Raw genomic sequence first — 144,179 nt, 5'->3', positions numbered from 1 at the left:
GGAGGCGGTCCCGCAAGTAATCTCTGGGGGGAGCTGAATCAAGAGAGCCCCCCCCCCCAGTGTAACCTGGTCTGATGCCATGTAGGGCTTTATTTAGAATGAACAGGGCCTTTCTCGGCTTCACTTTCCTATTAAAAAAACTTCCCTCCTGAACCTTATTTAACCCTTTCACATATTCAAATGTTTCGATCAAGTCCTGGCATAATTCTAGCTTTTTGACTCGGAAAGCGTTTTGCATGAGAAGTTTTGAGATAGCCATAACCTGGATGAATAGATAGATATATTCTCTCTACAATAGACCAGATTTCTTCCCTGAAGAATACTTTAACTCCTAGTATTTAATTCATCTTTTTTTTCTTGTTACCCTCGAAGGAAAAGCAGATGCCTATTTGGAAGCCATCCGAAAGAATATAGAGTGGCTGAAGAAACACAACACACAAGGAAAGAAAGATGGTAAGATTTGATAAGTGGATTGTGATATGGACAGGACCGATCCTGAGAATATATTTTTGAATCCTGCTAAATAAAAAGATTGACCACGTAGACTTGAGAAGATGGAATAGTGTTCCCTCGATTTTCGCGGGTTCGAACATCGCGAAAAGCCTATACCGCGGTTTTTCAAAAATATTAATTAAAAAATACTTTAGTTTTTTTCTGCTATACCACGGTTTTTCCTGCCCAATGATGTCATATGTCATCGCCAAACTTTCGTCTGCCTTTAATAAAAAAAATTAAAATAAACTTTAATAAATAAACATGGTGAGTAATAATCTAAATGGTTGCTAAGGGAATGGAAAATTGTAATTTAGGGGTTTAAAGTCTTACGGGATGGCTTGTGACACTGTTCATAGCCAAAACTAGTGTATTTACTTCCGCCTCTCTACTTCGCGGAAGTTCGACTTTCGCGGGCGGTCTCGGAATGCATCCCCCGCGAAAATCGAGGGAACACTGTATATGGAAAGACATAGGGATGGGTGTATATACAGGCATGGAAGATATAGATGGGTATAGATGGGAAGTGATATTGGTTCTGTTACATTTTCTACAGAATTTATCAGCAATTGATAATAGGCTTTGCTTAGGAATGAGCTCAGGGCCATTAAATGCATCCATCCAATTCATAATACGCAGCATGTCAAAAATGTCCGTTTGAAATAATGGATTTGCTTAACAACTGCATGGTCCCCTTAACAACTAGGTGATTCCCTAGGTGAACTATTGCAGTGGCTTCACATTATGACTGTCATAAAATCAGTCCCCTCCCCCATTAACAACTATGTCTTATGATGGAAATTCTGTGATTATTGGGGAGTACTTGTAAATGGTTAAATGAGAGGTAATTGCCCAGACCTTGCTTCTCCTTTGGAACGTAGATTAGAATATTCTAATATATAATTGCAGCTTTTAAGTCCAATAATATTGGAAGTTTGTTCTAGAGGGAAACTGATTTAAAGACAGACAGACAGCACCTGAGAGTAGAACAAGAAGCAATGGGTGGAAACTAAACAAGGAGAGAAGCAACTTAGAACTAAGGAGAAATTTCCCGACAGTCAGAACGGTTAATCAGTGGAACAGCTTGCCTCCAGAAGTTGTGAATGCTCCAACACTGGAAGTTTTTAAGCAGATGTTGGAGAACCATCTGTCTGAAGTAGTGTAGGGTTTCCTGCCAAAGCAGGGGGTTGGACTAGAAGACCTCCAAGGTCCCTTCCAACTTTGTTGTTGTTGTTGTTATGATAGATCATAGACAGAGACAGATTATTATTATTATTATTATTATTATTATTATTATTATTATTTATTAGATTTGTATGCCGCCCCTCTCCGCAGACTCAGGGCAGCTAACAATGATAACAACAACATGTAACAATCCAAGACTCGGAGATAGATGTAGATAGATAGATAGATAGATAGATAGATAGATAGATAGATAGATAGATAGATAGATAGATAGATAGATAGATAGATACATCGTAGACAGATATGTAGATAGATGATAGTTAGATGATTTATTTATTATTAGATTTGTATGCCGCCCCTCTCCGTAGATAGATAGTAGATAGATGATAGATAGATAGATAGATAGATAGTTAGATAGAGATCATAGACAGACAGATATGTAGATAGATGATAGATAGATGATTTATTTATTATTAGATCTGTATGCCGCCCCTCTCCGTAGATAGATGATAAATAGATAGATAGATGATAGATAGATATTATTATTATTATTATTATTATTATTATTATTATTATTATTATTTATTGGATTTGTATGCCGCCCCTCTCCGCAGACTCGGGGCGGCTAACAACAATGATAACAACAACATGTAACAATCCAATTAATAAAACAACTAAAAACCCTTATTATAAAAAACAAACATACACACAAACATACCATGCATAATTTGTAATGGCCTAGGGGGAAGGAATATCTTAACTCCCCCATGCCTGGTGATAAAGGTGGGTCTTGAGTAATTTGCGAAAGACAAGGAGGGTGGGGGCCAGAGAGAGAGAGAGAGAGAGAGAGAGAGAGAGACAGACAGACAGACAGACAGACAGACAGACAGACAGACAGACAGACAGACAGACAGACATGTAGCCTAGCCTGGTAACAAAACTCAACCCAGAAGCTCAGAGAAGGAAGTTCACCCCCGTAATCCTTCTCTTTTTCAGATTACGACCTTTCCAAACTGCGGGATTTCATAGACCAGCAAGCCGATGTTTACGTGGACAAGGGCATCCTGGATAAAGAAGAGGCGGATGTGATTAAGCGTATCTACGGCAGCCTGTAGAGAAAAGAAAAAACTCTCGAAGACTCTATGGAATTCTAGTCTAGCTTCACCCACATCTAGTTCTAAGACCTACAACTTTCTTTCTCCCCACCACATCCCAGGAAAAAAACAAAAAGAGGCGATTAGAAAGTATTCTGTCTCCATCGTCCTGAATTTTATCCAGGTTAAAAACAAAACAAAGCCACACCCTGTCATTGCATATTTATCTCTTCTCAACTTTGATCGCTCCCCCTCTAAAGTAAACGAGCTGCCCACTTTATAGATAACAGGGTAAAACAACTGCTTACATCATGTCCCCGTTAATTTATCCAGCATCTCTTTCAAATTACATTGGTACCTCTACTTACGAACTTAATTCGTTCCATGACCAGGTTCTTAAGTAGCAAAGTTTGTAAGAAAAAGCAATTTTTCCCATTGGAATCAATGTAAAAGCAAATAATGCGTGCGATTGGGGAAACCACAGGGAGGGTGGAGGCCCTGTTTCCTCCCAGGAGATTCCTAGAGAGACCCCACGGAGGCTTCTCCCCACCTTTTCCGGCCATGGTTCCTCCTAGGAGATTCCTAGAGAGGCCCCACGGAGGCTTCTCCCTGCCTTTTCCGGCCCTGTTTCCTCCCAGGAGATTCTTAGAGGCCCCATGGCTTTTCCCTGCCTTTTCCAGTTACAGTTTCGGAGGCTCAGGTTTGTAAGTGGAAAATAATTCTTGAGAAGAGGCAAAAAAAATCTTGAACACATGGTTCTTATCTAGAAAAGTTCGCAAGTAGAGGCGTTTGCAGGTAGAGGTACCACTGTATGTGCTTTGGAGAAAAAGCCAGGTTGTTTCATCGTGAAATGGCTTTTAAGAGATACTGTTTTCTGGAAAATATATATATATATAACGAAGGGCATTACTAGGGGCAACCCAAGCAAATTAACTCAGTTTAGCTCAACTTTGCATTATTCTCTTTTACGGCACCTCTCGTTTCAAGTCCCAGAAAGTATTGTTGGAATGCTGTAATATATTCATTTTCTTGCTGTTGGTGCATTCCTCTTCGTTCTCTCCCCCCCCCCCCCCCCCAATTCCATGTGCCATCAAGTCATGGCTGTGTGTTTAACCCTGCCCCAGCCTTCGAAAAGAAATCTTTACAAGGGGAAAGAACCGTATTGTCACCGTATTGCTACGGTCAGGTACAGTAGCAACGGCTGCCCCTTCGCACCCTCCACCGTTCTTGGTTAAGTGTTATTTCTCTGCATGTGTAAAAAACAGTTTTTGATGTGAGTAGCTTTAATGATATGCGAATAACCGTTTCTAAGGGTAAAAAAAAGGAGGTGAAGCGAGAGGTGTGCTTAGGATCAGACGTTTAAATAGAGGACGAGTGATGTGCTAGGATTGCGGGAATGCAGTATCGTTTAGCAACACGAGGTTTTATAAATGTCTCATTTTTTTGTAAACGTTCGTTCCAGCTTGAATTAACGCTGAAGATCCATGCTCCCTTTCTATTTAAGGAGATAAGTGTTTACATATTTTATCTTTTTTTAAACCAAGACGCAATTTTGGCTAAACCATTGCTTAACTATTTTCTGTTACCCCCACCTCCTAGCAGGAAGTAAACATTTCGCTCTCCCCAACTCTCCGCCGCGATTGTAAATAGTCCCTAAAATGTGCTCCATTATAAGATGTGTGTCCTGACACTTGTCAGGTGGTGCAGTGGTTAGAGTGCAACTACTTCTGCTGATCACCAGCTGCCATCAGTTTGGCAGATCGAATCTCAGTAGGCTCAAGGTTTCCTTCCTTCCGAGGTCGGTAAAATGAGGACCCAGATTGTTGGGGGCAATAGGCTTACTCTGTAAACCAGTGTTTCCCAACCATGGCAACTTGAAGATATCTGGACTTCAACTCCCAGAATTCCCCAGCCAGCGAATGCCAGGAATTCTGGGAGTTGAAGTCCAAATAGCTTCAAGTTGCCAAGGTTGGGAAACACTGCTGTAAACCACTTAGAGAGGACTGTAAACATAGAAACATAGAAGTCTGACGGCAGAAAAAGACCTCATGGTCCATCTAGTCTGCCCTTATACTATTTTCTGTATTTTATCTTAGGATGGATATATGTTTATCCCAGGCATGTTTAAATTCAGTTACTGTGGATTTATCTACCACGTCTGCTGGAAGTTTGTTCCAAGGATCTACTACTCTTTCAGTAAAATAATAAAGCACTAGGAAGCGGCATATAAGTCTAAACGTTATTGCTAATGCTATTGTACCTCTGTCGTGTTCCTTGGCTTTGTGTCCAGGGCAGCCTGTTCTAAAGGGGTCGTGATCAGGCGGTAGGGAAAGCGAGTAGAATGCTTGGCTGCATAGCTAGAGGTATCACAAGCAGGAAGAGGGAGATTGTGGTCCCGCTGTATAGAGCACTGGTGAGACCCCATTTGGAATGCTGTGTTCAGTTCTGGAGACCTCACCTACAAAAAGATATTGATAAAATCGAACGGGTCCAAAGAAAGGTTACAAAAATGGCAGAAGGTCTAAAGCATAAAACTTATCAGGAAAGTCTTTATGGACTCAGTCTGTAGAGTCTGGAGGACAGAAGGGAAAGGGGGGATATAATCAAAACATTTAAATATGTTAAAGGATTAAATAAGGTTCAGGATGGAAGTGTTTTTAATAGGAAAGCAAACATAAGAACAAGGGGGGCACAATCTGAGGTGAATTGGGGGGGAAATCAGAAGCAACGTGCGAAAATATTATTTTACTGAAAGAGTAGTAGATGCTTGGAACAAACTTCCAGCAGACGTGGTTGGTAAATCCACAGTCACGGAATTGAAACATGCCTGGGATAAACATAGATCCATCCCAAGATAAAATACAGGAGATAGCATAAGGGCAGACTAGATGGACCATGAGGTCTTTTTCTGCTGTTCAATCTTCTATGTGTGTATGAAAACATTTTGCGGGTTTAATGAAACTTCTTGAACTTGAGGGACGTTTTCTTTTAAAATGCGCTGTCCTGGACACAACTCCGATGGAGTTACCGCTACAAGTGTCGGGACAGTGGGACACACGTCTCGCAGTGGGGTGCAATTTGGGGTGGCAGGTCGGATGGGGTGGACCGCGAGATGCACATCGTACCTGACACTTTGTCGCGTACGTCAATGTTGTGTCCAGGGCAGCCCATTCTAAAAGAAAACATCTCGCAAGATCGAGAAGTTTGATTGAGCTCACAAGCCATTTTCTTTTAGAACAAGCTGCCCTGGACACAACACCAAGGAATGCGACGGAGATACCGGTATAAGTGTCAGGTAGATCACACCGACGGGCGTGCCGCACTATTTGAGAAGCACTGGGTTAAAGCAACCAGCTAAGCCATAAGCCACAATCCACAATACTGGTTGAGTTTGACCAACCGTGGTTTGTAGATTAAGCCATAATTGGATGGACTCCATACAGCGCAGCGAGGCATAAGTCACAGTTCAAAAATTAGAATGGCTACCTTCACAGAATATGGCATCCCCTCTGTAGTAAATATTGCTTGCACATTGAATAATTCTTGAGAGAAGTAAATCCTGCATTTTAAGTCCTCATCCTGAATGTGGCATGAAGCAACTTGTTTTTGTCTTATAATAATCATTTTTTGTTTGTTTGTTTTGAGACTCCAAATTCATGACATTAACATGCAGTGAGCATTTCGGTCGGAAGATGGGCTGCTTAATTTCTCCATTAACAGTACAAGCAGCATCCCTTAATTTCAATAATTGGAAATAGACTTTCGGATGCTGAGCAGACGTGGTTGGTAAATCCACAGTAACTGAATTTAAACATGCCTGGGATAAACATATATCCATTGTAAGATAAAATACAGGAAATAGCATAAGGGCAGACTAGATGGACATGAGGTCTTTTTCTGCCGTCAGTCTTCTATGTTTCTATAATGTCAGTCGATTTGCACTTAGTGGCAGCAGTTAGGGTAGCTCAGCCACAAAGCATTCTTTCGAGGGGTTCAAGGCCATCTATGCCCACCCACCTAGGCGGAAGTGGAAGGACTTGCCATGCTGGCATTAAGTGAAGACTCTGGTCCCCTAGCAAGGTCTTCTCGTGACTATGATGTCTGTCATCCTGCAGACATCCCCATTGATTTTGTTCGTGGGAAGCCGACGGGAGTTCGCAAATCGTGATGTGACACAGGATGTTGCCACAATCACAATTATTGGCGCAGAACTTTGAGGACTGGTTATAAGTTCAACATTGTTACAGGCTGAAATGGTCACTGAATGAGTGGCCATTCAATGAGAACAAGTATGTTTACTTGTTTTCCCCCCATAAACTGCCCTGATAAGTTGCAGAGATAAAATGGTTTAGATGTCAAGCCGGTATTTTGACTTGGATTCTGATTAAATTTGGATGCTACCTGGGACCTTGACATTAGAAGCAATTTGGACTACAACTAGTAAATGCCAAATAAATAAATGCTATTTATTGTGGGAATCAGCCCAAATATGAGGGGATTTATAAGCCATGAAGACTTAACTTTCATTGGCTGAGACTATTGGAACAGCCCCATCCATTCTGTTGCGGTATCATGGCAAAAAAGTTGAATAAGGAGGCAAGACCAGTGCTGAAATTCAGTGACAATTGCCAGCCTCCTTCATAAATGGAGGTTTTAGGTACAAGTATTTGGTTCAATTTTTTGTGCAGCTGCTAACTCAGAAAACATCCTTTTAGCACCATCTGGATAACAGAAAGCTCTAAAAGAAACACTTGATGTGATCTGCAGACATATTAGTCTCGTCTTCCTCAGTACATTTTAAACAGTCATTAAAAGAATTTGCATTTATATGAGAGGGGAAGGAGGAGGAGAAATTAAGAATGCAGCCCAAAGCGTTATTTACTCAACAGCGAATATTCTGAAGGGACATGCACTCGCTTAGACTTTGAAACAGGATAAAAACATTGGTGTCATTGATTTATAAATCTGTTCAGTGACAGCCTACATACATAACTGCGGGAGGTTACAAACGGCGACCCCAGAATGCAATTGCCATAAACACAGGCCAGTTGTCAAATTCCCGAATTTTGATCCCATGACCATGGGGAAATGCTACAACGGTTAAGTGTGAAATGTGAAAAATGGTCATAAGTCACTTTTTAAAGTGCTGAATTGTAGTCTAGTTCAGTGCTGAGTAGTTAAAAGTCAAGAATTACCCATAATTAGATCAATGGACAATTGACAGGATTCAGTCCTAAGGCTAGTGAATTTTTAAGGGTTTTTAAAACTGTGTATAATTCAGATTCAATGCCATGTTTTTCATAAGTGTATTTTATGTCGACTTTCCCTTGCTTTCTTCTGTGAATTGAGGACTGACTGCTAGCATGCTATGGGACATACTATCGTTACCCAGCATTTGGTAACATTATATGATACCCTCCAGGTCATGGCGTATACAAAATGGAGTGATCAGTTTTTAAAAGCAAGGCAAGCAATGCATAACATAGTATTTAAAGGCATAATGCAGACTTGATATTTTTGCCATTTTAGCATATAGAAACAATTGCTAGACACGTTTGTTATTATCTCTACCCCAGCAATGGGAAATAAAAGTATCCTGCACTTACCTAGTTCTAATCTCACCGATCCTGTTTAAATAACTTTAACATCTTTTAGATCCTCTGATGTGTCTTTACACCTTTTTACCTTTAAAAAAAACATTGTTTGGGAAAAAATGTAACAAATTATCACATATATTGCATTCAAAATACTGTACACTTTTCTAATAGAATCCTGTTTCTGATACTCTACTTTATTAAATGCTTTGCTACAAGACAAAGTAATGCAGATTCTTGGTTTTGTCTTCATGGGGTATGACTTTAAAAATGATAAAACTGGGGATCTTTATTTTATTTATTATTATTATTTGGATTTGTATGCCGCCCCTGTCCGAAGACTCGGAGTAAGCAGTAAGAATCTTACTGCTGAAGTTTACAGAAACACACCTAGCAAGAAATGTTGCAATGCAAAATGTACTGATAACATTTTCAAGGTGAGTTATGATTATGGTAAGTACCGCTAAGAACAGAAATACAACACCTAGAAATTGAAAAAATGTTTTTAAGTCTGATTCAGTAAAATAATAGTTGAAAATTACATTCCCCCATCCCACGACAGATTTGTCACTTATAAATTCATTATAATTCTACATATAGATGTCTTTAAAGAAGAGATCGGAGAAATTATGATCACTCTTACACTGAGATTTAAAAGTTTCCTCCAAATATCAAAATGCTTAAATGATACTTTGAAGTGTATCAGTGCTCTTCTTTCAAAATAGCTAAAGATAGAAAGCTGATAGTAAATCTACAGGAAGAACTTGAAAGTTTCAATCCATTTGAAAACACACTTCAGTGTGTGAATAAAAGGAGAAATAATTAAACAGGAAATATGTCATAGGCCAAGATTAATTTGACATTTAAAGTAAAGCCAGAGAATACAGTATATACTTAAGAGTATTTTAAGATTGCCAGTCTCCAAAACTACATTGTTTTATATACTGTAGCTTCAATCAACTATTCATCAGTTTTTCTAACAATGGACATCAAACAATGGACAATCAGCCGGGGTGGCGCAGCAGGTAGAATCCTGTACTGCAGGCCACTGAAGCTCACTGTAGATCTGTAGATCAGTGGTTCAAATCTCATCACCGGCTCAAGGTTGACTCAGCCTTCCATCCTTCCAAGGTGGGTAAAATGAGGACCCGGATTGTGGGGGCAATATGCTGGCTCTGTTAAAAAGTGCTGTTGCTAACATGTTGTAAGCCACCCTGAGTCTAAAGAGAAGGGCGGCATAAAAATCGAATAAATAAAATAAAATAAATAAAATAAATTTCTGAAGATAGATTTCTTTTAGTACCTATTTCATTTATTTCTTTTGGGGATTTCTTCAAGTGTAAAATAAAAGGCTCCATCTGTTGTTTTTTTATGCACTGAAAAATTTTCTTTAAAACAAGTTATATAAGACTGGTTTTAGACTGAACAGCTCCACTCCTCAAGCATGCAAAAAATTCCCATTACCAAAAGAGGATGAAGTTATACATTCTATGATCTTGTCTTCCTCAGCTGGAATATTAATAATCCCCTTCTGAGAATTACAAGATACATACTGACAAATTGTATTCAAACTATTCTGATTTCAAATAAAGATAATATAGTTGGAAAAAAGATCAAAGGCATTATAACTTAAGAAATTTTAATATAGCATATGAAACAAATCATATCTGAAATGTACAGTAGTTGCAAAGCATCAGATACGCCAAACAACAAAGGCAGTAACTCTTTAAAGTGCATTTTATATTCAATACATGAAACTATACATACATGTGTATGTGCTAACAAGAAAATGTTTATTTCACTCTTTCACAAAGCAAAAAATACAACTTACTCTGTTTGGTTGCTTGCTTTCCAAACAAAATAATTTACTATACATATTTTAAAACCCAACTTCCCCCCCTAAAGTTGGCTAAAACTTTCACTTTAAGACATTATCTTTGTATATGTTAACAGAGAGACGTATACAGATGTGCATAAACATACAACTTAATCATGGTGCATCCATCAGCATCAAGTTCACAAAATTTGCATTAAACATATCTGAGTCAAGACTTCACAGGGTTTTTTTTAAAATAAACAATTGTTACTTTAATATTATCTTTTATATATGTATGTATACAAAAACAAAAAAATCTGCATTGAAGTTCTCTTAGGAATATATTGTTGCCATTTTTAGGAGAAATATAAAGGCAATATTTAGGAGAAGCACTTCCTTTATTAATGAATAGTAAAAGAATATTGACCTACAGAAGGCAAACATTCAAATACTTTTAGTGCAACAGTCATTGGAATTTTTATATATGATTTGTAACAAGTACAATATATCAATCCAAAAGATCTTCTGAATCTTCAGATATTTAGTTCTTTAAGAACTGCTTTCTTTCTAGCTCTTTATCCATTTTCTACTGCTGATAGGAAGAAATTGCATAGGAATTTTCCTCACCATACTCCCTGTTGAGGAAGAAAAGGAAATTTATGAAAATATGCCGAGTTACTTATAATTTACACCTTGGAAGTTTATCCAATTTTAATAGGATTATTTCAAATTAAGCTATTTGAAACCTGCTGCAGAAATGTTATTCTTCTGAGCAGCAAATGTATCATGCAAGAAGCAAGTGAGAAAACAGGTATTGTGTTATTATTAGATAGTTGACCTTAACATTCTGTTATACAATCTCCCTTCTCTCCACTTCGCCCCATCTCTTCTAGATTGAGCCTTCAGTAATTTAACTATAAATATTATTGGTCTAGCTCTAGGTCACTGCAGTCTTGTGTGTATCTAATAAATTCTTTTCTATTTATTTCTACTAGATTGATTTGGGATGTGTCATATATGTGTGTCTCACACACATACACCAAAAATTTCCCTAATCAATTCAATATGGAAAGACAAGGTAATTTTAGACACCGTCCAAATTTTTGATTTAGCATCATTTGCAGTTATGCTATTGGAAATTAAACTGCTGTCTTGAAAAGAGTTTTATACAGTGTTTTCTATTACTACTATTATTTGCTATATTACCATTTATTAAAGTTTCTCAGCATTTTAGAACAAAAACGTATTTTAGATAAAGACATGAATAATATTTTACCTGTTATCTTCAGATTTTAATTTCTTAGCCGCTTGTTTGGACAATTTAATCTGCATATCCATTCTATGCAGAAAATCTTTGGCAGAAAGTTCTTCAGGTGGGGGAAGTGGATTGTCAGATTCTTCAGAACTGGGCGAAGAGTTGTCTTCCTGAACTGTCATGGGACTTTCTTCACAAGAAGTGGGATTGTCAGTCTCATCCTCTGGAGACTCCATGGAGTTACATCCATTAAACAGCAAAGCCTTTTCCAGTATAACTGGGATATTTAATGTTTTTCTAAGAAATATGCAGTCATTTGTAAAAAGTTTATTTGCTCTTTTTATTTGCTCCATCTGAAACAGAAAGTTATATTTATAATCCAAGTAAAGCAAGTATTAAAATAGCCTGAAGCTCCCTATTATGTAAGTTTAATTCTGAAGATACATTTTTAATGCAATTAACTTTTCGCTATCCTTCCAAATGAGAACTAGTTTTGTTACACCAAATACAATACCAAATCTTTTGTTCAGATGTATGAGATTTTTTTTTTTGGAGCGGGGGAGGGATGACCCTTTGGAAACTAATTTACAGTTCTACCTGAACAAATAAAAAATGGAAACTAAATTTCTTCTTTTGGACTTTTACAGCAAGGATGAATAATTCTGTTGTTTTCATACATTAACTATAAATATAGTAACAAATGTTTCCTCAGGCATTTGTTTTGACAAAGAACTAGCAACCTGATGCTCTAGTTACTATTCTTTGCAGTTTAATAAATAATGTACCTGAAGCTAATATGTAACAAGAATTTTTACACTTTCTCCCCATAACCTCATGTTAAAGTCTATTTTTCTATGTTCATTGAGTAGTTTAATGATTGAACAGCATAAGGTTTAGGCTTTAGAAGAATCTTATAAGCTCTCACACTATTTTCCCCAGAAACTTTTAAATTTAGGTTTGGCACTTACAGTATTACAATACAATACTCTCACAGGTCAACATTTGAAACCAACTATAATAAATGTATTCACCTATCGGGATTATAAATTGTTTTAGTCTTAAATATGATCTAAAGTCTCTACTGAAATCTGTCTCAATTTTGAGGGATTGTGTATTCAATGTAGCTAATGGAATTCTGTCTCAGAATGAGCATGTATACTTAACTTGACTTTGAATTCATATGTTCCAGCAATACAAACACACTTTGACCTTTTCTCATGTTGATTACGAATCTTGATTGTGCCAACAACTATTGCTGTTCAACAAATCCAGCCATCATGTCAGTTAGGCAATCTATTAAATGATTTTTATTCAAAACACCACAGCTTAAAGAGGACAGGAAAGAATAGCAACTCTGTAATGCACACCATCTTTTGTTCAGAGGCTGACTTTCGCTTTCACCCTTCAAACTTTCTTACCAGAGGGCTCAGTGATCAAGTCACCCTTAAAAGGAAAATTCCAGATTCAAGTCTGTTAGAAATTCCACCACATCCAGAATGTGTGATACACTCACTGCAGTAACTGTACAGTTGCAGTCGACATCTGATGCCCTCAAAATCTTTTACTTATTTATTTATTCAATTTTTATGCCGCCCTTCTCCTTAGACTCAGGGCGGCTTACAACAGAGCCAGCCTATGGCCCCCACAATCCAGGTCCTCATTTTACCCACCTCAGAAGGATGGAAGGCTGAGTCAACCTTTTTTATGAAAGGTCTGTTTGTCTGAAACCTATCCATTCCCCGCACACAGGCTAAGATGCACCCCCTAATATTAGCCATATTGGCCTGAGACGTGGGTTACAATGAGGAGAGTATGTAAAATGTCTTGCCCTCTGCAGGAGGACAGAAGCACTGTCTTCCTCCAGCAAACTCCTCCATATTTTTGAGACATGGGGAAAGAAAGAAACATGCAGTTTTTTCATGCACTTTCCAATCTGAGACTGAGCAAGTCTAGCTGGAATTACTAGACTGCAGCTGGCGGTTTGAGAAAAGTTCTTATTCCTTTGTTTCAGCTACTGAGTCCCAGTTCCACAGGAGGGTGAATAACTGGTGCCACCAACAGGTCCTCTACACATTTTTGTGGAAGGGGACCCTCTGCCCATCTCTTGGAGGTTGCCCTTTTCCCATTAAGGGGGGCTTCTTTTGCCCTTCTTTGGGGGGGGGGTGATCTTTGCCTGTACTGATGGAGGGAAAGAAGAGTTCCTTGTACCCTTGCTCCTGGAAGGCAGAGTAGGTGCCCTTGCTTGTGTTGAGGGGTGACCTCTGCCCATGCTGGAGAAAAGAGGGGGTGCCATGCCCTTGCTTGTGGAAAGAGGACCCTATGCCCCTGCTCATAGAAAGGATTTCCTTGTGCCATTCCTCCTGGTTGTTGTTGTTGAGCTCTGACCATACTGGTGGAGGGAGGGGAACCTGATCCCTTAGTTGTAGAGAAAGGGGGGCACGCCCTTTGCCCATATGTGTGTGTGTGTGTAGGGCGCTCCCTGTGCCCTTCCTTTTATTGGGGGCAATGCCCTTTGCCCCCAATATGTGCCATGGTGGTAGAGTGGTTACAGTGCAGCCCTGCAGGCTACTTCAGCTAACTGCTAGCTGTAATTCGACAGTTCAAATCTCACCGCCGACTCAAGGTTGATATGCTTCAATCACATGCAACCTCTTTCCTGTAAAGCCTCAGTCATTAGCCTAATATAAATATTTGAATTACAGGTAAGCTAATACATCAGTGTATTCACTGATGCAATATTACAGTTACATGACAGTCAGCATGGGCTATATCTAAATTTAACTGACTGTAAGGTTGACACAGCCTTCCACCCTTCAGAGGTGGGTCAAATGAGGACCCAGATTGTTGGGGGCAAGAGGCTGATTCTGTAAACCGCTGAGAAAGGACTGTAAAGCACTGTGAAGCGTTATATAAGTTCCATATAGGCAAATAGCAATAGCAAATAGTATATTTGTGTGGAGGAGGCTCCCTGTGCCCTTCCTCCTATGGGGCAATGCCCTTTGCGCATGCTGAGGGAGAGACGGGGGCTCTGTGCCTTTGATTGTTGGAGTACGTACACATACACGTACACACACACACACACGCACACGACTCCTCACGGGCCGCATCCTCGGTGGCTTCCAGGGTCTCCTGCGCCCGACACCGCGTCCTTCCCTGCTTACCGTCACGCCGTACTTGAGCGCCAGGCCGGGCAAAGTGTCTCCGGGGCTGAGGCGGTGCTCCACGTACCGCTCCGTCAAGGGGACCACCACCGTGGCCGTGCTGCCGTACGACCGCGTTTTGGTGCGCGCCAAGCTCAGCGACAGCTCGGCCTCCCCTTCGGCGGCGGCGCCCGGACCAGGTAGCGGTTCCTCCCGTAGTGACAACCCGGGCAGGGGCAAGGACTCCGCCATGGCGGGCGGGCTCGCAAGCGCTCAACGGCAGGTCGAGGCCATAGCGGTGGGCGAAGGGCGCGCCTCACGCTCCCTCAGGAGGCCGCGGAGACAAAAAAAGAAACCGAGCGACCTGAGGCGCGAAAGGCGGGAAGCGAATGCGCCTGCGCGGTTGAGACCCCCTCCTCCTCGCGCCGCGCGAGGGGAGGGGGGTGGAAAAGAGTCGCGCGCCTCCGGCCAGGCCGCGGTTTCTGCGCCTGCGCCAAGTCTCGTGCGCATACCCTGCTGAGGGGATGCGCTCCATCCATAAACCCGTGACTCGCAACCCACGTTCACACAACTTTTTTGTTTAAAGTCAGCGAAGGACCTCGAGTCGGAAGATCCCGGGTGCAACCTTCCCCCCTCCAAAAAATTGAATTCCCATGAAATGTAATGTGTGGATTTGGGGGTAAATTATTGAAGGTAATAATAATAGTAGTAATAATAGTAATAGTAATAATAGTAATAGTAATAATAATAATAATAATAATAATAATAATAATAATAATAATAATAATAATAATAATAATAATAATAATAATAATAATAATAGATTTGTATGCCGCCCCTCTCCGAACTGCCAACTGGGAAAAATTGTAGTTTTGAGGGGGGAAAGTATTATAATTCTTGTGTCTGGGGAGATTCTCAATTCTCAACACTTCACTTCCTTCTCTAGTATCTTAATATGATCCTTAATTACTTTTCAAATAGGAAGCAATTCAATAGTATGTTTTTACCCATAAACGCTTTGATCATTTTAATCATTATCTGGAACTGGACTTTTATAGCAATGAAAGAAAATTGAGCTACTTGCCTAATCTGTTACCATACTGTACCTTGTGGGTTCAATACAAAACCTTAAAATGTTACTGTGCTGCTCAACAAATCATGCTGTCTATCCTTTGTCCTTTTTTGTGGCTATTCAAATAATGTGACTTAATCAACTGAAAAAGAGTCCAAGCACCTACCTGAAAACTTATCTTGGTCAGTAAGCCACTCCCATCCAGTCACATGACCATTAAGCCACACCCACAAAATAAGCCATAGCCACAGTGTGGTACTAACATTTTTTGCAGGCCTTCACTGAAGGTATCACACATGTGAGCTGCCCTGAGTCTTTGGAGAGGGGTGGCATACAAATCTAATACATTATTATTAAAATTATTATTATTATACTGTACTTGTGCATTTTGTTTTTCTTGCCTAAATATAGAACCTTACTTTTTTCACCATTGAGTAGTACCCAATATTCAAGTACAGTGGTACCTCTACTTAAGAACCCGACCCCGGAAAAATTTCCCAGGAAATTTGAGAGCGTCATGAAGGCCCGGCCAGTTTCCTGCCATTCCCCCTGGGTTTCTCTCTCTGGCGCAGTGTATGGGATGCGTATGCTCCTCGCCACCCCAGAGTCCCTCTTTTTTTTTAAGCCTTAATATTTTGGATTTTTTTGATTCCCCTCACCTCGCCTTCTTCCTTCGGCAGCGACTGTCCTCCTCCTCTTCTTCCTCCTCCTCCCACCCAAATTCCGAGCTTTAATTTCTTTCCTAATGGGGTTGCACGCATTATTTCCTTTTACATTGATTCCTGTGGGAAAAATTGCTTCTCCTTAAGAACGTTTCTACTTAAGAACCTGGTCACGGAATGAATTAAGTTCTTAAGTAGAGGTACCACTATACATCTTGATCCTCCTGTATTTTGAGCCTACCTTCTGTTGGCTATTCATGCCCGTTTGTCATCTGCAAACCTGATAAATTCTCCATCCCCTCGTCTAAGTTATGGATGAAGATGTTAAAGAGTACTGGGCTTAAAACAGAGCCTTGGGACACTCCATTGTACAGTAAGACCTCGCCTATCGCTGGTGTTACGTTCCAGACCCGGCCGCGATAGGTGAAATCTGCGATGTGGAATTTATCGACTGATAGTACTTATTTAAGTATTTATATTGTAATTGTTTGGTCAGTTTTCATTGTTTTAAGTGTTTATAAACCCTTCCCACACTCTTACAAAATACATATCACAGTAGTACATATATAATATAACTTAAAACTAATAAAACTAATAAAAAACAATAAAGCAACAACATTCTTTTTCTCTCTCATACGTATACGTAATCTCTCTCTCTCTCATATATCCTAAGAAATATTTCTTGAAAACCCGCGATGAAGTGAAGCCGCGGTAGGTGAAGCGCGATATAGCGAGGGACTACTGTATATTTTAGATGTAGTTCCATTGAGCACTACATATTGAATGCAGTCAGTCAGCCAGTTTTGAATCCATCTGATGGTGTTGCTGTCTAACTCACATTTTTCTACTTTATTTAGTAGGAGATTATGGTCAACTTTATGAAATACTTTACTGAAGTCCTTGGATTTATATGTGTTCTTCCCAGGGAGTTGCGGAGGATAGAGTTTTTTTGTTGCCTTTGGCAGGATTCACAATGCTTTATTGTTAATGTAGACCAGGGTTGTTGTTTTTTGAGAACTAGAAAAATATTTATTTTTGGTTGTATACAAACTTCATCTTCTGTTATTAGAAGATCAAAGACAATAATTTCCAAATTGGAAACTTTCCTTAAATGCAATTGATGTTCTCTTCTTCCCTCTAGTGGTAAATAATGGCACAATTGCTGTACTGTAATTAGTTTTTTTCTTTTCTTTGTTTTAATAAAGATTGAATAAAGATTGAGTTGTGGAAGCACAGAATAGATCAGTGTTTTTCAACCAGTGTGCCGAGACATGGTCAGCTATGCCACGAAGAAGGAAGCTCAGGTTCTGGTCTCGCAACTTTTTGCTGAGAGAGAGAGAGTGAGAGAGAGAGAAAGAAAGCAAGAGAGAGAGAAAGAGAAAAAGAAAGCAAGAGAGAAAGAAAAGAGAAAGAGAAAGAAAGAGTGAGAGAGAAAGAAAGCAAGAGAGAGAGAGAAAGAGAGAGAAAGCAAGCAAGAGAGAGAGAGATAAAAGGAGAGGAAGGGAGAGAGAAACAGAGAGAAATGAGCAAAAAGGGGAGGAAAAAAGAGAAATGAGAAAATGATTGAGGCAGAGAATGAGAGGAAAGAGAGAGAAACAAAAGAGAGAGAGAGAAGTGACTCTTGATTTAAAGCATATGATAAAAAGCACCCAAAGAATAAGAGAGATAAAACCCCCAGCCCTCACCTGGTTTTGGAAATGGTTCAAGAGTGTGTATACACACACACACAAGGGGGGAGTGCCCCAGGATTTTGTAAATGTAAAAAATGTGCCACGGCTCAAAAAAGGTTGAAAATCACTGGAATTGATTAAACAAAAAGAGCATTTTAAAATACCAATTTTTTGTAGTAATTGCAATCTATCCTCCAATGTAAATGGCATAGAATAAGGGCACTTTCTTACCAAGATAACTTTTCAAAACTAAATGAATAAAGTGTCCATTTCTTAACTAGTTAAATGTGAGTAGATTATGATAAAATTTATGCTACTAGCAGGTGCTGTGTATCAAATCTGACTTTTCAAGTAACTGCACAAACACATTAAAATAACTTTCTAATTTATTAGTAGTTACAGTACTCTGTTCTAAAGCTATGACTGGTCAGTAATATTTGCATGGGTGATGAAGATATGATGGAAGTTACATATGATCAAAACAATAGTTCCCAGGGGGGAAAAAACCCAAATTTGTTTTCAATTTCAACATATATGTCGAAGCAAGTATTATTCAAGACAAGGACATTCTTATCTTCTCATGCAATCCAGCGAATGCCTCTTTTTTATGGCAGCCATATCTATATTATTTAGGCATTTAAAGACATGATGATGAAATCAAGAATTAGCTGATAAATATAACTGAATACTGCTGTTAAACACATAGCTCTAGGGTAGAAGAATTAATAAGGCTGCCAGTTGAATTAGTAAAATGATATTCATAATATACCAGTATATATATTATCCATTATTTGGATAAAGAATACATTCAAGAATGGGAAATTAAAAACAGCCAGGTTGCCCACAAAATAATTATATGGGAATACAGCATCATTTATGCAAAGTTTAAAGTTGAAAACACTCTGACTTTAAAAAAAAAAATCATACTGAAACCAGTTGTAACTGGTTATATTTGCTTCATGTTGGGTAATGAAGAAACATTAATGAAAAGACATTTAAATTATGATACAGAAAAATCTGTCAAAGCTGGGGGGAAAAATAATACGTTGTGGTCTTGGGGACATCCATCTTTTAGGTACATATCGTTATCAAATTATTTGAGACCTAATTCTTCATGCAGTATTTTAAAAATGATTCTAAAAATTATTGCAGGCGACATTCTTGTAAATCTTTGGGTTGGGCTATATGGAAACTGCATTTGGGAACATTTGTGCTTTTTGATTAGGTACATTTTTAATGTAGTATTATATATATATCCTTTTACTAATGATTCAGCTTATACAAACAGCTATTTTCCAATTATTTTTGCCATACAATGGGTGGAAATTTGCAGGCAGAAAAGCCTCAGTTCTCTCTTTTTTTAAGGTCTAATTTACATAGCTATAAATAACAATGCATTTTATTTTAAAATGTATTTTGATGCACGGCTGTAGAGATTGTTAGGCATTTACTGGGTTTTGGAAAAGACATCCAAATGCATTATACTGAGAAAAATAATAGCCCAAAATTATTTAAATTAGTGGCCATCTTAGTTAAGTACTTCCTTCCAAATATTACAGACACAATAGTGAGTCACTTACGGGTTATTCTCCCAGTGTCAAGTACTTGCTGTTTAATACTGTACTGTGATGCATTTCAGTTGCAGTGAATTTTAAGAGCACAAGTAGAACTAAATGCTAACACTGCATTCAGAGCTTTGTTCACGTTCTGTGATTTCAGCTGCTGATTTTCACATCAACCGTTACTGTTATTATTTAATAATAAACCATTGTTAAATTTCTGCACAATGAGTGTCACTTCTTTCCTATCTATTTTCCCCCCAGTATAATACGTATGTGGCATTAAATACTTTTAACCGTTTTTAACTGAAGCAGCACATCTCAAAATTGAAGCGGCACATCTCAAAAATGATACAGTGATACCTCGTCTTACAAACGCCTCGTCCTACAAACTTTTCGAGATACAAACCTGGGGTTTAAGATTTTTTTGCCTCTTCTTACAAACTGTTTTCACCTTACAAACCCACCGCCGAAGCACCTGTTTTTGCGCTGCTGGGATTCCCCCGAGGCTCCCCTCCATGGGAAACCCCACCTCCGGACTTCCGTGTTTTTGTGATGCTGCAGGGGAATCCCAGCAGGGGAATCCCAGCAGCGCAAAAATGGGCACTTCGCTGGCAACGGAAGTCCGGAGGTGGGGTTTCCCAGCGAGGGGAGCCTCAGTGAAATCGCAGCATCGCAAAAACACAGAAGTCTGGAGGTGGGGTTTTCCATGGAGGGGAGCCTCAGGGGAATCCCAGCAGTGCAAAAACAGGCGCTTCGGCTGGCAAAAGGGGTGAATTTTGGGCTTGCACGCATTAATTGCTTTTCCATTGATTCCTATGGGAAACATTGTTTCGTCTTACAAACTTTTCACCTTAAGAACCTCGTCCCGGAACCAATTAAGTTTGTAAGACAAGGTATCACTGTACTTTTGTCTTTATTCAGGAAACTGTAGTGAGGAATTCCCTTTTCCTTTTGTGCTACCCATTGTTCACTAATGGTTTTCTTTTGTGACCTGATAACTAAAGTTGGAATGTGGGGTTTTCTGACCTGAAAATAAATCCATTTGAAAGACTTTGTTGCCTAGGTGACGAGGATATGAAATGCCTCTCATCAATCTCCCCAGGTGACTGGTCAGTTTAATCTTCACTATCTAAGAATCACCGAATCCAGTGGCCAATAGTAATAACAAATGTCTAGTTTCAGAAATTAAAACAACCTTAAAAGCCATTTTACCAACACAACATTATTATTAGAACATGTATATACATAGAATGGTTTGTCGGTAATTATTTCTGGCCTCCTGTTAATACATACACACACATCAATAACTTAAAAGGTCAGGTGAAGCTATTTTAAGTTGGCAAATTAGATTAGGAAACTGGCTCACCTAATAGTAACATAAGTGAGCACATAAGCATCATGCAGGGTGGATTCAATGAAGCTTTCTCATGAATGGAATGGTAACATGGAATTGTTTTCAGTTTAGTATCCCTCCACTGCGACCTGAATGAAAGGATTTAATTTGTAGCCAGTGTCTAAATAACTCTTCATATTTATTTACAGGAAACACTGATGGCTCCTTATTTAAGAGAATAGTTTGTTCACACTATATAGCAGCGGTCCCCAAACTACGGCCCGCGGGCCACATGCGGCCCGCTGAGGCCATTTATCTGGCCCACGGATCTTTTCCAAGGCCGCACTGGAAAAGCAGTGAGAACGTCCCCTTCAATCTTATCTCACCCGAGGTAAAGTAAGGCTTGCTGAAAGCCAAACTGGGCACAACACACACACATACACACACACACACACCGCCGCCTCCTCTTTTGAGTTGCTAGCTCCCGTTTTCTGAATGGGGGTTGAATGGGAGTCCGGGGTCGGAGGGTGGAGGCTTGTCGGGTGAGTCCTCTGCGGGGAGAGAAGAGGGAGGGTGAAAGAGGGAAAAGAGAGAGAAGTGGAGAGAAAGAAAGAAAAGGGAAAGAGAAGGGAAAAAGAGCGAGGGAAAGAAGTGGAGAGGAAGGAAGGAGGGAGGGGGAGAAAGAGAGGGGGAGAAAGGGAGGGAGGGAGGAAGAGAGATAGCAAGAGAGAGTGAGAAAGAAAGAGCAAGAGACAGAAAGAAAGCAAGAGAGAGAGCAAGAGAGAGAGAGAGAAAGAAAGCAAGAGAGAGAGAGAGAGAGAAAGCGAGAGAGAGAGTGAGTGAGAGAGAAAGAAATAAGATTTGTGCAGTGTGCATAGGAATCTGTTGACAGGTTTTTTTATAGTCCAGCCCTCCAACAGTCCGAGAGACAGTGAACTGGCCCCCTGTGTAAAAGGTTTGGGGACCCCTGCTATATAGTATGGAGCTTATTATCTCAGTTCATATCAAAGCAAAGCATGGCTAGGACTGATTTTACCAAATAATGGTTTACGGTTAGCCAGAAAACTCGGAATCAGAAGCCATGACTGAGAAAGATTTTCAAGCTGTGGGTTGTGCTAATTATGATTATCTGGATAAATTAGCATATTTTCTTTAGAGGGTCTGTTCTACCTTTAGAAGGGTCTTGTCAGTGTGAAAGATAAGTACAGCTAAGGCAGTGTTTCCCAACCTTGGCAACTTGAAGATATTTGGACTTCAACTCCCAGAATTCCCCAGCCAGCGAATGCTGGCTGGGAAATTCTGGGAGTTGAAGTCCAAATAGCTTCAAGTTACCAAGGTTGGGAAACACTGAGCTTAGGTATGAGTTGCTAAATATAAAGAAAAAAAGAATGCTAACATGTATTGCAGTTCCAATGTTGGCTTGTCTGGCATTGCATTCATGCATAGTGTTAATTAAGAATTTTTAATTTGTGGCTTGTGGGACGAGCCCATAGTGGCTTCGTTCACACATAACGTTGTGCTACAGTGGGCATGTTTACACACGTACGAAATGTGCACTAAGAAAATTACATTATGGTTTTGCGTTGTATGTGAATCTGTCCTGACTGTTAGATCCTGCAGTGTGTTCTATGATAAGGTTATTGAAAATTATAATTTGGTTATGAACAAAGCCTATTGTGAGTTTTGTCTCCAGTTATCTGCTGCAGAAGCAATATTTCACAATATATCAACTGTCTAAGCTTATGGCACATTGTAGTCTGTGGAATTTGAAGGTTGAATTGTTTGGCAGAGTGTGCTGGTATGAGAACGGTTCCACCTTGGCGTGACAAATTGTTTTAAAATGACCTTGATCCCTTTCTTTAGTATTTGCACATAGCCCTAGACAGATAACAAGGAACAAAGAGCAAACCTTGGCTTACTATGAGTCAAAAGGAGGTGGTGATTTGCACAACGTAGAAAGCACAGTCCATTAAACAATTCTCACTTGTTTCAGTGGAGGTGGAGGAAATTTCCTAATTGCTCAGGGATTAGCATTAAATGGAAGGGCGAGAAAAGAATAACTCCCAATTTTGACACCAAGTTTCAGTTGGTCTCCCATTCAGAGCATCTTGAACTCAGAGCATGATTGTTGATTGCTGGGAAAAGGGAAATTAGGCTGGATTATGATTCAAATAACAGGAAGGGATGAATTGAGGTAATGGAACATGAGCAGTCTCGTTCTAAAGCCTTTCCAGTATCTTCCCTTTAAATCAGTAAATTTTATGAGATTATGATGAATTCTTTCTCGTCTTTCACATCCTCAGAGACAAGGCTAATGGCGTTCTTCTACTCGTTTCTTGCGAACTAGAGAGAGAAAGAGAAGGGGGACAAACATTGCTTTGTAGGCATCACAAAATATTTTTTTTCTAATTTTGTATCTTCTTTTGTAAAAGTGATTAATAAACAATGGCATCGGACAAGAATATCTCTGAGACCGCCTTCTGCTGCACGAAATCCCAGCGACCGATTAGGTCCCACAGAGTCGGCCTTCTCCGGGTCCCGTCAACTAAACAATGTCGGTTGATGGGCCCCAGGGGAAGAGCCTTCTCTGTGGCGGCCCGGACTCTCTGGAACCAGCTCCCCCCAGAGATTAGAACTGCCCCTACCCTCCTTGCCTTTCGTAAACTCCTCAAAACCCACCTTTGTCGTCAGGCATGGGGGGATTGAGATATCTCCCCCGGGCCTATATAATTTATGTATGGTATGTTTGTAGGTGTGTCTGCTTAAAAATGGGGTTTTCTTAACTATTTTAAATTTTAAATTGTAAATTATTTGATTTGTCATGAATTGTTTTATTGTGTTGTGAGCCGCCCCGAGTCTACGGAAAGGGGCGGCATACAAATCTAATAAATAAATAAATTGTTAATAAATGGGGTTCTTTTTAAATCTTTTTAAATATTTTAAATTTATTTGGATTTGTCATGATTGCTGTATCTTGCTGTGAGCCGCCCCGAGTCTGCGGAGAGGGGCGGCATACAAATCTAAATAATTAATTAATTGATTGATTGATTAATTAATTTTATTTTTATGACCGCCTTGTTTCTCGTGAGACAATCCTTTCTGACCACCGAGAAAGAAGATCTGTTTATTTTTACAATGATGGTCACTCCTTCTAGTCCACTCTTGTTTCATCAATTTCAGTTTTGTGTTAACAATTTCAAATGTTCCATTTTGCAATGGCCCAAAGACAACGAGGCATTTTCAATTCTTTTCTAGCCTGAATTGAATTCAGTATTTTCTCTGCTAAGGATGCTCCTGAGCTTTCACCAATCTGAAAGGTTGGTATCTTACCTAGATCATTATTTTTAGTGATGGCAGCTGCTACCCTGGTTCTTGGGCCTTGCTTTGTAAACTGGTACCCGAATTTGAGAATCTGCGGATTCTCCTCCACCATCTGAGCGATCTCCATCTCCACTGCTGTACCAAGCTGTTGTCTCTGAGAAAGAAACCAAGATCGAATCAAATGGAAAATAATATTTCTGGTTCACAGCAGCATCCCTCTTTAGATGACTTTTTAAACATAAAGTGATATCATATACTTATCATCCATGTGACTTTATGCACAAAACTAAAGTCTCTAAGGGCTAAACTAAATCTAATATTTGGTGTGTGGAGGTTGGAGCTTATCCAGAATATTTACCAGAATATGTGCGAGACCGCCTTCTGCCGCACGAATCCCAGCGGCTGGTTAGGTCCCACAGAATTGGCCATCTCCGGGTCCTGTCGACTAAACAATGTCGGCTGGCAGGACCCAGGGGAAGAGCCTTCTCTGTGGCGGCCCCAACCCTCTGGAACCAGCTCTCCCCCCCCGGAGATCAGGACTGCCCCCACCCTCCTTGCCTTTCGTAAACTTCTTAAAACCCACCTCTGCCGTCAGGCATGAGGGAACTGAGACATCTCCTCTTGCCTATGTAGTTTTATGTATGGAATGTTTGTGTGTATAGATTAGATTAGATTTATTGGATTTATATGCTGCCCCTCTCCGCAGACTCGGGGCGGCTCACAACAATGGCAAAAACAGTACATAATAACAAATCTAATATTTAGCAATCTAAATTACAGTTTTAGGTTAAAAAATTCATAAAAGCAACCCCAATGTATGTTTTTATATAAGGGTTTTTTTAGGTTTTTAATGTAAAATTGTTATTTTAGACTTAATATTAGATTTGTCATTGTATACTGTTTTATCACTGCTGTGAGCCGCCCCGAGTCTGCGGAGAGAGGCGGCATACAAATCTAATAAATAAATAAATGAACGAATGAATAAATGAATGAATGAATAAATAAATAAATAAATAAATAGATCCTAGTCAAAGAACGTTCACTTAACCATGTTATTAATTTAACAGCTGCAGTGATTCACTTAATTTAACAGCTACAGTGGTAAGAAGGTCGTAAGTACAAAAATGGTCGTAAGTGCAAAAAGGCCGTAAGTGCAAAAATCACTTAACAAATTTCTCACTTAGCAATGTAAATTTTAGGCTCAGTTGAGGACTACTTGTACAAAGTCAAGCAGGGAGTTGCATTTTGTACAAACCAGATATTAATCCCTCCCCCCCTCCCCCAGAAATAATTTCCTAGGTTTATTAATCTTTTTTGCCACTGTTAAGAGGCAAAATACTAGACTAGGAAAATTACAATCTCTTACAGTAACTTACTGTATTTCTGAGTATTAAAGAAACATTAATATTTTCCACACTGATGGTTCCTGCATGATTGAGTTTTAACATACTAAGAAAAATCAAATATACTGTATACATTAAATCAAGCTTATGCTGCCACTTTGACCTCTGTCTTATTACAAGATCCCAAATAAGGCTCATCACCAAACAGCAATTTTTAGAGTCCAGCCAATCCGAAGTTTCGACTCTGCTATCCTTTCCTTACCTGATTGTCAATTTTGATTTCTGTCAGTACTTCGTTTACTTTCAGAGCATCAACCAAAGACAGGATGCCTGTCCCAGTGATAAAATTGGATTCTATATTTAGACTTTTCAGAGTCTTGTTTACTTTTAGCATGTCTGCAAAAGCCTGAAAAGAAACACAGTAGTTTTATTTCTGTTTGCCTTAAAAAATATGACATTTCAGACTTCACCTTTCCACTATTGTCACCTCAAAATAGTGTGAAAATAGTTGGATACAGAATAAATATGTTATATTTAGTATAGAAAATAGTTGGATACAGAATAAATATGTTATATTTAGTATAGTATAGTAGAAAATTCAAAACAGTGCAAGCCTGCAGCTTTTCAAACATGAAGCTTTAATTTATTTATATTTTAGCATATCCATTTATTTGGCACTGTTATCTAATTCTTTTTTATCAACCCAGTATTAAAACAGAATATGCAATTTCCCCCAAGAAAACCTCACCATTGCAACAGGGTCGTTGCTTCGAGTAGCTGCCAGACTGAATTTTTTCACGTGGTGATTGGTTTCCAGAGCCTTTGCAAATTCTTTAAGAGTTGGAATTGGGATGTTCTGCATAAGATAAAAAAAAGTTCTAGTGTAATTGCTTGAATGTAGTAGATTCCAGGATAGTCATATATAAGTGACCTGGTTCTGTCAACGTTGTACTAAGTCAAATTATGTTTCACAGCACATTCATTTACCAAATTGTAAATGAATCAGCTTTCTGAGCAGGTCCCTAATTTTAATTTTGGATTACACCCATTTAATAATTGTTGTGGTTAGCTCTGGCCCAGCTCCTGCCCCAAGGAATGTGCAGGTGGATGTGGGGGAAACATCCACATGCCGCAGGCCTGTTTTGCTCCCGATGAAATCTGACGACGAAGCCTCCTCTGACCAAGGAAGCGTGAGTGACAGGGAAGAGGGGAGTTTGGCAGACAGCCCAGGAGGAGATCAATCATCTGTATCATCCCTGGATTCTGAACAAGAATTAATGACACATCCACGCATGCGTAGAGTGATGCATAGGAGACAACAACTGAAGGATTATTACAAAAGAAAATGAGGCCACCTGTGGTTGGGTGGGGCTGCTGTAATTAGTGCTACAGATAAAAGTGTAGCCTGGTGTTTTAGCCTCATGGCAGTTTATCTGATTCATTGTGTCGTCAAGATCATGGGTTTTTTTCTGTTCAAGATTGTATGTGGACTCTCTGGACTTTAGAATTGGACTCAAATTCCCAGTTATTGGGTGAGCAATTGGACTGCATTTAACCTGTGCCTTGGGTGTACCAGAAAATCCCTTTGACATTTAAAAAGGGAGCTGTTTCTGTTTTTCTGTTTATAAAAACTTTTGGGTTTTCCTTTTATTGTGTGGTGTGTGTCTTCCTGGACTAATTACCCTGTAATTACGGGCAGTTGAAACACGCTGGCAGAACAAATAATATAATTTGTGTCCCACCTTTCTATAAAATAGCACCAAGACAACTAACAAAATGTATTATTACCCTGTCCAGTTTTATGTTTGTAGAGAATGTAAATATATAGGGGTTTTTAAAATTCAATTTGAATGCTGACATATCTGCTTTGTAACATCTTTGATGGATGAAGCTATAGTCTAGAGACAAAAAAAAAATAAAGCCCATCTCAACATATTTCACCCGTTAAGACTGGGACAATAAAACAATTGAATTTGACTTTGATAGAAGTACCTTTATGTTATTCAGATTGACTTCTTGGAGAGTGGGATCATTTGCCTTAATTCTTTGCAAACAGGCTTCAACATTTGTTGGGTTAGGTGGTTCTTCAAAAACAGGCTTGACTTTTTCACCTTTAACCACATCTGGGGAGGTAGAAAAAGCACTAATGCCATCCTTCTGTTCCATGTACCATTAATGCAAAATTTTATTTAGAAATACAGTACTTGTTTCAATAAAGTGACATATGCACCCTGGGCCGACACTTATAATCTGATGGATTATTTTATAACAGCTTTGGCTTTCTCATTTCTATAAAGCCCCTTCCCTCCTTGTTTTAAACACTTTTGTCCACTTCTAACAATTTACTGCGATGTCAGGCTGCCTAGCAGGAAAGGCTATAAATTTTGATTTTGCAAACACTTTATCCCTTATACAAGACTTTGTTTACTCAACAGAAGGCTTTCAGACAAGGCTGTCAAGTCCTCTTCCTTTTCTTGCAGATAACTAGGCATAAGCATTCATAAATGTTCATACCTCCTGATAATTAGAAATATGGTTTTGGCTTCACTGATTATGTAAATATAGCCAATTCAATAAACCATGATTAAACCAGGGCATAGGTTAAGCTTATGTTTAACTTCTCATAGCCAGCTGTGTTTTCAGTTATACAATTTAGTTCGTAGAAAGTCCTAAAATAGATTCTTCAGTAGTTATTTTAATTACTGTATATTTTTTAAAAAATACTACTGCCTTAAGGAGGAAAATATTATTTTTGGAACAACAGTGGCACCTCTACCTAAGAACGCCTCTACTTACGAACTTTTCTAGATAAGAACTCTCTAGGTGTTCAAGATTTTTTTTTGCCTCTTCTCAAGAACCATTTTCCACTTACAAACCTGAGCCTCCGAAACTGTAACTGGAAAAGGCAGGGAGAAGCCTCCGTGGGGCCTCTCTAGGAATCTCCTGGGAGAAAACAGGGCCGGAAAAAGCGGGGAGAAGCCTCCGTGGGGCCTCTATAGGAATCTCCTGGGAGGAAACAGGGCCGGAAAAGGCAGAGAAAAGCCTCAGTGGGGCCTCTCTAGGAATCTCCTGGGAGGAAACAGGGCCGGAAAAACGGGGAGAAGCCTCCGTGGGGCCTCTCTAGGAATCTCCTGGGAGGAAACAGGGTCTCCACCCTCCTTGTGGTTTCCCCAATTGCACACATTATTTGCTTTTACACTGATTCCTATGGGAAAAATTGCTTCTTCTTACAAACGTTTCTACTTAAGAACCTGGCCACGGAACGAATTATAAGTTCGTAAGTAGAGGTACCACTGTACCTGACAGAGCAAATTCCTAATTCCCTCCTTCACAATGGGAATGCAGTTTAAGAGGCCTGCCACTTTGACCAATTGCTAATTGGATTTTGCAAGTCATCATAATCATCACAGTGGGGGGGGGGGGGGGAAATTAGCAGCATTGAGTAGTTTGATGTTTGCAAAACATAAAAACATAGAAGACTGACGGCAGAAAAAGACCTCATGGTCCATCTAGTTTGCCCTTATACTATTTTTTGTATTTTATCTTAGGATGGATCTATGTTTATCCCAGGCGTGTTTAAATTCAGTTACTGTGGATTTACCTACCACGTCTGCTGGAAGTTTGTTCCAAGGATCTACTACTCTTTCAGTCAAATAATATTTTCTCATGTTGCTTTTGATCTTTCCCCCAACTAACTTCAGATTGTGTCCCCTTGTTCTTGTGTTCACTTTCCTATTAAAAACACTTCCCTCCTTAACCTTATTTAACCCGTTTAACATATTTAAATGTTTCGATCATGTCCCTCCTTTTCCTTCTGTCCTCCAGACTATACAGATTGAGTTCATGAAGTCTTTCCTGATACGTTTTATGCTTAAGACCTTCCACCATTCTTGTAGCCCGTCTTTGGACCCGTTCAATTTTGTCAATATCTTTTTGTAGGTGAGGTCTCCAGAACTGGACACAGTACTCCAAATGGGGTCTCACCAGCGCTCTATACAGTGGGATCACAATCTCCCTCTTCCTGCTTGTTATACCTCTAGCTATGCAGCCAAGCATCCTACTTGCTTTCCCTACTGCCCGACTACACTGCTCACCCATTTTGAGACTGTCAGAAATCACTACCCCTAAATCCTTCTCTTCTGAACATTGGTCTCTTGCTTGGCGTGAGGGGTGTAGTAGGGAAACGCCGCTACTTACTTTTCACAATTCTTTTGCCATCTTGACCGGGGGTTCCTTCATCAAACTTCGGGTTGTTGACCAAGTTATGAACTCCAAGGACAGCTAGAAGCACCAGAAATACCAGCAATAAAATGGCTTGAAAAGACATGACCTTCATCTAGAATCTCCAGCTTTTTATTTTTATTTTATTTTATTTATTTATTTTGTCCAATACACAATGAGGGTTTTGGTGGGTATATATCTATATGATGAAGGTTATAGAGGAGGTACCCATTGTAAAATATATCTAAGAAAGAATAGAAAAGAAGGTATAGTAATAGAACGTATCAATGAAAGAATAGAAGAAGAGATATAGGAATAGAAGAAAGGTATAGGAGATATAGGAGAGCGATAGGACAGGGGACGGAAGGCACTCTAGTGCACTTGTACTTGCCCCTTACTGACCTCTTAGGAATCTGGATAGGTCAACCGTAGATAATCCAAGGGTAAAGTGTTGGGGGTTTGGGGATGACACTATGGAGTCCGGTAATGAGTTCCACGCTTCGACAACTCGGTTACTGAAGTCATATTTCTTACAGTCAAGTTTGGAGCAGTTAATATTAAGTTTAAATCTGTTGTGTGCTCTTGTGTTGTTGTGGTTGAAGCTGAAGTAGTCGCCGACAGGCAGGACGTTGCAGCATATGATCTTGTGGGCAATACTTAGATCTTGTTTAAGGCGCCTAAGTTCTAAACTTTCTAGGCCCAGGATTGAAAGTCTAGTCTCGTAGGGTATTCTATTTCGAGTGGAGGAGTGAAGGGCTCTTCTGGTGAAGTATCTTTGGACATTTTCAAGGGTGTTAATGTCTGAGATGCGATATGGGTTCCAAACAGATGAGCTGTATTCGAGGATGGGTCTGGCAAAAGTTTTGTAAGCTCTGGTAAGTAGTGTGAGATTGGCCAAAGCAGAAGCTACGTAGGATTACGTAGCTTCTGCTTTTCACCTAGAATTCTTCCATGTTACCCATCAGTAGCTAATATATCAAGAGGAGGATAATCAGGTGGATTGTTTTTCACTTAGGGTGATTTATTTAAATTACTTCACACTGCTGTTTAGGAAACTTTGCCTCTTCAAAGAAGACTTGCCAGGTAACATTTTACATAATTGAAAATGCAAAGCGTCACCCAATAAAACCTGGAATGTAACCGCAAAAATTAAAAATCCAGTTTAAAAAATGGAAATGAAAGCAGATGGGAATAATGAATGGAAACTATAGCAGTTTGAGATAAAAGCTGGAGCAGATAAAACTATAGCAAAAAATACCCCTCAGCGATGAGTTCAGTACCTGTTCAATTGAGTCATATGATATACTAAAGGTATATATATATATTTATTTTTATTTTATTTTTTAATTAGATTTGTATGCTGCCCCTCTCTGTAGACTCGGGGCGGCTCACAGCATACTATAAAACAATTCATGACAAATCTAATAGATTTTTTAAAAAAACCCATTATTAAACCAGACATACAGCTAACATAGGGTAACGCCTCAAGTTGCAGTAGGGGAGTGTTCATAAACAATGTCATCTGGCGGGCCCCAGGGGAAGAGCCTTCTCTGTGGCGGCCCCCGGCCCTCTGGAATCAACTCCCCCCAGAGATTAGGACTGCCCCCACCTTCCTTGTCTTTCGTAAATTGCTTAAGACCCATCTATATCGCCAGGCATGGGGGAATTGAGACATCTCCCCCAGGCTTATATAGTTTTATGCATGGTATGCTTCTGCTGTATGTCGGGTTTTTAGATACAGTGGAACCCCGACATAAGAGCTGCTCTACTTAAGAGCTACTCGAGATAAGAGCTGGGAGAGGAGAGACATTTTTGTTCGTCTCCCGAGCTCAAATCCGCGATACGAGCCGAGAAGAGCCGGGCTGGCTTTCTCTCCTTCCTTCCCTCCTTCCATTTCTTTCATTCTCCCTCTCTATTTTTATTTCTCTTTCATTTTCTTTCTTTCTCTCTTGCTTGCTTTCTTTCTTGCTCTTTTTTTCTCTCTTTTACCTTCCCTTCCTCTATTTCTTGCTTTCCTTTTCCTTCCTCATTCTTTCCTCCCTCTACAGGATTGGGTGGCAGTGAAGTTACTCTCCCCTTTCATAAGTTTCCTTGCTTCCTTCCTCTGTTCCTGTCCCTTCACCCTTTCTTTCTTTCTTCCTTTCTTTCTTTCTTCCTTCCTTTCTTTCTTTCCTTCCTTCCTTTCCTCCCTCCATTTCTTGCTTTCCTTTTCCTTCCTCCCTTCTTTCCTCCCTCTACAGGATTGGGTGGCAGTGAAGTTGAATAAATAACTACAGTTTAATGAATAAAAATAAAAGTTTGCCATGTTGATTGTTTTGGGTAAAAAGAGGAAGGGAAGGGAAGGAAAGCTCTCAGCTTATCATCTTATTAATAAGTAAAGTTACATTTATTCTTGCAATGTGTTTTTGCATAATTTAGACTAACTTTGTGAGTTTTTTGAGGGCTGGAACCAATTAAAATTATTTACATTAGTTCCTATGGGGAAAAGTCGTTCGAGATAAGAGCTGCTCGACTTAAGAGCGCAGGTCCGGAACGAATTAAACTCGTATCTCGAGGTACCACTGTACTTTCTTTTATATATTAGATTTGTTACATTGCACATTGTTATTATTATTATTGTTGTGAGCGGAGAGGGGCGGCATAAAATCTAATAAAATAAAAATAAATAAACAAAAGTAACGGGTTCGAAAAAATTGAAAGGCTGACGCCGCTGAGAAAGCAAACCGACAAACAATCTTGCAACATACCTGCTAAATCATACAGCTCCGTATCAGAGGCGCTTGCCAGGGCTTCTTCCAATTCTGGATCCAGGGTTACCTTCTTTTCTGTGTGGGTCTCTATTGGTCTCTCCTTAGGCACAAACGCTTTTCCTTCAAGACAGAAATGAATTGATTCAGTTGAAGAGCATGATGGTTGCGAGCTTCGAGGAGTTCTTACTAAGCATCTATTGTACCGAGGATGGTTTGAGAAGAATATTGGTGAATTACACTGGTCAACACACACAAAAATAATCAGCAATGGTAATACTGTATGTCTGTTTCACGGAGTTTGATGTGCTGATTCCACAAATATGCCTAGTTTTGCTCTATCACATAAAGTGCCTGATATAGAAGCATTTTTGTTACTACGTTATTTCTACATTGTCAGTGTAAGTGGTAATTACTGCTTTCTTCTTCTTCTTTTTTTGAATAATTTTTATTTATTTTTTAAAATATAAGACAGACAAAACAAACAACATTTAACACATATTTAACACCAAGACAACTAGACACAAGAACAGTTTTTTCCCGAACGCCATCACTCTACTAAACAAATAATTCCCTCCACACTGTCAGACTTTCTACTAAATCTGCACTTCTATTCTACTAGTTTTTCTCATCATTCTCTTCCACCCATTTCCTCCCATGTTGACTGTATGACTGTAACTTGTTGCGTATATCCTAAGATTTTTTATTAATATTGCTTCTTCATTGCTTATTTGACCCCTATGACAATTATTAAGTGTTGTACCACATGATTCTTGACAAATGTATATCTTATTTTATGGATGCTGAGAGCATATGCACCAAGACAAATTCCTTGTGTGTCCAATCACACTTGGACAATAAAAATTCTATTCTATTCTATATAGGAGCTACCATTGCTCATCTTATTATAGAAGTCTTCTTAATACAAAAATGAAGAAACTAATTCTATTTAGATCAATACAGAAAAGTTAACTTATCAATAAAATATCTATTTGTATTCAATACTAATGTAAAAAATAGAGTCTGCGGAGAGGGGCAGCATACAAATCCAATAAATAATAATATAAAATAATAATAATAATAAAATATGCAATTTCAAATATTTTCTATTAGTTATACAATTGTAGTTAGAATAATTAAACTCAATTCATAACAATGAAGTTATTGATCAAATGTGTTATATTCAACATTATACATTTGCTATTCCATACTTTATTTTATTATCTTCAATCATCTTTGTTTTTTATTTTATTTTTTTGAATTCCATTTTTTTGAATTACTGCTTTCTTAATGTCATCAGTATATTTCCTATACCTTATAATAATGACGCTGCTCCGTGGAAACTATATTGGCTACAGAAAAACTACATACATTTTTGAAATCAGAACAAAAATTATTCAGAAAAGTACAAGGTCAACTGCGATGATTACAAAAAAATTATTTCTGACAACCTGTGTTACCATTTTCTTAATGTCGCCTGTATATTTTCAATACCTTATAATAATGATGATGCTTTATGGAAACTATACCTGCTACAGAAAAACTATATCTATATTGTTTTTAAATCTAATTTAATCTAAACAAAAACTATATTGCCTTCCGTAAGAGTCTTAAGACTCACCTATGTCGCCAGGTTTGGGGCAATTAGTTCTCAGCCCCCTGGCCAACGAGATATATGTTTGTATGATTGGACTGGTATGATTGTTTTTAAATATTGGATTTTTAGATTGTCATTTTAAATTTAATTAGATTTGCCGTTGTACTGTATTGTTATATTATATGCTATTAGCCACCCTGAGTCCTCTGAGAAGGGCGGCATACAAATCTAATAAATAAATAAGTCAGTACCCTGTTTCCCCGAAAATAAGATGTACCCCGAAAGTAAGGCATGTCAGAGGTTTTGCAGAATTTGCTAATATAAGGCACCCCCCGAAAATAAGGCGTAGTCAAGTTTACATACGGTATGGTGGAAAAACATACGGTACCATTCAAAGCTGTTCATAGCGGTACCGTAATAATGTGGCGTCCCCTGCTGGCCCCTTCCATCGCTTTGTACCGTCCAGTACAGCAGACACAGTCTGCTGCTGTCTCACCACCATTACAGTCTCCACTACAGTGCGTAGACTCTAGCTCCTCTGGTGGCCGGAAGGTGCAATAGCCGGAGTATACTGTTGTACCATATAAGTGCCGTCGTTTGTGTGTGTAGGGGTGCCATACTGACAGGTACCGTACCGTAATCAGAGTACTGTATGGTACATTTTGTTTGGGGGTGTCAGCTTTTTTGCCTGTGAATTTGTCTTATTTGAGAAATATAAGGCACCCCCCCCCTGAAAATAAGACGTAGCACAACTTTTGGAGCAAAAATTAATATAAGACACTGTCTTATTTTCGGGGAAACACGGTAAATAAGTAAGTAAGTAAGTAAGTAAGTAAGTAAGCAAATAAGTAAGTAAGTAAGTAAGTAAATAAATAAATAAATATACATTTTTCAAATCAGAACAAAAAATGATTCAGAAAAGTACAAGCTCAACTACAATGATTACAAAAAAAATATATGTTTTTAGACCTGTGTTATACAACAGAAATGATCAAAATTCAGCTAGGGAATGAATACCGACTATAGTACAGTATATCCTAGGATTTTGTCCTAAGTGGGATTATTGAGGTCACATCCTACTCAGCAAAGCCTATATAATTTGGAATGCAACCACAGGCCGCCTACTGGACAGCCATCCAGCCTGTTCACACAGTAAAAGCCAACAAAAGCAAACATTTAACTGCTGGTATTATTTTTAGGAAAATGATTCATAATTTCCAAAGCTGGCAATAAGGTAATAATTTTCAAAGGAATGCATCAGCTCTTGGAACGTCTCATGCGTATAACCTTTCCTGACCCAATCCCATAATGCATGTACTGATGGATAGAATGACATATCTTCATTACTCAGCCACGAGGTTGCCCTGTTTTCATTATTGTACATGTGATGTTGTTATCCTCACTTTCTTCTGAAGAACTGAGGCCAAGCGCATGTTGATAGACTGGGTTAAGAGACTGGCTACCCCAAGACAATCCAAACAGCTTTATTGTTCCATGTTGGCTCTCCACTTATAAAGTGGGGAGATTCACAAAAGAAAATAATAACAATAATAGAATACGATAATCACATATTTTTTGAGAACCAAAAGCACTCCGCCTGCTTACAAAGCAATGGCTTGGTAAGAAAAACCATCAATGGAAATTCTATTAATCTTGAGAGTGAGAGCAGAAGAATAAGGTTGGGACTGCTTACATCCCCTTTCTTTCTTTCTTTCTTTCTTTCTTTCTTTCTTTCTTTCTTTCTTTCTTTCTTTCTTTCTCTCTCTCTCTCTGCCTGCCTGCCTGCCTGCCTGTCTGTGAATGTGATGGTTTGTTAAATGGGTTTTTTAGATTACTAATCAGGTTTTTAAATTATTTAATAATTTAAAATTATATACGTCTGGCAGGACCTAGGGGAAGAGCCTTCTCTGTGGTGGCCCCGGCACTTTGGAATCAATTTGTATGCCGCCCCCGAGTCTATGGATAATAACTCCCCCCCAGAGATTAGAACCGCCCCCACCCTTCTTGCCTTTCATATGTTACTGAAGACCCACCTATGTCGCCAGGCATGGGGTAAGTCTACGGAGAGGGGCGGCATACAAATCTAATTAATAAATAAATTAATAATAAAATATGCTCAGGCTAATATAGTTTATGTATGGTATGACTGAGTTGTATGGTTTTAATGATATGGGTTTTTAGATGTTTTTTTTTTTAAATCTCTTTATTAATTTTTCTTATATCATTCCCATCACATATTATTTTGAATTACAGATTATACATATTCTCAGTTAACATTCTGACAGTAAGTTTTGACCGGTTTCCTTTCATTATATACATTGTATTTTATATTTTTAAATTCTAAAATCTATTACGTTCATTAATTATACACGGTAACTGTAGGTCAGTTTTTAGATGTTTTTAAGTATTGAATTTGTCACGTTGTTTGTCACTGTTGTGAGCCGCTCTGAGTCTTCAGAGGTGGGCGGCATACAAATCTAATAAATTATTATTATTATTATTATTATTATTATTATTATTATTATTATTATCATTATCATTATCATTATTATTACTGGACTTTGAAACTGAATTTGTTTTTGTATTCTGTATTTTTATATATTGTAAGCTGCCCCAAGTTCTCGGAAGGAATGGCATATAAGTAAAATAAATAAATAAATAAATAAATACATAAATAAATAAATAAATAAAGTGAGAGAGAGAGAGAGAGAGAGAGAGAGAGAGAGAGAGAGATAGCACGATGCCATCCATTTGGGGCCAGACATCTTTTCCAAGAGCTACATTACACAACATACCAATGTTTGAGGGGAAGGGAAGAATGACTCACCTGGAGGCCAAAGATTGGGAGGTGAGTCAAGGTGAAACAGGGAGTTTGCTGCGCACTGTTTATACACGCAGGAAAATCATTTTTACAGGAGCTATAAAACCGACTGGGAAGATTACATCGAGATTGCTGATAGGACCGCCTATGAAATCCCTTACGGGAGGGTTCCAAATTCACCCTGCCTATTCTTTGCTCTTGGAATTACAGCATGGAAACTTAGAAATAAAATTTTGTCATTTGAGCTGGGGAGAAAAAAAACTGGCTCTCTGCTCCAAGAAGATAATTTATATGATTTTTGTGACGTGGGATCAATGCAGCACGGGGAGGGGTTCCCTAGATCAGTGTTTTTCAACCAGTGTGCCGTGGCACACTAGTGTGCCGCGAGACATGGTCAGGTGTGCCGCGAAGCTCAGAGAGAAAGAAAGCAAGAGAGAGAGAAAGAAAGAGAGAAAGAAAGAGAGAGTGAGAAAGAAAGAGAGAGAAAGAGCGAGAGAGAGAGAAAGAGAACAAGAGAGAGAAAGAAAGCAAAAGAGAGAGAGAAAACAAGAGAAAGAGAGAGAGAGCAAGAGAGAGAAAGAAAGCAAGAGAGAGAGAGAAAGAGGGAGGGAAGGAGAGAGAGAGAAAGACATAGAGGGAGGTAGGAAGGGAGAGAGAAAAAGAGCAAAAAAGAGAAAGGGAGGAAGAGAAAGAAAGAGGGATGGGGAGAGAGAGAAAGAAAGAGGAAGGAAGGGAGAGAAAGAGGGAGGGAGAAAGAAATAGAGTGAAGGGGAGGAAGAGAGAGAGAGAGAATTTTTTTGTCCAAACTTTTTTTAGCCCCCCCCCCCCCCCCGCTCAATGTGCCCCAGGGTTTCGTAAATGTAAAAAATGTGCCGCGGCTCAAAAAAGGTTGAAAATCACTGCTCTAGATCAGTGTTTCCCAACCTTGGCAACTTGAAGGTATCTGGACTTCAACTCCCAGAATTCCCCAGCCAGCATTTGCTGGCTGGGGAATTCTGGGAGTTGAAGTCCAAATACCTTCAAGTTGCCAAGGTTGGGAAACACTGCTCTAGATCACGTTCCTTTATTTGTGCCAAGCCACAATGTGCTTGATTTTGACTTAATGCGCTGCATGGACCATCCCATTTCTGTTGTTTAATGTTATCTGGGAAGTGGGCCCCGACGATCGTTCAGCCAACTGTAGTTAAAGAAACCGCAGCTTTAAAATACTGTGCAAACTCAGCTTGTTCGATATACTTTTTCTTCTGAAATAAAGCCACAGCGCTCCAGATGTGTGAAATGAGCCTCCATAGGCAGATGGGGATATTTGCTAGAAAAATGATCAAATTGCCTCTGCTCTCCCACCTCCCACCATTTCCCCACCCACCCACCCCTACCGTCCTCCGACAGAGTAAATGAAACCATATGGAAAGCTTTAATGTATCTACTGGAACTCCACAAGCAACAACGGAGGTGTGGGATAATTTATTTTGTCCAAGACTTCCCTAGTGAACCCGGTCAATTCCAAACAAAGAAAAAAAGAGAGAGAGGGGTGGCATACAAATCTAATAGATAGATAGATAGATAGATAGATAGATAGATAGATAGATAGATAGATAGATAGATAGATAGATAGATAGATAGATAGATAAGAAAGGAAAGAAAGAAAGAAAGGCTGGAAGGGAGGGAGGGAGGGGAAACCCAGATACGTTAGAATTGGCTTTTTAATACCATGTTCAACTTGCAACAATTCACCAGTGGAACTCCCTGCCTCCAGAAATTGTGGGTGTTCCAACTAGCTAAGTACTTAATGACTGCTTAAGGGAAATTGTAGAGACTTTTGTTGTTTTGGGAAGAGTGCTCTTTGCGATACAAAAAGAGTGCTTAGTTTATTTTGACTTTTGTGATAAAGAACATTGTTTTGAATTTTCAAACGTGTGTGTGTGTCTGAAATTTGTACCCTTGAATTTTCGGGAGGCTCCTATCAGAGAGCCCAGCAGAACACCCCTCCCCCCCCCGGGTCAATGGTGTCCCACTTTACCAAACTAAAAATCTGGTCACCTTAGTATAGGGCAGGGGTAGGCAAAGTTGGCTCTTCTATGACTTGTGGACTTCAACTCCCAGAATTCCTGAGCCAATCCTACTAGCTCAGGAATTCTGGGAGATGAAGTCCACATGTCATAGAAGAGCCAACTTTGCCTATCCCCTGGTACTTCCTGCTTGAGCAGCTATGATGACGTACATATTCCTGGGCAGAATCCCTTTTATTGGATGCTTATTTTCACCTCAGTTCTCTGTTCCCGATTACTGTATTATTATTATTATTATTATTATTATTATTATTATTATTATTATTATTTATTAGATTTGTATGCCGCCCCTCTCCGAAGACTCGGGGCGGCTAACAACAATATAAAAAGACAATGTAAACAAATCCAATATTAAAAGACAATCTAAAAAACCCCAATTTAAAGAACCACTCATACATACAAGCATACCATGTATAAATTCTATAAGCCTAGGGGGAAGGGAAATTTCAATTCCCCCATGCCTGACGACAGAGGTGGGTTTTAAGGAGTTTCCGAAAGGCAAGGAGCGTGGGGGCAACCCTGATATCTGGGGGGAGCTGATTCCAGAGGGACGGGGCCGCCACAGAGAAGGCTCTTCTCCTGGGTCCCGCCAAAGACATTTCTTAGTCGACGGGACCCGGAGAAGGCCAACTCTGTGGGGACCTAACAGGTTGCTGGGATTCATGCGGCAGAAGGCGGTCCCAGAGATATTCTGGTCCGATGCCATGAAGGGCTTTATAGGTCATAACCAACACTTTGAATTGTGACCGGAAATTGATCGGCAACCAATGCAGACTGCGGAGCGTTGTTATTAATCACCTGATTTTTCCACTGGCTTGGACATCATTCACTTTTGTGCCTCTTTGCTTAGAAAGACCATTTCTGCTTTATTTCAGCCAGCACTTCCCAAGCAGCACGAGTTCCAAGGAGAATCGGCCTGTTACGCTTTATAAATAATCGCTCCCCAGCCATTTTTATTTTTTTTTACGGCAAGGCCTGCCAACATTTAAAAATAAATAAAATAAATAAAGGCAGTGGTCAGATACACCACATGCTTTGAATGTCCTGCCAGCGAGGAGGATCATGACTTATTCTTACGCAAGGATCTCAATGAGTGTTGCCAGCTTTAAATCAAGCAAGCTCATCTTACATAACGGCTTGGAGGTTTTTTCTCCCCGGGTCACTGGGGCTGCAAAGAATTATCCCAGTGCTTTTCAATTATTTTCAGTTACGCTTCACCCCAGCCCCCCCCCCCTAATGCTCCGATCTGGGCCCCAATGGAATTTTAGTGTTAATATTTACTATTTTGCTTATTATAAGCTGCAAGCAAAATAATTGGCTCTGCCGGACAGTCACAGCAAATGGTGTGGAAGGAGGCTTTAATAATAATAATTTAATAACTATTTGGACCGGGAGTCATTGCTCACAGTCACTCATGCCTTCATCACCTCGAGGTTCGATTACTGCAACGCTCTCTACATGGAACAAAAGTGTTCGGAAACTTCAGATTGTGCAGAATGCGGCCGCGAGAGCCATCGTGGGGCTTCCTAGATTCGCCCACGTTTCTGCAACACTCCGCGGCCTGCACTGGCTGCCAATCAGTTTCCGGTCACAATTCAAAGTGTTGGTAATGACTTTAAAGCCCTTCATGGCATTGGGCCAGAATACCTCCGGAACCGCCTTCTACCGCACGAATCCCAGCGGCCGATAAGGTCCCACAGAGTTGGTCTTCTCCGGGTCCCGTCAACCAAACAATGTCGTTTGGCGGGCCCCAGGGGAAGAGCCGTCTCTGTGGCGGCCCCCGGCCTTCTGGAATCAACTCCCCCCAGAGATTAGAACGGCCCCCACCCTCCTTGTCTTTCGCAAATTACTCAAGACCCACCTTTGTCGCCAGGCATGGGGGAGTTAGGATATTCCTTCCCCTAGGCCATTACAAGTTAAGTATGGTATGTTTGTGTGTATGTTTGGTTTTTATAATAAGGGTTTTTAGTTGTTTTATTAAATTGGATTGTTACATGTTGTTTTTTATCATTGTTGTTAGCCGCCCCGAGTCTGCAGAGAGGGGCGGCATACAAATCCAATAAATAATAATAATAATAATAATAATAATAATAATAATAATAATAATGTATTAGATTTGTATGCCGCCCCTCTCCGAGGATTCGGAGCGGCGCACAACAACAATACACAATGTACAAATCTAATGTTAAAAGAACAATTTAAAACCCTTATTATTAAAAACAATCACACAACCTAACAGACCATACATAAAAAACCACAGTAGCTAAGGGGTATATCAGTTTCCCCATCCCTGGCGACATAGGTGGGTTTTCAGAAGCTTTCGAAAGGCAAGGAGGGTGGGGGCGGTCCTAATCTCTGGGGGGAGTTGATTCCAGAGGGCCGGGGCTGCCACAGAGAAGGCTCTTCCCCTGGGTCCCACCAGACGGCATTGTTTAGTCGACGGGACCCGGAGAAGGCCAACTCTGTTGGACCTAATCGGTCGCTGGGATTCATGCGGCAGTGATGGGGTATTAAGTTTATGCACTATTTATTGAATACTTAATAGCTTTTTTAATTGTCCTTCTTTCTCTAGTACCTTAGTATGATCCTTAATTACTTTTAAAATAGGAAATAATTCAATAGTACGTTTTTATACATAAACGCTTTGATCATTTTAATCATTATTTAGAACAGAACTTTTATAGAAATTCAAGAAGATTGCGCTTACTTGCCAAATCTGTTATAATACTGAACTTTGTGGGTTTACTACAAAACCTTAAAATGTTACTGTGCTCCTCAACAAATCATGCTGTCTATCATTTGTCCTTTCTGTGGCTCTTCAAATAATGTGACTTCTTCACTGAAAAAGAGCCCAAGGGCCTATTTGAAAACTTATCTTGGTCGATAAGCCGCTCCCACCCAGTCACATGACCTTTCAGCCACCCCATCACATGATTGTCAAGCCACTCCCACCTGGTCAAATGGCTGGCAAGCCACTCCAATCTGATCACATGACCATCAAGCCATACCCATAAAATAAGACATGCCCGCAGCATGGTAATAAACATTTTTGCAGCCCTTCACTGCTTGAGGGCAGTGTTTCCCAACATTGGCAACTTGAAGATATCTGGACTTCAACTCCCAGAATTCGCTGGCTGGGGAATTCTGGGAGTTGAAGTCCAAATATCTTCAAGTTGCCAAGGTTGGGAAACACTGCTTTAGGTTCGGAAACTTCAGATCGTGCAGAATGCAGCTGTGAGAGCAAATATGGGTTTTCCCAAATATGCCCATGTCACACCAACACTCCGCAGTCTGCATTGGTTGCCGATCAGTTTCTGGTCACAATTCAAAGTGTTGGTTATGACCTATAAAGCCCTTCATGGCACCGGACCAGATTACCTCAGGGACCGCCTTCTGCTGCACGAATCCCAGCGACCAGTTAGGTCCCACAGAGAGGGTCTTCTCCGGGTCCCGTCAACTAAACAATGTCGCTTGGTGAGGCCCAGGGAAAGAGCCTTCTCTGTGGCGGCCCCCGGGCCCTTTGGAACCAACTCCCCCCAGAGATCAGAATTGCCCCCACCCTCCTTGCCTTTCGTAAGCTGCTTAAAACCCACCTCTGCCGCCAGGCATGGGGGAACTGAGATACTCTTTCCCCTAGGCCCTTACAATTTTATGCATGGTATGTCTGTATGTATGATTGGTTTTTATAATAATGGGTTTTTAACTGTTTTTAGTATTGGATTATTGTTATATTCTGTTTTATTACTGCTGTTAGCCGCCCCGAGTCTGCGGAGAGGGGCGGCATACAAATCCAATAAATTATAATAATAATAATAAGTACCGTCCGAAGCCTTCACCCAGCTGCAGAGGATGCCACCTCTGTCCCCCGCATTTCCTGTTGACCAAACTTGGGGGAGTGAAAAGAACAGCAGTGAGAGCAAAAAGCAAGATAGGATCACCTGACTTGCAGCAGGTCCTCCCGCGGTAATAAATCTTTACGGTTCTCTCCGTTTCATATGAAAAAAGAATGAATAGGAAAACAACAACAGCCCCACAATAGCTTGACAGGCTGCCATGGACTTGTCCCTTGTGGGAGAAAGTACAGTACAGGGGAGGGAGACTGACAAAATGTTAAGCCAATTTCACCCGTCCTCCTTTTGCCTCTGGACCACAGGGGGGGAGGAACTGTCGAGTTATCCAGCGGATAAAATTCTTTGCAGAAACTGAAGCCAGAGGGAGAAGCAAAACAAGGGTTCCTTCCAAGGGGGAAATTAAGCCATAGCATCTGAAAACACTCCAGCCCTAACTCAGCAATAGCATTTAGACTTATTATTATTATTATTATTATTATTATTATTATTATTATCAGCAGCAGCAGCAGCATCGATTTATGCATGATATGTCTGTATGTATGATTGGTCTCTTAAATTGGGGTTTCTTTTTAAAATTAACTTAAATATCAGATTTGTTTATATTGTTTTATTACTGTTGTTAGCCGCCCCGAGTCTGCGGAGAGGGGCGGCATACAAATTTGATTAATAAATAAAGTAAATAAATAAATACAGGACAGCAAAGGAGATCACCATGCTGGATTTCGTATTTCATCACCAGTCCGGGCGCTTCCCAAGCACCTAGGACTGCGTGATGTAGTGGCGAATTATGTTTGCTGATCCCAGTAATTATGTGTGCTGATCCCTTTTGCAATTGACAGATAGTTTTCAAATGTCAATTCCGATGGTTTTCAAATGTCCGCTGAGATCCTTCAGCACTGCGCCCAGCGTGCCAAGGACCACTGGGACCACTTTCACTGGCTTATACCAGAGTCATTGCATAATATTACTATTATTGTTTTTTTTAAATAATAATAATAATTATTATTATTATTATTATTATTATTATTATTAACACACACATACACACCCCACAACAAAACATATTTGGAATTTTAAAGCACCCGCACCATTTCCTTTTGTAGAAATAATACTTCTCAAGTCCCTACCTACCACTTGCTGATCGGTGCCATTGAATCATTGAGCAACTAATTACTACATGCTGTTGGGGTGAGTTAATTCTGGGTGGAGTTTCCTGTTGCTGTTCTCTTTTCAGAAGAAACAGACAAAATAAAGTTTCCATTTAACTCTTGAGTGAGAGAGTCTTGCATGTCAGCCTTTGCTAAGTGGACCAGCGTTGAGTTCTAACCTACTTCGCTGCCAGTTTACTTCCTCCCCTGCTGCGTGGCTGAGCCTCATGGGCGCAGGGTCACTTTGCCAAAAAATCCAGAAAAAAAAGCCAAAAACAAGGTGGGAACTGCATGCACAGTGCCGGAAACTCGGTTTCTGCACATGCTCAGAAGATTTTTTAAAAAATAAATTTTAAAATGTTTTCAAAAGATGGTGGTACCCACGGACCACCACCAACCGAACTGGTTCCATGACATCATTGTGATGTCACCAGGGGGGTCACTACCAGTTCGGGCGAACTGGTCCAAACCCAGAAGAACCCACCTCTGAAGTGGACTCATACTACAAGTCCCAAAATTCCTACCTTAAGAAGTCAATTGGCAAAATTATTGCATACAAGAAGTATCCCTTGTGAGACACGGTAATCCAAAAACCCTTATTTGGAGAGAGTAACAATGAAAGAACTTGCAAGCCAGTAAGAGCACCTGGAAGGAAATATTCCGAGCAAGTGAGCAATGAAAAATACCCTGCAAAGACTTAGAGCTTGGAAAACATTCTTCTCAGAGAATAACAGTGAAATAGCTTGCAAGCTGGTAAAAGCTGGGAAGATCGTTTGCACCTGGTTGGGGCTGGGAAGAAACATTCTGAGCAAGTAGAGCAAGGGGTAAAAAAAACCTGCAAAGACTTAGGGCTTGGAAAACATTCTTTGCATAGAGTAACAATGAAAGAGCCTGCAAGGTAAAAGCTGGGAAGACCGTTAGCAGCTAGTTAGGGCTGAAAAAAGCTACATTCAGAGTATAATATGCCCATGTTACACCAACACTCCGCAGTCTGCATTGGTTGCCGATCAATTTCTGGTCACAATTCAAAGTGTTGGTTATGACCTATAAAGCCCCTTCATGGCACCGGACCAGAATATCTCCTTCTGCTGCACGAATCCCAGCGACCGATTAGGTCCCACAGAGTCTGCCTTCTCCGGGTCCCGTCAACTAAACAATGTCGGTTGGTGGGCCCTAGGGGAAGAGCTTTCTCTGTGGCGGCCCCGAATCTCTGGAACCAGCTCCTCCCAGAGATTAGAACTGCCCCTACCCTCCTGGCCTTTCGTAAACTCCTCAAAACCCACCTTTGTCGTCAGGCATGGGGGAACTGAGATATCTCCCCCGGGCCTATATAATTTATGTATGGTATGTTTATAGTTATGTCTGCTTAAAATGGGGTTTTCTTAACTATTTTAAATTTTAAATTGTAAATTATTTGATTTGTCATGAATTGTTTTATTGTGTTGTGAGCAGCATACAAATCTAATAAGTAAGTAAGTAAGTAAGTAAGTAAGTAAGTAAGTAAGTAAGTAAGTAAAGTAAGTAAGTAAGTAAGTAAGTAAGTAAGTAAAGTAAGTAAGTAAAGTAAGTAAGTAAGTAAGTAAGTAAAGTAAGTAAGTAAGTAAGTAAAGTAAGTAAGTAAGTAAAGTAAGTAAGTAAGTAAGTAAGTAAAGTAAGTAAGTAAGTAAAGTAAGTAAGTAAGTAAGTAAGTAAGTAAGTAAGTAAGTAAGTAAGTAAGTAAAGTAAGTAAGTAAGTAAGTTGCACCAAAATTATCAGCCTCTTTTAGGGAGGAAAAAGGTGCATCTTATACTCTGAAAAAATACGGTAAATCCTTGCCGTTTGCATAAATGTTTGTCTGCTGTGTAGGAGGCGGGTGGGCATCAAGGTCATCACGGAATCTCCCTTTGTTTATTCGCCACACTCAGGAATGTACCTTTTTTTTCTCCGGTAAAGGGTATGACATCTTGTCTGTCTTGGTGTTCCAGTGCTTGTTTCTCCAAGTAGGACAACAGTCGCTCTCGGTCGAAAGGTCCGTGGCAGGTTTACTGGTCTGGTCTTTCTGTCGAAAGCCAGCGGGTAGGAGGGCATTCTGGCACATGAAAAACAGAAGGAATGATGATGGAAACATTTAAATATGCGAAAGGGTTAAATAGGAGGGACGTGTTTCTAATAGGAAAGTGAACGCAAGAACAAGGGGGCACACTCTGAGGTTAGTTGGGGGAAAGATCAGAAGCAACATGAGAAAATATTATTTGACGGAAAGAGTCGTAGATGCTTGGAACAAACTTCCAGCAGACGTGGTTGGTAAATCCACAGGAACTGAATTTAAACATGTCTGGGGTAAACATATGTCCATCCTAATATAAAATACAGGACGGACCATGAGGTCTTTTTCTGCCGTTAGTCTTCTATGTTTCTATGATTGAATGTATTTAATAATGTTTAATTTGATTATTTTTATATGTATTGGAATATATGACACTCAGTTGCCATGCTATTGATTTGACATTTTTATAAAAAAATTAAAAACAAATCATTAACTTCTAGTTAGGCAGAAAGGAAGCTCGGCAGATGAGATGGACCATGAAGTCTTTTTCTGCTGTCAATCTTCTGTTTCTATGGTTAATTTTCCCAAGTGGCAGGATTATTCTGTGATTCCAAAACACTTTCTCTCCAAAATAACATTTGGATTATGTAGCATTCTGGCTTGCTAGTTGACTTCGACTAAAAAGCCAAGAATGACCAAGAACCTTCTCCCCTTTGGAAATTTTCTCTGGCTATATCAATCCCTTAAAAAACGAGAAATGTAGCAGGATCGCTCAGAAAACCTTTTTAAAGCAGAAAGACAAAATATTATTTTACTGAAAGAGTCGTAGATGCTTGGAACAAACGTCCAGCAGACGTGGTTGGTAAATCCACAGGAACTGAATTTAAACATGCCTGGGATAAACATAGATCCATCCTAAGATAAAATACAGGAAATAGTATAAGGGCAGACTAGATGGACCAGGAAGTCTTTTTCTGCTGTCAATCTTCTAGGTTTCTATTGGCTCATTGGGAGGAGCTGGACATTTCCACAACTTCTTTTAGTGGGACATCTAGCTCAATTGTGGGATGCTACCGGGACGGTAAAAGATCCCACACCTATAGCAAAAGTTGAACTACATGTGCAACTTTGGGTATCTTGCGTGCACATGCACACGGTGTAATAAACTTTTTTATGATAAGGGTTTTTATCTGTTTTTAATATTGGATTTGTATATTGTGTATTGTATTGTGAGCCACCCCGAGTCTTCAGAGAGGGGCGGCATACAAATCTAATAAATAATAATAATAATAATAATAATAATAATAATAATAATAATAATTATTATTATTATTATTATTATTATTATTATTATTATTTTGAACATTGGAAATGTGGTTTCCTTTTTTTAGAACCTACCTCTGGATCTAAGTCATCAAGGACGTTCTCCAGCTGTTTTAGTTCATCCTCAGAGAGTTTGTTCAGAATTTCATCTTCATTGATGTCTTTGTATTTCTCCAACTCTTTCCGGAATGGCGCTGTCATGTCTCTCAACCACGTCCGTTGACGTTTACCTGTCAGTCATTCACAATGTAATCTTACGGATCCCTGGAAGAAAGAGAGACGGTCAGTTCTCTCCAATAATTTACAATTGTTGTAGAAATGACATTGGTGATGTTTTATACGATATATTTTATAAACACAAAACATAACCTTACTACATGGTACCTCTACTTGAGAACTTAATTCGTTCCATGAGCAGGTTCTTAAGTAGAAAAGTTTGTAAGTAGAAGCAACTTTTCCCATAGGAATCAATGTAAAAGCAAATAATGTGTGCAAACCCATCAGGAAAGAAATAAAAGCTCGGAATTTGGGTGGGAGGAGGAAGAGGAGGAGGAGGACAGTCGCTGACGAAGGAAGAAGGGGAGGGGAGGGGAATCAAAAAAATCCAAAACTTTAAGGCTTAAAAAAAATAAAGAGGGATGAGGAGCATGCGCCTCCCATACACCCGGCGCAAGGCTGCCTCCCATACACTGTGCCAGAGAGAGAAACCCAGAGGAAATGGCAGGAAACTGACCGGGCCTTCGTGCCGCTCTCAAATTTCCTGGGAAATTTTTCCGGGCTCGGGTTCTTAAGTAGAAAATGGTTCTTAAGAAGAGGCAAAAAAATCTTGAACGCCGGGTTCTTATCTAGAAAGGCTCTTAAGTAGAGGCTTTCTTAGGTAGAAGTACCACTGTATACATAAAATTAAACAGTATATTTTGGTATACTTCTGCTTTGGTATATTTCTGCTCGATGATTTCAACTACTAAACGTACCGTATTTTTCGGAGTATACAACACACATTTTCCCCTTCTAAAAGAGGCTGAAAATACGGGTGTGTCTTATAATCTGAATGTAGCTTGTTCATATACTGCAATGCTCTCTACATGGGGCTACCCTTGAAAAGTGTTCGGAAACTTCAGATCGTGCAGAATGCAGCTGCGAGAGCAGTCATGGGCTTACCTAGGTATGCCCATGTTACACCAACACTCCGCAGTCTGCATTGGTTGCCGATCAATTTCCGGTCACAATTCAAAGTGTTGGTTATGACCTATAAAGCCCTTCATGGCATCGGACCAGAATATCTCCGAGACCGCCTTCTGCCGCACGAATCCCAGCGACCAATTAGGTCCCACAGAGTGGGCCTTCTCCGGGTCCCGCCAACTAAACAATGTCGGTTGGCGGGCCCCAGGGGAAGAGCCTTCTCTGTGGCGGCCCCGACTCTCTGGAACCAGCTCCCCCCAGAGATTAGAACTGCCCCTACCCTCCTTGCCTTTCGTAAACTTCTCAAAACCCACCTTTGTCGTCAGGCTTGGGGGAACTGAGATATTTCCCCCGGGCCTATATAATTTATGTATGGTATGTTTGTATGTATGTCTTTTTAATAATGGGGTTTTTTAAATATTTTAAATTGTAAATTATTAGATTTGTCATGAACTGTTTTATTGTATTGTGAGCCGCCCCGAGTCTACGGAGAAGGGCGGCATACAAATCTAATAAATAAATAAATAAATAATAAATAAATGCAACTGTCTTGTACATAGTAGTAACACAGGGCGTGCATGGAGGCTCGAGTAGGGCAACAAACATTTGGGTAGTAGTTCAGACCCAGAGGGCCTCTGGAGCCTGGGGAGGCCATTTTCGCTCTCCCGGAGCCTCGAGGAAACGCACCGCTCCCCCAGCAGGAGGGTTCAGGAGGTTGCAGGAGACCAACAAGGCCACACCCACTATGGTTATGCCCACCCAGCAACCAGGCAGAGAATCCTTTGCTAAAAATGTTGAAGCCCCACCCCTGTTTCTATTTGGTAGCAAAGAATATGAATAAAGTCAGAGCACCTTTTCCAGTTGCATTATATCCTTCTTGAGGTACAGTGGCCAGAACAAGAGAAACAATTTGGACAGCAAACTTTGTATAGTTAATATTTTATGCAAGGTCATTTTTCTGCCCCGGGTAACCTGGACTTTTCAGGGTTTTCCCTCCCAGACGTTCCTTCCGTAAAATGTTTCTCTTCGGAAAGAATTCCCGCTTCAGAAAGCAGCAAACTCTACATATTGACCAAGGTCATCAACTGATAAGCACTTCTTTGAATTCTTCCAAGAGAAAACTTTCCATCTTGTTGTTTCTGATACATTTCTGGTTTTTTTTCTTTCAGAGATAACATTTCATGGGAACCAAGAGTGGCTCTATAAAAATGAAAAGACACAGCTTGAAGAATATAGGGCACTAATAGAGTGGTACCTCTACCTACAAGCGAACTTTTCTAGATGAGAACCGGGTGTTCAAGATTTTTTTGCCTTTTCTCAAGAACCATTTTCCACTTACAAACCCGAGCCTCCGAAACTGTAACCGGAAAAGGCGGGGAGAAGCCTCTGTGGGGCCTCTCTAGGAATCTCCTGGGAGGAAACAGGGCTGGAAAAGGCAGGGAGAAGCCTCCGTGGGGCCTCTCTAGGAATCTCCTGGGAGGAAACAGGGCTGGAAAAGGCAGAGAGAAGCCTCCGTGGGGCCTCTCTAGGAATCTCCTGGGAGGAAACAGGGCTGGAAAAGGCAGGGAGAAGCCTCCGTGGGGCCTCTCTAGGAATCTCATGGGAGGAAACAGGGCTGAAAAAGGCAGGGAGAAGCCTCCGTGGGGCCTCTCTAGGAATCTCCTGGGAGGAAACAGGGCTGGAAAAGGCAGGGAGAAGCCTCCGTGGGGCCTCTCTAGGAATCTCCTGGGAGGTTTCCCCAATCGCACACATTATTTGCTTTTACATTTATTCCTATGGGGAAAAAAACTTTTCTACTTAAGAACCTGGTCAGGGAACGAATTAAGTTCATAAGTAGAGATACCACTGTATTGGGCACTAATAGTTGTGATTCTCTACACACATACCCACACACTCCTATTCTACCATTCTCATCATAAATATGAGTTAGCAAGCAGAACAATAAATAGGAAAGAGGATGTGTTTGGAAGCCTATCTATTATTATTATTATTATTATTATTATTATTATTATTATTATTTGGATTTGTATGCCGCCCCTCTCCGGAGACTCGGGGCGGCTAACAACAATAATAAAACAGTATACAATAATAATCCAATACTAAAAAAGATTAAAAAACCCATTAATATAAAAACCAAACATGCATACATACCATGCATAAAATTGTAAAGGCCTAGGGGAAAGAGTATCTCAATTCCCCCATGCCTGACGGCAGAGGTGGGTTTTAAGTAGCTTACGAAAGGCAAGGAGGGTGGGGGCAATTCTAATCTCTGGGGGGGAGTTGGTTCCAGAGGGCCGGGGCCGCCACAGAGAAGGCTCTTCCCCTGGGCCTCGCCAAGCGGCATTGTTTAGTTGCTCACAATACGGCAACATCAATCCACCTTCTAATCAATTTCACGAAACTCTTGAGCTATGATTGATAGATGAATCAATACAAGCTCCTGTTGGGCCTTATTCTACAAAAAATGAGAATTATCACTAGCTATGCAGGCAGTGGATGTTTCCAGGTCCAGAGTCCCAGGATATAGTTTTTAATCTCTTTTAATTTGAGCTTTTAAAGTTTTCTTCTCACATGCTTATTTTGGCAGATACATCTGACATGGTTGCTTGCCTTGCTCTTAAAATGTACTGATTACACAACTGCAGCTGGATCACAGGATCACAGGGAGGCTGTGTCACTGTGGATTTAGAAAGGAGACAAGAAAAGCAAACCCAATTTTCCAACACGTGAGTCCCTTTGAACCTTCTGTGTTTTAAAACAAGGATCCTAACGGAATGCTCTGGTGTGTTAAATACAGTGATTCCTCATCTTACAAACGCCTCGTCATACAAACTTTTCGAGATACAAACCTGGGGTTTAAGATTTTTTTGCCTCTTCTTACAAACTATTTTCACCTTACAAACCCACCGCCGCCGCTGGGATGGACCGCCTCCGGACGTCCGTTGCCGGCGAAGCGCCTGTTTTTGCGCTGCTGGGATTCCCCTGAGGCTCCCCTCCATGGGAAACCCCACCTCCGGACTTCTGTGTTTTTGTGATGCTGCAAGGGAATCCCAGCAGGGGAATCCCAGCAGCGCAAAAAAGGGGGCTTCGCTGGCAACGGAAGTCCAGAGGTGGGGTTTCCCAGCAAGGGGAGCCTCAGTGAAATCGCAGCATCGCAAAAACACAGAGGTCCAGAGGTGGGGTTTCAAGGACTTCGGTGTTTTTGCGATGCTGCGATTTCACTGATGCTCCCTTCGCTGGGAAACCCCAACTCCGGACTTCTGTTGCCAGCGAAGCGCTCATTTTTGCGATGCTGGGATTCCCCTGCAGCATCGCAAAAACACAGAAGTCCGGAGGTGGGGTTTCCCATGGAGGGGAGCCTCAGGGGAATCCCAGCAGTGCAAAAACGGGCGCTTCGGCTGACAAAAGGGGTGAATTTTGGGCTTGCACGCATTAATCGCTTTTCCATTGATTTCTATGGAAAACATTGTTTCGTCTTACAAACTTTTCACTTTAAGAACCTCGTCCTGGAACCAATTAAGTTTGTAAGACAAGGTATCACTGTACCAACAACTAAGTTGACACAAAAGCCCAAACTTACCTGTTTTAAGAAAATTTAATTTTTTAAGGACACCCAATTTATAAAGAATTATAAATACCAACTCATGCATCCCAGCGACCGATCAGGTCCCACAGAGTTGGCCTTTTACAGGTCCTGTCTGGTGGGGCCTTCTCTGTGGCGGCCCCGGCCCTATGGAACAAACTCCCTCCAGAGATCCACACTGCCCCCTTCTCCCCACCTTCCGTAAAGTTTTAAAAACCCATCTCTGCTGACAGGTTTGGGGCCACCGAATTTTTAACATCTAGCCCTGTCCAACGATTGAATATATGGTGCATGATGGGATGAATGCGACCGATTAATTTTAAATATTGGGATTTTAAGATTGTATTTTAATCTAAGTTTTTAACATGTCTCTGTATTAATTTTGGCTGTAAGCCGCCCTGAGTCTCAGGAGAACGGGGGCATAGAAATTGAATAAACAAACAAACAAACAAATAAATAAACTAGCCCTTTTCACTTTCATTCTAGACAGACAAAGTAGGATCATACACACTACCACATTTCCCCGAAAATAAGTCATATCAGATATCTAGACTTCAAGTTGCCAAGGTTGGGAAACACTGGACTAAGCAATGTCCTCTGGCGGGCCCCAGGGGAAGAGCCTTCTCTGTGGCGGGCCTGGCCCTCTGGAATCAACTCCCTCTGGAGATTAGAACGGCCCCCACCCTCCTTGCCTTTTGCAAGTTACTCAAGACTCATCTTTTATCGCCAGGCATGGGGTAACTGAGACACCCCTGACCACATACAGTTTTTATGAATGGTATGATTGTATTGTACGGTTCTTAATGATGGGTTTTTTTTAATGTTTTGTTTTCTTTTTAAATATTGGATTTGTATATTGTTGTGATTGTTGTGAACCGCTCTGAGTCTCCGGAGAGGGGCGGCATACAAATCTAATCAATTATTATTATTATTATTATTATTATTATTATTATTATTATTATTATCATCATCATCATCCAACACGCATCCAACATGCAACATTGGATGCGTTTTTGCTGCAGCAGGATACAGGCTACAATTCATTGGAAAAAAAATAAGAAAATAAGACGTAGGAACAAAAATTAATATAAGACGCTGTCTTATTTTCAGGGAAACAGAGTACTCGGCCACGCATTGTTTCAAAGTGACTTAATAAACCACAATAAAAACAGCCCTTATTTTACAAACACGCCCACGGTTGAATCCAAAGCGAACGAGAGTCATTTTGGAGTCAGTGAGTGGTGTGTGAGCTCGGAGGAGATTCCAAGGAAGGTTTTAAATCGCAAGCCAAGATGCAACTTGGAAGCGATCCTGAAAGGAGTGGTGTGGTAGTGAAATGCGTTCTCATCTGGGGGGGGGGTGGAACATTAAATTCACTCTGATTCAGCTCCATGATCTCATCTAGTAACCGGATTCTACCGATTGGCAGATGAAGAAATCCCGACACTCACTCCAGTTCCTGATTTCTGCAAGGGTTGAACCTCCTGGTTTGGAGATACATGGGTCTACCTTTGAAAAGTGTTCGGAAACATAGAAACATAGAAACATAGAAGTCTGACGGCGGAAAAAGACCTCATGGTCCATCTAGTCTGCCCTTATACTATTTTCTGTATTTTATCTTAGGATGGATATATGTTTATCCCAGGCATGTTTAAATTCAGTTACTGTGGATTTATCTACCACGTCTGCTGGAAGTTTGTTCCAAGGATCTACTACTTTTTCAGTAAAATAATATTTTATCATGTTGCTTTTGATCTTTCCCCCAACTAACTTCAGATTGTGTCCCCTTGTTCTTCTGTTCACTTTCCTATTCAAAACACTTCCCTCCTGGACCTTATTTAACCCTTTAACATATTTAAATGTTTCGATCATGTCCCCCCTTTTCCTTCTGTCCTCCAGACTATACAGATTGAGTTCATAAAGTCTTTCCTGATACGTTTTATGCTTAAGACCTTCCACCATTCTTGTAGCCCGTCTTTGGACCCGTTCAATTTTGTCAATCTCTTTTTGTAGGTGAGGTCTCCAGAAATGAACACAGTATTCCAAATGTGGTCTCACCAGCATTCTATATAGTGGGAGCATAATCTCCCTCTTCCTGCTTGTTATATCTCTAGCTATGCAGCCAAGCATCCTACTTGCTTTCCCTACCGCCTGACTGCACTGTTCACCCATTTTGAGACTGTCAGAAATCACTACCCGGAAACTTCAGATCGTGTAGAATGCAGCGGCGAGAGCTATCATGGGCTTTCCTAAATATGCCCATGTCACACCAACGCTCCGCAGTCTGCATTGGTTGCCGATCAGTTTCCGGTCACAATTCAAAGTGTTGGTTATGACCTATAAAGCCCTTCATGGCATCGGACCAGAATATCTCCAGGACCGCCTTCTGCCGCATGAATCCCAGTGACCAGTTAGGTCCCACAGAGTTGGCCTTCTCTGGGTCCCGTCAACTGAACAATGTCGTTTGGCGGGACCCAGGGAAAGAGCCTTCTCTGTGGCGGCCCCGGCCCTCTGGAACCAACTCCCCCCAGATATCAGAGTTGCCCCCGCCCTCCTAGCCTTTCGTAAGCTCCTTAAAACCCACCTCTGTTGTCAGGCATGGGGGAATTGAGACTTTCCCTCCCCCTAGGCTTATAAAATTTATGCATGGTATGTTAGTATGTATGAATGGTTTCTAAATTGGGGTTTTTTAAATTAACTTAAATATTAGATTTGTTTACATTGTATTATTATTGCTGTGAGCCGCCCCAAGTCTGTGGAGAGGGGCGGCATACAAATCTGATTAATCAATAAATAAATAAATAAATAAATAAATACGGGACAGGCTAGCCGGGGCCCTGACCATCTGCTGAAACCAACCCCAAAAAGACAAAGCTGCCATCTTAAGAGACCCTTGCTTTCAAGGAAACCTTTGGGGGGGGGAAAACTACAGGGTTTTTACATATATATATATTTAAAAAACACTGCACAAAGGGAGAGGTTTCCTGCAACAAGAGCATCTGCTGCAGGAAAGATGCATCTCCAAATGATAAATTAGGGTAAAATAAATTCAATTTCTCTTCCTCCCTCCTCCCAAGGGATTGATTGAGGATGATGGGAAAGGATTTCTCATCTGTATGCCATCCTCGTTTCCCGGAGACACTGCAATCGGGAGTGGATCTAAGCCATTGGCCAAACCTGAGGTGCCTGCATCTAAAAACCAAAGGTGCCTCTTTTCTTCCCCCCCCTCAAAAAAAATAACCACCCAGCAAGCCGCAGAGGAAGGGGGAAACTAGAAAGAAGTGTGCACTGACCAGGGGTTTCCTTCTCTTCCCATCCTCCCCCTTCAAGATACCTTTCAGGAGTGTGTAAGTAACTAAGAGACCTCCGACGATTTACAAAAGAAAAAAGCTCATTTTCACAAGATCTGTTTGTCTGTCTGTCTGTCTGTCTATGTATGCATGTATGTAAGTATGTATGTATGTATGTATGTATCTATCTATCTATCTATCTATCTTTCTATCTATCTATCTATCTATCTATCCTATCTATCTATCTATCTATCTTATCTATCTATCTAGCTAGCTAGCTAGCTATCTTATCTATCTAGCTATCTAATATATCTACCTACCTACCTATCTAATCTATCTATGTATCATCTACCTACCTACCTATCTAATCTATCTATCTATCTATCTATCTATCTATCATCTACCTACCTACCTACCTACCTATCTAATCTATCTATCTATCTATCTATCTATCATCTACCTACCTACCTACCTATCTAATCTATCTATCTTTCTATCTATCTATCTATCTATCTATCTATCTATCATCTACCTACCTACCTACCTACCTATCTATTTATTTATTTATTTTTATTAATTTGTTTATTATCTATCTATATCTATCCATGTATGTATGTATGTGTCTGTCTGTCTGTCTGTCTGTCTATCATCTATCTATCCACCCACCCACCCATCACCCATTCACCCACCCACCTATCATCCATCCATCCATCCATCCAAATTTGTATGCATGCCGCCCAACTCCCGAGAGACTCAGGGCGGCTCACTCCCAGAAAAATAACCCATACAACGTAATATGAAAACCCTAAAAAAAAAACCAATTTAAAACAGACAATGAAAAACAATTAAAACAGTTTTTTTTAAAAACGCCACGCGATTTTGGCGACCCTTGCAAGTCTCCGGGGCGTTCCCCGACCACCCCCTCCCCCCCCCCCTCCATGGCTCGTCCGCCCATCTCTGTGCTCGGCCGTTTGCCATGGGCAGCAGCAGCCGCCGCCGGAGCCTTGCGAGGCGCTTTCTTCCAGGGTGGCCGGCGGGTGCGGGATGCGCTCGCCTCGCCCGCCGCCTTCCCCGCAGCAGCAGCAGCAGCATCCTTGCAGGGGAGGCGAAGGGCCAAGCGAGCCCGGGGAAATGGGGGGGGGGGGGCAAAGGGGCCCATCACCGCCGCAGGGCTTACCCGGCACCGGGGCTCCTGCCTCCTCCCGGCGCGCTCCGCCAGCCCCAAGCAGCCGCCCCACCGAGCGCTGTCAAAAGAGGCGAAGCCGCCAGCCCGCCGCGCAGCCTCAGTCGCGCCGCCGGGCTCTCTGGGGCGCGTAGTTTCGCCAGGCGGTTGCCATGGCGACGCTTCTCGACGGCGGGGCGGGGGGCGGGGGGGGGGAGAGCCGTTGGCACTTCACCGGGTCTCTTTGCACCGGCTGGAGGGAGGGAGGGGGAGGTTGCCGGAAGCCGCGGTCCCTATTCCCGCGGGATGCAGGGCGCGGGCACCTGTTGGGTTGCTGGCCAGGAGCATCCTCTGCTCCTCTCTCTCTCTCTCTCACCCTTCCTTCCTTCCTTTCTTCCACTCCCTCCTTCCTTCCTTCCACTCTTTCCTTCCTTTATTCTTTTCACTGTCTCATATCTCCCCTTCCCCTTCTCACCCTCTTTCATCTCCTTTCTCTTTTCCTTTCCTTCCTTCCTTCTTTCTTTTTCTTTTTTTGCTCTCCTATCTCCCCCCTTTTTCTCCCTGTCTCATTTCTCTCTCTCTCTCTCTTTCTCTGTCTCATATCTCCCTTCCCCTCTCTCATCTCTTTCTTTTCTTTCTCTCTCTCTCTAATGATAATAATAATAATAATAATAATAATAATAATAATAATAATTTATTAGATTTGTATGCCGCCCCTCTCCGAAGACTCATCTCTCTCTCCCTTCCCCCTGTCTCTCCCTCTCTCATCTCTCCCTCTTCTTTCTTTCTTTCTTTCTTTCTTTCTTCTTTCTCTCTTTCATATCTCTATCCCGTTTCTCTCATATATATATGTATATGTATGTGTGTGTGTGTGTGTATATATATACATACATACATACATACATACATACATACATACATATATATATATCACATGTTTTTGCTGAATTTTTAAAATTAAGGGAGACTAAGATAGTGCTATTTCGGCTATTTCTCATATATATATATATATGTGTATATCTTTCTCTCTGTCTCCTATCGCCCTCTCCCTCTCTTTCTCTCTCATATCTTCCTTCCTTCCTCTCTGTCTTATCTCTCTCTCTTCCTCTCTCCTCTCTCTCTCTCTCTTTCTTTCTCTCTGACTCATCTCTCCCTCCCCTCTCCCACCTCCCCCCCCCCTTCATGGCAGAGGAAAAATGTGGAGAGGCTTCCAGGGTTTCTTCCAAACGCTGGTCAGGATTGGTCGCTTTGGGTTTGCCGTTCAGACTTCAGTGAAAGTCAAAGACTCGCTTTGCAGACTGAGCTGGAATTGGGAGGGCAGAAGCCCTAGTTAGCTTAATGGATTTGAAAGTGCATTTGGGGGGCGGGAAGGAAGAGAGGGAAACAGAGGGGAAGAGAGGAATAAAAGAGAGGGAAGGAGAGAGAAGAGGAGAAGGGAGAGAGGAAAAGGGAGGAGAGGGAAGGAGAGAGGGAAAAGAGAGAGGGAAATAAATGAGAGGAGTAGGAGAGAGGGAAGGAGAGGGGAGAAGAGGGGAGAGGAGAAGAGGGAAGGAGAGAGGGGAAAGGAGAGAGGGGAAAGGAGAGAGGGAAATGGGTGAGTGGAGTAGGAGAGAGAGAAGGAGAGGGGAGTGGAGAGAGGAGAGGAGAGGGGAGAGGAGGAAAGGAAAAGAGAGGAGAGAGAAGGAGAGAGGGTAATGGATGGTAATTCCAATGATGATTAGATCACTGGGTGCTGTTCCCAAAGCACTGGAATTACATTTAAAACAGCCCAGAATCGACAAAATCACCATTAGTCAAATGCAGAGAGCAGCACTGCTTGGTTCTGCATATATATTTTGAAAATATATTACAATGTCCTAGACCTCTGGGTGGGGCTCGACTAATAAATAATAATAATAATAACAACAACAACAACAACAGTTGGAAGGGACCTTGGAAGTCTTCTACTCCAACTCCCTACGTAAGCAGAAAACCCTACACCACTTCATATAGACAGTTATCCAACCTCTTCTTAAAAACTTCCAGGGTTGGAGCATTCATAACTTATGGAGGCAAGTGTTTTTGTAAAGGGGAGAAACAGTTTTTGTGAAGGAGAAAACAATGTAATAATAATAATAATAATAATAATAATAATAATAATAATAATGACGACAAAGAAGAGAAAGAAGAAGAGGAGGAGGAGGAGGAGGAAGAAGAAGAAGAAGAAGAAGAAGAAGAAGAAAGAGGAGGAAGAAAGAGGAGGAGGAGAAAGAAGAAGAAGGTGAAGAAGAAGAAGAAGAAGGTGAAGGTGAAGGAGGAGGAGAAGGAGGAGAAGAAGAAGGTGAAGAAGAAGAAGAAGGTGAAGGTGGAGGAGGAGGAGGAGAAGATGAAGAAGGTGAAGGAGAAGGAGAAGGAAGAGGAGGAGGAGGAGAAGAAGAAGAAGAAAGAGGAGGAAGAAAGAGGAGGAGGAGAAAGAAGAAGAAGGTGAAGAAGAAGAAGGTGAAGGAGGAGGAGGAGGAGGAGGAAAAGAAGAAGAAGGTGAAGGAGAAGGAGAAGGAAGGGGAGGAGGAGGAGAAGAAGAAGAAGAAGAAAGAGGAGGAAGAAAGAGGAGGAGGAGAAAGAAGAAGAAGGCGAAGAAGAAGAAGGTGAAGGAGGAGGAGGAGGAGGAAAAGAAGAAGAAGGTGAAGGAGAAGGAGAAGGAAGAGGAGGAGTAGGAGAAGAAGAAGAAGAAGAAGAAAGAGGAGGAAGAAAGAGGAGGAGAAAGAAGAAGAAGGTGAAAAGAAGAAGAAGAAGAAGGTGAAGGAGGAGGAGGAGAAGGAGGAGGAGGAGAAGAAGAAGGTGAAGAAGAAGGAGAAGAAGGTGAAGGAGGAGGAGGAGGAGGAGGAGGAGGAAAAGAAGAAGAAGGAGGAGGAGGAGGAGAAGAAGAAGAAGAATTCTTTCTGTTTTTCTAATTAGCAGTCCCACTAACATCTTTATTTTATTTAATGTTTTATAATAAACATTACAAATAGACAGAATCACAACAAAATAAAATGGTACCAGAACTTCCTTTATATGGTAAGAACATGTCATGATCTGGAGATTGAATTCTGATGATGCTTATGTGACTAGTAATGGAGGGGTAACCATTAGCGTATTTGCCATGCAATAATTATACAGTGTCATGGTCCAATGCAAATGAGATCCATCATCCCCATTCCTCAGGCTGAGATTTAATTTAGAGAGCCCCCGGGAGGCAGCTAAATCCTGAAGTAATGACTACAGCTGAGTTTTTGCACCAAGAGACCGTCCCCAGGGCAAACTCCGAAGCAATGATTTATATATGACAGATTGTAGAAAATAGGTCAAAGGAGGCAGATGGGGCCACTCAGGAAAAATATTACCTTTGCAGTTATTCCTTATCAATTAGAATGAAAACATGTCAGGTTTCCTTAATTAGAAGGAAAATTCAAGCAATATTTTTGCCCAGATTTATCTGGTTCATGAAACTAGAATCTGCAAAGATCATATTGCTTTCATGTAGCTAAAGTGAAAATGTTCCTACCTTATTAATCTGTTCCTATTGACTTTAAAAGTTCATCTTAGTTACTTGGCTACTGTTCTGCCGGGCTCTCTGGTAGGAGCCTCCCGAAAATTCAAGGGTACAAATTTGAGACACACACACATTTGAAAATTCAAAACAATGTTCTTTATCCCAAAATTTAAAATAAACTAAGCACTCTTTTTGTATTGCAAAGAGCACTCCTACAATTAACCTTAAGCAGTCATTAAGTACTTAACTAGCAGCTTGGAAGAAACTTCACACCCCTTCTTCTTCCAAGAAGTGACACACACACACACACACACACACACACACACACACATTGCTCTGCTTTGTTTTCAAAGGCGTGAAAAATCAACAAGCAAAGTCCAGAAACCAGCAACCCAGGATTCCTGGCGAACTGTGATCAACGGCCAAACCCACATGCTGCTATTTATAGCAGCAGCCCTAATAACTGGAGCCCCACCCAAACACAGGTGGCCGCTCTTATCTCCTGTAATATGTCCTTACTTGGTCTCTTCTACGCATAATTCTGCGCTTGCGTGGATCCAAAAAGTCTTCATCCGAATCAATGGAAGATAAGGGAGATTGACTACATGGGCTGTGTGCCAAGCCCCCCTCTGCCGAGTCACTCCCACCTTCTTCTTCGTCCGAGGAAACTAAATTCTGAACTGATTCTGTCGGTAATAGCACAGGCCTGTGACATGTTGAAGTTTCCCCTGCATCCACCTCCACATTCCCTGGGGCAGGAGCTGGGCCAGAGCCAACCACAACAGCTACAATTAATAATAATTGGTGCCCGGTCAAATTCTGTTACACATTTAATACAACAATGAGTATCTGCGTACTCATTCTTCTTTTATAATGTGACTGGTATGGTTGGTTTGGTTTTGGGTGTTACACAAATTCATCTGTCCAGAATGTGTTCACAAATTGTCATTAAAGAAATTCCTTTGAATGGACCTGGTCTACAGCTTAAGACCTTCCACCATTTTTGTAGCCCGTCTTTGGACCCGTTCAATTTTATCAATATCTTTTTGTAGGCGAGGTCTCCAGAACTGAACACAGGATTCCAAATATGGTCTCACCACACCAGGACTCTATTCTATTCTATTAATCTCAATTCAAAGGAGATTTTATACTTTGTTTTTACTAATACAGTACCATCTAAAACAGAGGGGAGCTATTCAGATGTTGACAAAGTCCTGTTCCCCAGTTGGCATGGGCTACTTTTATTTAAAAGAAGAAGAAGAAACCAGATTATTATTATTATTATTATTATTATTATTATTATTATTATTTATTGGATTTGTATGCCGCCCCTCTCCGTGGACTCAGGGCGGCTAACAACAGTGATAAAAACAGCATGTGACAATCCAATACTAAAACAGCTAAAAACCCTTGTTATAAAACCAATCATACATACAAACATACCATGCATAAATTGTAGAAGCCTAGGGGGAAAGAGTATCTCAGTTCCCCCATGCCTGGCAGCAGAGGTGGGTTTTAAGAAGCTTACGAAAGGCAAGGAGGGTGGGGGCAATTCTAATCTCTGAGGGGAGTTGGTTCCAGAGGGCCGGGGCCGCCACAGAGAAGGCTCTTCCCCTGGGGCCCGCCAAGCGACATTGTTTAGTTGACGGGACCCGGAGAAGACCCACTCTGTGGGACCTAACTGGTTGCTGGGATTCGTGCAGCACTACTAATACAGTACCATCTAAAACACAGGGGAGCTATGCAGATGTTGACAAAGTCATGTTCCCCAGTTGGCATGGGCTACTTTGATTTAAAAGAATAATAATAAACCAGATAGTTAGGATATATGGTTAACTTAAGTCTATCACTACCAATCTGAATCACAGAAGGAAGAAAACTGCCACCTCCTCTGTCTATTCCATGCAGCAATTTCTTAAATGCATATGGCAATTTTCCCTCGTCTAGCAACATTCAAAGGCATTTGGATTTACCAGATCAAAGATAAGCCCAGCTCTTAGCTGCTTTCTGTTTCCGGAACTATAATCATACATAAAACCAGTCCAGTAAACATCAAGCAAGATCTTCCACTATCATTGAAGTATAATGAGCCATGCACTTATTTAATTAAACAGGGCGCCTTTTCAGAACATTATAAATAAGCTTAATTATAAGATGCATTCTGCAATACGTCGCCTAAGATAAATGCTACGATGCTCGTTTTATTTCTGTCCCCTCCGTAAAGCCACACAAGTCATCAAAGGCGGGGTGTATTTGAGCTACACCGGTCCACTTTGAACCTTGAAATAGAGCCCCAGATTCCTGCTGACTAAGTAGCACCTATGCACAGCTCCCAAGGTTTCTCTGTCTAAATAAAGAAGCTACTGTCACGTTTTAAAGCATCTGTACTTTAGTGCAACGTCTGCATTCCCACCGTGTTTCTGTGATCGCTTGCTGAAAAACGCGAGGATCATTTCTCAAGAATTATGCCTGATAAACGAGTCTGGGTGCCTGGGTTGGAGCAATTGATTTATTCCTGTCTCCTTCCTGGATAGAAATCATTTTAAGATGGAATTTTATAGCTAACAGTAAAAGGAACTCCTTTCTAAAAAATCAATTTCAGCTGCAGATAGCTGCATAAATCAAGGCAGGGGAAGTCACACATCTTTATTTAATATGGTGAGAGATATGTTTTCCAGGACCGACCCCCAATCTGAGATCAATAACCAATTTTTTTATATATTCAGGGTTTTTTAATTGTCTTTTTTTAAACTATTGGCTTTGTATTGTTTTGTTGTTGTAAGCCGCTCCAAGTCTCCGGAGAGGGGCGGCATACAAATCTACATAATAATAATAATAATAATAATAATAATAATAATAATAATAATAATAATAATAATAATAGTAATAATAATAATAATAATAGTAATAATAATAATAATAACAACAACAACAACAACAACAACAATAACTATTTACTGTCTATTTTACTGTAGATCTAAAGTTAGGATATTACACTGCATCCTTCTTCATTGCTTATTTGACCCCTATGACAATAATTAAGTGTTGTATGGCATGATTCTTGACAAATGTATATTTTATTTTATGTACGTTGAGAGCATATGCACCAAGACAAATTCCTTGTGTGTCCAATCATACTTGGCCAATAAAAATTCTATTCTATTCTATTCTATTCTATTCTATTCTATTATGCTCCACACACTAATAATAATAATAATTTATTAGATTTGTATGCCGCCCCTCTCCGAAGACTCGGGGCGGCTCACAACAATAATAAAAAACAATATTATAGCGAAACAAATCTAATATTAAAAAACTGGCCTAATCCTCAACATTTCACACCCTGCAGTGTTTACAGACTGCACCATTTTGTTGCAGATGATCCAGTGATGGGCTGCCAAAATTTTTACTGCTGTGGGCGTGGCTTATTCTGTTGGTGTGGCTTGATGTTCATATGACCGGGTAGGAGTGGCTTGCTGACCATGTGACCAAGTGGGAGTGGCTTGACAATCATGTGATCAGAGGTGGTGGCTTAAAGGTCATGTGACTGGGTGGGAGTGGCTTAACGACTAAGAAAATAGATGCTTGGACTCTTTTTCAGTTGATTAAGTCACATTATTTGAATAACCACAGAAAGGACAAATGGCAGACGGCATTATTTGCTGAGGAGCACAGTCCACATTTTAAGGTTTTGTACTGAACTCACAAGGTTCGGTATGATAACAGCTTAGGCAAGTAGCTCAATTTTCTTGAATTGCTATAAAAGTTCAGTTCTGGATAATGATTAAAGCGAATATAGCGTTTATGGGTAAAAACATAGCATTTAATTATTTCCTACTTTGAAAGTAATTAAGGATCATACTAAGGTTCTAGAGAAGGAAGGACAATAAAAAAAGCTATTAAGTATTCAATAAATCGTGCATAAACTTACTACCTCCACTGCGTTCCCACCCCCAGGGGGGCAGCAGCCCATTACTGAGATGATCCTATGTGCTATAAAGCAGTGTTTCCCAACCTTGGCAACTTGAAGATATTTGGACTTCAACTCCCAGAATTCCCCAGCCAGCGAATGCTGGCTGGGGAATTCTGGGAGTTGAAGTCCAGATATCTTCAAGTTGCCAAGGTTGGGAAACACTGCTATAAAGTACATAGGAAGCACAGTACATAGATTTCCCATAAAACCCTTTTTTTTTTAAAAGAAAACTTTATTAAATTTTAAACAATTTCTTTAAAAACAAAATTACAATCTTACTTCTGCATTGTTACCTTTAAAAAAAGGTTTCATATTTACCATCACGGCACTCTTATGTAAATCTTGTTCCTTTAATATAACTATACATTTATTTTCACATACACATTTTAATTAATTTTGAGAGTTATTCATGATCTTCTTGTTTCTTTTCCTTAATTCAACCCATTTGTGCCATTGTTCCCATGTCTTGTAATATTCTGTAATAGTCTCCGGAGAGGGGTGCATACAAATCTAATAAATTATTATTATTATTATTATTATTATTATTATTATTATTATTATTATTATTATGTCAGTATAACACAGCAAACAAGATCACTATGCTGGATTTCGTATTTCATCACCAGTCGGGCGCTTCCCAAGCACCTAGGACTGCGTGATGTAGTGGCGAATTATGTTTGCCGATCCCAGTAAAGCGGCCTTTTGCAATTGACAGATGGAGATTTTGTCAATTCCAATGGTTTTCAAATGTCTGCTGAGATCCTTTGGTACTGCGCCCAGCGTGCCAAGTACCACTGGGACCACTTTCATGGGCTTATGCCAGAGTCGTTGCAGCTCAATTTTTAGATCTTCGTATTTCACTAATTTCTCTAGCTGCTTCTCCTCAATTCTGCTGTCTCCTGGGATTGTGATGGCGATGATCCATACTTTCTTTTTCTCCATGATCACAATGTCTGTTATGTGTGTTATGCTTCAGATTTTTTATTATTATTATTATTATTATTATTATTATTATTATTATTATTATTATTATTGGTCCCTTAGTTCTAATGTAAATTTATCCATTTTGGAACAGGCATAAATTTTATTAATTATTACTTTTTTAGGGGGGGAGGTCTTTGCATTTTTCCAAAAAAACAACAACCCATGAAAACCTTTAATTTGGTCTTTTGGGATACTCCAAAAGAGTTCATATTTCTCGTTAGAACAGAGGTGAGCTCACCAGCGTTTTTAAAACTCTGCATTTTTCCAAAGCTTGCTGAAGCTTTTGAATTTCTTTCTTCCGTTCTTCCAGAAGCCGAGTTTTCCCTCTGGGGAAGGACCTGCTTATTTTCAGCTCTGTTGGAGCCTTGGCTGAAAATATTGGCCCATTAAGAAAAGCCTTACTGAATTCTAATGGACTCCTACACAATGGCAGCCATCCTCTGAAACACACAAAGGTTCTCCTTCACGGGCACCGTAGGCAGCGTGCCAGCAGTTCTCACCCTGCTCACTCTCATTCTCAAGTGAAACTCACACAATCATTACACTGTCCGAGCTGCTCAGTGGCAGAAAAATTGCAGAGATGTTTAATGCATGACCGAAAAGGAAAAAAAACAAAACAAAACTGGGGTATGACTTAATGTTTTTGTATAAATCGAGCCGCTGTGGATTATAAATAATGAGTAGTGATGGGCGAACGGAACGCACAATTCGGGTCCATACCGAATTTTGCGGTGTTCAGTATGCCAAACACGAAAACGAATTTTTTTCAAACTTCGGGTAAAGTTCGGGGTCGTGTTCGGCATTTGGAGCTTTGACGTCACCGGCAGGTTGCTAAGGACGCCAAGGTGATCACTTCCTGGATTCCATGGAATCCAGGAAGTGATCACCTTGGCGTCCTTAGCAACCTGCCGGTGACGTCAAAACTCTGCCCCTGGAATCTCTTCGTGGAAGGGATTCCCCATTCGGGTTCGAGTTCAGGTTCGGTTCGGGTTCAGCCGAATTTTGCGTAAAGTTCGTCTGAACTTGCCGAACCCCAACACCGTTGGGTTCGCCCATCACTAATAGTGAGTGAAATGCAAAGGATGGATCAAACCACTGAGATTTATTTCAGAGTCCTTAGGGATTGGGCAGCATAGAAGTCGAATTAAGTAAGTAAGTAAGTAAGTAAGTAAGTAAGTAAGTAAGTAAGTAAGTAAGTAAGTAAGTAAGTAAGTAAGTAAGTAACCACCTGACACTGTAGTATCATCACCTAACCCCCAAAACTTTACCCTTAGACCAGTGATTTTCAACCTTTTTTGAGCCATGGCACATTTTTTACATTTACAAAACCCTGGGGCACATTGAGCGGGAAGGAGGGGGCGGCTAAAAAAAGTTTGGACAAAATTTTTATCTCTCTTCCTCCTTTTCGCTCTATTTCTCTCTCCCTCCCTCTTTCTCTCCCTTCTTTTTTTCTCTCTCTCCATCCCTCTTTCTTTCTCTCTTCCTTCCTTCCTCTCTTTTTTGCTCTCTTTCTCCCTCCCTCCCTCCCTCTATGTCTTTCTCTCTCCCACCTTCCGTCCCTCTCGTTCTCTCTCTCTCTTTCTTTCTCTCTCTCTCTCTCTTTCTTTCTTTTTCTCTCTCTTGTTTTCTTTCTCTCTTGCTTTCTTTCTCTCTCTCTCTTTCTTTCTCTCTCTCGCTTCGCGGTACACCTGACCATGTCTCACGGCACACTAGTGTGCTGCGGCACACTGGTTGAAAAACACTGCCTTAGACTATCCACTGTTGACCTCACCTGATCCCTAAGAGGTCATTAAGGGGGGGGGGGTGCATAAGTGCACTAGAGTGCCTTCCGTGCCCTGTTCTAATGTTTCTCTTTGGCTAGTATATTATATCATTGTTATATCTTTGTATACCACCAATATGTACTTGAATAGATAAATAGAGAGATAGAGAGAGAGTGACTGACAGACAATAGATGAATGGAGGGATGATAGATAGATAAATGAATGGAAGGATGATAGATAGGTAGGTAGATAGGTAGGTAGACAGGTAGATAGAGACAGACAGACAGTAGCTGAATGGAGGGATGATAGATAGATAAATGAATGGAAGGATGATAGGTAGGTAGGTAGGTAGGTAGGTAGATAGATAGATAGATAGATAGATAGATAGATAGATAGATAGATAGATAGATAGATAGATAGATAGATAGATATCTGCTTGGAAATGTTAATATATGAAAATATGAAAACTAATTAAAAATATTCCCAAAAACCCAATACAAACAAGGAAAAAAGCCGCGATCGGAACATCCCGTCTCTCTCCCCCCCTCTCCCTCTCCATCCCGCCCGGGTTGAACAGATTCCAGCCGAACCTCAACGGCGGACTACACCTCCCATGAAGCCATTCGCCGCCTCCCAGCTCTCATGGACGCCCAAGCCAGGACGCGCAGGCGCAACAACCGGCCGGAAACAGCGCTTGTAGTTTTTCAACCCACTCTCTTCGAGGCTGGGACTTCTCCGGCTGGGTGAGTCCCGCGGGGGGGCGCGGGGGGGAGAGAGAATCCGGAGCCACCGGAGGGGGGGGGCGGGCGAGGGGGGGGGGTTTTGCTACATATGAGTCGTGGGGGGCTTGCAATTTATCCCGCCTGCTTCTGGAAAGTTTGCAAAACTCCGAGGAAAAACGGGAGGGAGGGCGAAGGCAAAAACTTTTTGCCCTAAGAAAACTGCGGCGGGGGGGTGGGGTGTTTTGCCTGGGAACCCCCCCCCCCCCCAATTCTAGGGCTCCGATCCCGCAGCCGAGGAGGGGAAGCGACCCCCCACTCTTTATTTCCCCGCCCCCGGTGGGACTGCCAAGAGGGGCTGCAGGGGGGGATTTCGGGGAGGGGGGGGAAAAGAAAATTGGGGCGCGGCAGGCGCCCCCCCCCAATCCTTCCATCTCTTCTTTCCCCCCTCTTGTTCGGGAGGAGGTGGAACAACCCACCCCACCCGGGACTTTCCTGCCCCGCCCTTGTCATTGGCAGAGACTATCTGAGAGGTGCCCAAATTATTATTTTTTAAAAAAGTAATAATAAATTATTTTATTTTATCAAGACAAAACCAGACATCAACCTACATAAAAGAGCAACAGACATACAACAAAGTGTAGGAGCTATTGTGGTGTGTGGATGGGGTGTGATTTTGTAGCATTGATTGTTTTTTAGTAATAATGGGTTTTAACTTGTGCTTTTTAATATTAGATTTGTATTATATTGTACTGTTATTATTGTTGTGAGCCGCCCCGAGTCTTTGGAGGGGGCGGCATACAAATCTAATTAATAATAATAATAATAATAATAATAATAATAATAATAATAATATATTATTGTTCTTGCTATTATTATTATTATTATTATTATTACCCAAATTGCTTTTTTTTAAGGAAGAGAGAAAGCGTCATCTTTTTCTTTATTAGAAACATAGAAGATTGGCAGCAGAAAAAGACCTCATGGTCCATCTAGTCTGCCCTTATGCTATTTCCTGTATTATATCCCAGGCATGTTTAAATTCAGTGTCTTTGGATTTACCAACCATGTCTGCTGGGAGTTTGTTCCAAGCATCTACCACTCTTTCAGTAAAATAATATTTTCTCATGTTGCTTCTGATCTTTCCCCCAACTAACCTCAGATTGTGCCTCCTTGTTCTTGTCTTCACTTTCCTATTAAAAACATTTCCCTCCTGAACCTTATTTAATCCTTTCACATATCGAAATGTTTCAGTCATGTCCCCCCCCTTTCCCTTCTGTCCTCCAGACTAGACAGATTGAGTTCATTAAGTCTTTCTTGATGAACTCAATCTGTTATAATTTGTTTATTTATTAATTGGATTTCTATGCTGCCCCTCTCCGAAGACTCCGGGGAGGCTTACAACATATAATAATTTTAAAAAACCAATAAATACAATGACAAATCCAGTTAATTAGTTAAAAGTCTAACCTAAAATCTCTAATGTTTTAAAAATCAATCATACACACTCAGACTTCAGTCACATATAACAGTCATCGGCCAGGGGGCCTGAGATCTAATTGCCCCAAGCCTGGTGACATAAATGAGTTTTAGGATTGTTATGGAAGGTGAGGAGGGTAGGGGCAGTGTGAATCTCTGGAGAGAGCTGATTCCAGAGGGCCGGGGCCTCCACAGAGAAGGCTCTTCCCCTTGGTCCCACCAAGCGACATTGTCTAGTTGACAGGACCTGGAGAAGGCCGACTCTGTGGGACCTAACCGGTCGCTGAGATTCATGCGTTTCAGTGTTTTTAAAAAATCCACTGCATTATTTCCTTCCTGTCTTTCCTCCTAAGACAGGGGTCAGCAATCTTAAACATTCAAAGAGTCACTTGGAACCGTTTTGCAAACACACATACAAACAAAACCCCACCAGGAGTCACAAAACCTGGGTGACCTACCCTTTTGATTGGGAACAAACCTATCCACCACCACCGCCCTCCTCCACCCCAGCTTCTGCTCAGGCAACCTCACCCTACTCAGAAGAGCCTACAAAACTTTTGCCAGACCCATCCTAGACTACTGCTCATCTGTCTGGAACCCATATCACATCTCAGACATCAACACCCTTAAAAATGTCCAAAGATATTTCACCAGAAGAGCCCTTCACTCCTCCACTCGAAACAGAATACCCTACGAAAATAGACTAACAATCCTGGGCCTAGAAAGCTTAGAACTACGGCGCCTAAAACACAATTTGAGTATTGCCCACAAGATCATATACTGCAATGTCCTACCGGTCATTGACTACTTCAGCTTCAACCGCAACAACACAAGAGCACGCAACAGATTCAAACTTAATATGAACCGCTCCAAACTTGACTGTAAAAAATATGATTTCAACAATCGAGTTATCGTAGCGTGGAACTCATTACCGGACTCAATTGTGTCAACCCCTAACCCCCAACACTTCTCCCTTAGACTCTCCACGATTGACCTCTCCAGGTTCCTAAGAGGCCAGTAAGGGGCATTCATAAGTGCACTGGTGTGCCTTTCGTCCCCTGTCCAATTGTCTTTCCTTTCTTTCACCTATTTTATATATTCTCTTCCTTTCATATATCCTCTCCTCTAAGTTCACCTTCACCCTCTGTTATATTATCACATGTCTATTTTCTTCCTATGTATTTATGTATTGGACAAATGAATAAATTAAATTAAATGAAATTCTGGGGCTTTTCCCCTTTTTCTGCCATCTCCTTCATTCAGCTTTCCCTGGGCCAAGCCCAGATTTGAAAACTGGATGGCAAGCTTGTGGGTGAGTTGCTTTTTGACCCTTCCTGATAGACTTGGCAGCCCGACCTTTAGAATCGATATGAGTCACTCGCTTCCAGCCAAGTTTTTTCCTTTTAAAATGCTCTCTGCGCCAGAGGTCTCCAAAAACCTGGCAGCTTTTAAGACTTGGGGACTTCCAAAACTCCCAGAATTCTCCAGCTGGAGAATTCTGGGAGTTGAAGTCTGCTAAAGTCGCCAAGTTTGAGGACCCCCCCAGACCTAGGACAAACATGCCTGCATGGTCAAAAGTTTGTTTTATTTATCTATGCAGTTTACAGAGCACCCGTCTCTATAAGACACTGGATGGCCTGTCAAATTAAAAAGTAGAAAATAATAATAATAATAATAATATTTAATAATAATATTATTTAATAATAATATTATTTTTTATTATTATTATTATTTAGATTTGTATGCTGCCCCGAGTCTGCGGAGAGGGGCGGCATACAAATCTAAATAATAATAATAATAATAAAAATAATAATAATAAAAAAGCAAAAAAGCTAAACTCAAAAGAGAACTTGAAGAGGTAAAAATTCTGCCAGATCTCAGTTCAACCTAATCCAGGGTTTTTCAACATTTTTTTAATTTTATTCATTTGTCCAATACACAAATACATAGGAAGAAAAATAGACATGTAGTAATATATATAAGGGTAAAGTGAACTTAGAGGAGAGGATATATGAAAGAAAGAAAATATATATGATAAGTGAGAGAAAGGAAAGACAATTGGACAGGGGACGAAAGGCACACCAGTGCACTTATGTACGCCCCTTACTGGCCTCTTAGGAACCTGGAGAGGTCAATCGTGGAGAGTCTAAGGGAGAAATGTTGGGGGTTAGGGGTTGACACAATTGAGTCCGGCAATGAGTTCCACGCTTCGATAACTCGATTGTTGAAATCATATTTTTTACAGTCAAGTTTGGAGCGGTTCATATTAAGTTTGAATCTGTTGCATGCTCTTGTGTTGTTGTGGTTGAAGCTGAAGTAGTCATTGACCAGTAGGATGTTGCAGCATATGATCTTGTGGGCAATACTCAAATCGTGTTTTAGGCACCGTAGTTCTAAGCTTTCTAGGCCCAGGATTGTTAGTCTATTTTCGTAGGATATTCTGTTTCGAGTGGAGGAGTGAAGGGCTCTTCTGGTGAAATAGCTTTGGACATTTTCAAGGGTGTTGATGTCTGAGATGTGGTATGGGTTCCAGACGGATGAGCAGTAGTCTAGGATGGGTCTGGCAAAAGTTTTGTAGGCTCTTGTGAGTAGTGTGAGATTGCCTGAGCAGAAGCTGCTTAGGATCAGGTTAACATGTATTATGTACTGTTTTTTATTACTGTTGTGAGCCGCCCCGAGTTTGCGGAGAGGGGCGGCATATAAATCCAATAAATCTAATCTAATCTAACAACTCTAGAAGCTTCAGCAACATCAGCAACGTTTAAGCCAGGAAGAATTCTGGAAGTTGAAGTCCACAAGTCTTTAAAAAAAGTTGCCAAGTTTGGGTACCCCCTGACCTAGGACAAACATTCCTGCATGGTCAAAAGTTCCTTTTATTTATCTATGCATTTAGAGAGCACTCAATTCCACAAGAGAAACTGCATGGCTATGTTTTCCTTTAAAATGCTCTGCAGCAGAGGTCTTCAAAAACTTGGCAACTTTTAAGATTCGGGTACTTCAACTCCCAGAATTCTCCAGCCAGAGAATTCTGGGAGTTGAAGTCCACAAGTTTGAAGTCTCTAAAGCCCCTGAGGATAGAACAAGAAGCAATGGGTGGAAACTAATCAAGGAGAGAAGCAACTTAGAACTAAGGAGAAATTTCCTGACAGTGAGAACAATTAATCTGTGGAACAGCTTGCCTCCAGAAGTTGTGAATGTTCCAACACTGGAAGATGTTAAGATGTTGGATAACCATTTGTCTGAAGGTAGTGTAGGGTTTCCTGCCTAAGCAGGGGGTTGGACTAGAAGACCTCCAAGGTCCCTTCCAACTCTGTTGCTATTGTTAAAATTTGCCAAGTTTGGGGACCCCTGCTCTGGAGTTGAAGGATTGGATCACGCAGGGATTCATCTTACTTATACCATAGGTCAGCAGTGTATACAATCGTGCATGGAATAGAAAAGGTGGATAGAGAAAAAATATTTTCTCTATCACACAATACTAGGACGAGGGGGCCCTCCCTAAAGCTCATAGGTAAGAAAGTGAGGACAAATCAAGGGAAATATTTCTTCACCCAGAGGGTCCTTGGTTTATGGAATTCCCTTCCAGAAGAGGTCGTGACAGCTGTCAGCCTGGATAGCTTCAAGGCAGGATTAGACAGATTCATGGATGCCAAGTGTATCCACGGTGGTTATTGAAACGGATGTCCATGTGCCGCCTCTATGTTGGTTGAGGCAGGCAGGATTCCCTTGGGTACCATTTGTTGGGGGTCAAGGGAAAGGGAGGGTTTGGCCTTCTCTTTCTGCTCAAGATCCCCATGGGCAATTGGTGGGCCATTGTGTGACACAGATTGCTGGACTCGATGGGCTTTGGCCTGATTCAGCAGGGCTCTTCTTAGGTTCTTATGATCCAGTTTGCATCCTGGCCCAGAAGGAAAGCGAAGAGAAATTAGGCTGGCTTTACCTATAAGGCAGAATAACAGAGCAGCGTGGAGGTCAGAGAATTCTCCCTGCCGTTTGCTTTTTAAGGTGTGGTAAGGGACGTGTGCCAAAATTAGAGAAAGCTGCTAGCTTTTAAACGCCGAGTAGGAAAGGCTGCTATTGTGTTCTTCGCCTCAAGCAACAAATGTCTCCAGCCAGGCTTTAACTCCTTCCTCATATTCTTGTCCCTGCTTGCATGCTTAAGAGTGTTCAACAAACCAGACCAAGAACAGGATAAAACTTGGGAGCTTTGGAAAAGATTGCAGGATTGGATATCCAGAAACGCTGATCCTAGCTTGCAAGACTGAGATCAGGATAGGTAGAAGGTAACTCAGTGGTGGTCCTTTTTAGAATATTTATTTTATTTTTTATTTATTTATTTTGTCCAATACACAATGAGGGTTTTAGTGGGTACCGGTATATATCTATATATACATAATAAAATACATGATGAAGGTTATAGAGGAGATACTCGTAGTAAAATATATCTAAGAAATAATAGAAAATAAGATAAAGTAATAGAACATATCAATGAAAGAATAGAAGAAGAGATATAGGAATAGAAGAAAGGTATAGGAGATATAGGAGAGCAGGGGCAGAAGGCACTCTAGTGCACTTGTACTCCTGCGATTGGTTCTTCGGTGACATACAGATGTCAAATTCTTTCAGTGTGCAATAGGGTTGATAGTATGTAGTATGGCAAATGATTTAGCTTTACTAGATAAATGGGCAAAGCAATGGAAACTGCAGTTTAATGTTTCCAAATGTAAAATAATGCACTTGGGGAAAAGGAATCCTCAATCTGTGTATTGTATTGGTAGTTCTGTGTTAGTAAAAACTTCAGAAGGATTTAGGGGGAGTGATTTCTGACAGTCTCAAAATGGGTGAAAAGTAGCAGTAGGGAAAGCAAGTAGAATGCTTGGCTGCATAGCTAGAGGTATAACAAGCAGGAAGAGGGAGATTGTAATCCCGCTGTATAGAGCGCTAGTGAGTCGCCATTTGGAATAATACTGTGTTCAGTTCTGGAGACCTCACCTACAAAAAGATATTGACAAAATTGAATGAGTACAAAGATGGGCTACAAGAATGGTGGAAGGTCTTAAGCATAAAATTTATTAGGAAAGACTTAATGAACTCAATCTGTCTAGTCTGGAGGACAGAAGGGAAAGGGGGGACATGATCAAAACATTTAAATATGTTAAAGGGTTTTAATAAGGCTCAGGAGGGAAGTGTTTTTAATAGGAAAGTGAACCCAAGAATAAGTGTACACAATCTGAGGTTAGTTGGGGGAAAGATCAGAAGCAACGTGAGAAAATATTATTTGACTGAAAGAGTAGTAGATGCTTGGAACAAACTTCCAGCAGACGTGGTTGGTAAATCCATAGGAACAGAATTTAAACATGGCTGGGAATAAACATAGATCCACCCTAAGATAAAATACAGGGAATAGTATAAGGGCAGACTAGGTGGACCAGGAGGTCTTTTTCTGCCGTCAATCTTCTATGTTTCTTGGTTAAAAAAATAGACAAGAGAGGTTGTGCTTCCTCAAAAGTTCTGAGATTAAAAGAATTCTGCATCCAAATCTTTTGTTGCTGATAAAGGTGATTGGGGTTCTGTTACTTTAACCGAAAGGCATTTCCGGGGTTGAGAGTTTAGTTAAGAGGAAACCGGAAATTAGAACATTGGAAAGGTCTGTTTTCATCCAGAAATGACACTAAAATCACAGGCCTCCTTTGGCGCACGGGGCTGTGTTTGCTTGGGAAATCTCGACCTATTCAAAATATTTTCATAATTAACTGGGACATCCTGCTCAGTTAGTTTTCTGTGGGTGTCCCAAATGACGCAGAGTTCCTAGGCAGGGTTTGGGCAAATATAATGGTTAACTTTTTAAATTTTCATCATTACTGTGCCTATTTTATTCTATTTCTTATTCTATTTTTTTATTCTATTTTTAAATTTACCTATTCTGATTTTATGTATGGTGGGACTGGTCCCTGGGTGTCACACGACTTTAGTTGCCAATGACAATTCATTGTTTGGACAATGACAATATTATTATTAATAATAATAATAATAATAATAATAATAATAATAATAATAATAATAATTTATTTATTGGATTTGTATGCCGCCCCTCTCCGTAGACTCAGGGCGGCTAACAACAGTGGTAAAAACAACATGCGACAACCCAATACTTCTACAATTTATGTATGGTATGTTTGTATGTATGATTGATTTTTAAAATAAGGGTTTTCAGCTGTTTTAACAGAATACATGGTATGCTTGTATGTATGATTGGTTCTTTAAATTGTGGGTTTTTAGATTATTCTTAATATTGGATTTGTTCTCATTGTCTTTTTTATTGTTAGCCGCCCCGAGTCTTCGGAGAGGGGCGGCATACAAATCTAATAAATACAAATACAAATAAGACACACCCAAATTTTCAACCTCTTTTAGTGGGGGGAAGATGCGACTTATACTCAAAAAATATGGTAAATGGGATTTGTCTGTCCAAAAAAAAATTTGGGGAGACACTCCTATTTATATTTTGTGGTTAGGATGATTGAGGTGAGGCAGTGATCTTTTGGAACAGACATCTATTTCTCAACTTCATTCATGCTTTCCAATCTATGTCCTGCAAAGAACAATTGCACAATAGCAGAAATCTGGATAGGAGGCCCTTTCAAGGCCGATAACTGAGCCAAATTGGAAAGCTAGCAGGGAGGAACTATTTAGGTGTTCTTTGCTTAGTAATGTTGGCTTATTATGAATTTAGATGAGGGGATAATCAGAGATTGAAACCTGGAAAGAGCCTCAAATCGCTTTAGCGAGGAGACCCATATGAAATTATGGTGTGAGACATAGAAACATAGAAGACTGACGGCAGAAAAAGACCTCATGGTCCATCTAGTCTGTCCTTATACGATTTCCTGTATTTTATCTTACAATGGATATATGTTTATCCCAGGCATGTTTAAATTCAGTTACTGTGGATTTACCAACCACGTCTGCTGGGAGTTTGTTCCAAGGATCTACTACTCTTTCAGTAAAATAATATTTTCTCATGTTGCTTTGATCTTTCCCCCAACTAACTTCAGATTGTGTCCCCTTGTTCTTTCCTATTAAAACACTTCCCTCCTGAACCTTATTTAACCCTTTAAGATATTTAAATGTTTCGATCATGTCCCCCCTTTTCCTTTTGTCCTCTAGACTATACAGATTGAGTTCATTAAGTTTTTCCTGATACGTTTTATGCTTAAGACCTTCCACCATTCTTGTAGCCCGTCTTTGGACCCGTTCAATTTTGTCATTTCTGTGTTAGCAAAGACTTCAGAAGAGAAGGTTTTAGAGGTCTTGATTTCTGACAGTCTCAAAATGGGTGAACAGTGCGGTCAGGTGGTAGGGAAAGCAAGTAGAATGCTTGGCTGCATAGCAAGAGGTATAACAAGCAGGAAGAGGGAGATTGTGATCCCGCTGTATAGAGCGCTGGTGAGACCCCATTTGGAATACTGTGTTCAGTTCCGGAGACCTCACCTACAAAAAGATATGGATCAAATTGAACGGGTCCAAAGATGGGCTACAAAAATGGCGGAAGGTCTTAAAACTTATCAGGAAAGACTTAATGAACTCAATCTGTCTAGTCTGTAGGACAGAAGGGAAAGGGGGGACATGATCAAAACATTTAAATATGTGAAAGGGTTAAAAAAGGTTCAGAAGGGAACTGTTTTTAATAGGAAAGTGAACACAAGAACAAGGACACAATCTGAGGTTGGTTGGGGGAAAGATCAGAAGCAAAGTGAGAAAATATTACTTTACTGAAAGAGTAGTAGATGCTTGCAACAAATTTCCAGCAGATGTGGTTGGTAAATCCACTGTAACTGAATTTAAACATGCCTGGGATAAACCTATATCCATCCTAAGATAAAATACAGGAAACGAAGCAGTGGAAGTGATGTGCCGGTGCCTGGAGGCTGTTGGGGCCTGGATGGGTGTCAACAAACTCAAACTCAACCCAGACAAGACGGAGTGGCTGTGGGTTTTGCCTCCCAAGGACAATTCTATCTGTCCGTCCATTACCCTGGGGGGGGGATTATTGACCCCCTCAGAGAGGGTCCGCAACTTGGGCGTACTCCTCGATCCACAGCTCACATTAGAGAAACACCTTTCAGCTGTGGCGAAGGGGGGCGTTTGCCCAGGTTCGCCTGGTGCGCCAGTTGCGGCCCTATTTGGATCGGTAGTCATTGCTCACAGTCACTCATGCCCTGATCACCTCGAGGCTCGACTACTGTAACGCTCTCTACATGGGGCTACCTTTGAAAAGTGTTCGGAAACTTCAGATCGTGCAGAATGCAGCTGCGAGAGCAATTATGGGCGTCTCTAAGTATGCCCATATCACTCCAACACTCCGCAGTCTGCATTGGCTGCCGATCAGTTTCCGGTCACAATTCAAAGTGTTGGTTATGACCTACAAAGCCCTTCATGGCACCGGACCAGAATATCTTCGGGACCGCCTCCTGCCGCACGAATCCCAGCGACCGGTTAGGTCCCACAGAGTCGGCCTTCTCCGGGTCCCGTCAACCAAACAATGCCGTCTGGCGGGACCCAGGGGAAGAGCCTTCTCTGTGGGGGGGCCGACCCTCTGGAACCAGCTCCCCCCTGAGATTAGGATTGCCCCCACCCTCCCTGCCTTTCGTAAACTCCTTAAGACCCACCTCTGCCGTCAGGCATGGGGGAACTAAACATCTCCCCCTTGCCCATGTTGTTTTGCCATTGATTGATTGACTATGTGTCTGTTTTTATATACATTGGGATTGTTTTATGAATTTATTAATTTTAAACTGTAATTAGATTGGTGGGCATTGGATTTGTTATTATGTACTGTTTTTATTATTGTTGTGAGCCGCCCCGAGTTTGCGGAGAGGGGCGGCATATAAATCCAATAAATCTAATGTAATCTAATCAAATAGTATAAGCCGCCCTGAGTTTTGTGAGCCGCCCCGAGTCTTCGGAGAGGGGCGGCATACAAATCTAATAAATAATAATAATAAGGGCAGACTAGATGGACCATGAGGTCTTTCTCTGCCGTCAATCTTCTATGTTTCTATGGTAATATTCCCAAGTGGCAGGGTTATTCTGTGATTCCAAAGCACTTTCCCTCCAAAATAACATTCGGATTATGTAGCATTCTGGCTTGCTAGTTGGATATGTTTGTTTGTTTGTTTGTTTTGTCCAATACACAATAATATACAATGAGGGTTCTAGAGGATATAATCAGGTAGAATGTATTAAATTCGACTAAAAAGCCAAGAATAACCAAGAATCTTCTCTCCTTTGGAAATTTTCTCTGGCTATATCAATCCCTTAAAAAACGAGAACTATAGCAGGATCACTCACGAAACCTGTTTAAAGCAGAAAGACAAAATAAAAAACCATTTTGTTCATCAAAACGTTGCTGCCTTCGGCACAGGGTGGAAAGTCAAACCTGAAGTGACAATCCAGATACTTGTCGAACAGGTTTGCACAGCTGCCCACAGGTTTCGGGCTGGCTAGGGAAGCAAGCAATGCAGCTTGTTATAAAGGGATCACACAACCTTCCCCCTTATAATACAGTGGTACCTCTACTTATCAACTTAATTTGTTCCGTGAACGGGTTCTTAAGTAGGAACGTTTGTAAGAAGAAGCATTTTTTCCCATAGGAATCAGTGTAAAAGCAAATAATTCATGCAATTGGAGAAACCACAGGGAGGGTGGAGGCCCTGTTTCCTCCCAGGAGATTCCTAGAGAGGCCCATGAAGGCTTCTCCCCGCCTTTTCGGGCCCTGTTTCCTCCCAGGAGATTCCTAGAGAGGCCTCACAGAGGCTTCTCCCTACCTTTTCCGGCCCTGTTTCCTCCCAGGAGATTCCTAGAGAGGCCCCATGGAGGCTTCTCCCTGCCTTTTCTGGCCCTGTTTCCTTCCAGGAGATTCCTAGAGAGGCCCATGAAGGCTTCTCCCTACCTTTTCCAGCCCTGTTTCCTCCCAGGAGATTCCTAGAGAGGCCCCACAGAGGCTTCTCCCTGCCTTTTCTGGCCCTGTTTCCTTCCAGGAGATTCCTAGAGAGGCCCATGAAGGCTTCTCCCTACCTTTTCCAGCCCTGTTTCTTCCCAGGAGATTCCTAGAGAGGCCTCACAGAGGCTTCTCCCTGCCTTTTCCAGCCCTGTTTCCTCCCAGGAGATTCCTAGAGAGGCCCCACAGAGGCTTCTCCCTGCCTTTTCCAGCCTTGTTTCCTCCCAGGAGATTCCTAGAGAGGCCCCACGGAGGCTTCTCCCTGCCTTTTCCGGTTACAATTTCGGACGCTCGGGTTTGTGAGCGAAAAATGGTTCTTGAAAAGAGGCAAAAGAATCTTGAACACCCGGTTCTTATCTAGAAAAGTTCATAAGTAGAGGCATTCGTAGGTAGAGGTACCACTGTATTGTGTTGCATTTCCACCTTAATGGATTTAATGGCAGTAATCGTGCAGAGAACTTTGCTGGACTATACTCAGTGCAGAAGGGGAGAGTTTGGGGAGAAATAAAAGCCTCCCAGATTAATCTTCCTGAACTACTGGCCCAGTTTCAGGTCTTTGATTGATAGTGGAAAACTGATAAACTCAGTTTTCTTTAGCGAAGGTTCATCCGGAGACTGAGTAGCAGAAGATGTGCTGATAAAAGCAATGATAAAATGCACAAATTTGTTGCATGGATGGGACTTGGAAGTTCAGCCTTGCTCTTTAAAGGTATTTGGGCTGGAGTAAAATTTTAAAAAACACTCAAAGATTGGACAAACATACCTTTCTCAGTAACCTCCTCCAGAACATGACAACACTCCAGGTCGAAGGGTCCTGGATATGTGCATTTTGCTAATGGATTTGTTTAGATTAAACAATAAAATAAAATACATATTGTTAAAATAAAACAATATATACTTATAAACACAACAACAACGCTTAAAATCAATCATATATAAACTTTTCTTACTCCTCACTCAATGGAGGCTCTTATCTCTCCTCGTCTAAAAACGTCTATTAATTTTATACAACTTTGTCCATTCCTAAAAATCTAGATGAAAATTCTTCCTCTCCATCTTACTATAAAAAGTTGCATCAATGCAAAGGATAATAAAATCTCTTTTATCTAAATTTTAATATTGTATCCTATAGCTCAGTGTTTCCCAAGTTGAAGTCCAAATATATTCACGTTGCCAAGGTTGGGAAACACTGCTATAGCTAATAAAAAATTCTATATATACATCTTTAATAAAAGAAACTATTCATAATATATCACCTACTTCATAAAAGAAAGTTCTATATGTTTAAAGTCTAATCAATATGGGGCTCTCTACATGGGGCTACCTTTGAAAAGTGTTCGGAAACTTCAGATCGTGCAGAATGCAGCTGCGAGAGCAATCATGGGCTTTCCCAAATATGCCCATGTCACACCAACACTCCGCAGTCTGCATTGGTTGCCGATCAGTTTCCGGTCACAATTCAAAGTGTTGGTTATGACCTATAAAGCCCTTTATGGCACCGGACCAGATTATCTCAGGGACTGCCTTCTGCTGCACGAATCCCAGCGACCGGTTAGGTCCCACAGAGTGGGTCTTCTCCGGGTCCCGTCAACTAAACAATGCCGCTTGGCGGGACCCAGGGGAAGAGCCTTCTCTGTGGTGGCCCCGGCCCTCTGGAACCAACTCCTGCCAGAGATTAGAATAGCCTCCACCCTCCTTGCCTTTCGTAAGCTCCTTACCCATATCATATCCAGTCTAGACCATGAATTGTGGGGGTTCAAATAATAAGTGTATTTATATTCATCTTTATGTCTTTCCCTCCATGTATCCTTTAATTTAAATTCATCTATGATATCCTTAAGTTCATCTGGTAGTTCTTTTTTCTTTTTATTCATCTCTTTTCCCCTATAGTCTTTATTATGATCTATTATTACATTAAAGTCTCCAACCACACAATTTCATGTGTGATATGTCTGTATGTATGTTTGGTTTTTTATATTAATGGTTTTTTAAATCATTTTTAGTATTTATTGGATTATTATTGTACATTGTTTTATTACTCTTGTTAGCCGCCCCGAGTCTCCGGAGAGGAGCGGCATACAAATCCAATAAATAAAATAAAATAAATAAATAAATATGTAAATTTTGTGTTATATCATAGTGTAGTGCTACCATCATTTCTCCGACCCATTGTTGATGGGTCTTTTCCATGGCGCATACCCGCCCACGCGCACTGTGATGTTCTTCCATTCTAAACAGACGCACGGGTGCTCGAGGGGAGGGGGACACACACAGCGGGGGCTTGGCACAGAGATGTCACAGCTTGACAGCTAATGGCAATGCCGTGCTTATTATTATCCACCGGAAACCACTTTCTTTTGAGATATTGGCTGGAGACTCAGGAAGAGGAGTAAAACATACTTGCAGGCAAGGAGGAGGAAGTCTGGCTTACTCACTGTGTAAGATCAGGGTGCTTCTTTTTTTAAAAAAAATACTGTAATAGAAAAACTCATGATATAGAAACATAGAAGATTGACGGCAGAAAAAGACCTCCTGGTCCATCTAGTCTGCCCTTGTACTATTTCCTGTTATTAGGTGTAGTGATTTCTGACCGTCTCAAAATGGGTGAGCAGAGTGGTCGGGCGGTAGGAAAAGCAAGTAGGAAGCTTGGCTGCATAGCTAGAGGTATAACAAGCAGGAAGAGGGAGATTGTGATCCCGCTGTATAGAGCGCTGGGGAGACCCCATTTGGAATCCTGTGTTCAGTTCTGGAGACCTCACCTACAAAAAGATATGGATACAATTGAACGGGTCCAAAGATGGGCTACAAGAATGGTGGAAGGTCTTAAGCATGAAACCTATCAGGAAAGACTTAATGAACTCAATCTGTAAAGTCTGGAGGACAGAAGGGAAAGGGGGGGACATGATAGAAACATTTAAATATGTTAAAGGGTTAAATAAGGTTCGGGAGGGAAGTGTTTTTAATAGGAAAGTGAACACAAGAACAAGGGGACACAATCCGAAGTTAGTTGGGGGAAAGATCAAAAGCAACATGAGAAAATATTATTTGACTGAAAGAGTAGTAGATCCTTGGAACAAATTTCCAGCAGACGTGGTTGGTAAATCCACAGTAACTGAATTGTTTGTTTGTATGTATGTTTGGTTTTACAAATACTAAGGGTTTTTAAATTGTTTTAGTATTAGTTTTAGTATTGGATTTACATGATGTTTTATATTATTGTTGTTAGCCGCCCCGAGTCTACGGAGAGGGGCGGCATACAAATCCAATTAATAATAATAATAATAATAATAATAATAATAATAATAATAATAATTAATAATAATAATAATAAATAATAATAATAATAATAAATAATAATAAATAATAATAAATAATAATAAATAATAATAAATAATAATAAATAATAATAAATAATAATAAATAATAATAAATAATAAATAATAAATAATAATAATAATAATTACTCTGGTACTTACAGAGTCGATTATGATGTGGACTTTTGAAGCCAAAGACTTGGCTGGCTAGGCTATTATACGCCACTCGTTTCCTTGTCTGAATCTCTACATAATCCCTGGCTAACATAACAGGAAGCGCAATTGAATATTGGGAGGGAGCCAGATTGGAGAAGGTTGATAGGAAACGTGTGCTTTTTAGCAAGGGAACATTCTGGCTGAACTTAAAGAGGGCCAACATCTCCTCCGTGGCCGACTGGGGAATTCTGGGAGTTGAAGTCCTCATATCTTAAAGTTGTCAAGGCTGTTCTAGATATATATTGATAATCGGAAGCGGTATTCAGCCGGTTCAGGGGAATCAGTAGCTGAAATTTTGTGGGTTTTTTGTTTAAAAATTTTTTTATTAAGATTTTAAAAAAGAAAAACACAAACATACAAAAAGGAAAAAATAAGAAGAGGGGTAAAAAAGACAAACCATACAAAAACACAACTGTACAGTACAGACATATTAGAGAATAATCGCGTAACACATCGTCGTCTTCCTATTTTATATTTCTGATAATTAAAAAGGAGAAAAGAGTATGTCTAACTATCTAGCTACTAAATTATCAATTAATTTAATTGAATTTGTTATTAACAGTTGCCAATTCTTTCTCAGTTTTTTTGTTTATTTGTTTTCTAACCATTTATAAACCAGTAGCGGAGATGTTGTGAGCCGCCCCGAGTCTTCGGAGAGGGGCGGCATACAAATCTAAGTAATAAATAAATAAGTAATAAATTTTGAGTAGTTCGGGGAACCAGCAAATACCGCCTCTGGCTGGGCCCGCCCTTCCGCTCCCGCCGTTCCCTGTACTATATTCCCTTGGTTTTTACCTCAGCTGATTCACGTGACAGAGCTCTGCCAGGCGCCTCAGCTGAGGTAAACAACAGCCCAGCTCATCAGCGCTGACACTGAGGGCGGTGTTTGAGTGCCGCGCGCGAGTGCAAAGTGTGCGTTAGGTGTGTGCGTCCACAAAGCGCTCTCTCATAAAACCGCTAGGAAAAGATTTGGAATCCCACTGTTGTTAATAACGCTAATCTTCTAACCAGTTTGAGTGACGACAACTGCACATCTCTAAGGGAGATTGTTATGCATCATTTTTAAGTTTTTGGAGGCATACTTAGCCATCAGCATAGCGGTAAAAGCAGTTGTAGATAATTTATCCTGCGTCCTCGGATGAGTCGGTCATGTGAATTTCATTCGTTCAGGGTTCTTTGCCAAATGATCGAAACATTTAAATATGTTAAAGGGTTAAATAAGGTTCAGGAGGGAAGTGTTTTTAATAGGAAAGTGAACACAAGAACAAGGGGGCACAATCTGAAGTTAGTTGGGGGAAAGATCAAAAGCAACGTGAGAAAATATGATTTTACTGAAAGAGTAGTAGATCCTTGGAACAAACTTCCAGCAGACGTGGTAGATAAATCCACAGTAACTGAATTTAAACATGCCTAGGATAAACATATATCCATCCTAAGATAGAATACAGAAAATAGTATAAGGGCAGACTAGATGGACCATGAGGTCTTTTTCTGCCATCAGTCTTCTATGTTTCTATGAGTACATTTTCCTCCCCCCCCCCCCCTTTCTGTCCTTCCAGTTAAAAACCCGAAGCTAACACCTTGGTCTTGCTGTTGGTTGATCAAGCTACTACTCGACGTTGGTCTGCCAGAGAGATGGCGCTCCCATTCCGGAAAGACTTTGACAAATACAGGGAACTTGACGAGGATGAAATTTTGGGCAAGTTGTCTGAAGAAGAATTGAAGCAACTAGAAACCGTCCTGGATGACCTTGATCCAGAGGTGTGTACAATATGGTCCCAATGTTTTCTTAGCATTTCCAAAGTACCTGAAGCCAGGACAAGAAGCAATGGATGGAAGCTACTCAAGGGGACAAGCAACCTAGAACTAAGGAGAACTATTCTATATTCTATTCTATTATCTATTCTATTCTTTTGTTTAATGTTTCCAAATGTAAAATAATGCACTTGGGGAAAAGGAACCCTCAATCTGAGTATTGTATTGGCAGTTCTGTGTTAGCAAAAACTTCAGAAGAGAAGGATTTAGGGGTAGTGATTTCTGACAGTCTCAAAATGGGTGAGCAGTGTGGTCAAGCGGTAGGAAAAGCAAGTAGGATGCTTGGCTGCATAGCTAGAGATATAACAAGCAGGAAGAGGGAGATTGTGATCCCCTTATATAGAGCGCTTGTGAGACCACATTTGGAATACTGTGTTCAGTTCTGGAGACCTCACCTACAAAAAGATATTGACAAAATTGAACGGGTCCAAAGACGGGCTACAAGAATGGTGGAAGGTCTTAAGCATAAAACGTATCAGGAAAGACTTCATGAACTCAATCTGTATAGTCTGGAGGACACAAGGAAAAGGGGGGACATGATCGAAACATTTAAATATATTAAAGGGTTAAATAAGGTCCAGGAGGGAAGTGTTTTTAATAGGAAAGTGAACACAAGAACAAGGGGACACAATCTGAAGTTAGTTGGGGGAAAGATCGAAAGCAACAGGAGAAAATATTATTTGACTGAAAGAGTAGTAGATCCTTGGAACAAACTTCCAGCAGACGTGGTTGGTAAATCCACAGTAACTGAATTTAAACATGCCTGGGATAAACATATATCCATCCTAAGATAAAATACAGAAAATAGTATAAGGGCAGACTCGATGGACCATGAGGTCTTTTTCTGCCGTCAGACTTCTATGTTTTTATAATTTTTTAATTAATTTTTCCCTTTGGGGGGGTCAAACAACCATTTCACGGGGTCACCTAACGACCATGGGAAAAGACAAATTTCCCATAGTGTTAGGAATTAAAGCTTCTATTCTGGTGCCTTGGAAGATATTTTTACAATCCAACCAATCAGGCGCTGGCAGTGGGCATGTCCCTCTGACCTTCCTGCCAATCAGCTTACAGCCCTGTTGGGAGAATTGGCGCTAGACATATGGTTGGGGGTCACCACAACACGAGGAACTGTATTAAGGGGTCACGGCATTAGAAAGGTTGAGAACCACCGCCCTAAAGCCCCTTGACCTTAATTCATTTCTCAGGATACGTTTGGGACTTTATATTGAGCAGCCTCAGAATAAGGGGGACCCGTTTGGTTGACTCTCCGTGTGGTTGTGGTGCGAGAGGGTGGCGCAGTGGTTGGAGTGCAGTACTGCAGGCTGCTTCTGTTGACTTCCGTCTGCCTGCAATTCGGCAGATCGAATCTCACCACCGGCTCAAGGTTGACTCGGCCTTCCATCCTTCCAAAGTGGGTCAAATGAAGAGCCAGATTGTTGGGGGAAAATAGGCTGACTCTGTAAATCACTTAGAGAGGACTGCAAAGCACTGTCAAGCGGTATATAAGTCTTAAATTTTATTTTTTATTTTTTTATTGGATTTGTTTGCCGCCCCTCTCCGTGGACTCGGGGCGGCTAACAACAATAATAAACACAACATGTACAATCCAATAATAAAAACAACTGCAAACCCCTGTTATAAAGCCAAACATACACACAAACATACCATGCATAACTTGTAATGGCCTAGGGGGAAGGAATATCTCAATTCCCCCATGCCTGGCGGTATAAATGAGTCTTGAGTAGTTTACGAAAGACAGGGAGGGTGGGGGCAGTTCTAATCTCGGGGGGAGTTGGTTCCAGAGCGCCGGGGCCGCCAGAGAGAAGGCTCTTCCCCTGGGGCCCGCCAAACGACATTGTTTAGTCGACAGGACCCGGAGAAGGCCAACTCTGTGGGACCTTATCGGTCGCTGGGATTCGTGCGGTAGCAGGCGGTTCCGGAGGTAATCTGGTCCATTGCCATGTAGGGCTTTTGCTATTGTTATTCACCTCTTCCTTTCGCTTCGCAGAACGCCCTCTTGCCAGCGGGATTCCGGCAGAAGGACCAGACTTTGAAAAAACCTGGGGGGCCTTTTGACCGAGAAAAGCTTCTGTTATTTTTGGAAAAAGAAGCCCTGGAGCAGAAAGACGTCGAGGAGGTTGTGCCTTACACAGGAGAAAAGAAAGGTAATGGTTGCACTGAGCCACTTGGCTTGTCCAAGCTCCACTTCCTTACTCTCTGCCTCCCTCTCGTAGGCTGGAGTCATAGACAGGCAGTCCTCAATCACCATAACTGGGACCGGAGGCTTTGCTGCTAACTGAGGCGGTTGTTAAAGAAGTCACGCATATTATAGATGGAGATAATGATTATTATTATTATTATTATCATTATTGTTATTTTAAATAAATATCAGAGAAAAATCGCGTTACACATCGTCGCCTTCCTAGTTTACATTTCTGATAAATTGAAGAGTATCTACGCCTAAATATCTAGCTACTAAATGATCAATTAATCTAATCGAGTTTGTTATTAACAGTTATCAATTCTTTCTCAGTTTGTTTATTTCTTTTGTTTTCTAGCCACGTATAAATATAGTAGCGGAAATTTTGAGTAGTTTGGGGAACCAACAAATACTGCCTCTGGCTGGCTCCGCCCTCTCGTTCCCGCCGTTCCCTGTACTGTACTATATTCCCTTGGTTTTTACCTCAGCTGATTCACGCGACGGAACTCTGCTGTGCGCCTCAGCTGAGGTAAACAACACTGAGGGCGGTGTTTGAGTGGCGATGATGGTGGTGGTGATGATGATGATTATTATTATCATTATTATTATTTTAAATTTATTTATTTATCAGATTTGTATGCCGCCCCTCTCCGTAGACTCGGGGCGGCTAACAACAATAATAAGACAATGTAAACAAATCTAATATTTAAGTTAATTTAAAAACCCTAATTTAAGAAACCAATCATACATACACAGATACCACGCATAAATAAATCCATCATTGCTACACAGTGGCTTGACCGCCTTCCCCTCTTGTTCCAATTTGGGTGAAAGGAACAATGAGACACTGTCGCCTGCGAAGGGAGCTGATGTAACAAGGCTTTCCTTTCACAAGATTGGCATTTGTGATGTAAACTTTCACTGAACTGACAAGGGGAGCTTTGTGGCTAAGAGGTCACGGAGTTCTCAGATGAGTAGAGTATGGGGAAAACACTGGTCCGAGATCCCAGTCAGATAACCCTGGTCCGCGTTGGTAATACTAGCTTGGATGGACCATGTCTGATGAGACAGAATTCAGCTTCCCACCTTCATAGGTCTTCTCAAACAGTTGACATCCATAACCATGGGGGGGTGATTATTGACCCCCTCAGAGAGGGTCCGCAACTTGGGCGTCCTCCTCGATCCACAGCTCACATTAGAGAACCATCTTTCAGCTGTGGCGAGGGGGGCGTTTGCCTGGTGCATCAGTTGCGGCCCTATCTGGATCAGGACTCACTACTCACAGTCACTCATGCCCTCATCACCTCGAGACTCGACTACTGTAACGCTCTCTACCTGGGGCTACCTTTGAAGAATTTTCGGAAACTTCAGATCGTGCAGAATGCAGCTGCGAGAGCAGTCATGGGCTTCCCTAGGTATGCTCATGTTACACCAACACTCCGCAGTCTGCATTGGTTGCCGATCAATTTCCGGTCACAATTCAAAGTGTTGGTTTTGACCTATAAAGCCCTTCATGGCATCGGACCAGAATATCTCCAGGACTTCCTTCTGCCGCACGAATCCCAGTGACCGATTAGGTCCCACAGAGTGGGTCTTCTCCGGGTCCCGTCGACTAAACAATGTCATTTTGCGGGACCCAGGGGAAGAGCCTTCTCTGTGGCGGCCCCGACCCTCTGGAACCAGCTCCCCCCTGAGATTAGAATTGCCCTCACCCTCCTTGCCTTTCGTAAACTCCTTAAAACTCACCTTTGTCTTCAGGCATGGGGGAACTGAAATAACTTCCCCAGGCCTATATTGTTTATAGAGATTTGATTTGCCTTGAGATGATGATTGATGATGGACCTGCCTTGCTTAATTACTTCATCATAATCATAGAAACATAGAAGACTGACGGCAGAAAAAGACCTCACGGTCCATCTAGTCTGCCCTTATACTATTTTTTGTATTTTATCTTAGGATGGATCTATGTTTATCCCAGGCATGTTTAAATTCAGTTACTGTGGATTTACCAACTACGTCTGCTGGAAGTTTGTTCCAAGGATCTACTACTCTTTCAGTCAAATAATATTTTCTCACGTTGCTTCTGATCTTTCCCCCAACTAACCTCAGATTGTGCCCCCTTGTTCTTGTGTTCACTTTCCTATTAAAAACACTTCCCTCCTGGACCTTATTTAACCCTAATCATAATCATAATACAAGAAAAACTTAGCCGATGTCAGGATCTTAAAATCAAACTACGACTCTGGCATAAACCAGTACAGGTGGTCGCAGTAGCAATCGGCACACTGGGTGCTGTGCCAAAAGACCTCAGCTTGCAGAACTAACCAGGTAGTTACAGATGTATTTTGATGTGTTTTTCTGGTTTTTCAAACCAAGCAAAACCGATTCTTGTTTCTCTGCAGAGTTTCCTTAGTAAATAGGATCAGCATTCCCAAATCATTATCGTCAGAATAGCCATGGCTTTTGTGAACAACTGCAGATGTGCTCTTTGGGCAATGCTTGTGTGGCTTATGCGTCAAGGGGGAAGGATCTGGAGGAGTTTTTTGATCTTCTGCCAACTGTTAAGTCATTATTTCCAAAGGCCATAGAGGGTAGGGATTATTATTATTTTTTTAATCCTTGGAGGGAGTAAACAATAAGCTTAAGATTTTTTTCCCTCTTAAAGTATTTGCTCATTACCTGGAAAGGAATCTTAACTTTTCTCTAATGGCAAGCAGAGGTGAGGACCAAGCAAGAGGGATCTTGTCAGCTTTGATTAAACAAAACTTATGTTTCAGGTATGGTCCATTTTGCAGAAGGAGCGGCTAAATTGCATTCTTGATGGGGGTTTGATGCCTGGAAGGGAACAATAGCACAGCTTGGGTTTAAATAGGGTTCAGATGAGGAAACCTATGGTGTCTGCTTCACTTTGAAACTAATTGTCCAGTCTCTGGAAAACTTGCTTCCAAATAGAGCTGACAAAATATTGCACTATTTTATTCTGCTTTAAAAATTAATGAAAGGTTTGCTATTGCTAATAACAGTATGTAGAGTCAAGGGAAAAAAGCAAGGAAGTCTTGTGGATTAGAGATGGCTTAGATCCGACAAAGCATGGAGAGCAAGTGAACTAAACCGCTGGAGGTTTCAACTGATGGTTTAGTTTATTATTTTTTCTTCTTCTTCTTCTTCTTCTTCTTTCTTCTTCTTTCTTCTTCCTTCTTCCTTCTTTCTTCTTCTTTCTTCTTCTTCCTTCTCCTCCTCCTCCTCCTTCTTCTCCTCCTCCTCCTTCTTCTTTTTCTTCTCCTTCTCCTTCTTCTTCTCCTTCTCCTTCTTCTTCTCTTTCTCCTTCTTCTTCTTCTCCTTCTTCTTCCTCTTCTTCTTCTCCTCCTCCTCCTTCTTCCTCTTCTTCTTCTCCTTCCTCTTCTTCTTCTCCTTCTCCTTCTCCTCCTCCTCCTCCTCATTATTATTATTATTATTATTATTATTATTATTATTATTGCAAACTCCTAAAAACCCACCTTTGCGGGGAAATTGATTCCCCCGGGCCGTCCCACTTTATGTATGGTTTGTTTGGGATGTATGACTGTTTTTATATTAAGGGTTTTAAACTGTTTTTTAATCATTAGATTTGTACTGTGTTTTGTTGTTGTGAACCCCAAGTTTTCGGAGAGGGACGGCATACAAATCTAATTATTATTATTATCATTATTATATCAGTACAACACAGCAAACGAGATCACTATGCTGGATTTCGTATTTCATCACCAGTCGGGCACTTCCCAAGCACCTAGGACTGCGTGATGTAGCGGCGAATTATGTTTGCCGATCCCAGTAAAGCGACCTTTTGCAATTGACAGATGGAGATTTTGTCAATTCCAATGGTTTTCAAATGTCCGCTGAGATCCTTTGGCACTGCACCCAGCGTGCCAAGTACCACTGGGACCACTTTCACTGGCTTATGCCAGAGTCGTTGCAGCTCTATTTTTAGATCTTTGTATTTCACTAATTTCTCTAGCTGCTTCTCCTCAATTCTGCTGTCTCCTGGGATTGCGATGTCGATGATCCATACTTTCTTTTTCTCCACGATCACAATGTCTGGTGTGTTATGCTTCAGAATTCGGTCATACAAATCTAATTATTATTATTATTATTATTATCATCATCATCATCATCATCATCATCATCATCATCATCTAGATTTGTATGCTGCCCTTCTCCGAAAACTCGGGGCGGCTCACAGGGTACAAAAGCAACACAACAACAAATCTAATTAATTAAAAGTTAGTACTAAAATCGCATGTATAATAAAAAAAACAGTCAACCAATTCATTCACAACCACACATTACATCTCGTAAACAGAGGAAGGGGGCTTGATCTAATTGCCCCATGCCTGGCGACATAAATGAGTTTGGAGGCTCTTGCGAAAGGCGAGGAGGGTGGGGGCAGTGCGAATCTCGGGAGGGAGCTGATTCCAGAGGGTCGGGGCCACCACAGAGAAGGCTCTTCCCCCGGGTCCCGCCAGACGACATTGTCTAGCCGACGGGACTCAGAGAAGGCTAACGCTTCTTGTCTAAACTCTGTTTGGGCTCCCATCCTAAAGATACTGATCCAACATCGATCACCCCAAAATACAGCACCACAGTTCAGATGTGATTTAGACCAGTTTCCCTACCTTGGCAACTTGAAGATATTTGGACTTCAACTCCCAGAATTCAGGTATCTTTAAGTTGCCAAGGTTGGAAAACACTGATTTAGACTGGTATAATTTTGTCCACTTGGTCGAAGTGCTGAAAAAAAATAAAAACCTGCCCTGATGATAATTGATATTAACACAATGGATAGCTTGATTCAGGCTAATCATGGTTTGTTCAACCAGCCATTGATGAAACTTGTATGCCACCCAATGGCTCTTCCACACATACCCCGCCCAAGAAAATGCCAACCTTTGAGTCTTTTCCCATTAATTGCAATGTTGCTGAAATAGATTCCAGATGCTGCAAACTTTCTTTCTGACATTCCCTCTTAAAGAACAATAATAATCCAGGTTAGAGCCTGCCAAAGCTTGTGACGATGAGCAAATAAATGTACAAGAAACAAAAACCAGATGGTGAAGGGAGTTAAATAAAGAGGGCTACAGCTGTTTGTGTGTGCAATTCCACTTCCTATATTGAGCCAGGCCTGGCCTAGTTTGTTATCATTTAAAATATCTACATTTTGCCTTCCTGCATGTGCCCTAGATCAGTGTTTCCCAACCTTGGCAACTTGAAGATATTTGGACGTCAACTCCCAGAATTCTATTTCTATGCTACGATTCCACGTTCCCTTGTTAACTCGGGGATCACTCTGCATTCTCCTTAACACCATCCTAACCTGCATATTTTTATTTCCTTCCGAACAGGAAAAGTGTTCATTCCTAAACAGAAACCAATACAGTCTTACGCAGAAGAAAAAGTGGCGCTCGATCCAGAACTGGAGGAGGCCTTGACAAGTGCCACTGACACGGAACTGTGTGATCTTGCAGGTTTGTAGGGTTTGTTAAGGTGGGGAGGGGTGGTTTGGCGTGGGAGAGTTGCTTACCGTATTTTTCGGAGTATAATACAGCGGTACCTTGTCTTACGAACCTAATTGGTTCCGGGACGAGGTTTGTAAGGTGAAAAGTTTGTAAGACGAAACAATGTTTCCCATAGGAATCAATGGAAAAGCGAAGAATGCGTGCAAGCCCAAAACTCACCCCTTTTGCCAGCCGAAGCGCCCGTTTTTGCGCTGCTGGGATTCCCCTGAGGCTCCCCTCCAGGGGAAACCGCACCTCCGGACTTCCATGTTTTTGTGATGCTGCAGGGCTTCGCTGGCAGCGGAAGTCCGGAGGTGGGGTTTCCCAGCGAGAGGAGCTTCAGCGAAATTGCAGCATCACAAAAACACAGAAGTCCTCGAAACCCCACCTCCGGACTTCCGTGTTTTTGTGATGCTGTAATTTCACTGAGGCTCCCTTCGCTGGGAAACCCCACCTCCGGACTTCCGCTGCCAGCGAAGCACCTGTTTTTGCGCGGCTGGGATTCCCCTGCAGCATCGCAAAAACACGGAAGTCCGGAGGTGGGGTTTCCCAGTGAAGGGAGCCTCAGTGAAATTACAGCATCACAAAAACACGGAAAAACGGGCGGTTCGCTGGCAACAGAAGTCCAGAGCGGGGCATCCCAGTGGCGGCGGCTTGGGTTTGTAAGGTGAAAATAGCTTGGAAGGAGAGGCCAAAAAAAATCTTAAACCCCGGGTTTGTATCTTGAAAGGTTTGTATGACGAGGGGTTTGTAAGACAAGATATCACTGTACACACTTTTTCCTGCCTAAAAGGGGCTGATAATTTCGGTGTATCTTATACGCTTCATTGTAAGTCTTGCCGGTGGGAAGTGCCACCTATAAAACATTTTACAGAACTTCCAAAGATAATAATAATAATTTATTGGATTTGTATGCCGCCCCTCTCCGTAGACTCGGGGCGGCTAACAACAATAATAAAAACAGCATGTGACAATCCAATAATAAAACAACTAAAAACCCTTATTATAAAACCAAACATACACACAGACATACCATGCGTAACTTGTAATGGCCTAGGGGGAAGGAATATCTCAACTCCCCCATGCCTGGCGGTATAAATGACTCTTGAGTAGTTTACGAAAGACAGGGAGGGTGGGGGCAATTCTAATCTCCGGGGGGAGTTGGTTCCAGAGGGCCGGGGCCGCCACAGAGAAGGCTCTTCCCCTGGGGCCTGCCAAGCGACATTGTTTAGTCAACAGGACCCAGAGAAGGCCAACTCTGTGGGACCTTATCGGTCGCTGGGATTCGTGCGGTAGCAGGCGGTTCCAGAGGTTGTATGGTCCAAAGCCATGTAGGGCTTTAAAGGTCATGACCAACACTTTGAATTGTGACCGGAAACTGATCGGCAGCCAATGCAAGCCACGGAGTGTTGAGGAAACATGGGTGAATCTTGGAAGCACCACGATGGCTCTTGACTGAATCTTTTCCATCTAGCTGTTGGTCAATCCTTGTCTTCCTCCTTTCCCACCAGATTGAGGCTGGCGAAAGTACCCAAGGAGAAGGTGGATTGCCGCTTTCTGCCTCGTTGGAAATGAAAGAATAATGTGCAATAATGATTTTTGCCTTTTCCACCCTCTTTTTTTTTAATTCCAGCCATTCTGGGAATGCACAACTTGCTAAGCAGCTCTCAATTGAAGGATATTGTGGGAAGCAGCAATGGTGTTGGCGGTGTTGGTGAAAGTTTCACAAGTGAGTGTCCAGTTTGAAAGCCTTAACACGAAGCCTGCAGCTTTTTTCACAGTGGGGGATGAACTCCAACGCATGGGACTAAACAGATATACCCCCAAACCAGCATTTGATGTAGTGAATTTCTAAAATTAATTTATAATATAAAATACCAAAATACCGAAGAAAATTGTAGGAAAGATAGGGGAAGGGAAAGTATAAGAAAAAGGAGGACGAACTCACTTAAGAATATTTTATATCAGTATCTTAGATTTGTTTAATATAATCCTTTGCACGAGTTATATTCTCATGTTTTACTACTCAATTTTAGCATATTATACTGCATTTTAACTTATTATTTATTCAAATTCCCTCTATTTTAGCCAATTTTATTGTATTTTAACCAGTCACAGTTTTATGGCGAGCAATGTGGTCCTTTTCCTCGCTTTGATATGGTCGATTGACTAATCAAATAAAGTTGATATTGATTGAAGAAAAAGGAGGGGGGGGAAAGGCATTAACTACAGGCTTCCTTTGGTGCAGTAGAATAAAATAATGACATCCAACCTCAACTTTTTATCTCTACATAATAGTATAAGCTAGCCATTTCTATAACAAGGAATATATTTAATTAGTAAAACCCAAAACCAAAGTTTCATTTTTTTTTCCTACCACAACCACAAAGCCCAGAAGCGGTTTCCAAGTAGAAACAACTTTAGCTTTTGATTAAATAAAATTTGAATGAAAAACCAGTAAGTTAAATATCCTTCATGGGGCTACCTTCATAAAAATAATAATAATAATAATAATAATAATAATAATAATAATAATAATAATAATATTTATTGGATTTGTATGCCGCCCCTCTCCGTAGACTCGGGGCGGCTAACAACAGTAATAATAACAGCATATAACAATCCAATATTAAAACAGTTAAAAACCCTTATTATAAAACCAAACATACATACAGACATACCATGCATAAAATTGTAAAGGCCTAAGAGGAAAGAGTATCTCAGTTCCCCCATGCCTGGTGGGAGAGGTGGGTTTTAAGAAGCTTACAAAAGGCAAGGAGGGTGGGGGCAATTCTAATCTCTGGGGGGAGTTGGTTCCAGAGGGCTGGGGCCGCCACAGAGAAGGTCCTTCCCCTGTATTGCCTGTCTAAAAATTAGTTGGATGACAATGCTCGGAGAAGTGCTGTTGACATGGCTACTCACACACTACCCCAGGATATGATTTAGAAACTGGTTATCTTGAAAGAAATATACATCTTTTAAAATAACCTACTAAATTGCTACTCACTTTCTGAGTTGGTAGTGGTGCAGTGATGTGTGAGCATGAAAAACGTGGGTCATATACTACTTAAAAGCCCCATCCTTTATCAGTTGCAGGAAGATTTGGGTTAGCAGCGACTTTACTTGTAACGGAAATATACCGTAATCAATGCATGGTTTTTTTCCCCCTTCTTAATTCAGATGTAGTTAAAGGTGAAAAAGTAATCCCAGTCTTTGATGAGCCACCAAACCCCACAAATGTGGAAGAGAGTTTGCAGAGGGTTAAAGATAATGATCCTCGCCTTCTTGAAGTAAACCTGAACAATATCAAGGTAAGAATTGTAATTTATGAGAATGATAATTTATTTATTTATTAATTAGATTTGTATGCCGCCCCTCTCCGTAGACTCGGGGCGGCTCACAACAACAATAGAACATATTCATAACAAATCTAATAATTTAAAAACATTTTTTAAAAACCCCATTATTAATCAAACATACATACAAACATACCATACATAAATTGTATAGGCCCGGGGGAGATATCTCAATTCCCCCATACAAAGGTGGGTATTAAGGAGTTTACGGAAGGCAAGGAGGATGGGGGCAGTTCTAATCTCCGGAGGGAGCTGATTCCAGAGGGCCGGGGCCGCCACAGAGAAGGCTCTTCCCATGGGTCCCGCCAGATGGCATTGTTTCGTCGACGGGACCCGGAGAAGGCCAACTTTGTGGAACCTAATCGGTTGCCGGGATTCGTGCGGCAGCAGGCGGTCCCGGAGGTAAGTGCGGCCCTTCACTAGTAACAATGCGGAATTACTCCAAAGTATTATTGTATCCTTGTTTTGAAAGACTTGAAAATTAATAAAAGATTAATAAAAATAAATAAATAAAAGCCTTTTCCCCCTTGACTTCCAGAACATCCCCATTCCAACTCTAAAAGAATACGCCAAAGCCTTGGACACAAATACCTACGTGAAGAGCTTCAGCCTTGCAGCTACTCGGAGCAATGACCCCGTGGCCCTTGTAAGCAAAAAGAACCAGATTTGGCTCTCACAACTGTGTCTTATTATGAGATCATTGGAGATGGGAGCAGGACGCCCAGCCCACTCAACAGATGCTTGTTTACATCTTTTTAATCTTCACACTGCTGTGGGTCTGCTGGAAGCTTGTTCCAAGGATCTACTACTCTTTAAGTAAAATAATATTTTCTCACGTTGCTTCTGATCTTTACCCCAACTAACTTCAGATTGTGTCTCCTTGTTCTTGTGTTCACTTGCCTATTAAAAACACTTCCCTCCTGGACCTTATTTAACCCTTTAACATACTTAAATGTTTCGATCATCTCCCCCCTTTTCCTTCTGTCCTCCAGACTATACAGATTGAGTTCATTAAGTCTTCCCTGATACGTTTTATGCTTAAGACCTTCCACCATTCTTGTAGCCCGTCTTTGGACCCATTCAATTTTGTCAATATCTTTTTGTAGGTGAGGTCTCCAGAACCGAACATAGTATTGGAGACCTCACCTACAAAAAGATATTGACAAAATTGAACGGGTCCAAAGACGGGCTACAAGAATGGTGGAAGGTCTTAAGCATAAAACGTATCAGCAAAGACTTAATGAACTCAATCTGTCTAGTCTGGAGCAGTGTTTCCCACCTTGGCAACTTGAAGATATTTGGACTTCAACTCCCAGAATTCCCCAGCCAGCGTTAGCTGGCTGGGGAATTCTGGGAGTTGAAGTCCAAATATCTTCAAGTTGCCAAGGTTGGGAAACACTGGTCTGGAGGACAGACAGAGGACATTTGTTGATGTTAGCTTCGGAGAGAAAAATAACTCCCTTTTCCCTTGCCCTTCAAATCTGCTTTTGCTATGTGTGCTTTTGTCAATAAAGAGTTTGATTTTACAATGAAATAAGGGACTTTTGAATCGGTTGGTCTGCTCCGAGGGCCGTGCACAGAACGGTATGTGATGAGGCCTGGGTGTCGTCTGTTGTGTGTCCAGCCCAGTGTGGACTTCATTGCTGCTCTTTTTGGTCTCTCGAGGCTTTTGCAGAGATGCTGCGTGCCAACCGGACGCTGAACAGCCTCAATCTTGAATCCAACTTCATCACCGGCACCGGCATTTTGGCCTTAATAGAAGCACTGAAAGAAAACGAAACCTTGACAGAGATCAAAATTGATAACCAGGTAACTAACATCGGTACATCTTACCTGGGGGGGGGGGTCTGAAAGGTGTGCCAGCTGAGCCTTGTTTTTTGTATGCCGCCCCGAGTCTGCGGAGAGGGGCGGCATAAAAATAAAATAAAATAATAAAATAAAATAAATAAAATATAAAATAAAATATAAATTAAAAATTTTGAAAATTCAAAACAATGTTCTTTATCACAAAATGCAAAATAAACTAAAGCACTCTTTTTGTATGGCAAAGAGCACTCGTCCCAAAACAACCAGGTAGTCTGTACAATTTCCCTTAAGCAGTCATTAAGTACTTAGCTAACAGCTGTGAAGAAACTTCACACCCCTTCTTCTTCCAAAGAAGTGAGACACACACACACATACACACACACGGTTTTCCAAGGCATGAAAAAGCAACAAAGTCCAGAAGACACAGGATTCCTGACGAACTCCGATCAGATATTCTTCCACAATGGCCAAACCCACATGCTGCTATTTATAGCAGCAGCCCTAATTCCTGGAGCCCCACCCAAACACAGGTGGCCTCACTTATTTCCTGTAATATGTCCTTACTTGGTCTCTTCTACGCATAATTCTGCGCTTGCGTGGGTCCAAAACGTCTTCATCCGAATCAATGGAAGATAAGGGAGATTGACTGCCTTGGCTGTGTGCCAAGCCCTCCTCTGCCGAGTCACTCCCACCTTCTTCTTCGTCCGAGGAAACTAAACTCTGAACTGATTCTGTCGGCAATAACACAGGCCTGTGACATGTTGAAGTTTCCCCTGCGTCCACCTCCCCATTCCCTGGGGCAGGAGCTGGGCCAGAGACAACCACAACAATTAGTAACTAAATTTTGTGTTATATCATTCTCCAGTGCCACCACCACTTCTTATCTTCTTATCTCAAGACTATTCCTGAGAGCTCTTTTCCTTGCCCAGTGGTGAAATCTATTTTTTTTTTCCTGTGGGCATAGCTCGATGGTCTTTGTTGACTTCTACCTTGGGTGATTTCTGACAGAGGCAGCAGCTCGGGACACACGTAGAAATGGAGATTGCCAAGATGCTTGAAGAAAACACCAAGATCCTTAAGTTTGGCTACCACTTCATGCAGCAAGGACCCCGTGCAAGAGCAGCCGCCGCGATCACGAAGAACAACGATTTAGGTAAGATAAGTTGCGCTCTACTGAATCTCCAATGATTCCTGCTTCTGCTACAAGGGATCCTGCAATAATAAACCATACTTTATTGGTTTTTCTTAAAAGCGATCGAAGTTTCCCGTCAAGAATGATGCGGCTTGGTTTAGTTCGCTAATAATCCCAAAATGGTTTTTTCCTAAAGGTGCATCTGGACTTTCTTGTTTTGTTTTGTATTGGCAGTTCTGTGTTAGCAAAAACTTCAGAAGAGAAGGATTTAGGGGTCCTTATTTCTGACAGTCTCAAAATGGGTGAGCAGTGTGGTCGGGCGGTAGGAAAAGCAAGTAGGATGCTTGGCTGCATAGCTAAAGGTATAACAAGCAGAAAGAGGGAGATTGTGATCCCGCTATATAGAGCGCTGGTGAGACCCCATTTGGAATACTGTGTTCAGTTCTGGGGACCTCACCTACAAAAAGATATTGACAAAATTGAACAGGTCCAAAGACGGGCTACAAGAATGGTGGAAGGTCTTAAGCATAAAACGTATCAGGAAAGACTTTATGGACTCAATCTGTATAGTCTGGAGGACAGAAGGGAAAGGGGGGGACATGATCGAAACATTTAAATATGTCAAAGGGTTAAATAAGGTTCAGCAGGGAAGTGTTTTTAATAGGAAAGTGAACCCAAGAACAAGGGGACACAATTTGAAGTTAGTTGGGGGAAAGATCAAAAGCAACGTGAGAAAATATTATTTTACTGAAAGAGTAGTAGATCCTTGGAACAAACTTCCAGCAGACGTGGTAGATAAATCCACAGTAACTGAATTTAAACATGCCTGGGATAAACATATATCCATCCTAAGATAAAATACAAAAAATAGTATAAGGGCAGACTAGATGGGCCGTGAGGTCTTTTTCTGCCGTCAGTCTTCTATGTTTCTATGTTTTGGAATTAAAGAAATTCCTTGGATGAGAAATGAAAGGTTTTCAAAGGGAAAAAAACCCCCTGAGAAAATCCAGATAACTTTTGGAAAAGCACTTTCAGGCAGTGAAAAGCCACCATGTACCCAAAGCAAAATCTCATGCGATTTCGGCAATTTTTGCTGATATTTTCGCTTCTAACTAAAACTTCTGTTCTGGCGCCTTGGGACATATTTTTACAATCCGACCAAGCAGGCATTTACAATGGGGGTGTCTCTCTGACCTTCCTGCCAATCTGCTTAAAGCTCTGTTGGGAGAATTGGCGCTAGACTTACGGTTGGTGGCCACCACAACACGAGGAACCGTATTAAGGGGTCACGGCATTAGAAAGGTTGAGAACATAGAAACATAGAAGTCTGACGGCAGAAAAAGACCTCATGGTCCATCTAGTCTGCCCTTATACTATTTTCTGTATTTTATCTTAGGATGGATATATGTTTATCCCAGGCATGTTTAAATTCAGTTACTGTGGATTTATCTACCACGTCTGCTGGAAGTTTGTTCCAAGGATCTACTACTCTTTCAGTAAAATAATATTTTCTCATGTTGCTTTTGATCTTTCCCCCAACTAACTTCAGATTGTGTCCCCTTGTTCTTGTGTTCATTTTCCTATTAAAAACACTTCCCTCCTGGACCTTATTTAACCCTTTAATATATTTAAATGTTTCGATCATGTCCCCCCTTTTCCTTCTGTCCTCCAGACTATACAGATAGAGTTTATTAAGTCTTTCCTGATACCTTTTATGCTTAAGACCTTCCACCATTCTTGTAGCCTGTCTTTGGACCCGTTCAATTTTGTCAATCTCTTTTTGTAGGTGAGGTCTCCAGAACTGAACACAGTATTCCAAATGTGGTCTCACCAGCATTCTATATAGCGCGATCATAATCTCCCTCTTCCTGCTTGTTATACCTCTAGCTATGCAGCCAAGCATCCTACTTGCTTTCCCTACCGCCTGACTACACTGTTCACCCATTTTGAGACTGTCAGAAATCACTACCTCTAAATCCTTTTCTTCTGAAGTATTTGCTAACAGAACTGCCGATACAATACTCAGATTGAGGATTCCTTTTCCCCAAGTGCATTATTTTACATTTGGAAACATTAAACTGCAGTTTCCATTGCTTTGACCATTTATCTAGTAAAGCTAAATCATTTACCATATTACAGACGCCTCCAGGAATATCAACCCTATTGCACACTTTAGAGTCATCTGCAAATAGGCAAACCTTCCCTACCAAACCTTCCCCTATGTCACTCACAAACATATTAAAAAGAATAGGACCCAGAACAGACCCTTGTGGCACACCGCTTGTAACCTGACTCTGCTCAGAATACTCGCCATTAACAATAACACTCTGATGTCTATCACTGCTCTAACACAACTGTTCTGAACTGGAAAGCAAAATAATAAATCTGGCTTTTGTTTGGGGTTTAATTTTCAGCGTCTTTGAGAGAGCCAGTTCTGCTCTCCTTCTCTCTGCGTCTCCAAAATTATATTCCAGGATATTCCAGGATTGTTGAATCTCTCTCTCTCTCTCGTACTTTGTTCTTTTCTCCTTTTTTTCTTTCACCCTTAGCCTGGCGTCTGGGAGTTAAAATCTCTGTCGGTCTCCTTGCAATCTCTTCAGCCCTGAAGTTTCTGGCAAAATTCTCGCAAATGTCCACTTGGCATTAAGCACTTAAGGGAGAAAAGTCTCTTGGAAAAGGTTGCTTGATTGTGTCTTTGCATGCTTCTCACACAAGCCTTGCATGAGTTTTTCATCCTGCTTTTTCTGTGGTTTGCTCCTGCACGAAGTCTCCTGCTCGGGAGCGGTTTCAGCCGCTGCTGGTGTTGTGGTTTGGCATGGCAGGGCTGTGGAGCATGGGTGGCAGAGCATAGAGAAGCAGGAGCTTTCCTGGGGCGAAAGGTACAAATCAGGTTTCTGCTGCAGAGATTAACACAATTGGTATATTTAACGATAGTGAAGAGGGATTTCATTTGGTGCCTCTTTGTTCCTTTCATTGTTCCTTAACAGCGTTTTTGTTTTAAAAGTTAACGATATTTTTTTTGTTTAATGCTGAACTAAATCTTAACTTGGTTTTGTTTTTAATCCCAGCACCATCCATTTCCTGGTCCTTTTGGGGTATCCCACTGGATTGCAGGCAGTCCTCGACAAATGACTTCCATTCTGCCGTATGAGTCCCAGCGACCGATTAGGTCCCACGGGGTCGGCCTTCTCCAGGTCCTGTCAACTAGACAATGTCGCTTGGTGGGGCCTAGGCGAAGGGCCTTCTCTGTGGCGGCCCCTGCCCTCTGGAATCAACCCCCCCCCCCCGAGATTTGCACTGCCTCCACCCTCCTTGCCTTCTGCAAGAGTCGGAAGACTCATTTATGTCACCAGGCTTGGAGCGATTAAATCTTAGCTCCCTGCCCGACGAATGTTTGTATGATTGTTGTTTGAATGGGTATGATTGATTTTTAACAGAATAGGGGATTTTAGACCAGTCTACTTAGTTTGAATTAACTGTATTCCATTGTATTCTATTGTTTTTATATGTTGTAAGCCGTCCTGAGTCCTCAGAGAGGGGCGGCATATAAATCAAATCAATCAATCAATCAATCAATCAATAAGGGAGCAGAAATTCCACTGCTTAAGCAAGCGGTCACTTCGAAACCACCGCCGAGCGAACGGCCGCGAGTCGAGAACTATCTGCAATCCCTCCCTTGCGATGAATGGAACGCGATGACTCCATGCCAAAGTTAACTCTTTCTCTTTTCTCTTTTTGTCCCTCTGTTCCATCTCATGGACAGTCCGCAAGCGAAGAGTGGAAAGCGACCGTCCATAAACCCTCCGGCCATCGGAAGAGGAGAGATTCTGGACCTCGGTCAAAGGGCGCCCACTTCTTCAGCCACCCCAAGATTTCTCCTTACTTGCATAGAAGGGAACAGACTGGAATTCACATTCCTCTTTTTTGTTCATACGGTTGAGCGTGTAAATATATATATATATATGTATGTATCTTCCTCTCTCTATATATATATTTGATAAAAGTTATATTACTAGCCCTGGTAATCCAATACACGGTTTGAAAACCTGCCAGCCCCCATCTGTCCCCAGGCTGATTCCTTTCTGTTTCAAGAACTTTTGGGGCAGATAAATGCCAATTCTATGACCTTGGTGGCACAGAAGCGGTAGATCAACAGCTACTGTTAAGGAGGCAAAGTGTTTCAAATTCCCTCTTGAGAGAAAACGGTCCAGTACGAAATAGGGAATTCTAATATAAGCACTGAAGCATCAAGCCAATATTTCATGTGTATCATGGAGGGAATTTTTTCCCCCAAAACAAAAAGGGAAACAATTATTTCCGTCTATGTTGCAGTGGCGCGCACTGCTCTGGCTAATGTTTGTCTTGTCGCTCCATTCCGGCCCATCCAAAATGAAGATAGTGTGGTTGTTGTTGTTAATTTCAGGGTTGCTTCGGCTGCTGCTTATTTCCCCTCTTCGTGGTGGAAACAAATTGGTGCTGGGTGCCTTAAAGTTGGGCAGCTTATTTCTCTATGAATTTGCAGAACACACATTGCTCTGTCCTGTCCAGAGTGGTTGTATTTATATAGATATTTTCCCTCCTATTTCATCAGCATAGTGTTGGGTTCTGCTTCTCGGTATTTAAATACGTGTGTGAGAGAGAGAAAGAGAGAGAAAATATATTTGTGTATATAAATTGCAGCATTTCAGGCTTTTAAAATGTAACCCAACATTCTGGCCCATTGCAGGCAGTGCTTCCTAAGCCCTGTTTCTATGGGTTGAAAAATATCTAGTATTTCGCATCCTCAGTCACTTTGAGAGATATGGACTTCAATTCCCAGAATGCTTCAGCCAGCATGGCATCACTAGCTGGGGAAGTCTGGGAGTTGAAGTCTTAAAGTGACTAAGGTTGGGAAACACTATCCTACAAATTTAACACGTTCTGGCCAGCCATGGTCTGAGATACTGTTGCAGCTTCTCCCTGATGCCTGTCCACAGCTAGGTAGAGAAAAATTACCCTTTTTGAATTTCCCAGTGTGTCCTGTCACACCTAATTTATATAGCTTGTCGTTGTGGCATCTGAGGACAGGGGTAGGCAAAGTTGGCTCTTCTAAGACATGTGGACTTCAACTCTCAGAATTCCTGAGCTAGCATGATTGGCTCAGGAATTCTGGGAGTTGAAGTCCGCAGATCATAGAAGAACCCATTTTGCCTACCCTTGTCCTAGGACATTGTCGTAATAAGTCCTCAGCCTGCTGTTCCTACTTCAAGGTGAGCCTGAGATGGAACACATATCAATGGCTGTTGGAAAGGATCTTGCCTGTTTGCCTGAAGCTCTCTTGGAGCCATCCCATAATAGGCACAATCGAGATGCGCCTCAACTGAGTGTGCAAAGGGGAATCCTTCATTTTAAAATAGCGATGTGGCACACACTGGACTGCAGCAAAAGGCGAGTCCAGGATTTTGAAGATTTGAGATTTACTAGAAAGCAAACATTATGTAGGTCAGTGTTTCCCAACCTTGACAACTTGAAGATATCTGGACTTCAACTCCCAGAATTCCCCAGCCAGCAAATTCTGGGAGTTGAAGTCCAGATATCTTCAAGTTGCCAAGGTTGGGAAACTCTGATGTAGGTAATGCTGCCCCACGGCCCTTACTTCCTAATGAAGAGACGCTTACCATTCTGTCCCAAACAACTTTTCTGGCTTGGTAGGAAAAGTGTAAATCAGGGATCTCACTTTGGATAGGATATGATAATTCCCCCCACCGTCTTTTTGTGGTTCTTGTTCCTGTTTCCCCCTTGTTAAAAACCGAGAATCCTGCAAACACCTTGAATTGGGTGGTCCACCACTGCAACTTGTTCTTTTGGGGTCACCTGATTCACTTCAAATTTTGAACATGTTTCTAAATAATAAAAATGTGTTAAAAAGATTTTTTTAAAAAAAAAATTCTTGCAACAGTTGGAATTAAAGAGATGTTTTTAAAGGCTACAAACCGAGCTTCATTATTACTGTGAAATATTGTCTTGTGTGAGCACCCACTCTTATAAATCCTTGCTTTTGATTTGTGACAATTTCATTCTCTGTAGTCACTCTATAGCCCATGAGGCTGGCCTTGGGAAAATTAAGGGGAAGCCAATAAAATATAAGCAATAACACAACATAAGGGCAAGTGTACCCATTTTGTATGTATAATAGGATTCACAGAGGAAGACCAGCTTTATTTAATATCTGAACTCCAAAAATATTTTTAAGAACAGCTACATACGTTATGCTTCCAGATAGATAGATGGATGGATGGATGGATGGATGGATGGATGGATGGATGGATGGATGGATAGATGGATGGATAGATAGATGGATAGATAGATGGATAGATAAATGGATAGATAGATAAATGGATAGATGGATGGATGGTTAGATAGATACAGTAGATACATAGAAATCTATCCCTTTAGCACTAAGGTTAGGTCTCCATTACCTAGGTGAGGAAAATGAACATCTTCAACAGATTCGTAGTGCATTGATATGTTTAGGAGGATGCTGACAATATTTCTGATGCAAATAATAACATTTCTATGCTACGAACTGTAACATGTTTTGGTTGAAATTCCCATTGGAAAAAAGAAAACCCCAAGAACAGACGTTTCATTCCAAACTCAGACTGTACACTGTTATTAATATAATAAAAATATTAAAAAGCTCTTTTGATTATTATGACCACGGTACAGGTATTTTCCCTTCCCATAATTGATAAAATTGAACGGTCCAAAGATGGGCTACAAAAATAGTGGAAAGTCTTAAGCATAAAACCTACCAGGAAAAACTTAAGGAACTCAATCTGCATAGTCTGGAGGACAGAAGGGAAAGCAGGGACATGATCGAGACATTTAAATATGTTAAAGGGTTAAATAAGGTTCAGGAGGGAAGTGTTTTTAATAGGAAAGTGAACACAAGAAGAAGGGGGCACAATCTGCGGTTAGTTGGGGGAAAGATCAGAAGCAACGTGAGAAAATATTATTTGACTGAAAGAGTAGTAGTTGCTTGGAACAAACTTCCAGCAGAGGTGGTAGATAAATCCACAGTCACTGAATTTAAACATGCCTGGGATAAACATAGATCCATCCTAAGATAAAATACAGGAAATAGTATAAGGGCGAATTAGATGGACTATGAGGTCTTGTTCTGCTCTCAATCTTCTATGTTTCTAAGAAGTTTCTTGGATGAGAGGCGAAATGTCTTCAAAAGAAAAACGAGAAAGTCCAGTTGCCTTTGGAAAAAAAGCACTTTTTTTTTCTAATCGTGCGGCTCTACAATTTTTATCTCTATGGAAAATGACATTTTATCTGACCGCCTTTTCTCAACCAGAAACGCCTAGCCATGGATCTATTAAAAGTAAAGAGGTGCAACCCTGATGTCGTGGCAAGCTGGAAAAGCAACCGACGGTCGACCCGCCCATCACTCGGAAGGGATATATGAACACGTGTCTCAGAGGAAAGCTAAAAAACCGTGGAATCGACTTGTCGCACGAATTGCAAGAGGGAAAGTCTATCGCTGCGAGGAAGCCCGCCTCTTCCGCTCCAGGGTCTGGGTCGCGGCCCGGAGACGTCATCGAACGGCGCCGTTTCCGGGATCACCCACCGCCGGCTCCGTGGCTCTGGCCTGGGGATTGATTGGGCTCCGTTCAGCATGGCCGACTTAGAGGAGCTCTTCGGCAGCGACGCCGAAACGGAACCCGAGCAGAAAGGTGGCGGTGGAGAGGGGGGCAAGGGAGCGGGTGGCGCATGCGCGGGACCCCGCCCCAATTTGGAAACGCCGCCCGAGAAGTTTTCGGGGCTCCTCTTTTTCACCTTTTCTTCCTTTCCTTCCCTTTCCTTCCTTCACGTTCCTTTCCTTTTCTCTTTCCTTCCCTTCCTTCATCTCCCTCCTTCCTTTCTTATTTTCCCTTTTCCTTTCCCTTTTCCTTCCTTTCTTTCCCTCCTTTCCTTCCCTCCCTTCCTTCCTTCACGTTCCTTTCCTTTTTCCCTTCCTTCACCTCCCTCCCTCCTTTTTTCCTTCCTTTCTTATTTTCCTTTTTTCTCTCCCTTTTCCTTCCTTCCTTCCTTCCTTCCTTCCTTTTCTTTCCCTTTCCTCCCTCCCTTCCTTCACGTTCCTTTCCTTTTTCCCTTCCTTCACCTCCCTCCCTCCTTTTCTTCCTTCCTTTCTTATTTTCCTTTTTTCCTTTCTTTCCTTTCTTCCTTTTCTTTCCCTTCCTTCCTTCCTTCCTTCCTTCCTTCCTTCCTTTCTTTTTCCTTTCCTTTTCCTCCTTTGAGCATATTCAGAGGGCCTTCCGTTGTAACCCACCTTTCAGGGTTCTAGTTAGCAGGCAGGTGTATTGGGAATGCGCACTTTCTTGAGTAATATAAAAAGGCAGGATAAAATACAGGTCGCAGTATAAGGGGGAAACTTGGTGGATCAGCACAACCATCACAAAAACATATATGATAGGAAAAAAACCTTGCTTTTTCTAATGAAATAAAAATGAATTCTTTGCGGAGCTCACGCGACATTTTGTCACCCTGTACTTAAAGGACTCTAAAACCTTGAATGTTTGGAATATGGACCTAAACTTTTGCGCACCTCGGTTTTATACCATAAGGAATATATGTGCAAAGTTTCATTGAAATTGAAAGTGCTCGAGTGGGTCCAGTTGACAATGAATGACCCAATAGAGTACAGTGTTCCCTCGATTTTCGCGGGTTCAAACTTCGTGAAAAGTCTATACCACGGTTTTTCAAAAATATTAATTAAAAAATACTTCGTGGTTTTTTTTACCCTATATCACGTTTTTTCCCACCCGATGACGTCATATGTCATCGCCAAACTTTTGTCCGCCTTTAATAAATATTTTTTTTAATAAACTTTAATAAATAAACGGTGAGTAATAATCTAAATGGTTGCTAAGGGAATGGGAAATTGCAATTTAGGGGTTTAAAGTGTTAAGGGAAGGCTTGTGATACTGTTCATAGCCAAAAATAGTGTATTTACTTCCGCATCTCTACTTCGTGGAAATTTGACTTTCGCGGACGGTCTCGGAACGCATCCCCCGCGAAAATCGAGGGAACACTGTATGCTTTCCTTCAGGCAAAAAGAAATGCAGTCATTGAAAAGTGATGTTGTTTTGTTGGGTTTGTAAGAAATCCGATTCTGATTAATATTGTGCGTTTTCTCTGTATTTTTTGGGCTAGATTCTGATTCCGGATCTGACTCAGAATCAGGTCGGGAGAACAACGGCTCTCTTAGTAACATTTCCGGCAGCGAGAGCGACCGAGAGGACGATCCAGATGTTGTAAAACCCAACAATACAGAGTTGTTCGGTGAAGATAGTGAGGACGATGGCATGTCTCACCACAGCGCCGTGTCTCACCACAGTGACGTGTCTCACCACAGTGACGTATCTCGCCACAGCGACGTGTCTCGCCACAGTGACGTGTCTCGCCACAGCGACGTGTCTCGTCACAGCGACGTATCTCGCCACAGCGACGTGTCTCGCCATAGCGACATATCTCGCCACAGCGATGTGTCTCGCCACAGCGACATATCTCGCCACAGCAACGTGTCTCGCCACAGCGACATATCTCGCCACAGCAATGTGTCTCGCCACAGCGACGTGTCTCGCCACAGCGGCAGTGACAACCAGTCAGAACGATCCTACATTCGTTCTGAAGGCACGGCTCACTCTGACCACGAGGACAATGACCACTCGGAGATCGAGCAGCACAGTGGCTCAGAAATTGCGCACGATGACGAAGAGGAGGACGACCACAGGTCGGAAGACGGCAGCCGCCACTCCGAGGCGGAAGGGTCTGAGAAAGCCCATTCCGAGGATGAAAAATGGGCTGGCGAGGACAAGAGCGATCAGTCGGAGGAGGATGAGAAGCTCCAGATTTCGGATGACGAGGAGCAGATGCCGCATTCCGACGAGGAGGAAGAGAAAAACTCGGATGACGACGAGAGGCCCCGGATCTCGGGCCGCAAGGAGAGGATGGACCAGTCGGATGAGGAAGATGAGAGGCCCCAGGTTTCGGACGAGGAGAAGCTCCAGAACTCGGACGACGAGGAAAGGCCGCGGAATTCCGACGAAGAAAACATGCTGAACTCGGAGGATGAGGATGACAGGGCGGCCCACTCGGAAGACGAGAAGCTGCTCAATTCCGACGACGAGAGGCGTCAGCATTCGGAGGACGAAGAGCGGCGTTTGTCAGAGGACGAAGAGGAACGGGAGCACAAATCGGGTAAACGAAATAATAATAATAACAATAATTTATTAGATTTGTATGCCCCCCCCCCTTTCTCCGAAACATAGAAACATAGAAGTTTGACGGCAGAAAAAGACCTCATGGTCCATCTAGTCTGCCCTTATGCTATTTTCTATATTTTATATTTATAGTATACACTAATATTCCTCTTTCTCTTATTTCTGTCACTTGGTCTAGCTTTTAATCATGTCATACTTTATTTAATAATATGCACATTAAGCCATAGCATAATTATTCAACTATTCCCTATTATATCTTGTTACTGCTTTTATTATCATCGTGTATACACTAATATTCCTCTTTCTCTTATTTCTGTCACTTGGTCTATCTTTTAATCATGCCATACCTTATTTAATAATATACATATTAAGCCATAGCATAATTATTCAATTTTTCCCTATTATATCTTGTTATTGCTTTTATTATCATCGTGTATACACTAATATTCCTCTTTCTCTTATTTCTATCACTTATTCTAGCTTTTAATCACGTCACACTTTTTTAAAAAAACAACAACACCCTTTTCTGTCTTTCCTATCTAACTTTTAGTTCGTGTCACCTACCTAAAAAGAAAAAAAGAGAGGAAGGGAAAAGCAAATCATAACAACATTATGCAGGTTACTAATGATCGTATTCTCTAGCACAGTGCTTTTCAACCAGTGTGCCGCGGCACACTAGTGTGCTGCGAAACATGGTCGGGTGTGCCGCGAAGCTCAGAGAGAAAGAAAGCAAGAGAGAGAGAAAGAAAGCAAGAGAGAGAGAAAGAAAGCAAGAGAGAGAAAGAGAACAACAGAGAGAGAGAAAAAGAGGAAGGAAGGGAGAGAAAGTGGGAGGGAGAAAGAAATAGAGCGAAGGGGAGGAAGAGAGAGAGAGAGAATTTTTTTGTCCAAAGTTTTTTTAGCCGCCCCCCCACCCCACCCCGCTCAATGTGCCCCAGGGTTTCGTAAATGTAAAAAATATGCCGCAGCTCAAAAAGGGTTGAAAATCACTGCTCTAGCATTTTGAGGGCTCCAGCTGGAAAGGTTGGTCAGGGAGGGTGCGTGAACCCTGGATGGAGGGCTAACGAAATTTCTGCTCTCACAGTATCGCCTAGAATCAGTGACAGTGACGATGATATTCCCCAAACAAAGAGCAAGAAGCGAATTGCATCCGATTCCGAAATGGAAAGCGACATGGAAGGACAAAAGAGTAAGCCACCTTCCTTTCTCCTCTTCTGTTTGGATTGTGCTTTGGTTTGCAGTGGCAAGTGACTCTTCTTCCCTTCCAGTGGTCCAGCGTAGAAACACTATCCAGGCTCAACTGTGTGTTTTTAGCCCCCCCCCAAAAGTGTCATAGGTTGTTATTATTATTATTATTATTATTATTATTATTATTATTATTTATTAGATTTGTATGCCGCCCCTCTCCGTAGACTCGGGGTGGCTCACAACAGTAATAGGACAATATATAACAAATCTAATAATTAAAAGTCACTAAAAACCCCTTATTAAAAAAGAAACATACACACAAACATACCATGCATAAACTGTATAGGCCCGGGGGAGATGTCTCAGTTCCCCCATGCCTGGCAGCAGAGGTGGGTTTTAAGAAGTTTACAAAAAGCAAGGAGGGTGGGGGCAGTTCTAATCTCCGGGGGGAGCTGGTTCCAGAGGGTCGGGGCCGCCACAGAGAAGGCTCTTCCACTGGGTTCCGCCAGTGTTGTAAGCCACCCTGAGTCTAAGGAGAAGGGCAGCATAAAAGAGAAGGGCGGCATAAAAATTGAATGAATGAATGAATGAATGAATTATTATTATTATTATTATTATTATTATTATTATTATTATTATTAATTAGATTTGTATGCTGCCCCTCTCCGTAGACTCGGGGCGGCTTACAGCAATGATAAAAACAATACATAATGACAAATCTAATAGTGAGAATCTAAAATAACAATAATACATTTAAAAAGTCTGAAAAAATATATAAAAACATACATACAGTCATATCATACACAAAAAACTACATAGGCAGGGGGAGATGTTTCAGTTCCCCCACGCCTGACGGCAGAGGTGGGTTTTAAGGAGTTTACAAAAGGCAAGGAGGGTGGGGGCAGTTCTAATCTCTTGGGGGAGTTGGTTCCAGAGGGTCGGGGCCGCCACAGAGAAGGCTCTTCCCCTGGGGCCCGCCAACCGACATTGTTTAGTTGACGGGACCCGGAGAAGGCCCACTCTGTGGGACCTAATCGGTCGCTGGGATTCGTGCGGCAGAAGGCGATCTCGGAGATATTCTGGTCCAGTGCCATGAAGGGCTTTAAAGGTCATAACCAACACTTTGAATTGTGACCGGAAATTGATCGGCAGCCAATGCAGACTGCGGAGTGTTGGTGTAACATGGGCATACTTAGAGAAGCCCATGACTGCTCTCGCAGCTGCATTCTGCACGATCTGAAGTTTCCGAACACTTTTCAAAGGTAGCCCCATGTAGAGAGCATTACAGTAGTCGAACCTCGAGGTGATGAGGGCATGAGTGACTGTGAGCAATGAGTCCCGGTCCAGATAGGGCTGCAACTGGTGCACCAGGCGAACCTGGGCAAACTCTTCAAAGGTAATGTTTCATGGAGCTCTTTGGGTGGGTGGGGCTGTAAGGATGCTCATGTGTTTCTGTATGATTATTCTTCTGTTCAACCTCCCGCTTAAGGTAACAGAGAAACAATGGACCTGTTTGGAGGGGCAGATGACATCTCTTCAGGAAGTGATGGAGAAGACAAACCGACAACACCAGGGCAGCCTATTGTGAGTAGAAGTCTCAGACTTTTGGGAAAGTATAGCCGCCTCTATCACGACAGGATTCGGGTCCTGTAATTCTAAAGATCGGATGCTATGCCGTCATTCTGTTGTAATGATAATTCCCAGCTGCTTTTTGCAGAGATCACTGAGAATTAATCTTGAGCTCCATTACCGTATTTTTCAGAGTATAAGAGGCTCCGAATTATAAGAGGCACCTAGCTTTTGGGGAGGAGAACAAGAAAAAATAATCTGCCTCCCAGCAATTTTCCTCCTTGCAACAAACAGCAAACAGCCTGTTTCAGTAGTGCCCCGTTAGTGTCGATCCCCTTTAAGGAAAGGCTAGCAAGATACCATGGTTTTAGGATATAATATACACCCTAAAAGAGGGTGGGAAATGTCGGTGCATCTTATACACCGAATACAGCCATTTTTGGCCTCCCAAAGCCCCACTCCCACACCCCACAACAGGGGTTTTGGGCAAAAACTATGGTGTTTTTGCCTTCCCCCAACCCCCAGAAGGGTTCTGCAGACTTCCCAGACCCTTTCCACACCCCATTTTTGCAAAGAAACAGGTGAAAAATGGGCCTCCTTTTTTGCAAAAACAGTGGTTTTGCCTTCTCCTAGTGCCCAGAAGCATTCTGCAGACTTTCCTGACCCATTGCGTGCCCCCATTTTTTGCAAAAATGGGTCTGTTTTTGCAAAAAAATGGGGTGCACAGAGGGTTTGGAAGGCTTGCAGAGTGCTCCTGGGGGCCGGGGGGAGGCAAAAAACTTTTTTTCCTTACTTACTGTTCTGTCGGGCTCTCTGGTAGACTCCTCCCAAAAATTCACAGGCACAAATTTCAGACACACACACGTTTGAAAATTCAAAACAATGTTCTTTATAATGACAATTCACTTAAACCAAGCCCTCTTTTGGTATAGCAAAGAGCCCTCGTCTCCAAACAAACTGGTAATTTGTACAAGTCCCTTATCAGTTCTGTGATACTTAGCTTGCAGCTGTGAGGCAATTCACAGTCCTTCTTTCACAAAGTGAAACACACTTTGCTCTGGTTTAGTTTCAAAGCGGGGAAAAATTAGCATACAAAAAGTCAAAGTCAGTAAAGCAGTCATGAAACACAACGATCAGATAATCCTCCACAATGGCCAAACCCACAGGCTGCTCTTTATAGCAGCCTCACTAATGACCACAGCCCCACCCAACCACAGGTGGCCTCATTTTCTTTGATAATAATCTCTCAGTTGTTGCTGCCTATGCATCCCTCTCCGCATGCATGGCTGTATCATTAACTCTTGTTCTGAATCCAAGGAGGAGCTAGATAATTGATCTCCTTCTGAGCTGTCTGCCACTCTCTCCTCCTCCCTGTCACTCATGTCTTCTTGGTCAGAGGAGCCTTCATCAGCAGATTCCACCAGGGGCAAAACAGGCCTGCAGCATGTGGATGTCTCTCCCACATCCACAGTCCTTGGGGCAGGAGCTGGGCCAGAGCTAACCACAACACTTACCTCTTTGAAATCTTGGTGTGTCTTATACACCCAGGCGTCTTATAGTCCGGAAAATACGGCAATTCTTTGCAGCTGTTTTACTTCCTTATTTAGCAGGAAGCCAACCTTTGCTTCCTTCCTCCAGCTGTTATTTTAAGCGCAACTCACGTTGAGTACGCGCACCAGAGTTCTCAGCCGGAGAATGAATAAGAAAAGACCTGAAAGCACAAATAGACGGAGGGATATTCAACTCCCTTCGTTTCGCCACTGATTTGGGGTTGTTTTTTCCCCCCCTCTCCTGGGTTAGGACGAGAATGGCTTGAATGAGGACCATCAACAAGAACCTATCCCTGAAACACGAATAGAAGTCGAAATTCCGAAAGTCAACACGGATCTAGGAACTGACCTGTATTTTGTCAAGCTTCCCAACTTCCTCAGTGTGGAACCCAGGTAAAAGAGGGGGAAGGAGGGAATCATAGAAACATAGAAACATAGAAGACTGACGGCAGAAAAAGACCTCATGGTCCATCTAGTCTGCCCTTATACTATTTCCTGTATTTTATCTTACGATGGATATATGTTTATCCCAGGCATGTTTAAATTCAGTTACTGTGGATTTACCAACCACGTCTGCTGGAAGTTTGTTCCAAGGATCTACTACTCTTTCAGTGAAATAATATTTTCTCATGTTGCTTTTGATCTTTCCCCCAACTAACTTCAGATTGTGTCCCCTTGTTCTTGTGTTCACTTTCCTATTAAAAACACTTCCCTCCTGGACCTTATTTAACCCTTTAACATATTTAAATGTTTCGATCATGTCCCCCCTTTTCCTTCTGTCCTCCAGACTATACAGATTGAGTTCATGAAGTCTTTCCTGATACTTTTTATGCTCAAGACCTTCCACCATTCTTGTAGCCCGTCTTTGGACCCGTTCAATTTTGTCAATATCTTTTTGTAGGTGAGGTCTCCAGAACTGAACACAGTATTCCAAATGTGGTCTCACCAGCGCTCTATATAGCGGGATCATAATCTCCCTCTTCTTGCTTGTTATACCTCTAGCTATGCAGCCAAGCATCCTACTTTCTTTTCCTACTGCCGGACCACACTGCTCACCCATTTTGAGACTGTCAGAAATCACTACCCCTAAATCCTTCTCTTCTGAAGTTTTTGCTAACACAGAACTGCCAATGCAATACTCAGATTGAGGATTCCTTTTCCCCAAGTCCATTATTTTACATTTGGAAACATTAGACTGCAGTTTCCATTGCTTTGACCATTTATCTAGTAAAGCTAAATCATTTACCATATTACATAATCATAAGTCAAATCTGGGAAAATGCATGTACTCCTTGATATCTTATCAGGAAAGACTTAATGAATTCAATCTGTATAGTCTGGAGGACAGAAGGGAAAGGGGGGACATGATCAAAACATTTAAATCTGTTAAAGGGTTAAATAAAGTTCAGGAGGGAAGTGTTTTTCATAGGAAAGTGAACACAAGAACAAGGGGGAACAATCAAGTTAGTTGGGGGAAAGATCAGAAGCAACGTGAGAAAATATTATTTGACTGAAAGAGTAGTAGATGCTTGGAACAAACTTCCAGGAGACGTGGTTGGTCAATCCACAGTAACTGAATTTAAACATGCCTGGGATGAACATATATCCATCCTAAGATAAAATTCCTGGAAATAATATACTGCTCAAAAAAATATAGGGAACACTCAACTAACACATCCTAGATCTGAATGAATGAAATATTCTCATTGAATACTTTGTTCTGTACAAAGTCAAATGTGCTGACAACATGTGAAATTGATTTGTCAACCAGTGTTGCTTCCTAAGTGGACAGTTTGATTTCACAGGCGTTTGATTTACTTGGAGTTATATTGTGTTGTTTAAGTGTTTTCCTTTACTTTTTTGAGCAATGCATAAGGGCAAACTAGATGGACCATGAGGTCTTTTTCTGCCGTCAATCTTCTATGTTTCTATGATATACGACCGCAATCAAGTGCTAAAGCCAGAGCGCTAGGGTCACTACCCTGGCCATCCTGGTCCTTCTGAGGTCAAACATAACCCTGATTTGGCCCTCAATGAAATCGAGTTTTGACACCCCTGGCCTAGAGTGAAAAAAATCCTGACTGCCTTTGTGCAATTTTATTGTGTCTCACAGGCCTTTCGATCCTCAGTATTACGAAGATGAATTTGAAGACGAGGAGATGTTGGATGAAGAAGGCAGGACGAGGTTAAAACTGAAGGTAGGGCTTTTGAATTCTGGGCGTTCCTCTTCCCTGTACATTCATTCATCTATCTATCTATCTATCTATCTATCTATCTATCTATCTATCTATCTTATCTATCTATCTATCTATTCTATCTATCTTATGTTATCTATCTAATCTATCTATCTATCTTATCTATCTATCTTTCTATCTATCTTATCTATCTATCTTATCTATCTATCTATCTTATCTATCTTATCTATCTATCTAATCTATCTATCTATCTAATCTATCTATATCTATCTATCTATCTATCTATCTATCTATCTATCTATCTATCTATCTATCTATCTATCTATTGGATTTGTATGCCGCCCCTCTCCGTAGACTCAGGGCGGCTAACAACAGTAATAAAAACAGCATGTAACAATCCAATACTAAAACAACTAAAAAACCCTTATTATAAAACCAAACATACATACAGACATACCATGCATAAAATTGTAAAGGTCTAGGGGGAAAGAATATCTCAGTTCCCTCATGCCTGGCGGCAGAGGTGGGTTTTAAGAAGCTTACGAAAGGCAGGGAGGGTGGGGGCAATTCTAATCTCTGGGGGGAGTTGGTTCCAGAGAGCTGGGGCTGCCACAGAGAAGGCTCTTCCCCTGGGTCCCGCCAAACGACATTGTTTAGTTGATGGGACCTGGAGAAGGCCCACTCTGTGGGACCTAACTGGTCGCTGGGATTTGTGTGGCAGAAGGCGGTCCCGGAGATAATCTGGTCTTTGCTTGCCTGGCTGCGTGGGCATCCTCTTTGGTCCTTTTTTTGTGGGGAGAGGTAATTTTTTTTTTCTTCTGCAATCACATGTACAGAAAATAGATACCATTAATTTTAAATTAATTTACAATATATCATTTTTGCAGTTTCGGTACACATAAATTAACCAATGCCACTTCCTTACCATTTGACATCTGAACCAAAAAATAATTATTCCAATTCCTTATATGATAAGAAATTTTAAAAAAACTGTTAGCCAATATACATTTTGTTGTGGTTGGCTCTGGCCCAGCTCCTGCCCCAGGGAATGGGGAGGTGGATGCAGGGGAAACTTCAACATGTCACAGGCCTGTGTTATTGCCGACAGAGTCAGTTCAGAGTTTAGTTTCCTCGGACGAAGAAGAAGGTGGGAGTGACTCGGCAGAGGAGGGCTTGGCACACAGCCCAGGCAATCAATCTCTCTTATCTTCCGTTGATTCAGATGATGACGTTTCAGACCCACGCAAGCGCAAAATTATGCGTAGAAGAGACCAAATAAGAACATATTACAGGAAATAAGGGAGGCCACCTGTGTTTGGGTGGGACTCCAGGAATTAGGGCTGCTGCTCTAAATAGCAGCATGTGGGTTTGGCCATTGTGGAGGAATATCTGATCGGAGTTCGTCAGGAATCCTGTGTTGCTAGACTTTGTTGCTTTTTCACACCTTTGAAACCAAAGCAGAGCAGCGTGTGTGTGTGTGTGTGTCTCCCTTCGTTGGAAGAAGAAGGGGTGTGAAGTTTCTTCACAGCTGCTAGCTAAGTACTTAACGGCTGTTTAAGGGAAATTGTACAGACTACCTGGTTGTTTTGGGACGAGTGCTCTTTGCAATACAAAAAGAGTGCTTTGTTTATTTTGCATTTTGTGATAAAGAACATTGTTTTGAATTTTCAAACGTGTGTGTGTCTGAAATTTGTACCCTTGAATTTTCGGGAGGCTCCTATCAGAGACATTCCCATTGGACAATTTTAGAACTTAGCCAATTTAGAACTTGGCATTCTTTTGTTGCTTATTTAATGAATTGTCAACTGTTTTCTGTATTTATTCATAATAATTAATATTTATAATTGTATAGCACTAGTTTTATACCTTATATAGTATTAATTGTATTTTACAGCCCGGCAGAACACATTTTGGGCTGTTACTATTCTTAATCACATCAAATTAATTAGATCATAACCTTTCAATTTTCTCAAGATCTCCTCCGCATCAATTTTCATCTATGCTTTAAACCCTCTTCCTTAATAATAAAAGAATAAAAAAGAAAAAAGGACATTAAGGGAAAAGAAGAGGAGCAAAAATTTCCAGTTACCTCCAGCTGCAATCCTCTTTGTATACTTTTGTGCCTTGAAAGGTGGAGAACACAATCCGTTGGCGAACTCGCAAAGATGAGGAAGGTCAAGAGGTCCGAGAAAGTAACGCCCGGATCGTCAAGTGGTCTGATTCGAGGTAAGTTGATGCTTGGAAAACTGCGGAGCTTAAAACGCATTTGAGGGTGGAGGGTAGAAGAGGTTGTTCTTAGGTGTGATCCTCCTCTTGGTTTCAATTCTTGGGTCCCATTAATTGAAAGCAGGGGAAAACTTGAGATTGTCTTGAATTGCACCAACTAATTTAGGAGTAGAGTAGAGTAGAATACCCTGTTTCCCCGATAGTAAGACACCCCCGATTGTAAGACGTATCGGGGGTTTCAGGGGGGTCGGCTAATATAAGCCATACCCTGAAAGTAAGACATATGTCTTACTTTCGGGGAAACACGGGGGTATTGCCGGGGGGGGAGCCCGATGACATCGCTTCCAAGCTCCCCGCGCGCCCCTCGCCGCGGCGCCACCGCCTCTTCCCCGGCTTGGCAAAGCGAAGGACGGCGCTGGTCCGAAGCGAGCCGAGCGGGCGGCGGCTTGCAGCGAAGGCGCTCGTCCCAGCAACCGAGTCCTGCCGAGGCTCGGCTGCAAGCGGCCAGCGAGGCCGACCGGCTCCGAGGCGAGCGGCCGGAGCTGCGCCCTCCTTCGCTCGCTTCCTTTCCGGCAGGCAGGTGGGGCTGCCCAACTGCGCAGAGCGGCTCCTCCCCTCCAGACACACGCTTCCCCGACACGCGTCTGTGGCTCCACTCGTGCACGCCGCTTGGAGCCCTGAGGTTGAACTTGGAAAAGGGCTCACGAGGCTCCTGTCCCGTGGTTGCCCTTCTGGACTCTGGGGAGATGCCTTCGGGAACGCGACCCTTTCCATTTTTTTCCAATGTAAGACATACCCCGAAAGTAAGACGTAGTGGGGCTTTTGGGGGTAAAAAGAAAGTAAGACACTGTCTTACTTTCGGGGAAACACGGTAGAAATAGAATAGAATATAGGATAAGATTAATAGAATTAGGATTAGGACAGAACAGTACAGGATAAGATTGGAATGGAAGTATAAAAATAGAATAGAACATAAATGGAAATAGGAATAGAATAGAATTAGAATAGCGTAACAGCATAATATAGAATAGAATATAAGATAGGATTAATAGAATTAGGACAGGACAGGATAAGAAAGAAGATAGAATGGAATGGAAATATAAAAATAGAATAGGAATAGGAACAGAAACAGAATGGAAATAGGAATAGAATAGAATTAGAATAGCATAGCATAGCATAATATAGAATAGAATATAAGATAGGATTAATAGAATTAGGATAGGACAGGACAGGATAAGAAAGAAGAGAATGGAATGGAGTGGAAATATAAAAATAGAATAGGAATAGAAACAAACAGAATGGAAACAGGAATAGAATAGAATTAGAATAGCGTAGCATAGCATAGCATAATATAGAATAGAATAGAAGATAAGATTAATAGAATTAGGATTAGGAGAGAACAGTACAGGATAAGATTGGAATGGAAATATAAAAATAGAATAGGAATAGAAACAGAATGGAAATAGGAATAGAATTAGAATAGGGTAGCATAGCATAATATAGAATAGAATATAAGATAAGATTAATAGAATTAGGATAGGACAGGACAGAAGAGGATAAGAAAGAAGATGGAATGGAATGGAAATATAAAAATAGAATATAATAGAAAAAGAATGGAAATAGGAACAGAATAGAATTAGAACAGCAAACCATAGCATAGTGTAGTTATGACTGAGATATGGATGAATGTAACTGAATGGTTTTTAAGACATGGGTCATTAGGGTCGCTTAAATTGGAGTTTAGTATCTCTAATAGGTTTTAGGTTTTGAATTGGTCTAGTTTTAACTTCAATTTCTGTTATGCTGCCCTAGGTCTCCGGACAAGGGCAGCCTAGAATTCGAGATACTAAATAAAACAAATAGCATAGAATAGTTGGAAGGGAAACTATTGGGCAGGAAACCCTACACCACCTCAGACGAATGATTATCCAACATCTTAAAAACTTCCGGTGTTGGAGCATTCGCAACTTCTGGAGGCACGTTGTTCCACTGGTCCATTGTTCTAACTGTCAGGAAATTTCTCCTTAGTTCTGTTGTGGTTAGCTCTGGCCCAGCTCCTGCCCCAAGGAATGTGGAGGTGGAGGTGGGGGAGACATCCACATGCCGCAGGCCTGTTTTGCTCCCAGTAGAATCTGTCGACGAAGCCTCCTCTGACCAAGGAAGCGTGAGTGACAGGGAAGAGGGGAGTTTGGCAGGCAGCCCAGGAGGAGGTCAATCATCTGTATCATCCTTGGATTCTGAACAAGAATTAATGACACATCCACGCATGCGTAGAGTGATGCATAGGAGACAACAACTGAAGGATTATTACAAGAGAAAATGAGGCCACCTGTGGTTGGGTGGGGCTGCTGTAATTAGTGCTACAGATAAAAGTGCAGCCTGGTGTTTTAGCCTCATGGCAGTTTATCTGATTCATTGTTTCGTCAAGATCGTGGTTTTTTGCTGTTCAGGATTGAGTGTGTGGACTCTCTGGACTTTAGAATTGGACTCAATTTCCCAGTTATTGGGTGAGCAATTGGATTGCATTTCACCTGTGCCTTGTGTGTACCAGAAAATCCCTTTGACATTTAAAAAGGGAGCTGTTTCTGTTTTTCTGTTTATAAAAACTTTTGGGTTTTCCTTTTATCGTGTGGTGTGTGTCTTCCTGGACTAATTACCCTGTAATTACGGGCGGTTGAAACACGCCGGCAGAACAAGTTCTAGATTGCTTCTCTTCCTTATCAGTTTATCAATCGATAATAGAATAGAATAGAATTTTTATTGGCCAAGTGTGATTGGACCCACAAGGAATTTGTCTTGGTGCATATGCTCTCAGCGTACATAAAATAAAATATACAGTACATTTGTCAAGAATCATGTGGTACGACACTTAATGATTGTCATAGGGGTCAAATAAGCAATGAAGAAGCAATATTAATAAAACTCTTAGGATATAAGCAACAAGTTACAGTCATATAGTCAACATGGGAGGAAATGGGTGATAGGAATGATGAGAAAAACTAGTAGAATAGAAGTGCAGATTTAGTAGAAAGTCTGACAGTGTTGAGGGAATTATTTGTTTAGCAGAGTGATGGCGTTCGGAAAAAAACTGTTCATGTGTCTAGTTGTCTTGGTGTGCAGTGCTCTGTAGCGACGTTTTGAGGGTAGGAGTTGAAACAGTTTGTGTCCAGGATGTGAGGGGTCAGTAAATATTTTCCCCACCCTCTTTTTGACTCGTGCAGTATACAGGTCCTCAATGGAAGGCAGGTTGGCAGCAATTGCTTTTTCTGATTCTCCTCTGAAGTCTGTGTCGGTCCTGTTGAGTTGCAGCACCAAACCAGACAGTTATAGAGGTACAGATGACAGACTCCATGATTCCTCTCTTTAACCTCTCTTTCTGAAGCATGTCCTTACATTTGGGGAACGAAGTCTTCGATGTGTACAAGGCACCCCTGCAGGGAGACCACAACCATCTTTTCATCAGACAAGGAACGGGGCTTCAGGGACAGGCCGTCTTCAAGACAAAATTGACCTTCCGGTAAGCGCGGGAATCTTTTACGGCCCGTGGTCCTTTTTCCTTCCAAAAGGCGCCTTCCCTAAGCGAAAAGTATTCTTTCAACTCGGTTCGTTTTGTCACAGGCCACACTCCACAGACAGCGCCACCCACAGGAAGATGACCCTCTCGTTGGCTGACCGGTGTTCAAAGACGCAGAAAATCCGTATTCTGCCGATGGCGGGTCGTGATCCCGAGTCCCAACGCACGGAAATGATTAAGGTACACATTTATTTATTTATTTACTTACTTACTTACTTACTTATTTACTTATTTAATTATTTATTTACTTATTTACTTATTGATGGATTGATTGATTGATTGATTGATTGATTGATTGATTGATTGGATTTATATGCCGCCCCTCTCCGAAAACTCGGGGCGGCTAACAGCAGTCGTAAACAGTGTACAATAATATCCAATACTAAAAGCAAATTAAAAACCCCTTAATATAAAAAACCAAACATACATACAAACATACCATGCATACAATTGTAAAGGCCTAGGGGGGAAAAGGAATCTTAATTCCCCCATGCCTGGCGGCAAAGCCAAGAAACAAGGCAGCCACAATTCGCAGTCCGACTATGGAAGAGGAGAGAGGGAAAGGGACAGGAGTTTAAGGATGAGGTTTGATTAAAGGACCGCCTTCTGCGGCACGAATCCCAGCGACCAGTTAGGTCCCACAGAGTGGGCCTTCTCCGGGTCCCATCAACTAAACAATGCCGCTTGGCGGGACCCAAGAGAAGAGCCTTCTCTGTGGCGGCCCCGACCCTCTGGAACCAGCTCCCCCCAGATATCAGAGTTGCCCCCACCCTCCTTGCCTTTTGCAAGCTCCTTAAAACACACCTCTGTCGTCAGGCATGGGGGAATTGAAATTTTTTCCCCTTCCCCCTAGACTTATAGAATTTATACATGGTATGCTCGTATGTATGATTGGTCTCTTAAATTGGGGTTTTTTAGATTACTTTTTAATATTAGATTTGTTCACATTGTTTTCTTTATTGTTGTTAGCCGCCCCGAGTCTTCGGAGAGGGGCGGCATACAAATCTAATAAATAAATAAATTTTGGTGCTGGCCTTGAAATCAGGAGACAGTGAGTTCTAGTCTTGCATCAAATAAAAGCATCAAACAAATGAACGCTAAAAAAATTTTCCCCAATATATTTTATTAATTTTTAAAATAGACAAAACTGACAAACATACATTTAACATAAAAATGGGGTTGTAACTACCCCGCTTATTCTAGAAGTAAAATTTCAATACAGAAAAAGAGTACATTTAAAAAATACTTAAATTCAACTTATTACTTTAAATGAAAATAAGAAATTTGTTTTACCTTATATAATAAATTTTCATACATAAACTAAACCTAACATAACTCTTAAATCATAACAATACTAATTCTAATATAAATCTTAAATCATAACACTGCTAATATAATTCTCTTATTTATTTATTTCTTATTTTAATATTTCTTCTTATTTATCCATATATACACTTTATTCCATATCTCATAATATTCTGTTTCTTCTTGGTCATTTAACCGTTAAATTTAGCATTCAGACGGACAAATGGATGCTAAATTTTATTTGCACAGGGGACACCACTTGTGAGCCAAGGTAGGCTGAGCACCTGGCTCCAATTCGGAGATGACTACGGTTAATTATTTCAATCTGGGTGTCTTTTAATCCGGATTCCGTCCCCTGACACAGAAACCGAGACAGCCCCTCCGGCTTCTGTTCTTCTCTCCCGCAGAAAGAGGAGGAGAGGCTGCGAGCGTCCATCCGCCGGGAATCCCAGCAGAGGAGGATGCGCGAGAAGCAGCACCAGCGAGGCCTGAGCGCCAGCTACTTAGAGCCTGACCGCTATGACGAAGAAGAAGAAGGGGAGGAGGCCATCAGCCTGGCAGCCATCAAGAACCGATACAAAGGCGGGATACGAGGTAGGCTACTCCCGCTCCCCTCTTGACTTCTTCCAACCCGCTGCTCCCGGGACCAAAGCCCGTATGGCTAACCTACGGGAACGCCGCCTGCCGCATGAATCCCAGCAACCAGTTAGGTCCCACAGAGTGGGCCTTCTCCAGGTCCCGTCAACTAGATAATGTCGGTTGGCGGGACCTAGGGGAAGAGCCTTCTCTGTGGGGGTTCCGGCTCTCTGGAATCAACTCCCCCTGGAGATTCGTACTGTCCCCACCCTCCTCGCCTTCCGCAAGAGTCTCAAGACTCATTTATGCTGATTAGATTCCCCTGGCCAAGAGAAATTTGATTGAATGGGAATTATTGTTTTTTTTAAACGGTTTTTAGTTTTAGATTTTATATTTAATTAATTGGACCCGAAATGTTATATATTGTTTTATTATATGTTGTGAGCTGCCTTGAGTCCTCAGAGAGGGGCATCACAAAAGTCAAACAAACAAACAAACAAACCAGTACCTTGAGAGAGGCGCCAAGTTGGGGAAGCCTTGATCTAATCCAACGGCCTACAGGTGACGTGGTCATCCGTCCTTTTCCTCAATAGCCGTTTGCTTTTTTGCAAACATTGCAGCCTGGATTCTTTCTTTCTTTCTTTCTATCTATCTATCTATCTATCTATCTATCTATCTATCTATCTATCTATCTATCTATCTATCTATCTAATCTAGCTATCTAGCTATCTTTCTAGCTATCTTTATCTTTCTTTCTATCTATCTATCTATCTATCTTTCTAGCTATCTTTATCTATCTAATCTATCTATCTTTCTTTCTAGCTATCTTTATCTATCTATCTAATCTATCTTTCTATCTGTCTATCTATCTATCTATCTATCTTTCTAGCTATCTTTATCTATCTAATCTATCTATCTTTCTTTCTAGCTATCTTTATCTATCTATCTATTTATTTAATTAATTGGATTTATATGCCGCCCCTCTCTGTGGACTCGGGGCGGCTCACAACATGTCAACAATAAAACAGCGTACAAAATACAATTAGATCCACTTAATATAAGTAGTGTAAAACAGTATAAAAGCTGAATATCAAAAATCATTCATTCAATACAAACCAAACATACCAGGCATTCAGTGGCCAGAGGCTCGGATCTAACGGCCCCAAGCCTGGCAGCATAAATAAGTTTTCAAGTTCTTAGGAAAGGCAAGGAGGGTGGGGGCAGTGCAAATCTCTGGTGGGGCCCCGGCCCTCTGATTTCAGAGGGCCGGGGCCCCCATAGAGTAGGCCCCGCCAAACAACATTGTCTACTTCAGTGTTTCCCAATCTTGGCCACTTGAAAATATTTGGACTTCAACTCCCAGAATTCCCCAGCCAGCAAATTCTGGGAGTTGAAGTCCAAATATCTTCAAGTGGCCAAGGTTGGGAAACACTGGTCTAGTTGACGGGATCTGGAGAAGGCCGACTCTGTGAGACCTAACCGGGCGCTGGGATTCATGCGGCAGGAGGCGGTCCGTAGGTAATTTGGTCCAATCCCATGTAGGGCTTTATAGGTCATAACCAACAGTTTGAATTGTGTTCAGGAACCGATTGGTAGTCAGTGCTTTTAATGCTTTTCATTTGGAATACTGTGTTCAGTTCTGGAGACCTCACCTACAAAAAGATATTGACAAAATTGAATGGGTCCAAAGACGGGCTACAAGAATGGTAGAAGGTCTTAAGCATGAAACGTATCAGGAAAGACTTCATGGACTCAACCTGTAAAGTCTGGAGGACAGAAGGAAAAGGGGGGACATGATCAAAACATTTAAATATGTTAAAGGGTTAAATAAGGTCCAGGAGGGAAGTGTTTTTAATAGGAAAGTGAACACAAGAACAAGGGGACACAATCTGAAGTTAGTTGGGGGAAAGATCAAAGTAACATGAGAAAATATTCTTTAACTGAAAGAGTAGTAGATCCTTGGAATAAAGTTCCAGCAGACATGGTTGGTAAATCCACAGTAACTGAATTTAAACATGCCTGGGATAAACATATCCATCCTAAGATAAAATACAGGTTGGTAAATCCACAGTAACTGAATTTAAACATGCCTGGGATAAACATACTGTATATCCATTGTAAGATAAAATACAGGAAATAGTATAAGGGCAGACTAGATGGACCACGAGGTCTTTTTCTGCCGTCAATCTTCTATGTTTCTATGTTTCTAATTTATACCTTCTGCTGTGTTCCCTTCACTATTAATGTGTTTGCTTTTCCCTTGTTCCTTCTCTCTTTTTTTGCACTTATTTGCTTGTACAAATAAGCTTATCAGTATCATTCATCGCATTTGCTTTGTGGAGGTTTTCCACGCTTGGGTTGCCCAGCAAAGGTCCCGTCATTGCTTATTCCAACCTGGTCTTTAATGCCCAGTTTCTGAGCTGCAACTCGGGAGATCTAAGGTTTGTTTTCCAGCCTGGACTTTGGCACGTAATGCGTGTTTTTTCTCTTGCAGAGGAGCGCGCTCGGATTTATTCTTCAGACAGCGACGATGGTTCGGATGAGGAGAAAACTCAAAGGTTGCTCAAAGCGAAGAAACTCAACAGTGACGAGGTGAGAAAATCCAGACGGAGCTGGACACTAGTTGATAGCTCGCTGGGGAACAGCAATTCCGTTGTCCTAAAATCTGTGTTTCTATGTTTCTATGTGACTTGTTTTCAACTGATTTTTGGCGTCTGGATCCCAAAATAACCACCGTTTTTGTCTATCACGTCAACTTTTTAAACTACAGGATACCTTCAAAAGTCATGAAAATTGAAGGTATCCTGTAGGAGAAGCACAATTATTTTGGAAGTAGATTCCCAAATAACTCAGTCATTATTACAATTTATGGTGATACATTTAGCAGCTTCTGGGATAGAAAGAGAAAACCACAAGTAACATTGTGAAAAGCCCAATTATTTGCCCATAGAATACTTCCACTATCTTGAGGAAATCTAATATTCAAAAAGATTTAAAACCAATCCTCAATTAAGATTCTAGGAAAAGATTTGGAATAAATTGTCTGAGAGTAAAATGTTCTGGCTTTGGGTCAACAGTTTTCTATATGCACATTATTATTATTATTATTATTATTATTATTATTATTATTATTATTATTAAAATTTTCCTTCATCTGGAACGCATTTATACATTAGTATCTCAGCTTTTTTTAAACTACAGGATACCTTCAAAAGTCATAAAAATTGTCCATATAAAGGACATGTAAAGTAAAAACTTGCGAAATATACTGTTTACAAAGAATAATAAAAATAAATACCTCCGAGACCGCCTTCTGCCGCACGAATCCCAGCGGCTGATTAGGTCCCACAGAGTTGGCCTTTTCCAGGTCCCGTCGACTAAACAATGTCGTCTGGCGGGACCCAGGGGAAGAGCCTTCTCTGTGGTGGCCCCGACCCTCTGGAACCAACTCCCCCCCACCACTCTCCTCGCCTTTCGTAAGTTATTAAAAACTCATCTTTGCCGCCAGGCATGGGGAAATTAACACATACCCCAATTGTTAAGGTTGGTGTATGGTTTGATTGGATTGTATGATTATTTTATTTTATTATAAGGGTTTTAAATTGTATTTTTAAAAATTGGATTTGTACATTGTTTATGTTGTTGTGAGCCGCCCCGAGTCCTTGGAGAGGGGCGGCATACAAATCTAATATAATAATAATAATAATAATAATAATAATAATAATAATAATAATAATGTCTACGGAGAGGGGCGGCATACAAATCCAATAAATTAATAATACGAATCCCAGCGACCGATTAGGTCCCACAGAGTGGGCCTTCTCCGGGTCCCGTCAACTAAACAATGTCGGTTGGCGGGCCCCAGAGGAAGAGCCTTCTCTGTGGCGGCACCGGCCCTCTGGAACCAACTCCCCCCGGAGATTAGAACTGCCCCTACTCTTCCTGCCTTCCGTAAACTCCTTAAAACCCACCTTTGCCGTCAGGCATGGGGGAACTGAAACATCTCCCCCTGGGCACGTTTGATTTGTGCATGGTATGTCTGTGTGTGTCTGTTAGCATATGGGTTTTTTAAATATTTAAATATTTTAAATTTGTCTGATTGCTTATGATTTGTTTCTACATGTTGTGAGCCGCCCCGAGTCTTCGGAGAGGGGCGGCATACAAATCTAAGTAATAAATAAATAAATAAATTAATAATAATAATAATAATAATAATAATAATAAAGAATTTATTGATTCTGCCCCGAACTGAACTCCTAGTAACTGTGGTCTTCAAACTGTGATAAAATATGTTTGATAAATTGCATCAAACAGATAAGTGTCTTGGCAAATCCAACTAAATCAACAACAACAACAACAAAACATTGCTTAGAACAGAGGTCTTCAAACTCGGCAACTTTAACACTTGTGGATTTCAATTCCTAGAATTCTGGGAATTGAAGTCCGCAAGTCTTAAAATTGCCAAGTTTGGGGACCCCTGTAATAACAGATAATGGAAAGATTGGGGGGGGGGTTGTTTCCCTCTTTTTCAAGCTATCAACCTATTTTTCAACTTCACCACAGAGTGGCGCTTCAGCATTAAAAAAACCACAAACCCACAGCACACGTGACACAAACGTTGTGGCATATCCAGGCAGTTGCCGCATACAAATCTAACTAAACTAAACTAAACTAAAATGAATAAGGTCCAGGAGGGAAGTGTTTTTAATAGGAAAGTGAACACAAGAACAAGGGGACACAATCTGAAGTTAGTTGGGGGAAAGATCAGAAGCAACGGGAGAAAATATTATTTTACTGAAAGAGTAGTAGATCCTTGGAACAAACTTCCAGCAGACATGGTCTTAGACTTGATGACCCGCATGGTCCCTTCCAACTCTAACAATAAATAAATAAAAATAAAATAAATGGTTGGTAAATCCACAGTAATTGAATTTAAACATGCATGGGATAAACATATATCCATCCTAAGATAAAAATATAGGAAATAGTATAAGGGCAGACTAGATGGACCATGAGGTCTTTTTCTGCCGTCAATCTTCTATGTTTCTATGTTTCTATAAATAGCAGAAATAATGTTATAGGAAACTGATAGTGTTATAGAACTATAATAGTGTTATAGGACTGATAAACAGGAAATAGATTGAGCTGGAATTTCCTCCCCAAATCCTATCGTTCATCTGAAATTCTTTTTTCTTTTTCTAATTGCAGGAGGGTGAGCCTTCAGGTAAGAGAAAGGCCGAAGATGACGAAAGGGTCAGCAAGAAGCAGAAGAAATATGTGATCAGCGATGATGAAGATGAGGATATGTAAAGGGCATAGACTCTGAACTTGGGTGATAGTTGTTGTTATTGGGTTGTTGTTTTTTTAAGATATAGAGACTTATATTGTTCTTTTCCAACCATGTGTAAGTAGATTCCGGGAAGATTGGGGTGGGAGCGATGCTTGCATTAATGATATTAATGTGAATAAAACTTTTTGTGGGATTTTTTTTTTTTTTTTTTTTTAGTGTCATGGAATTCATGTGTGTCTCCGGTGACCGTTTTTAAGTGGTGAATCTTCCGTCTTAAGATAAGTGTTCTACCCTTGTCACTTAACAACCAGGATGGGCAGAGATTACTCCTGGCCGTAATAAACTGAGAATTAACTTGACCAAAAATGGTCAAGGACAGGGTACCAGCAGCTCTCCAGCTTCTGTCAGCCCCAGGCAGGCTATTTGTTGGTTGGGGATGATGGAACCTGATTGGAGTTTGAAGATAAAACCCGTTCAATTGATAAAATTGAACGGGTCCAAAGACGGGCTACAAAAACGGTGGAAGGTCTTAAGCATAAAACTGATGAGGAAAGACTTCATGAACTCAATCTGTATAGTCTGGAGGACAGAAGGGAAAGAGGGGAACATGATCGAAACATTTAAATATGTTAAAGGATTAAATAAGGTTCAGGAGGGAAGTGTTTTTAATAGGAAAGTGAACACAAGAAGAAGGGAGCACAATCTGCGGTTAGTTGGGGGAAAGATCAGAAGCAACGTGAGAAAATATTATTTGACTGAAAGAGTAGTAGATGCTTGGAACAAACTTTCACCAGACTATACAGATTGAGTTTATTAAATCTTTCCTGATAAGTTTTATGCTTAAGACCTTCCACCATTTTTGTAGCCCATCTTTGGACCCGTTCATCGTTGTTATAAGTTATAGGAAATATACTGGCGACGTTAAGAAAACAGTAATAACGTAATAACCGAAATGCTTCTATATCAGACACTTAATGCCAGTGTTTCCCAATCTGGGCAACTTGGAGATATCTGGACTTCAACTCCCAGAATTCTGCTTTATGCAATGGAGCAAAACTAAGCATATTTTTAGAATCGGCGCATCAAACTCCATAAAACAGACTGTTTTACTTTTGCTGGTGATTTTGCGTTGACCAGTGTTGTATGTTTGACCTCTCCCTCCTTCAGGGTCAGTCTGGTCATCTCCTACCCTGCGCTTATCCAGAGTTTTCCCTCGTTCCAGGTCTATTCATACCACCCTTCCTGCTGGGAGCTAAAAGTCTCCCTTAAAACAGGGCAAAGGTGAAGTGACAGGACAGGCAGATTATCAAGATGGGTTTCTATCAGGTTTATTTTTGTGTGTGTGTTTACAACGTCTAGATAAGGCCCTTCAACCTGAAGGTCACTTCCTTAACACTCTGAAATCTTGCCCCGTGCCAGACGTCGCGATGTCAGTACATCCTGTCTTGAGCGGTGGAATAAAATCACCCCATCGATGTTGCCTTGAAAAATAGCCACGATAACAATGGGAGGGGAAGCGTTTTATTGGTTTGGGAATCTCTATAATCTCTTAAGCAACCCTGCGTTGAACTGAATCCCAGCACCATTCCAACCAAGGGCAACGCTCCCATCGGCAGTCCCAGCCCTTCATTCCATCTGGGAGACTAACAAAACTCATTTTCCATGATAATTTTTTTTTTCCAGATTCTAACGGTTCGTGTTGCCTCTTACAAGGAGAATTGTATGTTTTGGAGAAAGGAACGAAGCAGTGAGCCAACAAAACATAATTTAAGCTCTTTTACCCCCACTCCCCTCCACCCAGTTTCTTTTCGTATGATGGAAACAGGGCCGGAAAAGGTGGGGAGGAACACCCCTGTGGGGCCTCTCTAGGAATGTCCTGGGAGGATACAGGGCTGGAAAAGGCAGGGAGAAGCCTCCATGGGGCCTCTCTAGGAATGTCCTGGGAGGAAACAGGGTCGGAAAAAGCGGGGAGAAGCCTCCTTGAGGCCTCTCTAGGAATGTCCTGGGAGGAAACAAGGCCGGAAAAGGCGGGGAGAAGCCTCCGTGGGGCCTGTAGGAATCTCCTGGGAGGAAACAGGGCTGGAAAAGGTGGGGAGAAGCCTCTGTGGGGCCTCTAGGAATGTCCTGGGAAGAAACAAGGCCAGAAAAGGCGGGGAGAAGCCTCTGTGGGGCCTGTAGGAATCTCCTGGGAGGAAACAGGGCTGGAAAAGGTGGGGAGAAGCCTCCATGGGGCCTCTAGGAATGTCCTGGGAGGAAGCAGGGTCGGAAAAAGCGGGGAGAAGCCTCCTTGAGGCCTCTCTAGGAATGTCCTGGGAGGAAACAAGGCCGGAAAAGGCGGGGAGAAGCCTCCGTGGGGCCTGTAGGAATCTCCTGGGAGGAAACAGGGCTGGAAAAGGTGGGGAGAAGCCTCTGTGGGGCCTCTCTAGAAATCTCCAGGGAGGAAACAGGGCCGGAAAAGGCGGGGAGAAGCCTCCATGGGGCCTTTCTAGGAATCTCCTGGGAGGAAACAGGGCCTCCATCCTCCCTGTGGTTTCCCCAATTGCACGCATTATTTGATTTTACATTGATTCCTATGGGAAAAATTGCTTCTTCTTACAAACCTTTCTACTTAAGAACCTGTTCACGGAACAAATTAAGTTCGTAAGTAGAGGTACCACTGTATACTATTTAATTCTATGTATTTATGCCATATGTGTACATTCATAATACACACAGGCACACAAAAATAGACATTATCTAGTATTTAAACTGTATGTGTATGTACACACATGCAAGCACAGCTCTTCTAAAACTTATAAAAATTCAACCTCATTTACTGCAATAGGAAAAACGTAGCCAGAGCCCAGAAAGGGGGGGGGGGGAATTCAATTTTTTTCTACCGGTTTTGCATACCTGACTGTACCTGTAGGAGCCCATCACTAAAGGGGGATGCACTATGCGTGAGAAATGAGCCGGAGTGGCGCAGCAGGTAGTGCTGTACTGCAGGCCACTGAAGCTGACAATAGATCTGTAGGTCAGCGGTTCAAATCTCACCACCGGCTCAACGTTGACTCAGCCTTCCATCCTTCCGAGGTGGGTAAAACGAGGACCCAGGTTGTGGGGGCAATAGGCTGGCTCTGTTAAAAAGTGCTATTGCTAACATGTAAGCCGCCCTGAGTCTAAGGAGAAGGGCGGCATGAAAATAGAAAAATAAATAAATAAAATAAAATGTGATGCAAACCGGTGGCGAAAGTTACGTAGAAACCACCCCCCCACCCCCCCAATGTCTGGCAATAATAAATCTCCATAACAATTCCTTCTGTTTATTTCTGTTGCTTTCCTTTGAAAATTTCTTTGCAAAGGAACTTAAGGAATGACCTTGGGTACCGTCTTGATTTGCTATGACCTCATGAGGTTATGCAAGAATCTGGTGCCTTTTATTGGGGGGGGGGACAGGGGGGGGGGAACAAGGCTGTTTTCAGAACAAGCAATGCCCTGAACCCTTTGGCTCTCTTTCCTTTGTGCTTTAACTAGGCCACAGATAAATAAGCAGTTTTCTGGGGGGGGAAATGGGAGAACGTTAATTGCCTAGCAATTTCGGGTTAGACGTACTTTCCAGGGGCTTAATTTAATTGTTGCAAAAACTATACTTTGAAGCCACGTGAGGCATGGTGCAATTTCAGGTTGGGGATTATGCCTGTATGAAAATAACATTAGGGACGAAGGGGGGAGGGGTTGAAACAGGAAGAAAGGGGAGGAGGGGGGAGGGTTGTGCAATCAAGTCTAGACCAGTGTTTCCCAACTTTGGCCACTTGAAGATATTTGGACTTAGAAACATAGAAGACTGACGGCAGAAAAAGACCTCGTGGTCCATCTAGTCTGCCCTTATGCTATTTCCTGTATTTTATCTTACAATGGATATACTGTATGTTTATCCCAGGCATGTTTAAATTCAGTGACTGTGGATTTATCTACCACGTCTGCTGGGAGTTTGTTCCAAGGATCTACTACTCTTTCAGTGAAATAATATTTCCTCACGTTGCTCATTGATACTACATATTAATGGGTTTTTAATCATTTTTAGTATTGGATTATTACTGAACACTGTCTTATTATTGCTGTTAGCCGCCCCGAGTCTCCGGAGAGGGGCGGCATACAAATCCAATACATAATAATAATAATAATAATAATAATAATAATAATAATAATAATAATAATAAATAGTATCGCTTTCTCAGAATTCACTGGCTGATTTTACATTTAAAAGGTGCCGGTTTTAGGGGTAGCGATTTCTGACAGACTCAAAATGGGTGAGCAGTGTGGTCGGGCAGTAGGAAAAGCACGTAGGATGCTTGGCTGCATAGCTAGAGGTATAACAAGCAGGAAGAGGGAGATTGTGATCCCGCTATATAAAGCGCTGGTGAGACCACATTTGGAATAATACTGTGTTCAGTTCTGGAGACCTCTTCAAATAGTTTCAAAGTTGTGGCAGCTTTGCCGGCTGGGGAATTTTGCTCTTACATCTCAAGAGTTGCCAAGTTTGGGAAAATAAAAAAAGTGGCCCAATATCTAATTCTGATGTTTCCATTGAGATTGGTAGCTGCTGATGGCCCGGTTGTCTTCTTAAAAATATGCGGCCAAGCCCAGAACGGATGGAGAGAAGTTGCAGAATTTAAAACAGGGGTTGCTTAAAATAAGGGCGCCGTGCTGAAATATTCATTGCTCAACGATGCCTCGTGCAAGGAAGGGCTTAGCTTTTGTCAGTCCCGAATTTCCCTACGCTTGGATTCTATGGGTGACTGAATTTAAATATTGCAAGGAAGCAAGGGGAGAAAAAATATTCCACACGTCTGGTTTTGTGTCTTCACTTAACTACCTTTTCAGTGAGCTAGGAAGTCCTAAATGCTGCAATCTTTCCTCTTCCAGTATACGTGCGGGTGGTGGGTTTCTAAAATCCGTTGCTACCAGTTCGTGTGCGCAGACATGTCCCGCCACCAGCGCTATCGGTTCGCAGAACCAGGCCAAACCAGGAGCAACCTACTGCTGATATTTGTGTGTGACAGTGAGAGACAGAAAGAGAGAGAAAGAAAGAAAGATAGAGACAGACAGAAAGAGAGAAAGAAAGATAGAAACAGAAAGACACAAAGAGAGAGACAGAAAGAGTGAAAGGGAAAGAGGGAGGAAGAGGGAGGGGGAGAGAGATGGACAGGCACACAGAAACAGAAAGAGCGAATGAGGGAAAGGAAGGTGGGAGAGAGACAGACACAAACAGACAGATGGAAAGAAAGATAAAGAGACACAGGGACAGAAAGAAAGTGAAAGATGGGGAAAGAGGGAGAAAGGGGAAAGGGAGAGACAGAGACACAAATACAGAAAGAGAAGGATAGAGACAGTGAAAGGGAGAGGGAGAGAGGAAGAGGAAGGGGGAGAGAAAGAAGGGAGAGAGAAAGAGGAAAGGGATAGAAAGACAGAGACACAGACAGAGAGAGACACATAGAAACGGAGACAGTCAGAAAGAGTGAAAGGGGGAGAGGAAGGGAGGGAGAGTGAAAGGGGGAGAGGAAAAGGAAGGGAGAGAGAGTGAAAGGGGGAGAGGAAGGGAGGGAGTGAAAGGGGAAGAGGAAGGGAGGGGGAGAGAGTGAAAGGGGGAGAGGAAGAGGAAGGGAGGGAGGGAGAGAGTGAAAGGGGGAGAGGAAGAGGAAGGGAGGGAAAAAGAGAGAGTGAAAGATGGGGAGAGGAAGAAGAAGAAGGGGGGGCTGTGTCTATGTATCTTAACCGCTTTGTGACTTTAATGTGATCACCCATAAATTTTCTCCAGTTTTCTAGTCTTGGTTGGCAAATTAGGAGCTGCTTGTTAATAAGATGGAGATAAAAGACAGCAAAGAGAAAGACACCCTCCAACCCATCCCAGGATGAAAACAGAAGCATCTTCTCGGCCCTTCAACGCCTCCTTCCGGTTCCCCTCGTTTATCCTCCTAATCTGGTGTGCTATTCAGAGTCCCTTTGCTTCTAAAAAAACAAACAAACAACCCAGAGGCCCAATCTAGTTGTGGCTAATGAATCCTGACCTCCCAAGGATGCCGCTTTAGTCTTTAAGCCATCGAAGCAAATGAGCACGATGACCTCATGGCAACCGATCATGTTCCCTGACAGGGGTGGGAGGGCTGAAAACCTCCTTCCTATCTCAAGCTAGCATTGGCAGGGTCCAAAGCGAGCAGGACTCGGTGTTCGGAATAACAGGAGAAGCCAAAATTGTTCAAAATGACCCAGTTAGGGACTGTTGGTTTTTTTTCACGTTTCCCAACTGATCTAGTGGAACATTCTGTGCAAAGATGGAGGGAGGTAGAGAGAGAGAGAAGAAGGGGGCAAAACAACAGAACAGAACATTTCCTTTAACAAGTAGCTGTTGAGCGTGGACACTCGACTGCAGTTTAATGAATATAAGGGTGGATTCGAAAGATCTCAAGAAGAAACTGGCAGAAGCAAAGCAGAAAACAGCTAAGCTGCTTTCGCCAAAAAGAAGAAGAATTGACAATGCTTGGATTTCAGCATTTTGCATTTGGCAATATCCAACCTTGGCAATTTTGACTTTTGCAGAACTTCAGATAACAAATAACAACAGAGTTGAAAGGGACCTTGGAGGTCTTCTAGTCCAACCCCCTGCTTAGGCAAGAAACCCTACACCACTTCAGACAAAGAGTTATCCAACATCTTCTTAAAAACTTCCACTGTTGGGTCATTCACAACTTCTGGTGGCAAACTGTTCTACTGATCAACCGTTCTGACCGTCAGGAAATTTCTCCTTAGTTCTAAGTTGCTTCTCTCCTTGTTTAGTTTCCACCCATTGATTCTTCTTCTACCCTCAGGAGCTTTGGAGAATAGGTTGACTCCTGCTTCTTTGTGGCAACCCTTGAGATATTGGAACACTGCTATCATGTCTCCCCTGGTCCTTCTCTTGATTAAAGGACCAGGGAAAATATGATATTGCCAACTTCAACTCCCAGAATTCCAAGCTAGCATGAAGGTGTATCATGGTTGACTGCGGAATTCTGGGAGCTGAAATCCATAAGTCTTGAAGTTGGCAATAATTAAACAATTTTGGAATAAGATCCATAAATGGCTAGAAGCAATCATACAACACAAATTAAGCAAGAAACCAAAAAAATATTTTTATTAGGAATATTCAACGAAAAATTTGAAAGAAAACAGCAATATATATCATACTGCATATATTAACTGCAGTAAGAATATTATTAGCACAGAATCATTTCAAATCCCACCGCCAGCCGCCTCCATCCGAACATAAACATTCCCGTCATAATTGCAACTGGTTGTATCTTAGTTTTGACCTTTGAATGACAAGAATGACTCCAAGGTTGACACTCCAAGGTTGACACAAATACTGAAAGACTTTTCTTGTCTATTTGATCAACTGCATCCTCTTTTTATTTTATTTATTTATTTTTATTTATTCATTTGTCCAATACACAAATACATAGGAAGAGATAGACATGAAGTAATATATATAAGGGCAAAAGTGAACTTAGAAGAGAAGATATATGAAAGGAAGAAAATATATATGATATATGAGATAAAAGAAAGACAATTGGACAGGGGACGAAAGGCATACTAGTGCACTTATGTACGCCCCTTACTGGCCTCTTAGGAACCTGGAGATATTCTAAATCGTGGATAGTCTAAGGGAGAAATGTTGGGGATTAGGGGTTGACACTATTGAGTCCGGTAATGAGTTCCACGCTTCGACAACTCGATTGCTAAAGTCATATTTTTTACAGTCAAGTTTGGAACGCTTAATATTAAGTTTGAATCTGTTGCGTGCTCTTGTGTTGTTGCGGTTGAAGCTGAAGTAGTCATTGACCGGTAGGACGTTGCAGCATATGATCTTGTGGGCAATACTTAGATCGTGTTTTAGGCGCCGTAGTTCTAGGCTTTCTAGGCCCAGGATAGTTAGTCTTTTTTCGTAGGATATACTCTTCTCCTTCTCGTCTCTGTGTTTCTTATTTAATTATTTATTTATTTATTCATTCATTCATTCATTCATCCATTCATCCATTTATCTATCTATCTATCTATCTATCTATCTATCTATCTATCTATCTATTTATTTATTTATTTTGTCCAATACACAATGAGGGTTTTAGTGGGTATATATCTATATACACATAGTAAAATACATGATGAAGGTTATAGAGGAGATACTCATAGTAAAATATATCTAAGAAAGAATAGAAAAGAAGGTATAGTAATAGAAATCAATGAAAGATTAGAAGAAGAGATATAGGAATAGAAGAAAGTTATAGGCGATATAGGAGAGCGATAGGACAGGGGACGGAAGGCACTCTAGTGCACTTGTACTTGCCCCTTACTGACCTCTTAGGAATCTGGATAGGTCAACTGTAGATAATCTAAGGGTAAAGTGTTGGGGGTTTGGGGATGACACTATGGAGTCCGGTAATGAGTTCCACGCTTCGACAACTCGGTTACTGAAGTCATATTTTTTACAGTCAGGTTTCTTTCTCTCTCTCCCCCCTTCTTTCTCTCTCTCTCTCTCTCTCCCCTTTGGTTGCAAGAAGAAAAATGCCTTATGTAAGAGGCTACTGGAGCCTTAAGACATAAGCTTTAGTTGAGCAGGACGTTAATCCATTTGCTAATAAGTCTGCTTGGCCTCCTTTGTGTCCAATGTTTTGGGTGGCATTTAAATAACAACAGAAAACACAATGAAAATAAGGGATATTTAACCGAAAATAGTGAATAGGTTAAATGAACAAAAAGATTTACTTGGGGGTGGTTTGTTTTTTAAAAGAAAGAAACTAGCCTTTGGTTTAAAAGGATGGTACTTCCCTTGTGAATGAACGGGTCTGACATTTTCTCTTAATGCCACTTGGGTTTTATTTAGAACGAAAGAGAAATAATATCGCACTTCAATTCAGTCTTTTAAAAAAGAGATTGGATGACCATTGCTCTGAAATAGTATAGGGCAGTGACGGTGAACCTTGCAGGCTAAAAATGGGAGTGTGCATGGGTGCAACTATGTGTGTGTGTGTGTGTGGAACACAACTCCCCATGCACACCACATTGCGCATATGTGCATTGTCGTGCATGCACACAGACACATATCTTGTTGGGCTGTTTTTCACCCTCAGGCTTCCCTGAAGCCTCCAGAGGGTGAAAAATGGCCCAACTTAGCACTCTGGAGGCTACTTCAGACAGATGGTTATCCAACATCTTCTTAAAAACTTCCAGTGTTGGAGCATTCACAACTTCTGGAGGCAAGTTGATTAATTCTTCTAATTGTCAGGAAATTTCTCCTTAGTTCTAAGTTGCTTCTCTCCTTGTTTAGTTTCCACCCATTGCTTCTTGTTCTATCCTCGGGAGCTTTGGAGAATAGTTTGACTCCCTCTTCTTTGTGGCAACCCCTGAGATATTGGAACACTGCTATCCTGTCTCCCCTGGTCCTTCTTTTCATTAAACTAGCCATGCCCAGTTCCTGCAAACGTTCTTCATATGTTGTAGCCTCTAGTCCACTAATCATCTTTGTCACTCTTCTCTGCACTTTTTCTGGAGTCTCAACATCCTTTTTGCATCGTGGCGACCAAAACTGAATGCAGTGTTCATTCTATTGTCTCATAATTCCGTCAAATTTTAAAATAGACATGCCTTCCTTGACAACCAGCTAATTTCAAATCAACGTTACTAATGGCATATTGTATCAGTTCCACTATGTGTTGTGGTTAGCTCTGGCCCAGCTCCTGCCCCAAGGACTGTGGATGTGGGGGAGACATCCACATGCTGCAGGCCTGTTTTGCCCCCAGTGGAATCTGATGATGAAGGCTCCTCTGACCAAGAAGACATGAGTGACAGGGAGGAGGAGAGTGCGGCAGACAGCTCAGAAGGAGATCAATTATCTAGCTCCTCCTTGGATTCAGAACAAGAGTTAAAGATACAGCCACGCATGCGGAGAGCGATGCATAGGCAACAACAACTGAGAGATTATTATCAAAGAAAATGAGGCCACCTGTGGTTGGGTGGGGCTGTGGTAATTAGTGAGGCTGCTATAAAGAGCAGCCTGTGGGTTTGGCTATTGTGGAGGATTATCTGATCGTTGTGTTTCGTGCCTGCTTTACTGACTTGGACCTTTTGTGTGCTGATTTTTCCCCGCTTTGAAACTAAACCAGGGCAAACTGTGTGTCACTTTGTGAAAGAAGAAGGACTGTGAATTGCCTCACAGCTGCAAGCTAAGTATCACAGAACTGATAAGGGACTTGTACAAATGACCAGTTTGTTTGGAGATGAGTGCTCTTTGCTATACCAAAAGAGGGCTTGGTTTAAGTGAATTTTCATTATAAAGAACATTGTTTTGAATTTTAAAACGTGTGTGTGTCTGAAATTTGTACCTGTGAATTTTTGGGAGGAGTCTACCAGAGAGCCCGACAGAACACTATGTATCAGTGACCATGTAGAAACCTTACTAGATTAAGAATGGTAACTGAATGTTGATGGGCACTGGGGGCAAAATAATATTTTGGTAGAAGGGAACAGTGGTTCATTGTCCCCACCCTCCCACTGGAACCAGCAAAGCTTCATTACCGGACTCCACAGTGTCATCCCCAAACCCCCAACACTTTACCCTTAGATTATCTACGGTTGACCTATGCAGATTCCTAAGAGGTCAGTAAGGGGCGAGTACAAGTGCCCTAGAGTGCCTTCCATCCCCTGTCCTATTGCTCTCCTATATTTCCCATACCTTTCTTCTATTCCTATATCTCTTCTTCTATTCTTTCATTGATCTGTTCTATTACTATATCTTCTTTTCTATTATTTCTTAGATATATTTTACTATGAGTATCTCCTCTATAACCTTCATCATGTATTTTACTATGTATATATAGATATATACCCACTAAAACCCTCATTGTGTATTGGACAAAATAAATAAATAAAAATAATAAATAAAATAAAAGCAAAACTACTTCTTCAAGGGGGAAAAACAGGACCTAGATGACTGAGAAATTCCATGGAATTTCATCTCTATCCTTACAGAATGTTTGTTTTCCAACTTTGTGGGAAGATTTGCCGGTGCCAACTATTTAAGATGGTTATCCTGCTTCTTAATCTCCTTTCTCCTCTAGGCAAAACCAGCGCCTCTTCCTTTCCCTATTGCGACTGGATTGCTCAGGATTTGAAAATCCCTTTCCCCGTCTTCAGATAATCTCCAGTTTCTGTTCTTTGTAACCTGGAGATGTGCCCATCATATGGGAATTGCTTCACATAGGAATGAAAAACGTGCTCTTACAAAAATATTAATGGATTTCTAAAATATATTTCTTAGGACTTAATGAACATCGTGTTGTCTGGGTTGTTTCATTTGCTTAACAATTAAAATTTATCTATCTATCTATCTATATATCTATCTATCTATCTATCTATCTATCTATTTATCAAACATGTATAGGATAGAAACATAGAAGTCTGACGGCAGAAAAAGACCTCATGGTCCATCTAGTCTGCCCTTATACTATTCTCTGTATTTTATCTTAGGATGGATATATGTTTATCCCAGGCATGTTTAAATTCAGTTACTGTGGATTTACCAACCACGTTTGCTGGAAGGTTGTTCCAACGATCTACTACTCTTTCAGTAAAATAATATTTTCTCACGTTGCTTTTGATCTTTCCCCCAACTAACTTCAGATTGTGTCCCCTTGTTCTTGTGTTCACTTTCCTATTAAAAACACTTCCCTCCTGAACCTTATTTAACCCTTTAACATATTTAAATGTTTTGATCATGTCCCCCCTTTTCCCTCTGTCCTCCAGACTATACAGATTGAGTTCATGAAGTCTTTCCTGATACGTTTTATGCTTAAGACCTTCCACCATTCTTGTAGCCCGTCTTTGGACCCGTTCAATTTTGTCAATATCTTTTTGTAGGTGAGGTCTCCAGAACTGAACACAGTATTCCAAATGTGGTCTCACCAGCACTCTATATAGCGGGATCATAATCTCTCTCTTCCTGCTTGTTATACCTCTAGCTATGCAGCCAAGCATCCTACTTGCTTTCCCTACCGCCTGACTGCACTGTACAGTGCAGGATAGTACAGTGTTCCCTCGATTTTCGCGGGGGATGCGTTCCGAGACCGCCCGCAAAAGTCAAATTTCCGCAAAGTAGAGATGCGGAAGTAAATACACCATTTTGGGCTATGGACAGTATCACAAACCATCCCATAACACTTAAAAACCCCTAAGTTACCATTTTTCATTCCCTTAACAACCATTTACTCACCATTATTACTGGTAATCACCATTGAATAAGACACTTAGTGATCCTGATATTTATAAACATAACCTGGTTCTTATCTAGGAAAGTTCTTAAGTAGAGGCGTTCTTAGGTAGAGGTACCATTGTATTTGTAAAACCGACTGCAGATGTTTACTGATATTTCAAATGTTTTTATGCAACCGTTTGGGCGAAACTCTGCCACCAAGACTTGCATTACTGGATGAAAACATGAATAAAAATCAGTGTTCAATCTGGAATAAGACTAAAGGAAGCGCGTATCTATCAAATGCCAGCTTTCCAGGTGAAAACCCTGCCTGAACAACAGGAAACTGTTCGTTTCATATCCTGTTTGTGGAATTTTTAGATCGGGGTAGGTTGGCGACAGAAAACTCCCTCTACCTTATTGGGGATTGTACCCCAAACCTTTGGAATTATCACCTGAGACCCAACAGACACCCTTCCTGTGGACAGGAAGGGACCAGACCGAATATTATGTTTTTCTTATTGCGAAAGAGTGTGGGGCATAATTAGCGCGATGCTCAGTATCATTATGAAATTTTTATTAAGACCAATTGCCCCACCCAACTACTAGGAATATTCCGAGGAGGGTGAAGTTGCCAAACCCATAAATACCTGGAGGCAAACAGCAAAATAAAATCAACTTTCAGGTGGAACTCGGAAATGCAATTCAATGCAATGCAAAATAGTAACGTTGCCAGCAAAGACTCCAGATACACAAGGATGGAGCTGTGTGGTTAAAAAAATAATCGTGTGGTCATCGCTGTGAGTTAACCTGTCTTCCTTCTTCCCTTCTAGAACTTTGCAATTAAGGCCTGAAATCGCACGAGGGGACGCGAACCAGTGGCGAAGATAAGTGCAACCCACCCCTGAACTGAAGCCAAGGTTTGCTAAGCAAGACAGTTGTTTTTTGAGTTTTGCTCCAATGTCCTGTCTTGTTGTTAAGCTGTTACATTTACACAAATGGTCCAAGTCGAAGTCCTCGTGAATTCTGTTCACCCTTATCTAAGTGCCAATTTGGTGTTGCACTTTTGTTGACTAGAAGATAAGATAAAATAATCTTTATTGTCATTTTTTTACTGTGAGCACACTGGCACGCATTAAAAATGAAATTCTGTTGCCTGCTCTCAGAAGAAGGTATATATCTACCCATGCATATTACACATATAAATCATCTGTCTGTCTCTCTGCCTGCCTGCCTTCCCACCTGCCTACCTATCCTCTATCTTCCATCCATCCATCCATCCATCCCTGTCTGTCTGTCTGTCTGTCTGTCTGTCTATCTATCTATCTATCTATCTATCTATCTATCTATCTATCTTTCTATCATTTGTCTGTCTGTCTATTTCGATATATCTGTCTGTCTGTCTGTCTGCCTGGCTATATCTATCTATCTATCTATCTATCTATCTATCTATCTATCTATCTATCTATCTATCTATCTCTATTTCTACATGTCTGCCTGCCTATCATCTATCTCTACATATCTATCTATCTATCTCTATTTCTACATGTCTGCCTGCCTATCATCTATCTCTACATATCTATCTATCTATCTATCTATCTATCTATCTATCTATCTATCTATCTATCTATCTATCTATCTATCTATCTATCTACAGTACATATCTGTCTTTCAATTCTCTATCTATTTATCATCCATCCACACCGAGAGTTGACAGTGCACACGTTTATTGCTCTATGGAACAAAACTGACTGGATCTAGATGTTCTGGTAACAAGGAAAACTGACCATGAACAGGGCGTGTAGTGTCCCAGACAATCCTGCAAATATAGCGTGAGCAATAAATCGTATATGACCCTGATTCTTTGTGCCTGACCAAAAATCACTATAACATCTCCTTTGTATGTTGATTTGTAGGTTAATGTTTATGGGCATGGGATGAGAGACACAGAGGTTGAAGCCAACAATAAGCATAGCTGTCCTCCAATTTTTTTGTAGCGGTGCCACAGTGTGAACAGGGAGTGTCCTGATACAAGAGTTTTTTTCCGTCTCTTCAGATTTACGAGTCTAGTCTGTCTTTTCTCTAAATACCCCAAAGGTCAGCAATTTGGTGGAAAATGCTGATTTTCAGGAGCATGATTTTATTCAAGAGGATTACTGCAAATAATGCATGAAATTCCAGTTGGATTAACTCAATCTATGTTGTTCACACAAACAAAAGTCGATTTTAAAAAAAGGGGGGGAGAACCCCCTAACGTACCAAGCAGAACGTATCACCACATCCCCAGTGGTCTTTGGGGGTAGAATAAAACCTTTTTTAAAACCTTTTTTTATTATTTATATAAAGTCCTCCTTTTTATTTTATATCTACTTCACACTGTATATGTGAATGAGCCAGGAATTCTGGCAGTTGAAGTCCACATTTCATAGAAGAGCCAACTTTGCCTACCCCTGGTTTAGGGCATCCTGCTTGATCAGGGGGTGGAGTACAAGGTCCCTTCCAACTCTGTTATTTTGCGGAAGATGGAACAGAGAGAGACTTGGAGACACTTAGAGCCGGGGTGGGGCAGCAGGTAGAGTGCTGTACTGCAGGTCACTGAAGCTGACTGTAGATCTGTTGGTCAACAGTACAAATCTCACCACCGGCTCATGGCTGACTCAGCCTTCCATCCTTTCAAGATGGGTAAAATGAGGACCTGGATTGTGGAGGCAATATGCTGGGTCTGTTAAAAGGTGCTATTGCTCACATGTTGTAAGCCACCCTGAGTCTATGGAGAAGGGCGGCATAAAAATTGAATAAATAAATAAATAAATAAATAAACTTTCAAGATTAATGTCAGTTCTTTAAGATAAGAGAGGTCAAGGGATGGATGCTACAAGGATTTATTTATTTATTTATTTATTTATTTATTCATTCATTCATTCATTCATTTATTTATTAGATTTGTATGACGCCCCTCTCCATAGACTTGGGGCGGCTCAAAACAATAACAAAGAAAATGTACGAACAAATCTAATAATTTAAAAAACACTAAAAACCCCATTATTAAAAGCAAGCATACACACAAACATACCATGTATAAACTGTATAGGCGCGGGGGAGATGTCTCAGTTCCCCTATGCCTGACGGCATAGATGAGTCTTAAGAACTTTATGAAAGGCAAGGAGGATGGGGGCAATTCTGATCTCCAGGGGGAGCTGGTTCCAGAGGGTCGGGGCCACCACAGAGAAGGCTCTTCTCCTGGGTCCCGCCAAACGACATTGTTTAGTAGACAGGACCCGGAGAAGGTCAACTCTGTGGGACCTAACCGGTCGCTGGGATTCCTGCGGCAGAAGGCAGTTCCGGAGATATTCTGGTCCGATGCCATGAAGGGCTTTATAGGTCATAACCAACACTTTGAATTGTGACCAGAAATTGATCGGCAGCCAATGCAGACTGCGGAGTGTTGGTGTAACATGGGCATATCTTGGGAAGCCCATGATTGCTCTTGCAGCTGCATTCTGCACGATCTGAAGTTTCCGAACACTTTTCAAAGGTAGCCCCATGTAGAGAACATTACAGTAGTCGAACCTTGAGGTGATGAGGGCATGAGTGACTGTGAGCAGTGAGTCACGGTCCAGGTAAGGCCGCAACTGCTGTACCAGGTGAACCTGGGCAAACGCCCCCCTCACCAGAGCTGAAAGATGTTTCTCTAATGTGAGCTGTGGATCGAGGAGGATGCCCAAGTTGCGGACCCTCTCTGAGGGGGTCAATAATTCTTCCCCCCCCCCCAGGGTTATGGATGGACAGATGGAATTGTCCCTGGGAGGCA

The 144,179-nt window shown here is 41.5% G+C and overlaps 5 protein-coding genes across 7 annotated transcripts in view; 3 read left to right on the top strand and 2 right to left on the bottom strand.

Annotated features, from left to right (window-relative positions):
- The window catches only part of SCG3 (secretogranin III), a 36,992-nt gene extending 33,937 nt beyond the window's left edge, over window positions 1–3,055 (top strand). For both annotated transcript variants that reach the window (XM_070763465.1, XM_070763464.1), the window contains exons 11-12: window positions 373–453; window positions 2,674–3,055. In XM_070763465.1, the coding sequence (XP_070619566.1) occupies window positions 373–453; window positions 2,674–2,792 (200 nt within the window). In that variant the 3' untranslated portion in view covers window positions 2,793–3,055. The remainder of the gene's footprint in view (window positions 1–372; window positions 454–2,673) is intronic.
- A 6,932-nt stretch (window positions 3,056–9,987) lies between these two features.
- On the bottom strand, window positions 9,988–15,037 carry LYSMD2 (LysM domain containing 2). Its single transcript, XM_070763463.1, has 3 exons — window positions 14,598–15,037; window positions 11,458–11,789; window positions 9,988–10,816 (listed from the first exon to the last, which is right to left on the bottom strand). Exons 1-3 carry the CDS (start codon window positions 14,826–14,828, stop codon window positions 10,768–10,770), a joined length of 612 nt encoding a protein of 203 aa, XP_070619564.1. The 5' UTR covers window positions 14,829–15,037; the 3' UTR covers window positions 9,988–10,767.
- A 7,116-nt stretch (window positions 15,038–22,153) lies between these two features.
- Window positions 22,154–56,655, bottom strand: TMOD2 (tropomodulin 2). Its single transcript, XM_070762044.1, is given in 11 exon segments — window positions 22,154–23,218; window positions 24,206–24,350; window positions 25,802–25,945; window positions 26,288–26,395; window positions 27,532–27,662; window positions 29,737–29,820; window positions 32,508–32,630; window positions 45,907–46,008; window positions 46,011–46,062; window positions 47,419–47,607; window positions 56,576–56,655. Coding segments are annotated over 10 exon segments (1,047 nt in total). The 5' UTR covers window positions 47,545–47,607; window positions 56,576–56,655; the 3' UTR covers window positions 22,154–23,186.
- Window positions 56,656–67,449: 10,794 nt separating this feature from the next.
- On the top strand, window positions 67,450–104,334 carry LOC139173596 (tropomodulin-3-like). Of its 2 annotated transcripts, XR_011560049.1 has the most exons (11): window positions 67,450–67,534; window positions 84,079–84,280; window positions 86,346–86,502; window positions 91,916–92,038; window positions 93,702–93,797; window positions 95,249–95,379; window positions 95,963–96,070; window positions 97,090–97,233; window positions 98,239–98,383; window positions 102,126–103,843; window positions 103,974–104,334. XR_011560049.1 is itself a non-coding variant. In XM_070763583.1 (10 exons), exons 2-10 carry the CDS (start codon window positions 84,155–84,157, stop codon window positions 102,158–102,160), a joined length of 1,065 nt encoding a protein of 354 aa, XP_070619684.1. In that variant the 5' UTR covers window positions 67,450–67,534; window positions 84,079–84,154; the 3' UTR covers window positions 102,161–104,334. The 2 variants fall into 2 exon arrangements, 1 of the variants encoding a protein (XP_070619684.1); XM_070763583.1 differs by having other exon boundaries at window positions 102,126–104,334.
- A 1,424-nt stretch (window positions 104,335–105,758) lies between these two features.
- On the top strand, window positions 105,759–128,302 carry LEO1 (LEO1 homolog, Paf1/RNA polymerase II complex component). Its single transcript, XM_070762974.1, has 12 exons — window positions 105,759–106,086; window positions 107,567–108,613; window positions 109,721–109,825; window positions 111,314–111,408; window positions 113,194–113,336; window positions 115,057–115,141; window positions 117,270–117,364; window positions 120,747–120,881; window positions 120,983–121,118; window positions 122,651–122,837; window positions 125,314–125,411; window positions 128,028–128,302. The coding sequence occupies exons 1-12, from the start codon at window positions 106,029–106,031 to the stop codon at window positions 128,127–128,129; spliced, it is 2,286 nt and encodes a 761-aa protein (XP_070619075.1). The 5' UTR covers window positions 105,759–106,028; the 3' UTR covers window positions 128,130–128,302.
- Window positions 128,303–144,179: the final 15,877 nt, after the last annotated feature.

This window comes from Erythrolamprus reginae, chromosome 10 (assembly GCF_031021105.1).
Source record: "Erythrolamprus reginae isolate rEryReg1 chromosome 10, rEryReg1.hap1, whole genome shotgun sequence".
Taxonomy (NCBI): Eukaryota; Metazoa; Chordata; class Lepidosauria; order Squamata; family Dipsadidae; genus Erythrolamprus; species Erythrolamprus reginae.
The sequence above is the reverse complement of the archived record's forward strand: the minus strand, read 5'-3'. Positions and strand labels throughout refer to the sequence as shown.

Coding starts and splice junctions, on each gene's coding strand:
- LYSMD2 (XM_070763463.1), bottom strand. CDS start 14,828: ATGGCGGAGTCCTTGCCCCTGCCCGGGTTGTCACTACGGGAGGAACCG. Junction 11,790..14,597: donor CGCTCAAGTACGGCGTGACG/GTAAGCAGGGAA, acceptor TTTCTGTTTCAG/ATGGAGCAAATAAAAAGAGC. Junction 10,817..11,457: donor TTAAAATCTGAAGATAACAG/GTAAAATATTAT, acceptor CTTCCTCAACAG/GGAGTATGGTGAGGAAAATT.
- LEO1 (XM_070762974.1), top strand. CDS start 106,029: ATGGCCGACTTAGAGGAGCTCTTCGGCAGCGACGCCGAAACGGAACCC. Junction 106,087..107,566: donor AACGGAACCCGAGCAGAAAG/GTGGCGGTGGAG, acceptor TTTTTGGGCTAG/ATTCTGATTCCGGATCTGAC. Junction 109,826..111,313: donor CGACATGGAAGGACAAAAGA/GTAAGCCACCTT, acceptor CTCCCGCTTAAG/GTAACAGAGAAACAATGGAC.
- LOC139173596 (XM_070763583.1), top strand. CDS start 84,155: ATGGCGCTCCCATTCCGGAAAGACTTTGACAAATACAGGGAACTTGAC. Junction 93,798..95,248: donor TGTTGGTGAAAGTTTCACAA/GTGAGTGTCCAG, acceptor TTCTTAATTCAG/ATGTAGTTAAAGGTGAAAAA. Junction 98,384..102,125: donor CACGAAGAACAACGATTTAG/GTAAGATAAGTT, acceptor TCTCATGGACAG/TCCGCAAGCGAAGAGTGGAA.